General features: G+C 36.4%; 2 protein-coding genes and 1 long non-coding RNA gene across 5 annotated transcripts; all 3 read left to right on the top strand.

The window, feature by feature from the left end:
• Positions 1–699: 699 nt before the first annotated feature.
• On the top strand, positions 700–4302 carry LOC125776415 (uncharacterized). Its single transcript, XR_007421694.1, has 3 exons — positions 700–2701; positions 2770–2959; positions 3020–4302. It is a non-coding gene; the product is annotated as an uncharacterized LOC125776415 (long non-coding RNA).
• An 18954-nt stretch (positions 4303–23256) lies between these two features.
• Positions 23257–113603, top strand: LOC105225232 (ER membrane protein complex subunit 2). 2 transcript variants are annotated; one of them, XM_049448104.1, is made up of 5 exons: positions 23257–23415; positions 23521–23929; positions 52994–53150; positions 113025–113120; positions 113197–113603. In XM_049448104.1, the coding sequence occupies exons 1-5, from the start codon at positions 23382–23384 to the stop codon at positions 113380–113382; spliced, it is 882 nt and encodes a 293-aa protein (XP_049304061.1). In that variant the 5' UTR covers positions 23257–23381; the 3' UTR covers positions 113383–113603. The 2 variants fall into 2 exon arrangements, with proteins under 2 accessions (XP_049304061.1, XP_049304062.1); XM_049448105.1 differs by having other exon boundaries at positions 113169–113603.
• Positions 113604–124356: 10753 nt separating this feature from the next.
• On the top strand, positions 124357–139600 carry LOC125776336 (uncharacterized). 2 transcript variants are annotated; one of them, XM_049448080.1, is made up of 2 exons: positions 124357–128144; positions 134136–139600. In XM_049448080.1, exon 2 carries the CDS (start codon positions 137081–137083, stop codon positions 138167–138169), a length of 1089 nt encoding a protein of 362 aa, XP_049304037.1. In that variant the 5' UTR covers positions 124357–128144; positions 134136–137080; the 3' UTR covers positions 138170–139600. The 2 variants fall into 2 exon arrangements, with proteins under 2 accessions (XP_049304037.1, XP_049304038.1); XM_049448081.1 differs by lacking the exon at positions 124357–128144 and having other exon boundaries at positions 131409–134484; positions 134541–139600.
• Positions 139601–144179: the final 4579 nt, after the last annotated feature.

The following is a 144179-nucleotide window of genomic DNA, read 5'->3' as shown; positions in this document are numbered from 1 at the left end:
GGAACATGGATGGGTTTCAATATAAAAATATACTACAAACCCAAATATTACCTCATACTATCAAAAAAAATGCGGCCTGATTGGCAGTTTCAACATGACAATGACCCCAGATACACCCTCAAAGTTGGGAAGGATTGGTTTTTGGAATAATAAGTTTATGTTTTGAGATGGTCCGACCAGTCTCCTGACATGAACCGGATTGAAAACTTATGGGAAATTGTCAACAGGCAAATTAACAGGGAACAGGTCCACGGTTATAGAAACAAGCTATTATTCCCTTAAAACAAGCCTGGAATGGAATAAATGGCACACACATTAGTAATTTAATTTCATCTATGCCTAAAATATTCATATTTAGCTAAAGTCCAATGAGTTATGTCGCACGAATTTTTTACCTTTTTCCCTTCTGTTATAATTTATAAATCTTACATAAAAGTTGAAAAATAAAATTGCATTATTCCTTAATGTGGAATATGTGATCTTTCTTTTGGAAAAAAATTATTCTTCTAATGCATCTATGTAAAAAGTTATGACGGAATATGTCTGAGACTCGAGTTAGTCCAATGAGTTTTGTCCGACACTGTATATGTATAACCATCAAGAATGATAGGGAAAGAGATTACGCAATGCGCATGTTTGCTATCAGTCAGCTGTTCTTGCTTACGTTACGGTTGACTTATTATTCACCCGCGCGAATTGTGTTTTCAAGTGTTGTATTAATTGTGAAATTTTATATTTTTTAAAAAGCGTTGCGCAGTGTTCGGATACAATAAAACCAATGGTAAGGATAAAACGGTACTGAAACAATGGAAGCCTTCGGAAGAAATTTGCAGTTTGAAATGGGTAATTATAGCATTTTGATTACAATAATTTTACTTTTATAATCAAACACTCTTGCAGGTTTAAGATCGTGGAATCCAACGAAGTTGCTACCTAGCGCTTTTCCCAGGATGGAGTCTCGTTCCAAAAAAGAGATGTTGACAACAATGTTGAAGAATACCGCCCCTGTTGAAGTACTTCAAGAAGACGAGGTTGGAGAGGCACCTCAAACCGCAGGAGAGGAGGTCATCGATGAAAAACGAGAAAATACAGCATTTGGCAACAGAAATGTTAGTCATATTTGATATTGATGAAGTATCTTTTTCTTACATAAATATGTGTATGCTGACCACCTGTACGTAAATGACACGTACAGTACGTAAATTTGGAGCCATGTACCGTGTACCGAAGTTTTAGCGAAAATCACGAAAATGTACGTAAATTGAAACGGAGAATATTGATGTACGTAATTTGCGTTAAAACAACAAAAAATTGCTATACAATTGTGTCCCACCCGTGACGATGGAATGAATACCCCTAATGCAAATTAAATATATTCACCCAGCTTTAACTATGTTAAACTCGCCATTATGGCAACGCCGTTTGTGGAATGCTTTTATTGTATTTGTTCGTGTTAAAGAGAAATTACATATGTTAAAGCTCTTCTTATTTACATTTATTCATGTATTTTCTACCAACAATTTGTGGAACTTATGCTGACAGGTGATATTGTGGAAGCGACGCTATTGTGTGTGTACGTTGTATTATTTTTTTAAAATGTCGCAAAAACGTGGAGTAAATATATTTAACGAAAAATTACGCGAAGAATTTTCGTTTATTAAGAAAGCGAAGACCGAAAGTGATGTCCTTTGCGAAGTGTGCAACACGGGTTTTAGTATTATGCATAGTGGTCGCTGAGATATTGAGTGGCATATTAAATCAAAAAATCACCAAAATGCATTGCACGCTGCCACGTCCAGCCACACACTCAATAGATATTTAAAAAGTTCTACTTTGACCAGAACAGATGCCCATATCGCGGCGTGTGAAGGCGTTTGGGCATTTCATGTGATAAGTTCTAATCACAGTTTTCGCTCGGCCGATTGCGCTTCCAAAATCATTCGGAGTTGTTTCGCAATGTCCAAATTTTCTTGTGCGCGATCGAAATGCGAAGCCATCGCAACCGGAGTGTTCGCACCGTTCGTATTGCAAGAGCTCCAGAAAGACTTAAATGACTGCCATTTCTTCACTATATTGACAGACGCCTCTAATCATGGCAGCACAAAAATGTTTCCGATATTAGTTGGCTTCTTTTCGGAAAAGGATGAAAATTATAGACTTGGTAGATGCACATGGAGAAAGTTCCGAAATAATTGTAAATTTGCTGAATAGCGCTATGAACAAATTGAACATAAATAAGAAACTAGTTGCGTTTTGTGGAGATAACGCGGCGTGTAATTTTGGCAACGTTAATCGAACCGGCACAAATAATGTGTTCTACAAACTGAAGCAGCTTTATCCTGAATTGATTGGCGATGGATGTGCAGCGCATATTGTTCACAATACTTTAAAAAAAGCTTGCGACAAAATGCCTTTTGATGTGGAGATGATTGTAGTCAAAATTTATTCACATTTTTATTTGTTCACCGTGCGTGTCGCAAAGTTGAAAAAATTTTGTGAATCCGTGGATGTGGAATATAAAAAACTGATAGGTTACAGCAAAACTCGTTACCTAGGCTTGTTGTCATCAGTCGACTCAATATTAAGAATTTTTGATGGCCTTAAGGAGTATTTTTTGGGAGATCCCAACACCCCAAATTCTTTGCTACTATTTTTTGAAGATCCAAGGGCCAAGATGTGGCTGCTTTTCCTTCGTGATCAAGTAAGTATCGGTTAATGGGAATGAAATGTGTCAGGCACCAATAACATTATTTTTAATTTCTTATGTAGGCATCTATTTTCAACCGAACAGTTAAAGCAGTGGAAAGCGACAATATTAATGCAATGGAAGTTGGGCATGCACTCAATTCTTTTGTCCAATCGCTTTAATCTTGGAAAAAAGAAGCATTTTGTTGTATTTCTGCTGTTGACGAAAGAGTGTCAAAAGAAGAGATGCAAGATCTCTCACGTCAATTCTATGGTTCGAATATTAATTTAGATTTATTTTCAATTTAAAAGATTTTATTCATTTCTTTCTTAGAATCATGTATAAAATATATTGAAAAGTGGAAAGAACAATTTGACCATATTATGATTTTTGCCTGGTGTGCGCTTGATCAACCACCGCAATGGAAGTTTATCGAAACCACCGCGAAGTACATCGCAACCAATAACCATTTTGATCTGGAATCATCCGATACTGATTTATTCGATCAGTTAACGTATTTGAAAAGATACGTAACCGAAGAGAAAATCCAATCGTGGGAAGGAAATGGTACTGCCTCCGATCAATGCTGGGTTGAAATTTTTCAACATTTCGTCAAAAAGAAGGTTCCATACAACCACATGGTCAGGTATATTCTCTCCTTGCCAGGTACATCAGCCACCGTTGAACGAGTATTTTCCCTGATCAATCAGATTTGGAACGATGAAAAATCACAAATAAAGATCGAAATATTGCGAGATCTTTCATATGTTCGATACAACATTAAAATGACTTGTAAAGAATTTTTTGAATTTTTAAAAATGCAACCTAAAATGTTGAAAGAAATTGCATCAAATGAAAAATACGCATTGAAAAATGCCAATCAGATCGACGAAAACAAAAATAAGTATGCTGAAATTTGTATGCAAAAAACGAATTTGGATATCGTAAAATAAACTGCTTTCTCCATAACTTGACCATAAATTGAAATCAAATTAAATTAAATTGCATTTGCAAGCACCGTTTTTTCATTAATTAAAAACTGTACATAATATAAATTTATAGTAATCTAACTATCATTATAGAAAGAGGCAAGAAAAAAAATTTTTGTGTACGTAAATGAGATCTTGAAAAGGTGGTCACCCTAAGTATGTGTATTTCTTACTCTTTTTATACAAAGGCTGGATAGTGTTGTTAGCACTTTGAATAAGTGCAAAAACGAGCAGTTAGCAGAAATTAAACGCCTCAAGATTTCCATTAAAACCGCGAAATTCAATAGAAATATTTTGGAGCAAAAACTTAGCTACATATAGCTCCACGTTTCACCAACGGCCAGGTAAGTGCCCAATTTTTAAAAAGTGTGTTGCAGTTCAAGTATAGGCTGCGTTCCTCCATATATACTTGGTCACAGCGAAGGAGTGATTACAGAATAAGGAAATGATGAAGTCGACAACATCCCAGATTTGGAAGAGAATTACTTATCTCTACCCGGTATCTATCAAAATATTAAAAGTGCATAGTATTATAAATCTAAAACTATAGAAAACATTTTAATATAAAAATGTACTTATGTTAACAAATGCAAATATGCACTTGCATACAAATTAGGTTTTTGCATGCTAACCACTATTTCTTATCCTAATTTTAAAAATAAATTTAACTAACAATTTATTCCATTTATTTATACGTATGTATGTATGTTTGTTATATTTTTACAAGTTATATTTTTCAACGTGTGTCGGTTGATCTAAACTCCACTGACCCAACTGAAAAAAATGATGACATGGAGATTATCAACAACGACGGACTTGAGAATTTGGAATATGGGATTCAGAGGAATATTGAATATTTTCTTCGAAATATTTCTTGACTTAAAACTCGACAAATAAACTATGTTGTCAATTTTATTCTAATATATTTGAATATACATATGCACTTATATTTGCGGGGTTGTCACTTTTTTCTTCTCATACGGGGGGAGGTGTATGGAATTGGTTTAATGAATGAATCGAATTTGCTTTTTGAAAGTGCGTTTGAGTAAATAAATTTTTGTTGTTGTGTAATTTACTACAAACTTTGACGATTGTTGTTTTTGGGGAACAATATTTGTAATTTTTGCGGGTGACATATCTACATGTGAACATTTTTAAAAAACTTCAGGGTTGTTCCACCCCTTCCTTATGCTGCGTAATACCTGTAACTCATTGAATAAAAGAACTTTGTAAATTCGATGAGAATGATGTTCAAGCAATTTCAAACTTAAAATTAAAAGTTTTGGAAGGCTTAGAAGAAACTTGGCTCCCAAATTTGAGTATGTGGCACAAAGTTGCATACTATTTATATCCAAGCAAATCACTTAAGTGAAGTTCAAAATTTCTGCATTGCTGAAATTAAAAATGGTGATAGGTTACGTCATTTAACTACGCAAGGCCCTTTTACAACATCAATACCTTTGCTACCGGAAGACCCATCGACACAAATTCTTCAATTAAACGACTCAGTTTCAACTTCTACATCTTCAATAACAGTGACTTCCTCAATCAATAAAGAAAGCTTCTTTTTTCTAAACCTTTTGCAACGTACTTCTTCATTAGGAGATGAAAATATTACAGAAGAAGTACACCGATATTCAAAAGAAAATGTTGAATTCCATGACAACTTTGATGTAATGCAGTGGTGGCAAAACAATATTAAACAATATCCTTGGTTGTACAATTTGGCATGGAAAGTATTGGCCATTCCTGCTAGTAGCGCAGCATCTGAGAGAGTATTTTCACTAGCCGGTAATATTATTACCGAAAAGCGGAACAGAATAGCCCCTAACAGAGTGGATAATATTCTCTTTTTAAATTCTATTTTCAACAAAGAACTTAAAAATATTTTCTGTATATACGTATGTGTTATTTATGTACGGATATTTTTATTTTATTTTTTAATACTTACGGATTTCTTTTATTTACTATGAATGTGATCTTATTTTGTTATTTAGAAATTAAAACGAAAAGAAAACGCATATTTTGGCTTTTAACTTCAACTGTTGTATTCGCAAATTCAAATAAACAAAACAAACAAAAAATACTAAAATGACTTTAGTCAATCTGCTGAATAATTGGTGCTTCTTTGTGTTTTTAGTAATAACGGTATAATATTATGAGTCAATTCATTGAATAAGAGAGCTAGGTACTCTACCAGTACACACCAAGAGAGAATTTGTCTTTTTACTTATACAAGCTATGTGTATGAGCGTAAACGTGTATTAATGGAAATGAGTGATTATTCTTCTTTGACTTATTCCCATTAAGACTAATTTTTGCATTTGTCAACCAATGACTCAAAAAAGAGAATAATTGCAGATCTCTGGTGGGAATGCTATACACACATATTTACATATGTACGCATATATGTACAGTGGCGGACAAAAGTCTACATACACCCCCTGGTTTCTTCGATGTGAGAGTACAAAAACTTTTTAGAAAAATGTGTTGATACAGTTTTATTCTAATCTTCTTTCTAATAACAACAAACTTAAAAAATCCATTAATTAATATAAAACTACAAATTTATGGAATAAAAACTCAAATATTGTGTTGACAAAAGTCTACATACAGTACAAAAATATCTTAGTTCAGTGCGAAAAACTGTAAAAAATGCTAGTTATTAAGACGTTTTAGTATTTAGTTGGGTCCCCATTGGTATCTATAACTGCTTGAAGACGCCGTGGCATTGATTCTGCTAAATTTGTCAACGCTGCAAATGTAATGCTGTTCCAAGGTCCCAATATGCGCTCTTAGAGTAGAGCAGAGCTAGAAATTTGGTTCTTTCTAATTCTACGCTCCAAAGTCTCCCATACATGTTCAATAATATTCATATTTGGTCTTTGAGGTGGTGTATTTAATTCACTTGGAGTATAATAATGCAACCAATCCTTGACAATTTGCGCCGCATGCATCGGATTGTTATCTTGTTGAAATATCCAACCGGAACCGAGCCCTAAATTATCCACCAAAGGCTTCAAATTATGTTGCAACAGAGACTTATACTTATAACCGTCCATTTCACCTTCAATAAAGTCCGAATTTCTAACTCCAGAGGCCGCAACAACTCCCCAAACCATTACGCTGCCGCCACCGAGCTTCACAATTGATACTACGTTCTTCGGTTCAAGCGTGGCGTTAGTTTTCCATCAAATTTCAGCACTTATTTCAGAAATAAAAGGTTTCTTCCGTGGTGTTCTACTGTGGAATCCGTTATCGTTTAGAGTTTTTTTTTATTGTTCTTGGTTGGATACTCATTTGTGACGTACTCGCTATGCGTTCGGCTATATTTGGAGCATTTACTTTTGGATTTTGGTCTACTTCGTTGAGTATCAGGCTGACGTATCTACCAGATTGTTTTTTTGGGGGTCCACTGCGCGGTTAATTTTCGTTGGAACCATTATTTTTAAAGTTTTTTAGAATTGTCTGTACTGTTGCTCGACTCAAGTTTAAAATTTTGGAAATTTCACCATATGATTTTTTTTCTTTTCTTTCTTTTATCACCAAATTTCTTACATCAATTGATATTTCATTTCGCGGAGCCATTATAGCTATTTAAGTGTTTAAACCACAACTAAATTCAATAAATATCAAACAATAAACATATTGAAATAAAAGAAAAAGGCTAACCTTACTGTTAATATAACAATGTACAAAGTATGAGATTTGAACTGTATGTAGACTTTTGTCAAAGCAATTTTTGAGTTTTTCTTCCATAAATTTGTTGTTTTATGTTAAATAATGGATTTTTTTTAGTTAATTGCTATTATAATAAATATTAGAATAAAACTGTATAAATAAATTTTTCTAAAAACTTTTTGTACTCTCACATCGAAGAAAACAGGAGGTGTATGTAGACTTTTGTCCGCCACTGTATATAAGATGACGTTTGAAACGATTGTTATTTTTGTATTTGTATGCATATATTAGCCGTGTTTTATTATAAGCTATCTTGAACCTACTCCCTATGGGATTTAGTGTAGCGATATGTCCTCCATTTTCTGCGTCACATCGATGATAAACTGGATATTCGTCCTCTCTGGTTTGGGTATCGTTCACGAGGCGTCAAGGGTACTCTTTTGTACAAACACCGTTTTTCATACATGGTGCTTTTAAGTTATGCTCTTCGCATGGTCCGTACAACATATTTTTAGTTACAACAATGAGTTTTTGCCTGGTAGCGAGGCTGCGTTGCAGGTATAAACCATTTTTAAATTATCTTGTTTATTTCTAACAAAACTCTTAACTTTAACCTTTATGTCAACAGCAGAACTTTTTTACGCACGTCAACAGCAACACACCCGGGTATGTACATACGTTTTGTATGGCAAATGACATGCCGTTATAACTCGGCAGGTACACATTCAACTAATCGCTTGCGATTCAGATTTATTTACTAATAATTCAATAATAATATTTCCAATAATTCAATAAATAATGATTCAGTAGTTGGTGACGAGGCTTTAGATGAATGTGTAGGTGATATTGGTGGTGATGACTCAGACTTAGAAGAGCCCACGTTACCAGAATATGACCCAGAGGACGACAGTGATTCTGATGAAGAACTTGAAGATGCACCAATTGAAGCTGGGGAATATTTTACTGCCAGAGATGGTAATGTTTGGTCTTCGATACAACCACAACCTGTAAGATTCCGTACGCACAACATTCTAAGAAGTGCACAATCTGGACCAGTACGAGGAACGCAAGGTTTGACCATTTCAAAAACGTTCAAATTGATAATGTCAGACGAAATATGTGACATAATTTTTCGTGAATCAAATCGAAAGGCAAGGCAATTCTTTGATGATGACAATGCAAAACATCCAACAAGAGAACCGAGATCATGGATTCCCATAACAGAAAGTGAATTTGATGCATATTTGGGCGTACTTTTGCTAAGTGGCGTTACACATTCTGGTTACGTGCATACGAAAGATTTGTGGAATACTAAATCACATCCATTATATCGTGCTGCAATGAGTGTACGACGATTTTGGGAAATTAGCCGCTTCATTCGTTTTGATAATGGAAACACACGCCAGCAACGCAAACAAACTGACAAAGCAGCAGCAATATTGGACGTTTTTTTGATGCTAAACAGCTGTCTTCGTAGATATTACGTGGCAGAAGCCAACGTCACTGTAGTTGAACAATTGTACAGACAAAAACCCAACTTACAGCCTTATTCTCGTGTCCTCGCAAAAATCACCATCTTCACTATTGTGAGGTTTTTGTGAGATGTGAGGTTTTCTGTATCCTGAGATGATTTCAAAAGCACAAGTGCTCACAATTACTTCAAAAACTTGTGATGTCTGAAAGCAATCCTCATAATACAAAATCGGATGTCTTTGTTTTGTTAATTTCAATATTTATAAAGAAATTTGTAATTATTTTATTTAAATAAAATGGATGAAGTATTCCAAAAGCGGTATCTATTATAAATATATGTATGTGTTTGCCTATTACAATAAACATGTAACTTACGGTCTTTGTACATTTTACTTCCGTTTGAATATGAATAAAAAGAAATATACATACATATTTATGTTTAAATAATTTGGACAAGATTTTATTTGTAAATATGTATGTATTATTTGATACAGTTGCGAAAAAAATCTATTTATGTTTAAATAATATGCTGTAATGCTTCAATGGATGGAGTCATGTGTAGAAGTTCGCGCAAGTGAGGAAAGTTCTCTGATCGCCATTCACTTGGGAGTGGCCAAAAACGATTCTTTTATATACGAGGTATGTTCAAAAATTATCGCGAATTTTGTGTTTTTTCAAAAATTATTTATTTATTCATGAATATCTATTTTGTCCCCTTCAAATAGATATTCATGAATATTATACACTTGTGAGATATTATACACCCCATGAGATATTATACACTTGTGCCACGGTTTTTCCCAATCTTCGAAGCACTTCAAAAAATCATTTTTTTTATCTTCTTCAGCTCCTCCTTCGATGCCGTCTTTATCTCGTCAAGAGAAGAGTAACGTCGTTCTTTCATGGGCCTCTTCAGTTTAGGGAACAAGAAAAAGTCACAGGGGGCCAGATCTGGGGAATACGGTGGCTGCGGCATTATTAGTGTGTTGTTTTTGGCCAAAAAGTCGCGCACAAGCAACGATGTGTGTGAGCAGGGGCGTTATCGTGATGCAAAAGCCAATTTTTGTTCTTCCACAAATCCGGGCGTTTCTGGCGGATTGCTTCGCGCAAATTGCGCATAACTTGCAGGTAATATTCCTTATTTACCATTCTTCCCTGTGGCAAGAACTCATGATGCACCACGCCACTGCAATCGAAGAAAACTGCCAGTTACGATTCGCGATACTTTTTGAACACACCTCGTATGGCTCAAGCAGCTGACGACTTCCGGTCTTTGACCAAGTATCCTCTGGGTAGCCTAAGAACATCCGTTTGAAGCGGAGAGCTGCAACGATCACAATTTTTTCAATCATACCCGATCATTGACTCAGATTTTTTGTGACGGAAAACTTTGCTTCAACAAAAATGAATGATCGTAAGCGAGCGTGCTCAAAGCGAACAATCAGTTTCAATCACTGTTGCTTGTTTCGTCATGATTTTTCTCGATCGAAAGCCTTGTGTGAGCAGCAAAGAATGTTCGAGAATGTTGCTTGCATTCCGATCGATCACAATCATACCGTTTGGTCATACCGGTTGGTTCCTGCCAGCAGCGCAGTCGCTGAGCGTTCTTTTTCTTTAGCTGGAAATATTATAACTGAAAAAAGAAATAAGCTCGAACCATGTTCAGTTGATAATTCATTTTTTAAAAGTTTTAGCGATTAAGAAACCAAGTTTATTACCTTCTTTTAATTTTAACTTTTTGTTGATCTCAATGAAGAAGTGGTAAAAATTTGAAATTTGTGTTCCCTAATATTTTAAGCATTACCTTTGTTTATTAATTTTAAGCATTAATTGAATTTTAGTTTTAAGCGTTAAAAATGAAGAAATATATGCAGTAATGTTTTAGATTTTATGCATCGCAACTTGTTTCCGTTAAAACACACAAATATGTACATACAAACTATGCACATACATATTTGCAGGGCAATTCTCGATCTGATTGGTTCAATCACAATCAATTCAAACGCACACTTGATCGATGTATGAGTTTTCGTGCATCATTGGACTTGATCGTGTTTTTCTGTACAATCATTTCCAATCATCATACCGGAACCGAACAATCAGTTTCAATCAGTAAGCAGAGCAATCAAATCAATTGATCGAACTCCTTCGTTTTGAGCACGAAACTCGATCGAACAATTTTGTTGCGAACCGCTGTGCTGAGTTGTGACCGTTTTGAGCGAAGCTGATCAAACAGGATCGATCATACTCAATGCAGGTCTCTGGTTTGAAGGCGAGATAAGGTGAGAAGGCGAAACATCGGGAAGGACCTCTCCGAGCCGTTAGATACCAAACGAGGTTTCAGACAAGGCGACTTTGATATCACCCGCGCCGTTAGTTCTGCTTTCTCCAGACTGGACAGGGAAGCAAAGCAAATGGGTCTGGCAGTGAACGAGGGCAAGGCGAAATATCTCCTGTCATCAAACAAACAGTCGTTGCAGCCGCGACTTGGCGCTCACGTCACTGTTGACAGTCATAACATTGTAGATAATTTCGTCTATTTTGGAACCAGCGTAAACACCACCAAGAATGTCAGCCTGGAAATCCAATTGCAATTGAGAAGCAAAGTCCTTTCTCGACAAACAAAAACCAAACTCTATAAGTCGCTCATAATTCCCGTCCTGCTATATGGTGCACAGGCTTGGACGATGACAACAACTGATGAGTCGACGTTGCGAGTTTTCGAGAGAAAAGTTCTGTGAAAGATTTATGGTCCTTTGCGAGTTGGCTACGGTAAATAAGCGATGGAACGATGAGCTGTATGAGTTATATGACGACATTGACATAGTTCAGCGAATTAAAAGACAGCGGCTACGCTGGCTAGGTCATGTTGTCCGAATGGACGAAAACACTCCAGCTCTGAAAGTATTCGATGCAGTACGCGCAGGGGGAAGCAGAGGAAGAGGAAGACCTCCACTTCGTTGGAAGGACCAAGTGGTGAAGGACCGGGCTTCGCTTGGAATATCAAATTTCTCCTCTTTTACCACACGTCGGCGTGATTAGCATATTTGCTCTCTGTCATTGATTTTGCGCAATGGTTTGGTTACATGTTTATACATAGCAGTTATATTTTTCGTTTCTATTTTTCCAAATTTTCAGTAATTTAATTAATTTGAACTATTAGTATTGAATATTTTATATATAATAATAATAGTGATTTATACCGATTTGAGATATTTCCTCCGAAATTTTCAAATATTTAAAATGAACAGAAAGAATTAAATTATATATTGTTTGTATTTGTTTAGGTATCTAGTATATTAAGCTTAGTACGCAGCTCTCAAGAAACGTAAAAACTTCATATAAAAAAACGCTTAAGAAACGGTCCAGAAACGTTCCTGCGATAAAGTTACTTGTGCTAGTACGCAGCTCTTAAGAAAGCTAGTACTAATTTTTAATACTTTTTTTCAATAAAATGTGAATATGGCCTGGTTTTGCAAAGAAACATCAAATCAACAATTGTTTCTTGCAGGAAATTCGAAGTAATCGTCAAATTCATCCTAAATTAGTTGAAATCATTATTATAAAGTATGTTCCATTTTGAAATGTTGTATAAAACCAACCAATCATCAACAACATTCCTTAAATCTCAATGAAAATATTTGTGTTACCATACACATACATACATACATACATACGCACAAAGTTTGTTTACTTTGTTTATTCTCTCTTGCTCTTTTGATGTGGATCATTCACAATGCGTAACCAGCTGTCAAAATTACTTGAGAAATAATGTATTTTTGTTCTTGAGCAATTACTTAAGAGCTGCGTACCAACCTTTAAACTTTAAAAATAAATACTTTAGTTACAACTTAGCAAAATTTTGCAAACTAACTTCACACGTACGCTTACGCTCTATCGTTCAGTCGTTGTCGAGCCAGCAACGAATTAACATCACCGAAGACTGTAGCGCAAAACCAAATATGCCCTGCGAGAAATATTTTATGATTCTAAATGCCTTTGGTGCGATGCAATACCTTTTATGATCCAAGTCTTTTAAAGATAATAGGGAATATATCCTTAAAAGACATTTTGTTAATTTTCATTATACTATTAATTATTTATATTAGATGCTTAATTTTTATTCCAATTTCTCACTGGGCTACTTTTTTTTCGTGCTCACCAACACAGTGACAAATCTTCTCATGCCGACCACTGAGTTACAAATACTATACTACTTAATTTTTTACACTCCTACATACTACAACTTGCATAGGTGCTACCGCTTTCAACACAATTGTGTCGCTTGAAGAAGGAAATGTCGAATGTGTTTAGTTTCGTAACCAGTAGATACATATGCATGTACATACATATGTATCTCTATTTTTACCCTTTTTAAATGGTTCTCCCGCACATACGAAATAAAAGTACCAGGTACACTTGAGTGCTAATATATAATTTAATTTATTAAGAAAATCTTAATAGTTCTTACAAATGTTATTTTATTAAGATTAAATGTTTACATTATTTGGGTAACTAACATGCGTATATCGATGGAGCGCCAGATTGCTGTTGCCGAAAAGCTTACTGTAGCGGGCGGGGGTTTGTTGACGAAGCGGTAGTGCTTACGCGGCGCAGTGGTAAATCGAATGTAAGAAAGAGGTGGCTGGGCGGCTGGTGTAGAACGAATTGTGTCTGCTTTCTCCTTGTCCAGCCTTTTCGATGAGTGAGTGTGCAGGTATAGAGAGCTGTGTTGGTGTCATCAGCTGTGGTGAATTAAGCTGTCGCATTAGGATGCGCCAGTTTTACCGTGTAGAGGGGGTGGATGCTTAACTCATTTAAACATCCTGGGCCCCCTAGGCGAATATTTTGCCTAGTTTTCCACGAATATGTGGTTGTCTGTATTTTGGCATACTGCTGGTGGAGTAGCCGAGGCGCAGAATACATTCTGACAGCAGAAGTATTTGATGATGCAGTTGTAATATACTCACATTTATTCGGGTGTGCAGAAAACGGATTTCGATTTAAACATGACACAGGTATTTTGTATGCATTTTAATTTGCGTGCAGATATTTAAGAGAAGCTACTTTTTTTTATTTGATATTTTGTTTATTTGATTTGCTTTTTTGGGGAATCATTATTACGGTTTACAAGTGTATGCGTTTTTTTTTGTTTGCTTTTATTCATTTCATTGGCGGTTATTTAATTTCTAATTTCATCGGTATGGAATACCGGCTGTATATTATTTGCCTTTTCTGTGTTATCGGCTTATAAAGGATAGTAACTCCACGCCTGGCTCAGATGTGGCCAGAATGGGTACTCCTTAGCCCTAGACTTAGGACTATGAAATTATAGGGATCTTGCGAGAGAATGGCCGTGAATTGCGAACGGCTTCAAATCGTACAGTACAGAATTCTTCATAATTGTTTAATGCTTTGTATAGCTGGTTGCCCTAACTCACCCATATGAGGAGCGCTTGAACAGATGCGATAGGAGCGACCTTGCTTTTGTAAGAGTAGGTTCGTCCATGTGTCGCATTGAGAGTATGGTACTCGTTGAACCTTAATTTTGTTGAAGATTTTATTTATTTTGAAAATTTATGAAAAAATGTCGATTTTTCGACTTTTGATACAACTGTGTTTATTATTTATTTTTATTTTATGTTTTTATGTATGTACTAATTTGGCGTTCAGTAGACCGCCACCGCTCTAGGATCTGTTCAGAATTTTTTTTTTTTTTCATTATTGGCGAAAGCCATCCTGCGGGGCCGAAAAGTTGTATGTGCTTTTAATATAGGAGGAAGTTTCCCTATATTTCGAAATTTCCTTAATTGTGAATTAAGGTATTGATTTTGTTTTTTCTCAACTTGAGTTGGTGTGTTGGGAACTGGTTCTGCAACTAGTCCACTTTGTGTTTCACTGTGCAGCGTTTGAGATCTTTGTGCCTTTGAGCAGCATGGTGTCTGTTGGCAATTTTTAGTATTTTCAGTTTCCGGATTTGCTTTTGCAATTAAACTCATGGTTTGTTTTATAAATGCGCTTCTTTGGGGTGAGATGGGATATCTGCTGTAATGAAGCATTGTGTGATGTCTTTTATGACAATATAAGCAATTATATTTGCTTTTGCAATTTTGAAGATTGTGTGAGTGGGACAAGCAGTTTGTACAGAGTCTTTTTGACCTGACAAAGTTGTTCCTTTCGTTAATATTTAAGTTTTTAAACCTCTGGCAAGATATAAGTTTATGCCCTCTTGTGCATAGTTCGCATGACGTATGTCTTTTCTGTTCGGATGTGAACGATTGCGTTTTGTAAAAGATTATGTTTGATTTGGTTTTGCTTCTAGCTTGGGGTCTATTTAAGCTTCTATTTTGGTCGTGTTTATTATTCTTATTTCTGACTAGTTTTTCTTCTAACCTTTCCGCAATTTCATATTGGGTGGTGAGAAAATCTTTCATTTGGTGCCACGTTGGGCACTTTTTTCGTGATGAGAGCGATTGCTCCCATAGAAGTAACGACTTTTCTGGTAATACGGCGGTGCAAATGTTTACCAGAATGGGGTCCCAGCTGTCTGTGGGAATATTTAGTGTCGATAGAACCGACATACAATTTGAAACAGTGGATTCTAGTTTAATGAATTCTACACTTGTTTCTTTCTTAATTTTAGGCAAGTTTAATAGTGTCGTTACTTGCTTATCGACCAGTATTCTGTCATTTTCGTATCTTGCTTTTAGAGCTTCCCAAGCCAAATTGAAATTGTCGTCATTTAATGCGAACTGTTTAACTATTTCGCCTGCTTGACCTTTTGTTTTGTATCGGAGGTGATACAGTTTTTGTGCCTTTGATAGTTGTGGATGGTTGATGTAAACGGCTGTGAACATGTCCCGGAAGGACGGCCATTCTTCATAACCTCCGTAAAACGTTTCTGTATCACATGCAGGCAACTCGAGGTGGATGCCTGAACTTGCCTCGTGACTGTCCATTTGTGGCAGCTCTACTCTACTGTGGAGAGTAGGGGCAATTGCTTTAATTAGCTTTAATTGATCGGAGATCATAGCTTTCGTTTCTTCATATTGGTCCAAGCAGTTTTCGTAAATATCGTAAGAAGATAATTTAAAATTTTGTGGTAGATCTGAATCGTCAGAATCTACAATGGCGTCATAAGCCGCTTGGAGGCGAGTCCAAAAATTTTTTAGATTTTGATTTTTTATTTCTAGTAACGATTCCGAGTTTTCGTGAATCGGTGAGGAGGCAAATCTAGTGCAGTATCTTATTAAACTGTCACTTTGTGAAATGAATTTAGCAACCTGATTTGAGCGTGTAGCTCCTGCAGGTGTATTTTGATTGGTGTCGTTATTAACCATTTTTGCGAAATAATGTTTTTTATTTATATTTTAGTTCGAAAATATATTTGAATTTTATCCTTTGAAAAACCGCGTTTTTTATTTATCAAAATATTTGATGTCCAAATGATTTTTTATTTAGGTACACCCTAATACTTGGACTTGTATGTATGTATGTATGTACTTATATTTTGTGCAATTGAGAGCTCGTTGAAGAGATCAATTCGCTTTTTACACTAGCATGCACAAATTGTTTGTAAGATATTTTGAGTTATGTTCTTAAGCAATTGAGAGCTCGTTAGAGAGATCAATTAGCTTTTTGTCCACTATCCTGCTTGTTTTTGTCTGGCAAAGAACAAGAGGTATTGCTGGATAATTGCAAATGTGGACTTTGAACTTTTATGTTTTAATATAAGATGTATGTTTGCATATACTTGTATTGGATTTTATTTTTTCGCAAAGGTGAGAGAGTGAGAAAACGGAATGAAAAAAGGGTATTTTCCTTTGTTAACGCTTACATATGCGCTGTGCATATGTATTTTTAAGATGAAATGTTAGGAAATGTATTTATGTATGTACATATGTATTTACTTTATATATTGTGCGCCAATAAGCATGTATGTATGTATGTATGTTTGCATTTAGTTTTGTTTGTTGATATTGCTACTTGTGTTTTAAATTGTATTTTGCTTATGTTTATCCTGCTTACTGTTTTTTTTTTTCAACAGAAGAGGTACATACATATATCTAAACATAAATAGGCAAATGGTTATTAGCTAGCTATATAATAGGCCGGATTAACTTCGTTAAATTAAAAATGTTTGTTAACCGTATTAAAATAGCGTTATAGATTTGTACAAGTATGTATACATAAATCAGAAATTTTTACATACATATGTACATATATGCATAGTAGAATTAGATTAAAAGAACTGAATACGCTCACTTTGGTTTTGTAGGGTATATTTCTGTGTACTCGTATAGCATGCCTGCTCATATTCTTCCAATTCCTCTTTCCTTCGTCCAGCTGCTTGGTTTCTTGTGTTGCGTATTGTTGTTTATGCCTATATCTGTATGCGTTTATTCGGGCCTCTGATGTCAACTCCTTCTCTCTGCTTGCAGTTAGTTGTCTTTGATTTTAGCGTTTTTTTTTTTGTTTATTTTATATTGTGTTAGATTCGCGCCCGTTTAATTTGTTACTTTATATTTTGTGTTTAGGTTTCGCGCGCGTTCAATTTGTTTTTGTTTTATATTAAGGTGCTTAGTTTTTCGCGCCCGTTTCTGTTTGGTTTTTTGTTTACTGAAATTGTTTTGTATATTTTTTGTTTTTCCATGCAATTTGTTTTTGTCACTTAAACTTCTCTTTTATCCACCGTGAATCTTTATATGTATGTATATTTACATAAAGACACTGCACTGTTCTGCACTTTCTTTTGTTTCTTGTTTTTTTGTTTCTAATAAATAATAATGTTGGTTGTTTTGTTTTTTGTTCTGATTGTTCACTGCACTTTTTTGTTTTTGCACTGCACACTTTTAATTGGTTGTTTTTTGTTTGTGTACTGCACTTTGTCGCACTGCACTTAATTTTGCTTATTTGTTGATATGTTACATATGTATGTTTATACTTTTATTATTAGTTATTAGTTTTGTCACTTCACCGTGCTATTGGTTTTTCACAGTTTTTGACTGTAAATCTATAGTGCCTTTCTTTAAGGCTCGAAGGACCATGTTTAGTTTCGTAACCAGTAGATACATATGCATGTACATACATATGTATCTCTATTTTTACCCTTTTTAAATGGTTCTCCCGCACATACGAAATAAAAGTACCAGGTACACTTGAGTGCTAATATATAATTTAATTTATTAAGAAAATCTTAATAGTTCTTACAAATGTTATTTTATTAAGATTAAATGTTTACATTATTTGGGTAACTAACATGCGTATATCGATGGAGCGCCAGATTGCTGTTGCCGAAAAGCTTACTGTAGCGGGCGGGGGTTTGTTGACGAAGCGGTAGTGCTTACGCGGCGCAGTGGTAAATCGAATGTAAGAAAGAGGTGGCTGGGCGGCTGGTGTAGAACGAATTGTGTCTGCTTTCTCCTTGTCCAGCCTTTTCGATGAGTGAGTGTGCAGGTATAGAGAGCTGTGTTGGTGTCATCAGCTGTGGTGAATTAAGCTGTCGCATTAGGATGCGCCAGTTTTACCGTGTAGAGGGGGTGGATGCTTAACTCATTTAAACAGAATGAGCTTTTGGTATACAACTGTGGTTAATGCTTTAAAGTAGATAAAATCAAACACCCTCGGTTTTGAGAAATTCGCCCGGGACTTTAATGAATGCATATGTATACGTGTGAAATAATAATATGAAAAACAATTTTCAGGAACATTACAATTAAAGTGTATTGGCCAAGCGACGCAAATTTTATATAACTGCATACATCAGAATTTCTATTTGCAATTAGAAACAATTCAATAACACTGTGATAGCTTTTTTCAAAAAAAAAAAAAGAAAAGACCAAATTCGACGGTTTCCTCCTATTTCGGGTCCTACGAATCGAACTGCATCATTACTTTTTTGAGTTACAATCATGGTTTCATACAAAAATTTTTGTTGAAGTTTTTCATCAAAGTGGCCCATTGTAAGAGAAAGGCACCTTTTCTTCGGTCTCTAACTTTTTTAATGTTGACTTTTTTGGTAAACTTTCTTTGGCAAAGCTTCTCATAATAAGTCCGTCTTTAAGTTCTTAGATGACTGTAAACCCCAAAATCAAGGTTTTTTGTGTCCTTATAGCCAATATGTCGAAAAAACTGAAATTTAATCCATTTTTTTTAATGCTTTTTCCCTCACGTTTCGTCAATATTTTAATTTACCCTTTGATACATGATTATTGTGTACAAATCAGCAAGCAACGAGTCAAGCTTTTTGCCGCTATACCAATGCTCAAGGGGGGCGGCGACTTGGTGAAATCTTTCTTCATGCTCATCGGATTCAGTCAGAACTTGCTGCTCAAAATGGTCCTTGTGATGGTGAAGGAAATGAATTTTTAAGGACATATTCACACCTATTTCTTCAAAAGCGTCCACCATGTCATCCACATATTTTTTCCAATCTTCAGACCGGTGCACTCCTAAGCAATGGTTTATAACGGTCATAACGGAGTTCCAGGCAATTTTTTCATTTGGCCTTAGAAGTTCTCCGAATTTTGCGTTCTTCATAAGTTTTCTTATATCGGGGCCATATTGGAGCTTATGGCAATTGGAACCGGATTTTTTGTGTTATCCACATACAGCAATACTGCTTTTAAACTATTTTTCGACGAGTCAATAAACAAGTGCCATTGCTCTGGTTTGTACTCACAGTTCATGTATTGCATAAGACCAGGAATATTTTTACAATACGAATAAGTATTGTCGCCATTAACCTCAAAGAAATCTAAAAGCTCCTCCTGTCTTTTGCGGTATCCATACACCTTCACATCTTTAGACAATATATTTACCGATCGCAGATGATGTGCTAGACAAATCGCTTGTCTTTGCGATAATTTCAGCTGTCGTACCATCGTATTCAAACGGGCTTGGGAAATCTCCAAGTGACGACATGGGCTTTCAACTTCGGTTGGGTTATACATTGAGAGTAGATCTGTAGGCTCGGTGGAAAATGTTGGCGAAATTTATCTGTCAGTTGGACTTGGACGTCTTGGTATTGGAACATTTTCTGAGTGAGATACTGGTAGCTGTGCAGATTGAACACTTTTGTAAACTGTGTTTTTTTTTGAGTCTTGCAAATTTGTTCTTGCACGCGTAGCAGTTACTAGTATGATGCCCTTGTGGATCTATCCAAATCATTGGGATGCCGAACCCCATTTTTAGGCACAGTCTTTTTGACCAGTTATGCAGGTTGTTGTTGCATTGCGTGCAAATGGTATTTGGCACCCAATTTATGCCTCTTATAACGGGCAATCGAACTATTCCTCGTAGATGCCGGCAGTTCCCGAAGATATTTTGCGTCTACTCCGAGGGCTTGTAAATTTTCCACATAAGTACGTAGCAGAACTACGATAGGCCAATTGGAGACTTATTCATTTTAATTTATTTTCTTAATATACAAGGCACTAAAACAATGTTCTTTCCGCGAAGTCACAGTCAAATTAACTACTGCAATCTATGCTTAAATTTTGACTCTTAGGCAAGCATTTAACGTTTCTTTCAAACGATACTTGTTGTTATTTCTTATCAGTGCAGTGGTTAAAAGCTTGACTCGTTGCTTGCTGATTTGTGTTGGACATTGATGGATGAGTCTTGTTAAATTTAATTTAAATATTGTGTACAAATTTATGATACTTATTGATAACACTTATAAGATACAAAAAAAAAATAAAACAGCACACAAACATAGTTAGTGTAGCTTTTTTAAAAAATACAAATTTTGTTAAGTTTTTTTCTAATGGTTAGTTTGCTCAGAACGTTGTCTTTGCTTAAGTTTCTTACTATTACAAGATGTCACTTAATGTATAAGTATCAAAGGGTAAATTAAAATATTGACGAAACGTGAGGGAAAAAACATTAAAAAAAAATGAATTAAATTTCAGTTTTTTCGACATATTGGCTATAAGGACACAAAAAAACATTGATTTTGGGGTTTACAGTCATCTAAGAACTTAAAGATGGACTTATTCTGAGAAGCTTTGCCAAAGAAAGTTTACCAAAAAAGGCAACATTAAAAAAGTTAGAGACCGAAGAAAAATGTGCCTTTCTCTTACAATGGGCCACTTTGATGAAAAACTTCAACAAAAATTTTTGTATGAAACCATGATTGTAACTCAAAAAAGTAATGATGCAGTTCGATTCGTAGGACCCGAAATAGGGGGAAACCGTCGAATTTGGTGTTGTCTTTTTTTTTGACTATCACAGTGTAATTAATAAAAATTAAAACAATAAAAACTCTTTGTAACACTAGGTACATAGAGCCACCTTCAATAATAACGGTTCTGTAAATCATTTGGCGTACATTCTTCACTATGGAGCTCAATCGCATTTTCTTATTCAGATTACTAGCTGCACTCTCTAATACGCCACGCGTTTGCTCTTGCTTATCTCTTTTTAACGCGCTGTATTCACATTGAATGCCGGTCATTGTTATGTCGCTGACTTCTTACAAATGTTCTTGTAGTAGGATTTACGATGCCATTTAAAGTTCACTGTCGTGCTGTCATGTCGTGTCGCTCAGTGAATTGTAAATGGCGTCGTGAATCCTCCTACAAGAACATTTGTAAGAAGTCCGCGACATAACAATGGCCGGCACGTACATAAAACTACACAACTGTTCATTGCGTCTGTACACAAGTTCGTTGTTACCGTTCTAATGCCATTGTCATTGAAGTGAAGAAATTTAAATATTTTTTTAAAGATTTTTTTATGCAAAAAATAAGCAAATAGGTAAATTTATTTGTTTTTGATTATCAACTGCTTTTACAAATAATATAACAGAGCCATTTTATGCTTTTATTTGTAAAATAACGTCAGGTTTGTTAGAGCTTTGAATAATATTACATTTTACTTATTAGTGGCATCACTCCTCTACTGTCAACTCTACTGTCGTCGGCAAGTTTAAGTATATTTTGAAGTTAGCGAGAACGACAACTGACGGGTTGCAGTCGTGTAGTCGTACATTTTACATATTATAGAGGCCATACACGGGCACACATGTGCGTTCGATCGGTATGTGTAAACATGCGGTTTACTCGTGCATGGGCTTGTTCGAATACCGATCCATGTTCGCGAAAATTTTTGATTTTTTACGATCGGTACGCGAACTTTTTTATCGTGTATGGCGTTGTGAGCTCACAAAATCTCATTTCTCTCGTGTCGCCGAGCAGTGAAGATCGCGGACAATTGCAAGTGTTAAGGGGAGAGACTGCTTTAGAGGCTTCAAAAAATCGATTTTTTTTGAGGATTTTTTTGGGGGGGAAAGAAATAATTGATTCAAGCGAAATTTCTAGGTTTAATAGTCATATATTTGAACATCTTTCACAAATTTTTTTAATACGAAATCTTTGATATTCTGCCTTTAGGAAGCAATTACCCGATGCATCTCGCATACGCATTTATCAGGAACAAAAAATTCAAAGAGATTCATGTTTTTTAATAATTTATCTTCTAGTTAAACTGAGAAAATTCCAAAAAAAATTTACTTTATTTTGTTAAAAAATATGTTCAAACTTGACTTTTCTTAGTTTTTTTTAGTTTAAATGGAAGATAATTTTATGTCATAGATAATAAACTGCGCCCCAATTCCAACTTTGCCCGCCAATTAAGAATAATCGTAAAAATAAAAAAACCGAGAAATCGCGCTTTTTTGCCCAAGCGCCCATATTCTTGTATGTATCTGTCTGACGCTCGGACACTATTTCCCTTCTAGCTTCGACAATATTTCGAGTTCCAATCTAAAACTTTGTTTGTTGTTAGATAATTTTTAAAGAGATTTAAGCGATTGTTTGAAGCTTCTTAAGCAGGCTCTCCCCTTAATAAAGATTTCGTATCTGAATTTATTGATCTTATAAAAAATTAATAGGCAATTTGGCAAACGAAAAGTGATAAATATAAAAATAAAATTGAGAAAAATAAAAGTTGGAATAACTTATTAACGAAATACAAAGAAATAGATAAAAGTGCTACATTAGAAATAAATTCGAAGAAATGTTCCGCTTGCCTGTCGCACATGTTAACTGTGTGAAGAACGAACGCAAAATGGATTTGTGTGTCGTGTATGGGGAAACGAATTCACACAGATCGAACGCACATGTGTGCCCGTGTATGGCCTCTATTAGTGGCATCACAACTCTACGTCATCTCTCTACGTTCAACTCTACTGTCGTCCTACTGTCGTTGGCAAATATAAGAATATATTTAAGTTGGCGAGAGCGACAACTTTCGGCCTGCAGTCGTGTAGTAGTGCAGCTGTCAAAATAACTGTGTTCGTAAGAATGTGTGTATTTTAATATTTGACAGATGTCGTTTGCAGTCTGTCGCGGTCATTGTGTTCAGCAGATAATTTGCCCATAATGAGCAACAAAAAATTTCGTGTATAAACCGAGACATATCAAATCAGTTTCTGTACGCCATCTTTCGGTAACATAGCCTCCTCTTGCGGCAATGTTCGTGTAATAAATCTGACGTTTAAATAATAATTTTTATTCTGAACATAATTGTTCTTGAATTTCACATATACAATGTCGTATAATTTTAAAGAAATGTGTTGGAAAGGTTTTGTGAAAGTTTTTGAAATATTTAAATACTTAAAGCAATACAATTTTCGTGTTTTCCCAATTGTAGATCATACCTAAATATTCTCCTTTTTATTATTGGTAGATGTTCGTGACCAATTTCGGAAGTGGCGTGAGGACAATGAGCGTCGGAGTGATGAAGTAATACAACTATGGGAAGCACTATTGGAAAATCATGTGCAAAAAACTGGCAATGAGAGGCATCTTATATTGGAGCAAGTACTAATTGCAGGATTCGACACTTCTCGGTTAGATATTGCTGGGAAATGCATTGAAACATTAAGCATAGAATTTCCTGAAAGTATGAGGGTTATGAAGTTTGAGGCTATGCGCTTAGAAGCTTTGCAGATGTATGAAGAGGCAACTGATTTGTTAGATGAAATTATTTCGAAAGATGAAACAAACGCTGCTCCCCGTAAGCGCAAAATAGCTATTTTAAAAGCAAGGGGAATGAGATCAGAAGCAATTAAAGATTTAAGTGAATATTTGAAAACGTGAGTATATGCTATCATTGTAAGTAAAATGAATTCGTTTGTTTATAATATATTATTATTTGCAACATCTTCGGCTATGTAAACAAATACAAATGATGAAAATAACAAGATATATCTTTGCCAATTACACCCTGTTTAAAGAACGTTGGGTGAATTAAGTGATCTCAATAAATTTAAATAGATCTCCAACTTAGAGTAATTAAGTATGGGGCACGATTTTAATTTCTTAGGCGGTCAGGAAAAAAAAACACGAATTTCGGTATAAATGGGGTATGCACGGATAAGGCAACTTCTCCAGAGGAGGAATATGCAAAAATAATGTTGCTAACACTTATTTTTTTTTAATATTCCCGATTAAAAATTCAAAAATACTTAGTATTTCACAATGTTTCGCCAAATTTTTTCACATTTTCACTTTGTTTTTAAACATTGAAATAAGTTAACATTTCACTTTTACACGAGAGTTGCCACATCCTAAACACCAAACATGTAGGATTTTCAACGATTTGTCTGTTTCTTTCTATATTAACTATAATAAAAAATACTTTTCAAAAATTTTCAAGCTTTAATTGAGTTGTTAACACTTTTTCCATATATGTACAATATGTGATTGTGATATTTAATAAATACAAATAAGTAAAACGCTATGATAATATTATAAAATTTAGTATCAAATCGGTGTGATTAGAAGTACCTACGCGTAGTACTCCTTTTTGATTTGGCGGCCTTCGGCCGCGCTTTAAAAAAATAACCCTAGTCGAGCCAATACCCAGGGTGACTGAAATACTTTCGCGTAGTACTCCTTTCAGCATTGGTGGACTTCGGCCGCGCTTTAAATAAATAACCCTAGTCGAGTCAATACACTGAAGTACTTCCACTTAGTATTACTTTCTGCATTGGCGGCTTTCGGCCGCGCTCTAAAATAATAACCCAAGTCGAGCCAATACCAGGGGTGACTGAAGTTCTTTCGCGTAGTACTCCTATTTGCGTTGGTGCCTTCGGCTGCGCTTTAAAAAAATTACCCTGGTCGAGCCAATACCCAGGGTGACTGAAGCACTTCCGCGTAGTACTCCTTTGCATTATCGAAATAGAGAAATTCAGCGAATTGCTAATATTTGCTTATTATCACATGGTAGCGCTCCATTTTCTCATACTTGTTAGCACATAAATGATGCTGAGTGTGAAAAGTAATTTTTAAAATAAAGATTTCTTAGGTAAAAAAACCGCAAAAAGTGAAAAATGTGGATGAATTTAAATGTTTATAGTTTAATTTAATTAATTTGAAGTAAAAAATGTGCGAAAAATGCGTTTAATGTGGTGAAAAAGCTTGTTGAAATGCTGCCTCCTCAGACTTATATTCTACAATAGAACTTTTTCACCTATCATGAGGTACATATATCCTGATATGAACAAATTTTTTCGGAATTTTTTGAGAAATGACTGGGTGAATGAGATGCGTTTTTTCACTGGCGGACACGATTTCTCATGTTTGGATCATCTGAAACACAAAAACCCAATTTATTCTTAAAAAGTACGTGAATGATTATTGTCCCTACTAGAATCATGAAAAAATGTTGAAAAATAAAAAAGTAATTAACGTTTTTTTTTATTTTTTCCAGTGTTTTTTTTTACATACATTTTTTCATAATATTGTCAATAAATTATAAAAAAGGGACGATAGCCAGGCGTTTTGTGAACATTTAAAGAAAATTAAGCAACTCGGTTGAGTAGTTCGACCGGAATCATGTTCGCTAGTTTAAAAAAGTGTGTTTTGACAAAAACGCGTTTAAAGTTGGTGGTGTGCATTGCGAGCACTCTGAACGTCGAGCGGTATTATTATTTTTGGACCTTTTTCGAAACCTTATAGTGGTAAAGTAGGTTTCTACATTAATTCTAAGGGTTTAAGGGAACAGAAAATGTAAAAAACAAAAAAATTGGAAAAAAGATTACCCTACAGACCCTTAAAGTTCCACAATTTTATTTGCAATTCACTCTTATAGTGCGTTTATTTATATGACATGACAAATAAGTACCATGTTGTGTTTTGAAAAAATAATCAAAAATTTTCTGTTTAACATACACACTTGCTCAAAATAATAGTTACACTATGAAACTTAGTACTCTCAATAGTTTAAACAACTTTTTATGGGCTTTTGGAGACAAGTTATGCTGTAAGTTTAATTAAGATAATTCTAAGAGAAAGAAGCATGGGAATCCCCGAGTTAATGCGTATTTCAGTTTTGTGTGAATACTCAGAAAAAAAACTTGCTCAATATAATAGTTACACCTAAGTGAACTTAGCTTTTTGTGAAAACAAAGTTAATTTTATCCAGTTTTTTTTATCTGGATTGTTAAGTTTTCTTTCATTAAAGCTCAAAATGCTGCAGATAAATTAAATTATTTTTTGATCAGATGGGACGGAAGTCACATTGCACTGTTGTAGAAGCCCGTCTGGTTTCAAACCTCAGAAAGCAAGGAAAATCGCTTCGGGAATTTGGGAAATTAATGGAAAGGTCTCATAATTTTGTTAAAAATGCTTTAGAGCGAAAATCTGGTAAAGAGACTCGTGGAAGGCCACAAAAAACGAGTACAGTTCTTGATCGCCACATTGTAACTATTTGTAAAAAGGACCTATTCAAGTTGTCGAAGGTGATAGCAGCAGAAATTGGAAATGTAGTAAGTGCACAAACAGTTCGCAGGCGTTTGCAAAAGGTCACGCTACCAGGACGAATAGCCAGGAAAGTTCCATAAATGTGAACAAAAAATTTAGATATGAGGTTAAATTTTGCAAGAAGTTATTTTGATTGGTCAGGACCTGAGGGAGCAAAAAGGTGGATAAACATCTTATGGAGTGATGAAACGAAAATGAATTTGTTTGGAAACGATTGTGAGAGAAATGTGCGTTGTCAAAAGGAAAGGAGTTTCATGTTAGATTCAGAAAAAACTGTGAAGCATGGTGGTGGAAACGTCATGGTGTGGGGATGTTTTTCTTGGTATGGAGTAGGTCCTATATACGGGACAACTAACAAAATGACAGCGTCGGAGTACAAGGAAATACTTAAAAATGTCATGATACACTATGCTGAAGGAAACTTACCATTACGTTAGGTATATCAGCAAGATAATGACCCAAAATATACCTCCAAACTGGTTAAGAAATGTTAACGTTTTGAAGTGGCCAAGCCAATCTCTGGATTTAAATCCAATAGAAAACCTATTGGGAGAAAAAAAAAATTGGCGAGTCAATCTTTCTCTAACAAAGATCAGTTATGAGAGTGCATACAAAAAACTTAGTATGAGATACCTAAAGAAACCTGTCAGGCTTTAATCAGTAGCATGCCCAAACGAATAAATAAAGTAATCCAGAATAATGGTGGATATACTACCTATTAAGTAATGCTAAATATACAACAAAACTGTTTGATCATATTTTCTGCACGGGAGGCCTTCGGCCGCGCTTCAAAAAAAATAACCCTCATCGATCGAACACGTATATTAATCAAAAGGAGAGAAATACTGAAAAACTTTGGATTCTATAAAAAGTTTTTTCTATTTAGTATAATGATTCTACATATATAAATATTCAATGCTAAATTAAATTTAAGTTAACGAAAATCGTTAAAATCAAAATCAGGATTGTTGTTGTTGATACCGCGTCATTTTCATCATCAGCTGATATATTATCCACTAAATCTTGTATAGTTTCGTAACGCAACCGGTTCGTTGGAGGAACAATATCAGTTAAATCCTCGGACTCCACTGTAGGCACTTCCAGTTCTTTTAACTCCATTCCTTTCTGAAGATTTCCTTCTACATAGCAAGGATAAACTTGTTTTATATCCAAACTTGTTTTATATTCGAGCCAAGGTCTTCTTTGTATTTCTTTTCTAAAAAATTTTGACTATAGTCGTATGGATTCATGTATTGATGTAATAATTTCGGACTTCAGCGACACTTAATTGCACTCTTGAACAAACGATTCTGACATTCGAGGTCATTGATGGTATTGTCTGCATTCCCTTTCTCCACACACTCACCAATGCTATGATTGGTGGTTAAGCAAATAGTACCGTCACCGAAAAGTTGACTTAAGCCTTCAGTACGAATTCAGGCTTTTAATAAAAGACCACAAAACAGCAAATTATTGCTAAAATTTCTTTCGGAGCCAAATAACACTGACATCCATCGATAAATGTACCTCGAGCTGGACATATGCTTTGGCTACAATGTTTTGCTCCTTTTTTTCGTTACACCTCCAAATCCATCCTAATTTTGATCTTTTATTTTCCTCTGGTCTCATCTTCTGTGCCTTCTTGGAATTAATTCAATTTCCTCAAAAAATTGCGACGATTGCTCATTGGCTAAATGAGTTTCCTTCGAAGCCGTGCCAGACGGCACCAGTGGTCAAAGTGACAACAATTAAAAGTGAACATATTGTGAAAAAAATTTTAATTTAAATAAACCAATACATACACATTAAATATAAAATTAAACGAGTGGTAAAAAGAAACAGGAAAAAAAAATTAAAAGTGAGTACATTTAAGTGAAAAAAAACTAAGGTTATAATACAAATAAGCAAATACATAATAAATATAAAATTATATGTGGTGGAAAAGATCAGAAGCAAAAAAAAAAGTATATTAATACAATACAGTATATTAAAAGTGCACTTAACAAAAACAAAAAAGAATACCAAAAAAAAAAAATCAGTGAAATATCAGGTGACAAAACTGTGGACAACATCACAAAGTATATGTACATACAGTGAAGTGAAAATTTAAGTGCAATAAGTGCAGTGCAGTGACCACAAAACCAATCAAAAAAGAGTGGTGAGCTTAAAAGAAACAAAAAAAAGCAAAGAGTGGAGTTGTGAAACTAAAAAATACATAGATACATATGCGTTCAGCAACCAACAAACGGGCGCGCTACATAATATACATATGTACGTTTGTACTGGTAAACCCCGTTTAAACAGTTCCAAAAAACGGGTATCAGAACGTTAACAAAACGCAAAAACAAAAAATATCGGTATTTTCATTTCTCCTACATCTTAACGGATAAAACAAAATAAGGAAAAAAACCGATATTCATAAAAAAAAATACAAATACAGTAAAAATTTAACTAAGTACTTGCACTATTTTCCGCAATACCCCTTCTGCTTCTTAAAGCAGTAAGCAGGATTGCTTAAACCGTAAGCGAAAGATAAAGAACAAAACACAAACATACATATATTCTATTTCAAATTGCATTTACTTATATACACGTACATATTTATTACATATATGTATATTAAAAAAATATATATACATATATGTACATATATCTATATATATATATATGTATATGCGCTTTCTTTGGATCTCACGTTAGGAATATTGCGAATACGCATATTCATATATACCTACATATATATGTAGATACATACATACGTGCATACGGCACACGATTAGTCTATGTTATTTCAAGCTCTGAACACATAACGACGACAGACGACAAACGACATCTGTCAAATATTACACACGTTCTTATGGACACTTATTTTGACGACGACACGAAAACACGACTGTAGGCCGACAGTTGTCATTCTCGCTAATTCCTATTTGCCAACGACAGTAGAATGAAGAAGAGAGATGAGGAAGAGTGGTGATGCCACTAATATGTAAAATGTAAAATTATTCACAGCTCTTACAAACTTGACGTTATTTTACAAATAAAAGCATAAAATAGCTCTATTTTATCATTTGTAATAACAATTGATAATTTAAAACAAAAATATATACCTATTTACTTATTTTTTGCATAAAAAATTTAACTTTGAACAAAATATTAAAATTTCATTGAAGTGCAAGGTATTAGTATGGCCACAACGAAATTGTGTACATGCAAAATGGACAGCTGCGTTGTTTTGTGTACATGCGTTGTTTTGTTTTCATTTCACTTTCGTACTCTCGTTTGTCGTTTGTCATCTGTCGTCGTTATGTGTTCAGTATGTCAGAGAAGCGGGTAAATTACTGCTAAAGCAAAACGACCAAAAATTACGCGGTTTAATACATAAATTCACCACACTTACGATACATAAATATCGCTTTAAAGTCCACATTGGCATACATCTCGCAATACCCCTTGTTCTTTGGCCGACAAAAACAAGCAAGATTACATATAAAAACGTTATACATACGTGTATGTATATGTATGTACAAAGTGCAGTGATCTCTAAGCGAGCTCTCATTAGCACATAAGACAATCACAAAAGATCCGCTTATAAGTATACCCAATAAGAATTACGGACACAAAAAATATGAAAAATACATATACATACACATATAAAAACCGTTGAAAAATTTACCGGCATATATACGAGTATCGACATCGGGTACAACTTAAATATAACATAAAATATTATTTAACATACTTAAATTTTTACATACAGTGACGAGCAATACTGTAACACGTTAAAGGCGCTTTTATTTCAACTAAGTATATTTCACCAGTTAGAGTTAAAACTCAATTTTTTTTGTTTGAAATGTTGTATGTGGACATCATATTTTACCTCTACTGTAAAAGTGCTAACATAAAACAACAATAAATTACTGTAAACAGCGAAATTTAAGAATGACTAAAATGTTACAGTTATGCACGCGTGTCATGTGATCTTTTATTACCGTTATTTTTTGCAATTGCGATAAGCACGCAGGAATTTTTTAGTTGTTAAGTGATAATTGAGTTGTCAAGTAGCAAACATGACCATGCAGCCAGAAAATACGCAGAAAATTTTAAAATTAATAAAGGAGGAGCAATCTGTGCGTAAAATAGCAACAGAATGTAAAGTTAGCCATATGACAGTGCACAGGTTAAAACAAAAATATTTTAAAACCTCGTCCAAGAAAAAAGGTGGTCGGCGCAGAAAAATTAACGACCGACAATGCCGCCATCTCGCCCAATTGGTCACTTCGAACAATACGGTAACACCCGCGGCAGCTCTTAAAGTGCTAAATATCGAAGCAGGTGAGTGGACAGCGCGCCGTTCCTTAAAAAAAATTTGACTCAAAGCATCTGAAAAGAAAAAAAAACCGATGTTGACAAAAAGACATGTGCAGCTGCGGCGCGATTTTGTTGCAACACATGACCATTGGACTGAAGAAGATTGGGATATGGTAAGTTTAAAACAAAAAATGTTTAAATTATAAAAATATTCACTTTATTTTTTATTTTAAAGGTAATATGGTCTGATGAGACAAAAATAAATCGTTATCAGTCTGATGGACGTTCCTGGTACTATACACGAGACCCAAACACGATTAAACCAAACTATGTTTCCCAAACTGTAAAACATGTGGCGGGTCAATCATGGTTTGGGGGTGTATCACCAAAAATGGTATAGGTCGTCTGGTACGCATTAATGGAATCATGCGTAGGGAGCAGTATCTGACCATTTTACAAGAAAATTTGCCGATAGTCATCGAAAATTTGGGTCTTGCTGCTGAAAAAGTTATCTTTCAGGAAGACAATGACCCGAAGCACACGGCTCGCCTTGTACAAGATTGGATAAAACGTCAAAAATTTTCGACCCCTACATGGCCCCCTCAATCACCGGATATGAATCCAATCGAAAATTTGTGGAGTCATGTCAAGGCGCAGCTGGCGAAGTACCCTAATCCTCCTAAGGGCGTAAATGAGTTGTGGGAGCGGACTCAAGAGGTTTGGAATGCAATACCCCCCGATTTTGTATCGAAATATACAAAAAATATGCCCAACCGGTTGAACGCTTTAAAAAAAGCTAAGGGTTTTTGGACCAAATATTAACTTTTTGAATATTATATTTTAACATTACACCGAGTGCAAAACTGTAACATTGAGCTTTTTTACGTTATTACTTTTAAACATATTGAATTGTTATTAAATTACCATGATTAGTTACTTTAATAAAGCTAAGGCTACAATTAATTGAAAACAAAAAATAAATCATTAAAATCCTTCTTTATTTTTGTTTACGACGTCATTTTAGGATGGATCACTGTGGGGTGTTACAGTATTGCTCGTCACTGTACGTGTATTGACACATATGTACGTACGCTCAATACCTCAAAGTCCACATTGGCATATATTCCGCGATACCCCTTGGGTTTTGGCTAACAAAACCAAGCAGGATTGCGTACAAAATATATTCAAAGTCCACATTGGCATATTTCCCGCAATACCCCTTGATTTTTGATCAACAAAAACAAGCAGGATTGTGTAAAAACCCAAAGCGTAATACATATGTGCATACATGCATATGTACAAAGTGCAGTGATCTCTAAAACGAGCGCTCATTGGCACATAATAAATAAAAGATCCACCTATAGGTATACCCTATAGGACATTAGGACATAAAATATACATAAAACAAATATATATGTATATAGGAAAATAAAACATATAAAATAGTTCCGGTCAACAACAAATAATTAAATCAAATTTAAGCTATATTCTGTATACGCGTAATATTTTACTTAAAAACTCTTATTTACTTAAAAGAGTTCACGTTTAAACATTTCGTTCATGTTCTATTGAACATTTTATATACGAAACTTTTTTAAACATCTACAAGTCTAGTTTTCACTAAGACGTTTTGATATTCTATACATTTTTTAAATGAGCTCAGACTCTAAACCAAGTCAGTTACTTAAAGTCCCAAAGATTATTTCTGACGAAAAAAGTCCATGTACACCTGCAGAAGCTACACGCGCGAAGCAAGGTGCTACGAAACAGAAAAGGAAAGACATATCATGCTCTAAATTCATTTCTGAGAGTGACTGTCTAATAAAATATTGCAATCGATTTGCTTCTTCGCCGATTCAAGAAAATTCTGAATCGGCGCTAGAAATAAAAAGCCAAACAATTGAAAATTTTTGGACACGTCTCCAGGCTGCATATGACGCAATTGTAGATAATGACGATTCAGATCTACCAGAAAACTTTAAATCTTCTGCTTACGCCAAATTTGAAAACTGCTTAGACCAGTATGAAGACACAAAAAGTATGATCGCAGATCAATTGAAAGTAATTAAAGCAATTGCACCTGCTCCACTTCCGCGAGTAGAGATGCCACAAGTACAAAGTCAAGAGGCAAGTTCAGGCATCCACCTCAAGGTGCCCGCATGCGACACAGATATATTTCATGGTGGTTATGAGCAGTGGCCGTCCTTCCGGGACATGTTCACAGCTGTGTACATAAACCATCCTAAATTATCACAAGCGCAGAAATTGTATCACCTCAGATACAAAACCAAAGGTCAAGCAGGCGTAATAGTCAAACAGTTCGCTCTCAATGACGAAAATTTCAATTTTGCTTGGGAAGCTCTTAAAGCACGTTACGAAAACGAGAGAATATTGGTCGACAAGCAAGTGACGATACTAATGAATCTACCAAAAATTCAGAAAGAAACAAGTGAAGAGTTCATAAAGCTTCAATCCACTGTTTCAAATTGTTTGTCGATTTTATCGACACAGAATATTCCCACAGATAATTGGGACCCCATTCTGGTAAATATATGCACAGCTGCATTACCAGAAAATTCGTTACTTTTGTGGGAGTAATCGCTCTCATCGCGAAGAAAGTGCCCAACGTGGCAGCAAATGAAAGAATTTCTTACTACCCAATATGAAATTGTAGAAAGGGTAGATAAAAAACTAGTCAAAACGAAAAACGTTCAAAACGACCTCAATAGAAGCTTCAATAGACCACAAGCAAGTAGCCACAATAATTTAAATAGAAGCTTTTTTAAAAATCAATCGTTCACAACCGAACAATATAAGCAAACGTCATGCGAACTTTGTAGAGGAGGTCACAAACTAAAATCATGCGAAAAATTCCAAAAAATTAATGTTAGCGATCGAAACAATTTCGTAAGAACGAAAAAATTATGTACCAACTGTCTGTCACATGCGCATACGCTTAAAGACTGCGAAAGCAAATTTAATTGCGTTTACTGCCATAAAAGACATCATTCTATGTTACATACTCGTATAACCAATTTTTCCAGCTCACCCCCAAACAATGCAAACGTTAAACGAGCAACAGGATTAGTTGCCACAACAAATTCTGAATACTGCCAAGAAGCACCATGCTGCTCAAAGGCGTTAAAAACCCAAACACATCGAACACCGAGGAGAACTGTTTAAACTCAGAGCCTTAATAGACCAAGGATCACAACGATCGTTTATAGCGTCTAGGGCACAAAACAGGCTACAGTTACCAACAAAACTGGCCAACTTTGAAATCACGGGAATGGGCGGAAGAGTTGTTCAAAACTCAAATAAAATCTGCCCCATTACCCTCTTTTCCCCCAAAGCGGATAAGCGCATACAAGCAGAAGCTATTGTCGTACCGCAATTAACCAACATGCTACCAAGCTATCATATATGTAAATAGCAAGCATTGGCAAAAGGTTTCACACCTAAAGCTAGCAGACCAAAACTGCAACACCGCAACACCGCTCAAATAGATCTGCTATTATGCAGCGATCTCATACCACAGATAATACTCGAAGGTATTGAGAAAATTACAAAAACACTTCTGGCGCAAAATACCATTTTCGGATGGGTCCTAAGTGGACTAGTTGCGGAACCAGTTACATCATTGACAACTCAAGTTGAGGAAGTCTCAAATGAGTACCTCAATTCACAATTGAGAAAATTTTGGGAACTAGAAGAACTCCCCCCCATATCAGTCACAACCCCTGAAGGTCAGTGTTGTGAGGATTTTTACAAAGCCACAACTACTAGATCAGAAAATGGTCGGTACGTCGTACGGCTACCACTTAAGCAACAATTTCCTAACACACTCGCCTTAGGTCACTCTCGCACCTCTGCAATACAGCAGTTTCTAAGTATGGAAAGGAACCTACTTAAAAAAGGCGAACTCAAATCTGAATATGTTAGAAGAATACCTCCATTTAGATCACATGGAGGAAGTAAACCCAGGGGAGAAAATCGTCAACGGCAAATGCTACTCCTTTTACCTGCCACATCACGCAGTAGTAAAGCCAGACAAAAAACAAAAAGTAAGAGTTGTTTTTAATGCTTCGAAAACCACTAGTTCAGGGAATTCCCTAAATGATATTCTATTTACGGGACCCACACTCCAACCAGATTTAATGCTTCTGATATTAAATTGGCGTATATTCAAATACGTATTCAGTCTTTTACGCGACTTCAAACTAAAAACAGTTACATTTGGCGTTAACTGTGCACCATATTTAGCCATTCGAACACTCCACGAATTGGCAGACAACACAAGGTCAGAATTTCCTTTGATAACAGAAGTGTTGAAAACTCAAACGTATGTAGACGATATTCTGTCTGGAAGCATACGAGGCCTTATCACAGGTAATAAAAGCCCTCAAATCCGCAGGGATATACTCAAAAATATTCCAAACGAAAATTTGTTGGACACTAATTTCCTTATATTCGAAAAGGAAAGTACAACAAAAACACTAGGCATCCAATGGAATGCGATATCGGACCAGTTCTCATACACGACAGAGTCCATATCCGCATTATCAGCCATCACAAAAAGACAGATTTTATCCTCGGTGGCAAAACTTTTCGACCCCGCAGGATGGCTTTCGCCAGTTATGATCCAAGCGGAAATCTTAATACAGGAATTATGGCTAGACGGAACCGACTGGGACGAACAAGTGAAACCTCTTCGCTTAGAAAAATGGTCCCAGTTCGCAAACAATCTGAATGATATTTCTCAGATTCAAATTCCGCGATGGGTAAATTACTCCCCCGATAACAAAGTCGAATTACTTGGCTTCTGTGACGCCTCTGAAAAGGCATACTGCGCTACTATCTATGTGCGTACGCACAGCGACACCACGACCACAAGCCACTTATTAGTCGCAAAAGCTAAGGTGGCACCTTTAAAAACAATAAGTCTCCCACGACTTGAGTTATGTGGCGCACTACTACTTTCCAAATTAGTAGCCATGGTGCAAATGCATTTAATCATGACAAAATGCAAACTATACATGTGGTCCGAATTCCGAAATTGTACTAGCCTGGTTGGAAAAACCACCACATGCATAGAAGAGAAATATTTCTAACCGCACGTCTCAAATATTTGACCTAGTGGGATCAGCCACTTAGCGTCACGTAGCCAATGCTGACAATCCTGCTGATCTAGGTACAAGAGGGTGCAAGTCACTGCACCTTTCCTCCACCACCCTCTGGTGGAATGGCCCCCTATGGTTGATAGAATCTCCTGATTTTTGGCCACAATCCCCCATGCGCAACATTATCGCCCAGAAGGTCGAAAAATCGCCACCTTTCACACATTATTGGATGATACCGACATCCTTGAACGATTTTCATCGTTTCCAAGAGCTCTCAGAGTAGTTGCTTATATTTTCAAATTTTTAGAACAACTCAAAAGCATAGTCAAGGGATCACATAATTTCCCATGCAACACAGTGACACACCTAGAGTTGCAAAAAGGCAAAAGTCGCACTAATAGCATATACACAAGCGCGCTACTTCAGCCGCGATATATCACTACTAAGAAAATCGAAGCCGATTGATAAAAAGAGCTCACTCTTAGTCCTAAACCCATTTCTGGACACGAAAGGTCTGCTTCGTGCCAATGGTTGGCTCGCTAATTCGAGCCTAACTTACAATGAATGCCACCCCATAATATTTCCAGAGAGGTCACCATTTGCCACATTATACCTCCATTACATCCACATCTTAATGCTACACGCCGAACATCGCCTCATGCAACATATGGTTCGTCAGGAGTATTATATCCCCCGTCTTAAGCCGCAAATCAAGAAGTGCATCTTCACCTGCAAGATTTGCACTATGCACAAACAGAAGATGCGAACGCAGATTATGGCAGCACTTCCACCGGAACGCTGCAATTTCACTCTGCCTTTCACCAAAACAGGTTTTGATTCATGATCATAAGCGATAATGGCAAAACTTTTATTGGAGCTCAACGAGCTACAGAAAAGCAATTTGTGGATTTTTTAAAACAAGTGGCACCCGATATCGTACAAAAGTACGCCCCTAAAGGTATCAATTGGCAATTTATACCCCCAAGCGCTCCTCATATGGGCGGTTTATGGGAATCCGCTGTAAAAAGCTTCAAATCCCTTTTCAAACGGGTAGCTGGAAATTATAAATTCAATTACGAAGATTTCACGACGCTATTAAATCGAATTGAAGCCGTTCTCAATTCACGACCACATTACTATCGCAAGACCCCTCAGATGTCACCGCCTTAACTCCAGGGCATTTGCTAAAAGGAGCACCCATCCTGGCCATTCCTGAGCCAGGCGTGGAGTCGCTATCCCTATTAAATAGATGGGAACGAATTAAAATTCTCCATCATGATTTCAGCCGCCGATGGAAGGACCAGAAGTACATAAAGGATCTGCACAAAAGATACCATTGGAAGACTCCTGAACAAGCGCCTAAACTTGGAGACTGTGTCCTCATTCATGATGATTGTCTACCCCCCACCGAGTGGCGGCTTGGCCGCATAGAAAAGCTACATTACGGCTACGACGGTCACATACGAATCGTTGATCTCCGTACGCAAAACGGAACGCTAACTAGACCGCTCGTGAAGCTATGCTTTCTGCCAACTTCCGATGATCGCGAATTCGAAAACCGCAAAAACAAACCGATATTATCGTGACACAATAAGCGAATCAAATGAAAACGAAAAATACGCCAACACCAACCGTTAAAAAATAACAACCGTCAGGAAATAACAAACCGTAAATAAAAATAACAAACCGTAAAGAAAACTAACAAAAAATGGTCGATCAATACGACGGCCCATTCATGCCACCTATCGTGGCACGATTGCCAATATCTAATTGTATGACAGATTTCTAATTAACAATCTCCTTTATACATACATAGATTACCATGGACGTAGATATGCCAGTGTTAGCCACGCCAACCGTTAGGTCGGCTACCAGCGTGCAACGCACCGGGCCAACCCCAGCGCTCCGAGCTGCCGTTGCAACAGCGCCGAAAACAGCACCGGCAACAACACCGGCAACAGCACCGGCAACAGTGCAGGCAACCGCACCTGCAACCGGCAACCGCTCAAAACGGGTCCCGGACGGGCATCGTATAAGAGGCCCCCTATGTCGACGCCCGCATAGAGGGATGCGACCGTTACAACGGCAGCAAGTTGCCTATCGCAGACGCATAGGTTGCAAGAGTGTGAATCGAGGGGTCTGTGCCAAATCTGCAACCGGCCGCATCACACGCTGCTACATCGCACAGCGATGCGCGACGATCATAGGTCAGCTATACCTCGCAGCCACGTAACAAGGCATGAACCCGTAACGCGAGTGCATCAGCGAGTTGGAATGTCTATTCGACGTCGTCAGCCTAGACCCCAACCACGGCGATCCACGGGTCTTAGCAGCGTCGTGGCAACGACTGCAACAGCTGCAGCGACTCCTAGGCTAATCAGTTGCCTTATGGGGCCGGGATGGCTAAATGAGTCTCAGACCCCCCCTCCCAATATTACACACCACACACATTACATTCGCCACATCATCATCACATTCCACATCACACGCACACAATACCAACATCACGAAGTAGATTCGGGATCGAGTTTACCATCCCTACTGGCAGCCATCGGGGCACATATAAAACCTCCGCACAATAACCACCACAAAAAAAAATGATTTTTTTTCCATGTAATTTATATGGAAAACAGAAAATTTGAAATAGGCACCTCTGGCACCTCTTAATATTAATATTAGGAGCTCATATTTTGAGTGACTTTTTTCTACACATTTTCGATAGTCTTGAGCCTGTTTTCAGTTGAAAAAAAAAGGTTGCCTCAGAATGGCACACTCTAATGTATATATAACCTTATATCTTTCTCTGTTAGATTTAGATAATGCAAACAACCGTTAGTTAAGAAATTATGTCAACTTTTTTTTATACTCTTACAACTAGTTGCTACAGAGTATTACATTTTTGTTCACCCAACGGTTGTACGTATCACCTAAACCTCGAGATAGATATAGGATAAAGTTGAAATCCGGTTGACTGTCTGTCTGTCCATCCATCCGTTCGTCCGTGCAAACTGTAACTTGAGTAAAAATCAAGATATCTCGATGAATCTTGGTATGAGGGTTCCTTAGTACAAAAAAAAACCGATTTCGGATATGGGCGTAATCGGACCACTGCCACGCCCACAAATCGTCATTAACAGCAAACATATAAAGTGTCATAACTAAGCACTAAATTAAGATATAAAGATGCAGTTGCAAGGGACACCTGTCGGCAAAATTTTTTGAAAAAGTGAGCTTGGCCCCGCCCTCTAACAAGTTTAATGTACATATCTCCTAAACCACTTAAGGTACAACAACCAAATTTGCTGAGTGCAAATCTTATAAGAATTTCTACCAACAGTGTGAAAATGAAGAAATCGGAGTACTGAACGGTACTGTTCAAAACTACTAAAATCTGGCGTGAAAATTAGACGATGGGCGTGGCACCGCATACTTTTTGATGAAATCCCATATCCCGGACCAGACCAACCGATTTCGACAAAATTTAGTACATGGCATTCTTCCCGCATTTTTATGTCACATTGTGAAAAAACGCCTTCTTCCCATATAGCACAATTTTAAATTCCACTTGATTTGTTCAGTTTCTAGTACACAAATCAAGAAGCAATTAATATAACGGTATAAAACAAAAAAAAATTTTAGTGTGTGCCACCTTATGACCCAACATTTTTTAAATCCAACAAAAACTGTTTAAGCCCCTAGGCACCGAATATTTAGACCCCGTTACCTATTGTTGACTTTTGATCGAAAATGTCGGTCAATGTGTGATATATATAATTGAAATGAAGGGATAATCCGTCTCTTATGATGGTATGTCTATACTTATGTCAAAAGTGGGTTGAATCGGAATTAGCCCAAATACTTAATATACAGATTTTCGAACTTCCAGGTGACTTTGTACCGCATATCTCGGCCAATATGTAAGTTATCTTAATAAAAATGAACTAGCGTGTTTTACTCATAACACTGAATCTTTGTGCCTAAAATATATAAGTTTGAGCGAAAACTTGAATAACCCTAAATACAACTATTATTAGGATTTTCGAAGATCCGGCTAACTTTAATCTATATGATTGGTTTTACACGTTAAGTATTTCCCTGGCTTTGTTTCTTGCAAGTTGCAAGATTATAAAATGTTCGTGCTCTTCCTTACTTTTTTAAGTCATACATTTTGACCAACATAAACGGTTTAAAGACAACGAACAACAACTTTTGTTGGATTCAGCTCATCATGGAACATCCATACAGTATACTTTCGGGCTCATACTCGTAAATTCATGATCACGATGTCATAGACGTGTTTCGAAGCACCGTTATCATATTTTTTATATCGACATTTCTCGGCGAATCAAAAAGTTCTTGTTGTAGCGGCAGAAAACACACAACAGCAACAACAAATCGACAAGAGACTCTTTTGAGCGACTGACAAATTGTGTGGGATCCAACATAAATATTTTGTGGTCTTCGGTATTCATTATGCAGAATATCGAATCATTTATCTGTACCGCCAACTCTATGCCATATTCATAGATCGTGGTGTGTGTTAAAGTGTCATAGCACCAAAACGTTCTCCCACAGCTTATTTTAACTTATTTTTAAACCACAAAATTTCTAGTTTTTTTTACTTTGAGTTCCGAGCGTTGTAAAAAATTGAAAAATCATTTAAAAAAAAATCGACATCGTTACCTGAGGAAACTTATCAACTAATCAAATCAATTTGGTTTTTTAACTTCAAATGATCCAGTCATGAGTTATGCGGTTCACGGCAAATCGATTTTTTCGGAACGTCTGCGAAGATTCTCTGTCATCGGCTCATTTTTTAATATTTTTTAATATTTTTCAATGAAACTTTCACAGAATATTCTTTAAACGTCATATAATTATGCTATAACTATACTAATAAATAAATATTGATTGTATCTTTAAAAAAAATTATTGAAAATATGCTTTTTTCGCTCGTATTAACTTTACTACCCCCTTAAGTAATATGTAATTTTAGGGATTATATACATATATTAAATCGATCGAGGTCGACAACGCCTGATTGACAAGCTACATATGTCCTGTCATTTTAGGGTAGTAATGGCCGATGCCATTATAGGTGGTTGCGAGGCGGACTCGTGTAGTACGTGACTAGTTTAGAAGTTGTTTGTTGGCTATGAGGGGTCATATAATTTGTAATCCAATCCGCATGCGTTTTAAGACCTGAACAGGTCTTAAGATGGCTCCATCCAATTCCCACGACAGCCGGTTCTACGCACCGGAATTGAGTCGGATTTCATCCGACCAAGGGCTGTTCTTTCGGCGATCTAACCCCGTTTGGATCGGTAAATACTAATTTGTGTGTGTCGTCATTGGGTCCAACCCGGGCCCGGAGGAATTTTTCTGCTGCGTCTGCGCAAAAAGGCTCCATCCAAACACCACCTCGGTCAGGTGTAACACATGCAATGGATGCAGCCACACGTGAGTGGAGTGATTCCTACGTTGCCCCATGCTGCAGGAGTCTGCCCCCGCAACTCACAACAGAGGCGTCGCCATCCAACACCCCAGTGCGACAACCGCCCCTGCGGGTTCTGCAGCTGCAACAAACACCACCAACACATCACTCCCTCACCCCCAGGATCACCCACGGACACCCGCGACAAACCAGACTTCTCCAATTCAACTGCAACGGACTCCAGAGTAAGATCGAGGAGATAGTTGCACTTATGAATCGGGAACGTGTATCGATAGCTGCGGTCCAAGAAACCAAGTTAAACAGCCGCTCAGATCTTCTGAGTTGTGCAGGTTTCAACGTTATACGTAAAGATCGCGAGCGAGATAGTGGTGGTGGCCTAGCTTTCATATTGCACAACACCGTGCAGTATCGTCAAATCGAAGAAGACATCGACCCCAGGGATACTACCCTAGCATGTCAGGGCATAGCTATCCGGTCAGGCGATGTCGAGCTCGAAATATTTAATATATACACCCCCCCCCCCCAGTTACATGTTGCCCTACAGGATATCACCCGAACATAGGTGCGCTACTTCGTGGTGAAAACCGTATGGTACTAGGCGACTTTAACGCGCACCACGATCTTTGGCATTCCTGCCTGTCAAATGATCGTAGGGGGATGGAGCTGGCGGAACAGATTGACGACTCGACATTCTGCACAATGAATGACGAAGCCCCCACCAGAGTTATGGGCATAACCTGGCGACCTAAGCTAACTCTCGCAGCAGACCATCTGCCCATAATTATCTCGATCGAGAAGCCTACTGATTTCGTTTCTGTGGACAACCGTACCTTCATTAACTTTAAAAAGGCTAATTGGGTCGGCTTAACAGAATTTACCGAGAGCACCTTCAACGCTCTACCCATTCCTACGGACGTATGCGTTGGCGAGCGTCAATTCCGCAAGGTGATCGCAGCAGCTACCGCTCGCTTCATCCCGGCTGGAAGAATAGCGGAAATCCGCCCCAATTTCTCAGCCGAAGCAGCCGTTCTAGCTAACGAGCGCGACACCTTACGCCATGCCGATCCCGGGGATCCCCGAATAAGGGATCTCAATTTGGAGATTCGGCGTATGGTAAATCAACATAAGCGGACGAAATGGATAGAGCACCTGAAGTCCTGCAACCTCTCTACCGGTGTGAGTAAGCTTTGGGCTACTGTCAAAGCTTTGTCTAATCCGAAGAGACACGACGACCGAGTTGAAGTTCAATTCAATGGTCATGCCTCTTCGGACCCGAAGAAGTGCGCGAGCTATTTTAGCCGGCAGTTTACACTGCACCCTTCGGTAGACAAGGCCAAGAGATGTGTTAACCGACGGTTGCGCAAAATGCCAAACAACTGCGCGCCACTTACTTTCAACGATGAGGAGGTTCAGGGTGTCATCAACAAGGCAAAATCTTCCAGATCCATCGGCCCTGACGGAATCAACAAGCTAATGTTAAAACATCCAGGCTCGACGGGAGTAAAATATCTCACCAAGGTCCTCAACCTGTCGCTCACCACTCTTCAAATACCCGATGTGTGGAAAGTCAGAAGAGTGGTCCCACTACTGAAACCTGGGAAACCCGCCAACAAAGGGGAATCTTATTGTCCGATAACTCTCCTCTCCCCAGTAGTGAAGACACTTGAGGCCTTGTTACTCCCGACCTTCACTCACCACCTGAGCCTAGCCAGCCACCAGCATGGATTCCGCAAAGTGCACAGCACCACCACAGCACTTAGCGTCATAAACGCCCAGATAGTTCGTGGCCTCAACCAGAAACCACCCTGCGAAAGAACGCTCCTCGTAGCGTTGGACCTGTCAAAAGCTTTTGACACGGTCAATCACACAACGCTACTGCAGGACATCGAAAAAACCACTCTCCCTCCACGGCTAAAGAGGTGGACCATGAACTATTTGAACGGTCGTCAGTCATCCGTACTATTTCGAGGTGAAACATCCAAACTAAGAAGAATTAAACAGGGGGTTCCGCAGGGTGGTGTCCTCTCCCCGTTACTGTTTAATTTCTATATCTCGAAACTTCCCCAACCACCAGAGGGAGTTTCCATAACCTCGTACGCAGATGACTGCACGATATTGACGTCGGGCAATGGAATCGATGGCATGTGTTCGAAAGTAAACGGCTACCTCTCCAACCTTTCTCGTTTCTTCACTGCACGAAACCTCCAACTTTCACCCACCAAATCCACAGCGACGATATTCACAAACTGGACGAAGGAGTATAGACTTGAACTTAATATTGCAGTCGATGGCGTCAAAATTCCGACTGTCAATAACCCTAAGATTTTAGGCGTAACCCTCGATAGTCTATGCTCCTTCTCTCCCCATACGACCGCGATTATCGCCAGGGTACAGAGCCGCAACAAAATCCTCAAGTCGCTAGCCGGCAGCACATGGGGAAAAGACAAAGAAACGTTGCTGGAAACATACAAGGAAATCGGCCGGCCGGTCCTCAACTATGCAGCACCAATATGGTCGCCTGGATGTAGTGGTACGCAGATGAGGAAACTTCAGACCTGTCAGAATACAGCACTCCGGACCACGACGGGATGCCTCTTGATGTCTCCCATTGAACACCTCCACAGTGAGACGCGCATGCTACCCGTAAAGGAGCATAATCTACTCCTCTCTAGGCAGTTCCTGCTGGGTTGTTTCCGTAGGAATCACCCCTGCAGCCATCTGCTTGAAGCGGAACCGCCTCCCAGGAGCATCAAGAGGTCATTCCTCGACTATGTCGACGACATCAAACAATACGCCGACCAGACTTCGGACGCAACAAACTTTCGACAGGCACTGACCGCCATTCACAGTGGAGCCATCAACACCTTCACCGACTCCCTTCCCGTGAATGGCGTTCTTGGAGTCAAACCACCACCTATTGCAGACGAAGAGCTCCAGTTGCTGCGAGAAAAGCGAGTGACCCTAGCGCAACTTCGTTCTGGATACTGTAGCAGGTTAAACTCCTACTTATCCAGAATCGACCCCGACATACCTAATGTATGTCCTGCATGCAACGAGTCCCCGCATGACACTGGCCACCTCTTTGCATGCCCCACAAACCCTACCCATCTAACACCTTCCTCCATTTGGTCCGACCCCGTCGAAACAGCACGTTTCTTGGGCCTACCGTTAGATGACCTCGACGACAACACAAACAACCCTTACCATCCTAACGGGGATTAGCTAACCGCTAACAACAACAACAACAACATGGCTCCATCCAATGTATGCATTATGCCTAATCGAAATTTGGTCGGAGCCTTTTTGCGCATAAGCAGTAGAAAAATTAGTAATTCAAATGATTTGTACCAATAAAAATTGCAAGTGTATACTATCCCTTTTTTTATTTTATTCTCGCAACGTGTAATAATTAAGTTATAGACAAAGTACAATAGTTATGTTCACTTGACGGTTGTTTTTAGCATATTCGACTAAAGTGGGTGGGTGCCCCCCTAATGAGTTTAATGTACATAATATTCTTTTTAGAAAACGCATATAATTTAATATTATGTCCAAGTATTTAGTTTTATTATAAGTATATATAATATTTAAATTATGTTTTAAATAAAAATGATTTCGTGAGAGAAACCTCCGCTGCTGGCTCTAATAAATTACAGCACAGTGGTGTTAAATTACACGATCTTGGAAACTATGCCACAGGCTAAGATACTTTTTTTTTATGAACAACTGTAAATTTTTTTCACCTTCTCCGACTTTAAATTTCTTTTGGTTAAATGAAGTTTAAAATAACACCTTTCCAACACTATATGGCATAACACATAGTGATTGGTAGCACTGCAGATATACGACTGCGACGACATCTATTGACGAAATACGATATCTTTTGAGGAGTCAGAAGAAACACGTGGTGGTGCCCTCAGCAACATTGATAAAATTTCAATCCTGGATTCCAAAACGGTATAGCCACAAATATTGGTGTCCATCAATCAACTTACATCTCCACGGCAAGCGAGTGGATAAAACTCCCGAAAGATGCAGATGAAATAAAACATGCTCAAATAAAATGGAAAGCAATAATTTTTATATGAGTACAATCAATCATTTCAATTGGCTCTCGTCAAACTCAACAGTCAGTCGTGAGCTGCGTGAGCCATATGTAAAAGAATCGTTTCTGGCCACTCCCAAGTGAATGGCGATCAGAGAACTTTCCTCACTTGCGTTAACTTCTACACATGACTCCATCCTTCTATGTTCACAAAAGGTAATATTAAATAAATACGTGTCTACAAACGGTTTAATAAACAAGGAACCAAGCTATTAAAACACAAAATTATACAAAGGCAAACTCGAACGGGCGCGTAATACGAGTACAAAACTAAACCTAAATTTAAAATCTAACCACTAAACGTAATTCGATCGCGATCGGACAATAAAAACGCCTTAATTCAACATAATAACATGGCATACGGAGCACACAAAGGAACTCTGGAGCACTCGGGCATAGCACAACAGTAAGACAGCATTACAAATTAAAAACTAACTTATTTTCCCCCCAAACCCCCCTTGAGGTGAGATAAAGTTAGTGTATCGTTTTTCCTCTCTATTATATGTATGTGCATATGTACGATAACAAACGGATTTATTATTTGATACGGTACAATTATCATACACATCAGTATATATAAAACAAGAAAAATAATTTATTTGCCTATTTGCGTACCCCTGTGTTGCAAACACACATAACAAACAAATGAAACAACAAATTAAATTCAAGTATCCACTTGCAAAGTTTTCCGCAATATCCCTTCTGCTTCTCAAAACAGTAAGCAGTTTACTTAAAATAAACAAGCAAAAGGCGCAATAAAAATACAAGAGGAAAAAAAAAAGAAAGAATAAATTCAAACATACATACATACCAACTAATAACAACTCCGTATTATATTGTACGAAGGTACATATTTAATAACTTATTTACTAAAATAAAGAGATTAACATTTGCACATTGTGAACTCTCTTCTCGATTCGTATCACTCCTAAAACAACAAAAGAAAGCGAAAACAATACGAACATTATTTATATACGAGGGCTGTCCGATAAATAACCGTCCTAACCATGATGCACGCGACTTTTTCAAATTTTTTATTTTTTTTTTTCTACATAGTCTCCTTTTAACTCCACACACTTCTCCCACCGATGCTCCCATCTCTGCAACCCTTCCAAATAGTACTTGGCGTCTTTGTCTGCAAAATACGAGTTCACGAAAGAGATTGCCTCCTCATTTGACGAAAATCTCTGGCCGCCGAGCACAGTTTTAAGTTGAGGAAACAAAAAAAAGTCGCTTGGTGCTAGATCCGGTGAATAAGGTGGATGGTCAAGCAGTTCGAACCGCAATTCGTGGATTTTCGCCATGGCGACTGTTGAGGTGTGAGATGGTGCGTTGTCTTGGTGGAACAAGACTTTCTTTTTTGCAAATGTGGCCGATTTTTCGAAATTTCTTCCTTTAGCTTGTCCAACAATGATGCATAGTATGCTCCTGTTATAGTTTTTCTATTTTCAAGATAGTCGATAAAAATAATTCCATGGCTGTCCCAAAAAACACTCGCCATCACTTTCCCAGCCGAATACACAGCTTTAGGTTTTTTTTGGGGCTGGTTCCCCCTTTTCAATCCACTATTTAGATTGGATTTTTGTTTCGGGCGTATAATGATGAATCCAAGTTTCGTCTACAGTTATCAATCGGCGCCAAAACTCGGTCTTATTGCCTCTAAACTGAGCCAACAGAGCGCTGGAAATATTCATGCGCGCACATTTGTGGTCTAGCGTAAGCAAACGCGCGGACAGCTTTCTCATGCCCAAATCTTGGTTTAATATGTGACAAACAGTTTCTTTTGACATCTTCATAATCTCAGCTATTTCCCTAACTTTAATCCGGCGGTCGTCTAGTACCAATTGATGAACTTTAGCAATGTTATCGTTAGTGGTTACAGTTTTTGGACGCCCAGGACGTTCATCATCTTCCAAGCTCCTGCGACCACGTTTAAATTCAGCTGCCCAAAATTTTACGGTGGTAAACGATGGTGCAGAGTCACCATACACAGAGTCCAACTCATCTTTGATTTGTGAAGGCGTATTGCCTTTCAAAAATAAAAATTTAATTACAGCTCGATATTCAATTTTTTCCATTTTGGGGAAGTCACCGAAATAGACTCACAAAAACGACTGTCAACAGATAATTGCGCAAGATAAATTTCTGAAATTTTGGCGAGTAGCTATTATAATATGCACAATTTGAAGTAGAAACTTTTTTTTCAGATGTGCCGCTAGCTTCACGTTGAGGTCGGTTATTTATCGGACAGCCCTCGTATACTTGATATACTCAAATACATATATACCACAGGGGACAATATAAATATATACACGGCCCGGTACAAAAAAAAATATGTTTTATATGCTTTTATGTCACTGCACTTTTACCTGTACGTTTTTAAATTGTAAGTTATTATTATTTTTTCTATAGTGCCTTTCTATAAGCTCGATCTTGATTTTTCACGCACTCACCGTTGGGAAAAGTACGAAATACAAGGAAAGTTCCGCAATAATTTTTATAAACTTTATATATATATATGCGTGTACATGACCATTTTTAAGGGTAAAAATTTATTTTTTTTAATTCTCTTTTATAAAAGTATGGTCAGATTTCGGTGTAAAAAAATGTTTGATAAAATCCCGTTTTTCTGAAACAGTTGAGGTCTTTGAGAAGTGAGTAAAACGATCGTACATATAATTAGCAACGCATGTTGAATTCTAAGGATTTCTTAAAAATTAGTTATGTTCGGGTAACTAAATCTTTATATTTTTATTGAAATAGTTTACTATTAAGGAATTAACTAAATTTAGTAAATAAAAAATGGGTAAGCGCAAGTATTGTGACGAGGACTCTAGAGCTGTAATCGTACAAAGATAGAAAATTTTACGGAGATATAACGAAGACCCTAAACATCTTCAAACGTATGGCTATCAATGCAGTTAGGTATTTCAGCAAAAATAAAACAAGTTCCAAGGAAGAAGAGAGAGAAGTTCTAAAATCGAAAATCGAATTTGAGTTGCGGTTTTTGGAGAAAATTCAAATGCACCATCTGTAGATACCGTAAAAAGACGATTACGCGAGGCAGGCCTCTTCGGAAGAGTTTCTAGAGAAACATTACCTTCTGAACGCAATCGTAGGAGCCGCATAAAGTTTGTAAAAAAAATACCGCCATTGGACAGTAAAAGAGCGGAAAAGAGTAATAATTTGGGTTTCTTCAGATGGGAAAACTTATGTCCGTAGGCCTCGATGCAAGGAATTGGACCTCAAATACACTAGGCCAACTTTAAAATATTGTGGCGGCTGTATAATATTTGGGATGCCATATCGTGGTGAGGTGCTGGGCCAATTTATAAAATCGATTGACGTATGGTCCTGTTTAAATACATATCAATCATGGACATCGTAATGTTACCATGTGCTGATGATAATATGCTCGTATCGTGGATTTGCCAGCAAGACCCGAAACACACTGCGAGGGCGCAAAGCAATGTTTTCAGGAAAACATGGTGACTCTATTTGATTGGTCTTCACGCAGCCCGGACTTAAATCCAATCGTAAATCTTTGAACACATGTAAAGAAAAGAGTTTGTTCCCATAAAGTTTGAAATTTCAAGGAATTATACGAAAAGGTTAAACAAGAATGGAACCACATTTCCAAAGGACTTCTGCAAAAGATGTCAGGCCATGATTGACAGTAATGGGTTTGCAACCAAATATTAACTTTAAAACCGGAATAAAAGAAAAAAGAAACAATTTTTCCAAAAAACAAACAGCGTTGTTAATTAGTTGCACGACCTACTTTAGACTTTGAAATCGTTAAATGCATTTATTTTATAAAAGCTCTCTTAAAATAAAAAAAAAAATAAAAAAATATTTTATATTTTACAATAACTAAAAATGCACAACTTATCTTTAAGACGTATACATAAGTAGTTAAAATTTTTTTCTCAAAAATGAAAATATCAACCAACTTGGATTTTTCCTACCAGCGTTATTATTAGTTGCACGCATCTATATTTACATTAAACATAAATTAAATTTTTTTTTCCCACAGGTGTCTCTTGCTACTGCGATCCTCTGTGCCAAATTGCAGTTTTTTATCTTAAGTTAGTGCTTAGTTATGGCATTTTATACGCTGTCGGTTAATGGCTTTTTGTGGGCGTGGAAGTGGTTCTATTACGCCCATCTACGAATTCATAGTTTATTAAGAAACCAATTTTCACCTAGATATCTCAATTTTTAATCAAGTTACAGCTTGCACAGTCGGACGGATAGACAGACAGACAGTCACCTGGATTTCAACTCATCTCGTCGTCCGATATATCTTCTTCTTTACTGGCGTAGACACCACTTACGCGATTATAACCGAGTTAACAACAGCGCGTCAGTCGTTTCTTCTTTTCGCTACGTAGCGCCAATTTGTTATTCCAAGCGTACCTGGTCTTTAAAACAAAGTAGAGGGGTTCCTCTTCCTCTGCTTTACCCGGTAAGTATTACGTCGTTACTTTCAGAGCTGGAGTGTTTTCATCCATACGTACGACATGACCTAGCCAGCACAGCCGCTGTCTCTTAATTCACTAAACTATGTCAGGGTCGTCGCATATCTCATACAGCTCATCGTTCCTTCGAATGCGATATTCACCGCGGTCAACGCGCAAAGGACCATAAATCTTTCGCAGAACCTTTCTCTCGAAAACTCCCAAGGATGTTGTCTTCGTTCATGTCTCTGCAACATATAGCAGGACGAGAATAATAAGTTACTTATAGAGCTTTGTTTTTGTTCGTCGGGAGAGAACTTCATTTCTCAATTGCCTACTCACTCCAAAGTAGCTACTGTTGGCAAGAGTTATTCTGCGTTGGATTCAGAATCGCACATTGTTGTTGCTGTTAATGCTGGTTCCAAGATAGACGAAATTATCTACAACTTTTTCTTCAAGAGCAGATTGAAGAAGTCACATGAAAAGGAGTCGCTTTGTCTGAATCCTCGTTTGGTATCGAACGGCTCGGAGAGGTCCTTAGCGTTCCTGACGGAGATTTTGGTATTGCTTAACGTCAGTTTACACAGCTGTATTAGTTTTGCGAGGATACCGAAGTTAGACATCGCGGCATAAATGCAACTCCTTTTCGTGCTGTCAAAAGCAGCTTTGAAATCGACGAAGAGGTGGTGAGTATCGATTCTCTTCTCACGGGTCATTTCCAAGATTTGGCGCATGGTGAATATCTGTTCGGTTGTTAATATTCCAGGTCTAAAGCCACACTGATCAGTTTGTTGACGGGTGGGCTTTAATCCTTCACACAATACGCTCGATAGAACCTTATATGCGATGTTTAGGAGACTCATCTCGCGGAAGTTGGCGTAGATTGTGTCTCCCGTTTTGTGAACTTTGACCATATTTTACAAAGAAGCTGATGTATGCTCCTTAACAGTTCTTCGCCACCGTGTTTGAATAGCTCGGCCGGCTTTCCATCAGACCCCGCCGGTTTGTTGTTCTTCAGACGGGCAATTGCTATTCGAACTTCTTCATGGTCGGGCAATGGAACATCTGCTCCATCGTCATCGATTTTAGAATCGAGTTCGCCTTCTCCTGGCGTTAAGCTTTCACTGCCTATCTCGCACGTATTGTGGTCGCTCGTAACGTTGCGAAGTAGGCCGTTTGTTTTCTCTCCGCTGCGGCACGGTACTCCTCATCGTACCAGCTGTTCTCTTGCACTGTCCAAAAACCAATGGTTTCGTTTGCAGCAGTACGTAAAGAGCTTGAAATGCCGTTTCACAATTCCCTTATACCGAGATGTACCCGAGTGCTCTCAGAGAGCACGAGTGCAAGCCGAGTAGAAGATCGTTCGGTTGTCTGTTGTGATTGCAGCTTTTCGAAGTCGAACCTTCCTTGCGTGTGTTGATGTGCGTTTTTTGCTGCACAGAGGCGGGTGCGAATCTTGGTTGTAACAAGATAATGGTCCGAGTCGATGTTAAGATTATTGTTCCTCGATGTAAGATGTATTGTTCCTCGATTCCAGAATTGCAAAATGGCACGTTCAAAGAAAACAACAATGAGGGAGATTGAAGATATTTTAGAGAATTGGAGCGATGACGAAAATCCGGTTCAGTGTATCAACGTACTCCCACCAAATGTACATGAACTATCCGATTCTAAGAACCAGATAACCCTTTGTCGCTGGCAAGATAATAAGGAGGTCACCATTGCTACAAACCATGATCAGATTCTGCCACTCTATCCTGTTCGGCGTTGGCAACTAAAGCTTCTAAGAAGAGCCTGGGAGAAAATGGGAAATTTGTCAACGTGGATCAACCTGCTGTGCTTCACAATTACAACAAAGGATTGGGTGACGTTGATCTCCACGACAATGCCATTCAAAATGATCGAGTAAACATCCGTGGAAAGAAATGGTACTGGCCACTTTGGATAAACACCCTAAATTCTTCCACTGTGAATGCATGGAAATTGCATTGTTTGGTCGCGAAATATAAGAATGAGAAGCCAATGAGCCAAAAACAATTCAGGTCGTCAGTCACTGAGTCTCTTTTGTAGACCGATGAAAAAGAAGCATTGGAGGTGGATGAAGATCTGCAGTTCCAAAGACCACGCAACTTACCAAATGTGGTTGGTGAACACCTCATCGTCCGTCAACCTCAATTAAAATGTCGTTGATGTCAATTGAAAGGCTGTGGAAAACCAACAGTTTGGATGTGTGAAAAATGTGCCAAGCATATGCACTCGAAGTGTTTCAAAGATTTCCATGAAATACTATCTAAATAATCAAAAATAGCCAATATTCAATAAACATTTGTTTTTACTGAAATAATATTGTCTATTAATTTATATTACGATATGTTGTTATATTACGATATGTTGTATGTGATGACCGCCACTGTTCGATTAATCGAACATCTATTTTAAGTAATACCTGTGCCATCCATGTTTTGTCAGGTGTTGATTTTTTTATTGTAAAATAATATTTGGTTCTTTGCCTATAAGACCTCATGTTTATTTTTTTAGTTTTATTTATTTACATATTTTTAATATAATTTACAAAAAAGGTCTACCGGCAAGGCATTTTTCAACCCCTCCCCCAATCAAATTAAGGGGGAGTTGGGGGTTGGTAAATATAGTTTTCAAATAGCCAAAATATCAAAGTAATATATGATACTCACTATCGTCCTGATATCATTTACCTTCACAGCTAAAACAATTATTCAAAATAGACAACTTTGATGTTCGATTAATCGAACACCAGTTGGAAATGGGTTAAAAATACTTTAAATTAAATAAATGTAATGAAGTTTTTATTTTTAATTTTTGGATAATATATGATAGTTACGTCTTCTTAGAATATATATATAAAATGTATAATGTTATATTACATTTAATGAAACCACTTCTAATCCAAATGTGTTTTAAAGGTTTATGTCTGATCAGGAAGCTTGGCATGAGTTATGTGGACTATATTTGGCAGAAGGGGACTACTCCAAAGCGGTTTTCTGTATGGAAGAACTTTTACTACATAATCCACACAGTCATCTAATTCATCAGCGAATTGCAGAAATCCGTTATACAATGGTAATTATATGTTTATCTTAGTCGAAAATCCATATGAACACTCGTGGCCACGCAAAGCTTACCACTCAAAATTTTCAAGCGTTGTGACAACACTTTATAGGGGGACTTTTTGCGGTATAGACATTTTTTTATTTAGAAATAAGTTAATGACATATTATTTATCAAGAATATTAAAAATTAAAAACAAAACACCTTCAGCTATAGAAAAAATCACCTGTTTTTAGTAACCTTTACAAAATGAGCTCGAAATGTATAAGGTTGACATGCGATGAAAAAATTATAGTTTTTATTTTTTTTTAATTTAACTTCATTTACACTATAAGTGAATCTGATGTTTTAATTTATTTTTTTCTTTTAATTGAAACACGAAGTTTAGTCGTGGTATTACTTTAAAAACAATAAAATCGGCCGCATTTGTATAAGCACAGAAAAGCTAGTTTGTGTTTTACTCATTAAACGTAATAAATTAAAAACTATAATTATAATTTGATAAAATATAAATAACTTCTGTTTACTAAAAACTAAATAAAAAACAAAATTGAAGAAATTCCGAACTAACCAAAAGTACGTAAAAAAATTTAAGAAAGTATAGTGGTAAGTTTTGCGTGGCCACAAGTGTATACAGTGAATCAATCAAGTTTACATACACCTAGTTTTATTAATCTGCGACACGTTTATTTGTTTCAAAATGAAAATATTTTATATTTTTTTATATACATATATTTCAAAAGATGGATATTTAACATGAAATATAGCATACCAAAAATTTTTTTTTTACACAAATGAAAAAAATTAATATTGAAGCTTAAAATGCGCCTAATTCATATCAAAAAAGTTTACATACACTAATCATTATTTATAGGAATCAAAAGTAATTACGATAGTTATAGATGTATTTATTATTTTTTATCACTAAATTTCTAGTATTATTTCCGGATTTGACTCACTAAGTCGATAAGGCAAATTTAGGCTTTATTTTGAAAATTCAATGTTTTCGAACACGGTTTTCCAATAAGTTTCAGATATGTTGAATAGAATTAATATCTGTTGATTGCGGGGCGCATGTAGTTGTTTGCAAATGTGTAACAACGATTCACCTACAGGATACTACGTGTATTTTGGTTCGTTATCCTGTTCGACATATAAGTGTCTGATGTTAAGACACAATTTAAGCACACTACAACAGGAATGGGCACATTTTTAGCCGGCGAAGTTAGCAAAGTGCGCACGAGGGCTACATGAGGGGAATATCGGTTTGCGGAGGGAAGGGCATAAGAAGTTGGGAAAAAAATCAATTACATTCCTCCGTAACCTAATGTTCCTCGCAGAATTTTTGCGGCAATACTAACATTGTACACAAATTAAAGAGCGGAAGTTTACTTCATATCGGAATTGTACAGTTGGGTGAACAAAAAGAGGTAAACATAATTTGCTGGTTTTAGAGTTTCACATTAATATTTTTTTTTATTAACCTTTGCATGGTGGAAAATTCTAATCACTGTTAGGAAAAAATTATATAAGTTATATTTGTATCTAAAAACAATTTTATTTAATAAGAAAACAGCACATTTTAAAATTTCACAACACCCTATGGTTGTTCCTATTTTGTTCACACCACTGTATATGTGATAGAACAGTTATTGGTGGTGATGCCAGTTGTAAAAGTTCATTTTAGCTACAATTAGGAAACATATTGCAGTTCCATTTAAGGAAAATGCTTATATAAATATATGATTTGTGATATTTTCAGTTTAGTTGTTTTATCAAAATATACAAAGAATAGAATTTTTTTCTATGATTGTTCCGTTAAATTTTAAAAATCTAAGTTGCCTCTGGAAATCTATTAAAATAATAATACGTTTTCATTCGAACAATGCTGCCAATACGCATATGTAGTTTTGTATACATCTAAGTTTTCAATTATATTTTTTCATAATATAAAATATCAAAACTGAAATCAAACTATTAAAAATAGTTTATATATTTATAAATAATAACATTCGACTCTGATTTTGAGTTAGTTTAAGAAAATTTCGAACATATTGAAGACATTTTTTATAATTACTACAGTATATCGAGATTGGCAACCCTGCGTTGTAAGAGAGCAATCTGCTGACTCGTTTCTACGGGGAAAAATTGTTGGAAATTTTATGGTAAGTGGGCGGTAGAAGCGGTGTTGGCTAATTATTTACATTCCGCTCTCATAAGATTCATTTGGTCATATGGGTTTGAAGAAACAGTGGTTCATAAACTGAAGTTGTTATTGAAATTACTTTTTATAAGGAAGTTAAAGGGAATAGCCTGATTTGAAACTTTTTGCTTTGAAAATTATATCTATTTTTGGAAGTACCTACACTTGTGAACAATTTTTTTCAATAAGGAAATTAAACAAACATAAAATAAGAAGTACATAGGTTATCTGATTTAAATTTTGGTACAATAATGCGTGTAGCTATAGCAAATGCTATTAAACCAAACATATAATTTATTATTTCAAATAAACTAAATTAAATGCTGTTATAAAGGCATATTAAAAAAAAAATATTACTAAAATAAAATATTTATTAAACTTTTAATTATTTGTCTTAGATTTTATAAATTTATAGTAATTATAAATAAACTTAAAATTGTTTGACAATTTTAAAGTTATTACCCACAGTGCAACTTTCCATAAATGCGCGCGCTCTCATTTGTAAATATGGAGTGGTATACGAGTAATACGTTGCTCTCACTTCCCTTTTCATGTTTGCCCGCGATGATCCCCTCACCTAGCCCTCAAAATGTGCACTCGTGCCCGAACGGGCAAAATGCCACTGAGGGGTGGGCATCCTGCACTACAAGGTAACATAAAGTGTGCAACTCCAGACGCAGCCATACACATCTAAACCATAACATTACCCCCACCGTGCTTTACCGTTGGCAATATATTTTTTTCTTTCTACTTTTCATTGATTTTTCTCCACGCTATTCGTGTTCCAAACCGAATATTTTAAATTTTGATTTGTTGGTGAACACAATAAAATGGTTATTTTTTAGCAAACGTCAACCTTCTCTTTTTATTAACCTTACTCATGTATGGCTTAAACTAGCACTATTCAACATATTCTTTACTGTTTTGGAGATTTATGTGTTTGTGTACAGTACAAAAATGAACAAGGACATGTATCTGACCATTTTAGCAAAATAATTTACGTCGAAGTGTGCTTAAGGGGGTAGTAAAGTATTTTTTTTTTTGCATTTTTTTCTTTATTTTATATTAATGTACAATTTCTTAAGATTATTCTGTGAAAATTTGAGAACAATTAAAGCAAAATTGACGGAGATATACAATTGTAAGTCTCCGCCCTCCGATTTGATTGTGAGCGGCTGTGAAACTTTAAACGTGTTTTTCACATACTTCACTTTTTCGAAGCCGGTGAACTCTGTTGCTCAAAATCTACCGAACTGATCCTTTTGAAATTTTGCATAGTCTTTACATAAATTGCGAGGTAACGCTGTCGAGTTTTTTTATTTTAACTTATTTTAAACAACAAAATTTCTGATTTTTTTTATGAAAAACCAGTACTTTGAGTTCCGAGCGTTGTAAAAAATTGAAAAATCATTAAAAAAAATTCGACAGCGTTACCTGAGGAAACTTATCAACTTATCAAATCAATTTGGTTCTTTAATTTCAAATGATCAATTTTTTTTGGAACGTCTGCGAAGATTCTCTGTCATCGGCTCATTTTCTAATATTTTTCTATGAAACTTTCACAGAATTTTCTTTAAATATCATATAATTATGCTATAACTATACAAATAAATAAATATTGATTGTATCTTAAAAAAAAATATATATATGATTTTTTTCGCCCGCATTAACTTTACAACCCCCTTAAATCTACTGTTAAAAGCAGCAAAATCAATTTGAAACAAGTTAACGACCTAAAATACACATCGTTTCTTGTACGTGAAGAGTTATTATACAATTGAAAATAATTCCAAATGCCCCGCAATCACCAGATAATAATTCTATGCAACATATATGGAATTTATTGGAAAACCGTATTCGAAAACATCGAAATGCATGCGTCGATGACTGGGGGCAATAATTGCAACAATATGAAGGCCAAAAAAATAATAAATACATCTAAAACATTGTAATTACTTTTGATTTATATAAATAATCATTAGTGTATGTAAACTTTTTTTGACATTAATTAGGCGCATTTTCAAATTTGGTATTAATTTTTTTTATTTGACAAACAAATATTTTGATATGCTATATTTGAAGTTAAATATTTGTCTTTTAAAATATATATGAAAAATACAAAATATATTCATTTTGAAACAAATAAACGTGTCGCAGATTGATAAAACCAGATGTATGTAAACTTTATTGATCCACTGTATATGCAGTGCTCTTATTAGCCCTATCTATGTTGAATTGATTATAATTCCTATTTATATAAGAACAACGAAAATCCATTCCCAAAATTCATGGTAAATCGTAAATTAATAATAAATTGACTTTCGACTAATGCCTTACGATTCGAATTTACGGTTTTCAACTCAACCTCACCTTAATTTGAAATTGTACAATTAGTATTGGAATATCGATAACTACTCAACCTCTTCACTAGTTTTCTATACTGTTTATAACACATTCCGGTTGTACACAACATCCACAACTTCATTATAATCAGCATTCAAATGAAGAGTTTTTTAAATTATTAAGAAACAAGTAAAGAAGGGATAAGTTCAGGTTTTATACTCTTGTGCTTTGCAAGAATCAAAGAATATCGTACTTATTTATGGATATATACGCTATAAATTTAACCGGAAGTTTGAAATTTTTTACGGTAAGAAATTTGTTAGACAATTTTTGTTATTTTCAGAAAAAAGATGCTCTCCGATTTTTTTTAAGGTACCTCACAGATGTACCTATATTTTCGGTCAAATTTTTATATTCTTGCAACAAGTTGCTACAGAGTATTATAGTTTTGCTCACCTAACGGTTGTACGAATCACCTAAAACTAATTGAGATAAATATTTACTTGAATGTGGCTGATATATAGATAATACTAATACTACCATCTATATGATTTCTATTAGTTGGATTATAACTATTAGTTAATGAGATATAGCATTTTTGTGAAGCAACTTGTGTTAGTTTACAAAAAATGGATCATAAAGCATTTCGTACGTTAATAAAGCATTGCTTTTTGGGGGAAAATACTGTTGAATTTGGGTTTAAGGAAATCCACCGATGAAAAGACATATGCTAAGCTTAAAGAGGCGAAAGCTCTATGCAAATTGGGTATCCTGCAAGTTCATAATCCAACAAAAACAACGAATAACTGATTCTGAGAAGTGTTTGAGTGCTCTTTAATCGTAATAAAACCGAATTTTTGCGTCGGTGTGTGACAATAGAAACATAGCTCCATCATTTCCCACTGAAGTCCAATCGACAGTTATTCTAGTGGACTGCACATGATGAACCGGTTCTCAGGCGTGGAAAGACGAAAAAGTCGGCTGGAAAGGTTATAACATCAGTCTTTTGGGATGCACGTGGTATATAACATACTCAACGACTGATTACTGAGCCAGTCATAATCTATTTCACTGCGTATTTGGTTGCAGTACTTTTCTACTATACCAAATACTTAGCAATTTTATTATTATATTTTTGAGGAAGTCTGTTTAGAATTGTACGCATAAATTCAAAAGATTCCTACAAACATGAATTTTGAACAAATGCTGATGATTTGAAATACAATTTTTGTATTTATGAATTGTATTGGATTCTAACACAAACAGATACAAGGTATCCTATGTCTTTTCCCTGGTTCTAAACTACCTCCCCACCAATTTTCAGCCAAATCCGTTCAGCCGTTCTTGAGTTATAAGTGGTGTAACTAACACAACTTTCTTTTATATATAAGAATACATATATGATTGGATGACGAGAAATGTTGCAATCTGGTTGACTGTATGTCCGTCCGACCGTTCGTGCAAGCTGTAACTTGAGTAAAAATTGAAATATCTCTATGAAATTTGGTATGTGGGTTCCTTAGAACAAAAAAAAATTCGAATTCTTAGATGGGCGTAATTGGACCACTGCCATGCGCACAAGTTGCCATTGACCGAAAACATATAAAAAGCCATAACTAAGCACCAAATAAAGGTATAAAGCTTTAATTTAGTACAGACTAAATGCTACTGGCAAGGGGCATCTGTGGGCAAAATTGTTTTTAAAAAGTGAGCGTGGCCCCGCCCTCTAACAAGTTTAATGTACATATGTATAGTCAGCGAAAAAAAAACCCACGCACTCTACAGATTGCTTTTATATAGCGCAAAACTTGGATTCATATTATGAACAATAATGTAATTTTTAAACAAGTTATTTACATATTTTATGTTTTATATGATTTTTATTTAGCATTAGAATGCATAACGAATCAAAATAACATATTTTGTATAAAAAAATTCTTAGTATTTTGTAGAACATCCCCTCCTCCTAATAACCTCGGATTCAAAAAAGCGTTAAAGATAATTTTTATCAATTTCTTCATTCCGCACAGCTTCAACAATGTTTTCTATTTCTTTTCGACTTTTTGGACGCTTTTCTCTTATCATTTTGCCCAAATAATGCCAGCAGTTCTCAATTGGATTGAGCTGTTGAACTGTTTCCTGGCCACCTGAGAGACCCTATTCCATAAAAATCTTTTTGTTTTGAAACCTGTAAGTGTTTGTAATAGATTATTGAAAAATCTATTTCAATATTTTTGTGCTTTGGTTACCGCTTTGGCTCTATGACAAGGGGCTGAAATATCCTGAAAATAAACTTTTTGCAAAACCCCTTCTCTCAAAATTCCAATTTATATTTCACAGATCTTTTTAGAATAATTAGCTTCCCAACACCAAACTTGGTTACAGCTCCCACACCATTAAATAAGGCGAATGCTTTACTGTGGACCAAACACAGTTTTCCAAAAAACGCTTCCCTTTCCTCCGACGCACTGTGGCATTTCCGTCGGGTTCCAACAAATTAAATTTCGATTCATCGGAAAAAATAACATTTCCCCAATCTGATGTAGTCCAAGATTGTGTAATTTTACCCACTCTAGTCGGACGTCGCGCTCGGAATCCAAGATAATTCAGCACATTTTGTATAGAACTTGTTTTTATTTTTACTCCAGTGGTTTCGCAAAATGTTACATTGATTGTTCCAGCATGTTGAAAGCGATCATTAATGCACATCCGTTTAATTTGTCGTTTTTGACGAGGTTTTACTGTTTTCCGACGTCTACTGCCCTTTTTTCGAGCTATTTAATCAAAATACGTATAATTTTTAATTATAATACGCACGTTCCAATCTCTTATGCCCATTTCACGAGCTTTTTGACCTTTGGATAATTTATTTTATATAAAGCTACGATTTCTGCTTTCTTTTTTGTTGACACCACCATGTCCAACTTTACTAGTTTTCACAACTGATCCAAAAGAAAAAACCGCAAATTCTGTAATAAACACGTGCGGACGCTAACGGCTTTAAAAATAAAGGTAAAATAATGTAGTCACATGACAAAACAGCTAAATAAGACAAATAGTGATTTTGAGCAAATAGTTACAGTTCAAAATAGGAATATTAGAAAATTTTCAACTGTGTGGGTTTTTTTCGCCGAGTGTATCTCCTGAATCACTTAAGCCACTACAACCAAATTTGCTTGGTGAAATAACATATCTCAGGATCCGACCAACCGATTTCGACAAAATTTGGTACGAAATCGGAAAATAACCACGCCTACATCCCATATAGCACATTTTTAAATTCCACTTGATTCGTTCAGTTTCCAGTACACAAATCAAGAATAAATTAATATAACGGGTTCAAAATTTGCACGAATACTGCCTTTAGTGTATGCCGCCTTATGATCAAAAATTGTTCAAATCCAACAATAACTGTTCAAGCCCTTAGATACTGAATATTTGGACCCCAGTACCTATAGTTAACTTTCGTTCAGAAATGCCGGTCAATGTCTAAGATATATAACTGAAATTCAAATAATTCTTATCTTTGAAATGGACCAATGCTTCCCTTAGCCTCCATATACCTAATATAAAGATTTTCGAACTTCCGGATGACTTTGTACCGTATTCTATCCATTCTATTAAATCTATAAAATAGATGAATTTGAGCGAAAAGGGTGTATAACGTAATGCCGACAATCAAAATCTCGAAATTTAGAATCCCGACAGTCAAAATACCGACAAATCAAAACACCGAAAAATCAAAACACCGACAAATCAAGAAAAGGTGGCGTGGGATCAGGATCATAACCCTTAGTCCGTAGAATTCTCTTTCAAGATAAAATATTTTTCATATGTCGGCATTTTGTTTGTGGGTATTTTGATTTTTCGGTGTTCTGATTTGTCGGTATTTTGATTTAGCTGCATATTTAAATTTTGTCGGTATTTTGATGAGTGTCGGCATTTTGAATTTCGATATAACTAATATCATCTGGCTGATTTTACTATATAAATATGATTAGGTTTTTAGTAACATCTTTATTTTTGGTTTTGTATTAAGGGCGAATGAGGAAGTTGGAGTCATGTGTAAAAGTTCACGCAAGTGAAGAAAGTTCTCTGATTGCCTTTCACTTGGGAGTGGTCAGAAACAATTCTTTTACATATGGCTCGGATGAGAGACCCTCTTTTGAATACGAACATGACAAACGAATTAAGGATTACGATTTGAGAGCATGCACCTGGAATGTCCGGTCTTTTAATTGGGAAGGTACCACTGCCCAGATGGTGGTTGATGTCCTCGCTGGAGTGAAGGCTGACATCATCGCCATCGAAGAAATGCGATGGACGGGACAAGGACTGAGGCGAGTAGGGGTTTGGCATAGAACGAACGCAAGACGAAATATCTCCTGGAATCAAACAAACAGTTGTGGCACTTGCCTTTAGGCTCCCACGTCACCGTTGACTGCCATAACTTCGAAGTTGTAGATAATTTCGTCTATCTTGGAACCAGCATTAATAGCAACAACATGCCAGCCTCGAAATCCAACCCAGAATAATTCTTGCCAACAGATGCTACTTTAGACTGAGTAGGCAATTGAGAAGTAAATTCCTCTCTCGACGAACAAAAACTAACTCTATAAGTCACTCATTATTCCCGTTCTGCTATATGGTGCTGAGACATGGACAATGATAACATCTAAAGAGTCGGCCTTACGAAAGATTTATGGTCCTTTGCGAGGGAATGATTTCCACTCCGTTGGAAAGACCAGGTAGACAAGGGCCTGGCTTTGCTTGGAATCTCCAATTGGTGCCACGTTTCGAAGCGACTGGCGCGCTGTTGTTAACTGACAAACATGAACGTTAAACGAGAACTTGTAGCGAAGTTGCATTTAATGGACAACGGCCGAAGTGAGATTGTTAAATCTTTAAAAAAATCTTAATGTCAATAAAATGTTCATACATCGTATGTAGAAAAATAATGGCTGATTTTCCCATTCAAAAAATAAGCAGTTGAATGATATCAAAACGTTTCATGTGTTATTGTATGGGGGGCCATAACCGAAAAGAAAATCTTCCCCTTATATTAAAAAGGTGTACAAATTAACACAAAATATTATTTCGTAAATATGTACGAAAATTAAAATATTTTTTTATAAATTTGATGATTTCATCCATTTCTAGACTGTATGAGGATAGCTCATATGGGTTGAGAGGTAAGTACATTAAACTTATTATGGGGAGGGGCTACGTCCACTTTTTGAAAATTGTTAGCTCCCAGATTCCGCTTACTTCTACTATCCCTTGTACAAAATTACGTTTTTATGTCCTAAATGGGAGCTTAGTGTAGCGCTTATAGGTCTTCGACTATCAACAGTTTGTGGGGGTCGAAATAGTTAGATTTTGTCCATTTACAATACCAGCCTCCCTAGGATAACAAGGAACAAGTGTACCAAGTAGCATTGCGATATCTTTATTTTTATTCAAGGACATACAGATCGTCACCCGGAGTTAAACGCGTATCGTCTTCGTGATCTACATAACTATATCTCTATCGATTGGTGTTGCTACACACAACCGTTAGGTGAACCAAACCGTATACTCTTTGGCAATATGTTCCGAAACAATTTAACATTCATAATTCGGCAAAAGCCTGAATGCAATCATATTTGGTATTTGTGTTGGTACCTAATAAACGTGGGTCATTAATACAAGCGTCAACGTCAACGCTTTTTGCGAAATTTAATATCTAATTTTACGCGTCCTAGAACGCAGTACATATATAGCGGTTTACAGGCAGCCACTGTATCTACAGCCTCCCAGCTTATAAGGATATTCTCTAACGAAATGCCATTATTGCTTTAACTGTCGTTTGGCTATCAACGAATAGATATACTGATATTTTTTATTTATTTTAAAGGGTGATTTTTTAAGAGCTTGATAACTTTTTTTTTAAAAAAAACGCATAAAATTTGCAAAATCTCATCGGTTCTTTATTTGAAACGTTAGATTGGTTCATGACATTTACTTTTTGAAGATAATTTCATTTAAATGTTGACCGCGGCTGCGTCTTAGGTGGTCCATTCGGAAAGTCCAATTTTGGGCAACTTTTTCGAGCATTTCGGCCGGAATAGCCCGAATTTCTTCGGAAATGTTGTCTTCCAAAGCTGGAATAGTTGCTGGCTTATTTCTGTAGACTTTAGACTTGACGTAGCCCCACAAAAAATAGTCTAAAGGCGTTAAATCGCATGATCTTGGTGGCCAACTTACGGGTCCATTTCTTGAGATGAATTGTTGTCCGAAGTTTTCCCTCAAAATGGCCATAGAATCGCGAGCTGTGTGGCATGTAGCGCCATCTTGTTGAAACCACATGTCAACCAAGTTCAGTTCTTCCATTTTTGGCAACAAAAAGTTTGTTAGCATCGAACGATAGCGATCGCCATTCACCGTAACGTTGCGTCCAACAGCATCTTTGAAAAAATACGGTCCAATGATTCCACCAGCGTACAAACCACACCAAACAGTGCATTTTTCGGGATGCATGGGCAGTTCTTGAACGGCTTCTGGTTGCTCTTCACCCCAAATGCGGCAATTTTGCTTATTTACGTAGCCATTCAACCAGAAATGAGCCTCATCGCTGAACAAAACACGCGCGCGAAACACATTTCGAACCGAACACTGATTTTGGTAATAAAATTCAATGATTTGCAAGCGTTGCTCGTTAGTAAGTCTATTCATGATGAAATGTCAAAGCATACTGAGCATCTTTCTCTTTGACACCATGTCTGAAATCCCACGTGATCTGTCAAATACTAATGCATGAAAATCCTAACCTCAAAAAAATCACCCGTTATTTATTTATTTATTAGATGTAAAATAGTAATACAATTATTATTTTACATTTTTATTGGAAAGAAGCACTAGCTACTGAGGCTTTCGGCTTACCTAATTCTTTACAATATAGTTATTTTTAAAATTATTTATACTTAATAGTGATAATTGAATTAGTGTGAAGTATACTCGTACATGTTGCTATTTAAATTATATAAGGTGTTTAATTTTACATTTTAATAAAAATTGATTTATAAGTCTTATGTTAGCAGCATTGGTATTTTTTAGTAATTGTTTTGGATCTATTGTGCCAAAAGTGGTGAGTCTGTGTGCAGCAAGTGCAGGGCAGCTTAGCAAAATGTGATCCACTGATGTAGCGTTTGCATTGCATAGGAAGCATGGTGGTGGATTCCTACCCTTGAGGAGGTGTTCGTGTGTCAAAACTGTGTGTCCGATGCGAAGACGGGTGAAAGTTTGGGCATCGTGGTATGAGCATGTAATAGGAAAGGTTGGTTTAACACCTGCTGGGTTGATGGTCGCGTAATAGTGATTCGGAGGTTGTAATGTGCCTTTCATTACTTTGATGAAATCTAGACCTAAGCGGAGTATGTCCGACTTATCTAAATAAGGGTATAAGTGTAGAGGTTCTTTTGTGGCTAGTCTGGCTCTGGCATCTGCTTCTTCGTTGCCAGGTAATCCGACGTGGCCTGGTACCCACATTATTTTAATTTTGTGCTCCTTTTTGATTAACAGGTCTCTTGTAGTTGAAATGATTATGTTGCGATTATTTACATTTTGAATGGCTGAGACTACCAACTTGCTATCTGTACAAATTAGGTATTTGTGGTTGCTTTTTACTGCATATGACACTGCTTCAAGAATTGCTGACGCTTCTGCAGAGAATACTGAGCTGCAGGGGTGAAGTATACCGGAATATATGGTAGAACCGTCTTCTTTTACCACTGCAAAGATATTTTTTATGTCGTTTCTCATTGTTAGCTATCTCAACAGCTTTCCTGATCACAAAGACTTCTGCCTGAAGAAGCTCCGTGCAATACATCACGGCGCACATAGGTTTCTGCTAGTGCATACTGCGGCTAAAAATATAAGGAGTTGTCGCAGGACAATGACATTTGGTACATCATTGTTTTAGATTCCAATCAAGAAAAAAATGAAAAAAATTTTTTAAAAAATTTTATTTTACGCCCACCTCCCATATAAGGTGAAAATTAATTTTTGACCTACAGCACTGATTTTTGGTACATAGCATTTTTATGACATTATATATGTTGGTGTTAAATTGCAATAATATCCGCCCACTTTTACGCCCACCTCCCATACAACTAAATTCTCTTTTATCAAGTCTCTTTTAGCAACTTTATTACATCTTCGTGACATTCTGACATTGTTTTTCTCAAGGGGGGCAATTTGGGGCAGCTGAATTTTTTTTTATCGTTTAGCTGAGACTTCAGGCTTTAATTCGGCATAAGTATGTCGACAGCGGTAGACAGCGCTAAAAAGATGCACCACTTTGAACTTGAAGAACATTGAAATTTTTACGTCCAAATTATGTTGTTCCACAAAAATTTTTATGCATTATTTTTTTCAATGGATTTTGATGCAAATTTTTTCTTTAATACATACATATTATACATGAAAAATAATAACAAAGTTGAATTTCAATAGTTGTTTTATTCTACCAATGATTTGACTTTTGAGTAAATTTTTTGCTAATTTTGATGTTCTCTACATTCACCAACTTTGGGTATTTCTGGACAAAAAACTAATGCAGATAGAATCCTAATACTTTGGGAAAATAATGTATAAATAGTTGGTAACAAACTGTGAAATTTTCATTCAAATCAGACAACATGAAATTTTTGAATTTCGGCCACAGATATCCCAATGTGCGGCGCTCCTTCCATTAGCCATTTTTTGATCCGTCCGTGTATAACGAACTTTATGTACCTAAAGGTATTATCCCGGCTTTAATTCTTGCAAGTATCAAGGGTATGAAATGTTCCGTTATACCTGGACTTAGTCCTTCTTTACTTGTTTAATAAAAAATTTTGCCATCCTGTAGTCTTCTAGATGCTGTGTGAGTAACAAATACGCGTGTTTTCCTTCGGTGCTCTTACATATGATCTTGACCATCCATATTCCATTTCACTCTGATACGTCTGTCAGCCCTTTCGAATATTTAGTTGTGTCTCGTTTTTAGGCACTTTCGACAATCTCATCAACTATTTCATTTGCTTTGCTATGACACCAAAGCATCGTAAAGCAAGATGGGCTTGACTACCGCTGTGCAACACCAATGCATGAGGCCAGGATATAAGCATCCTGTAGACCCTAGTATTGTCTTACCACCACCACTGGTCAAACAAAACAAAAATGTAATCTCCGAAGAAATGGTGCAGATCGGTTAACTTTATCATATAGCTGCCATACAAACTGAATGATCGGAATCAAATTCTTGTATGGAAAACTTTCACATTTGACAAGATATATTTACGAAATTTGGTATAGATTATTTTCTAAGGTAACAATGTAATCTCCGAAATATCTTGATAAAACTTGGTGTACATACATACATGGGCATAAGGGGTCCAACTTTGCCTGCTTGTTGAACAAATTAGGGGTTGATTTCACCGACATCAGCAAGTAGCCAGAGGCATATAAATTCCTACTTACCTATATATCGCAAGTCAAAATCGGTCTTATAACTGCTCTGTAGTGCCAATTCAATTTTTGCGTCTAAAGTGTGCTGTAGATGCTTTCTTTACCCTGCTGCAACATGCACTCCCTTATTTTTTAGATGTAACTACATTTGTTTGCTGCCAAACCCGCAAACAAAAGCACTAATCACTTTCACTGTTCTTAAATAAAAATGCGTAAGGATGTAAAGTGCAAAGTGCAAAGTTAACGTTTATTTATCGAGAAAAGTACAATTGTACAATGTATTTGAAATGCGAGCACATACATATGTATGTCCGGAACGGGGCAGATGGAACTCGCAAACCGGACCGCAGAATGATCGCAAAAAGTATTTGTGGCGCCGCGCAGAATATAAAGTTCAGTTGAATTGCTGGATTGATTCAGTCCAATGGCAGTTAGCAGAAACCGTGTGGAGGCGACGTTTTTTTTATTGAACTTGCAGCGCGAATGGTGATGTGCGAAAATGTGTACACGAATTGTTATCGATCGGTATCAAGTAAATTAACGTAGAAAGCTATCGCGCCACAGTGCACAAGCGAATGTGTTGTTCGAATTGTGTATGACGAATTGAGCCTGTTTTCCCTTTGCCCATCCTTTTTGTTGAGTAGGTTGGCGTAGATGTGTTGAGTTGTGCTGTAGTGTCATCAGCTGTGGTGAATTGCGATGTAGCATTAGGATGCGCTAGTTTTACCGAGTAGAGGGGGTGGATGCTTAACTCATTTAAACATCCTGGGCCCTCTAGGCGAATATTTTGCCTAGTTTTATACATATGTATCTAAATATAATCTGATGCATGTAATTCGGCTTACTGTTGGTGGAGTAACCGAGGCCGCAGAATATTAGCTGTAAGAAGCGATTTTGGTTTTAATAGCCAATTGTATTTTGTGTGCTTGACGACTTATTGTATTATTATACCAAAAAAGTTGTTTGCTTTTATTAATTTTATTAGCGGTTATTTACAATTTATTATTTATCGGTTTGGCATACCGGTGGTTTATTTATATGCCTTTTCTGTATTATCGGCAGTTGTTTGTTTTTTATTTATTCCCGGCTGTGACAATCAATAAAGGGATCTGGCGGGAGAATGGCCGTGAATTGCGAACGGCTTCATTTTGTACAGTACAGAATTCTTCTTACTTGTTTAATGCTTTGTATAGCTGATATCCCTAACTCACCCATATGAGGAGCGCTTGCATAGATGCGATAAGAGCGACCTTTGCTTTTTGTAAGTGTAGGTGCGTCACTTTATCGCATTGGGAGTATGGTGATCCCTTAACTTCCTTTTAAGATTTTATTTATTTTTGAAAATTAATGAAAATGTCGATTTTTTGACTTTTTGATACAAGTGTGTATTTTATGTTTTAGTACGTATGCACTAATTTGGCGTTTAGTAGCCCGCCACCGCTCTACGATTTGTTCAGAATTTTTTTTTTCATTATTGGCGAAAGCCATCCTGCGGGGTCGAAAAATTGTATGTGCTTTAACTAGTTTGGACTGTCAGAAGTAACTCTGACTTTGGTTTTTATACCAATTTGTGGAGTATTGGGAAATTGTGGCTCTAGTGGTAGTCGTACGACGTACCATCCATTATTTGATCGAGTAGTTGTGGCTTTAGAGAATTCCGCGACGGTAGTAGTACGTCCGGGTCCTTCATAATTTCCAATTTTCGCTACTTCGTATCTGCCATATTTTAAGTACTTAATAATCTTGGACGGTCCAAGATATTTTGGTTCAGCTTCAGCCCAGATCCATACTGTGTACGTTTGATTGCTACCAATTCGTTAATGTTGTACTCAATTTCAGCTTTGCGGCTAGCGTTATAGGTTTTGCGATTTGCCTCTAGTAGTCGAGCTACAAGTCGGCTTTCGTTTAAAAGCGGCTTTTCTCACGCTCTGAATCAATTTCTCCTGCAAGCAAGTTATTTAAAAGCTCTTGCAGACTGGCATTTCAGGTTCTCGTATTTCTAATCCAGTTAATACATAGTATGACAATTAAGTAATGAGACTAATTCCATAAAAACCGTATGTTTGAAAATTATTCTACAACTCTGCCCTCCCCTTCAAAGTAGTCCCCTTGGGTAGCTATACAGCGATTCCAGCGCGTTTTTCATGCTTCGTAACATTTCTGGAACGCTTCGACTGGGATGTCCGCGAGTACCCTCGTCACGGCCGCCTGGATATACGTAATCGACTCGAAATGGGTTCCTTTGACCACTGATTTTGTTTTAGGAAACAAAAAAAGTCACAGGGTGTCATGTGGGGCGAATAAGGCGGCTGTTGCAACACGGCGAACCCTTTAGAGGCCAAATACTAGGACACGCTGAGGGCGGTGTGGCACGGCGCGTTGTGATGAAGGATCCAGTTACGAGTGATGTCTGGGCGCACCCTGTTACCTCGTTTTCGCAATCTTTCGAGTACTTGTCAATAGTAGACTTGATTCACAGTTTTCTCCGCTGGAACGAATTCTTTGTGGACGATTCCACGGCTATCAAAAAAGGTAATAATCATCGTTTTCACCTTCGACTTGCTCATGCGAGCTTTTTTCGGGCGAGGGGGGTTTCGCCCAATCTGGCGCAAAATTTTATCGCGACGCGTTGCTCTTGATTTCGTTTTTCCATTTTCACGACGAGCACTACAAGCACACGTCTACTCAACTTGACGCAGCAGGCGAACAACAAGCTGGTGCCATGGTACATATATCAATGGAGAGGGGAGGGATGCCCGATTGCTTCTTGAGTTTGCAATGGCCGGTGTAGAAGGCGACCAGTAGCCTGACTTTATCTCTTGGGAGATTGATTATAAACTTAAATCTTTTGAGATTATAACCATTCATTAGCAACTTAGCATGCCGCAAGCCTGGAAGGTGTTGCCAGTGTCTCTCCCTACCCACTGCTTCATCCTTGCGGAACTGTTCCTTTATGGTGTGGGGACCTACCGCTATAAAAGGTTCAGGTCCTACCATGCTGGCGGATGCTGCGGAGCGGGCAAGCTCATCGACCAGTTTATTTCCGGCGATGCCTTTGTGCCCAGGCACCCAAATAAGGTGCACTTGGTTGCACTCTGCCAGATTATTCAGCCGGTCTATACACTCCTACACCAAAAGCGATTTTACCTCGTACGACGTGATCGCCTTGAGTGCCGCTTGGCTATCGCTTAGTATAGCTATACGTTCGTTGCGATAGCCGCGTTGGAGGTTTAACTCAACGCACCGACTTATGGCAAATACCTCCGCTTGGAATATGCTCGGAAACTTACCCATAGGCATGGAGAGTTTTGTGCGTGGTCCCACGACCCCTGCGCCAATTCCCTCCCACGTTTTCGAGCCGTCGGTGTACCACCTGATCGAGCTATCCCTAAGTAATAGCTCGAGAGCGGAGTCGCTCCACTCGGCCTTGCTGCCGAGAGTGATCTTGAACTTCTTAGTGAAGTTCACCTTTTTGCTAATGCTGTCCCTTGGAAGTAGAGCCAGTGGTATGATACCACTTAGCTCTTCCATGCGTCGGGACGAGATAACTTTACCTTTGCCAGTCCCCTCTGCTGTCATTTGAAGCAGAGTGTGCTTGGCGACTTGACCGATTACTAAGTGAAGCGGTGTGAGCTCCAGCAGGGCCTAAAGTGCAGCTGTCGGATAGGTGCGCATGGCTCCTGTCATACAGACGCATGCGAGTCTTTGCAGTTTCGATAGTTTGAGAGCTACCGTCGTCTCATCTGCCTTCGGTGCCCAAACCACCGCTCCGTAGGTGATAATTGGTCGCACTATCATAGTGTACAACCATCTGATAATCCTAGGGTTACACCCCCAGGATCTACCAGCCAGCCGGTTGCACACCATCAGTGCCTTTGTAGCCTTGACTATGGTCAGGTCAATGTGCTGCTTCCATTTTAACGTGGAATCCAGCGTTAGACCTAGATATTTGACCATTTTAGTCATCTGTATTTCTCTGCCTCCGAGTGTTAAGTTCCTCAGGCCAGGCAGAGATCTGCGCCTCGTGAATGGGACGATGGTCGTCTTCAAGGGGTTGATGCTTAGTCCGACGCTGTTGCACCAACCCTTTGCTAGGCCTAGTCCCCTTTGTACGATGTCGCAGTGCATGATCGGGATGTCCTCCCCACTTCTGACGCATAGAGTAGGGCCTTTCCAGCCAGTCAGCTTGGGAGCAACCTCCCGCAGCCAGCTGGCGCTATCCTCATTCTTGCAGTCGAGCTGCATAAACCCGCCCTTGAAGTACAGCCCAAGGAAGCCCACAGGGTCCTTACAGCCCCTGTACACATCTTCCATGAGGAGATCTTGTAGAGCGGTGAGCTCCGCCGCTTCCAGAGTCTCCACGGGGTAGTTCAGAGGCAGCACAGCCATCCGTATGCCCCTTAAGGCATCCGCATATCTGCGCTGTCCCCCAGCTGCCCGCGGTGGATTCGATGCGGAGGGCTGGCCACCAGCTACCTGGGCGAAGTTGCCCCGTTATCTTTTGGATTCGGTGGCTCCCGTGGCGTGATTTTGCTGCTCTTGCGTTTGGCTGCCGGGGTAGCTGTATTAACGGTACCAGTCCTGGCGGTTGGATTTGCATTAGCACGACCGCCGTCTCGACTCCGGCTGATCCTCTTAACGTTGGATGCGGTGTTTGCGCCTTTACACACCTTCAAGGCGGGGGAGGCACTACTGCCTCTGTCCCTGTTTTTTGCTAGCTTTTCGGCTACCTCCGGAGTTTTTCCCTCCTGGAGGTGCCTAAGGTACCATTTTAGGCTGGCACCACTCATTCCCCTCCTACGGGGGTCATCGTTCCCACCCGGACTACTTAATGGTGGTAGAGGGGGCAGTCTTCCCCTGCGCCTCCTCTTCCTCTTGCGCGTGCCTCCTGCTCCGCAAGATCGCTGGGACTCCTCTTGGCTGGTCCTGTTTTGAGGAGTTGCAGAGTGGTCCGCTGCAATGTTAGCGGGTGCAGTGGATGCCACCTGCTGAGTGCCGCTGCATGAGGGCATGTCGTCATCATCGTCTCCCGCATGCTCCTCAAACAGCGCACGCTCATCAGGTGATAGGATGTCCAGGAAGCTGAACTTACGTTTAGCTCCTGAGCCTCCCATACCTGCAGCAGTACCGCTGTTGTTGTCGTTGTCCATTGACGTCTGCGTTGGTCGTTGCCTTGTCGTGGTTGCAGTTGTGTTAGTGGTTGTTGTTGTTGATTCGTTCATCTTGGTCTTGCGACCCTTGGCTCAACGAGGTGAGCTGTCGGGCCTATGTGTTTTTAGGGGAACTCAAAGGTCCGCCGCGCCAGAGCCCCATGCCGCGGTAAGGCCACCGTTACTTCCCAATTCGGCCCGGTATTAGGAAGGCTCCGTTAAAATACAGCCGGATTTTCCTCCTGGCTGCAAACCATCCAATGAGCACGGCTGTCGCATAACACCCTGGATTAGGAGGTGGTAGATCTTGGTTGCCGCACGCATGCGGCACCCGACATCCTGCGTGGGCAGTCCCAACTGACACCACCCACACCGGTTGAGGGGTGCCGAGTATGCCTTGTGACTTAAGCCCCTGCACCACGGCAAGGTGCCTACCATTCGCAGAGGACTAGGTGTAAGTTCTGATCATCCCTATTTCTCTGCAATAGTACTGCTCCATATCCAAATTTCGAAGCGTATGTACCGATTACGGATTGTATAATGTTAAAACTGGAGCGTTGATTGGTGCTGCTTTTAGTTGCTGAAATGCTGCTAGTTGTTCATCACCTAGTTCGTATCGTACGTCTTGCTTCAAAAACTCTGACACTGGTCTCGTAATCGTGGTGTAACCTTATTAATCGCCTGAAGTATGACGTCAGTCCAAGGAATCGTTGCAGAGATTTTTTATCGCGTGGCATAGGGAAGTGTTTGATGGCGTTCGTCTTCGCCTCGAATGGTACATACAAAAAATCATTGTCCAATTCTCGTAGGACTTACAGGCACGTACATATATATCCTGGCACCTTTCAAACACTCAGCTATTTTATCCATCAATGCCATCGGGAAATTGTCCCTAAGTATCTTTGCATTTAGTCTCTTGTAGTCGCAACATATCCTCTTTTCACTTTTCTTTTTGAGTACGAGTGCAATTGGTGATGCATATCCCGATATGCTGGGTTTAATGATCCCTTCTTCTAGCTATCGTCCAACTTGGCGCTTTCTTTCCTTACTTAATTCAACAACAGACCGTAGCATCAACAAAGTATCATTCCGAATCAAACGCAAGTCCACCAGTATTAATGCTGACATCGTTTGCGGCATCACATTAGTTGCCGTAAAAATCAAATCTTTAACCTTCAAGCGGGCGCCCGCTCCCGTTACAAATGACCGCGCGCCCGCTTGAAGGTTAAATAGTAAACTGCTGTTCCTGCTTATCTTCGTCAATGTATTCATGCTACTCCTTTCTGGCTTGCTGACATTGGCAATAGTTTTACAATCTGCCGCAACTGTAGAACTTGAATCTGTTCCGTGGACAATCTCTCGCAAAGTGAGAACTTTCTCCGCATTTAAAACACCACCTTTCACCTAAATTGAAATTTCATGAAGTTTTCCAGTGTTAGTTTGCTCGTAAATTTTGATTTGTTCCTTGAGATCGTCGATAGACATTGCTTGATACAAATTGGACCTGTTGGTTTTGGAGTCTGGTATACCAGCGATGAAGTACTCTATAAGGCTGAGGTCATCTAAGTTTATAAATTTACTTATTTTCATCATACAATATAAGTATTCACGCAAATCTTCACATATATGACGTACATATGTACATGTGTATGTAGGAGACTCATTTGAATTCATCTTTATTTTATTTCACTTCACTTCACTTTACTTTACTTCACTTTACTACTTCACTTTACTACTTCACTTTACTTTACTTCACTTTACTACTTCACTTTTCTACTAGTAGTTTATATTAAAGAAGCACAGTGAGTTCCGATCGTCTCAATGCCGCTTTCTCAACTGAACTCTACTTGAGCGAGCACAGCGCTCAATGACCACGCATTCCTTTCATACTTAAAACACATAACGGTTCCATAACAGTTGTGTTCTTTCTTAGTTCGCGGAATACGATCGGACCTCACTCAGTAACAGTATCCCTATCCTGTTACTATGCTTATTTGCGCATTTGCAAGACAAAGTACCGCAATATATGCCGCCTATGCGTCGCCTGCGCCGAGCCTGACGCTCTGGCACATACACTTACTTACAAAATATTAGCACTACAACATACGCATTTACAGTGACATACAAAATACAAGCATAAGCGCTCCGACACGGCCTTCCTGACAAATCACACGTCCTCGTGTGTTTACTTCACACCACAATATTCTAACACGTCAGTTGCTACTGCCTTTGCCAGTTACAAACATTTCATTAACCCTTCTTCATATAAAACTTTAGGTTCCTAGACAAAACCAAGCAATAGACAAAGAAGTAAATTCGTTTCTTCATAACATTTTATAAATTCTTTTCATTACATTTTCTTTACCATACTTTACAATTCATGCAAAATTAATTATCTTTACCAACAGGTGTATTTCCTTTTACACCCACTTATTGACCCCCGCCATAACAAGTCCTTCTGTTATGGTGCGATCATTCTATCCCTTCTTGGGATTCCAAAGCACCTACCGTGCCATTCACATCTTCCTACCCCCGCTATAACAAGTCCATCTGTTATAGTGCGGTCATTATATCCCCTCTTGGGATTTCAAGACACCAACTGTGCCATTTTTTTTAATCTTTATTTCTTACTTGGAAATCAGACGCATCTCCTCTTGAGTCGTCCAAATCAACTGCTTTACTTATTTGTCTATTTGGCATTGCTTTCAAAAATTCATGCACATACTTTTATTTTTTTTCTTGCTTGTTAATGATTTAAAACATATCTCTCTCTGAATTTACAAGTTTTGTTTGGTGATCATTTTTTTTCTTTAGCAATTTTAGCAACAGGTGGTCTCTCATTTTACATTTTACTACTTTTGCCTAAATGGTGACTCAATTCACCGTACAATTCATTACCAATTGTACTTCGGTTAAGGCATTTTGCCACAATCTCTGACTGTTTTCATCTCTGGTCAGCATACTCTTTAGCATGCTCATTATACATTCTACATTCACTTCTCACACCTGTAGCGATTAAATATAGCTCTCACTCTCGCTATTTTTTTTGTTTAAGAACAAAATTTACTGTATCCTGAACTAGCAAAGTAACGGCCCTGATCCGCTATAATTCTAGTAGGTACACCAAACAAACAAATGACGGATTTAACAGCTTTAATAGAACTTTCGGTATCAATGTTTAATGTGATGAAAATAAACTAATTTTGTAAATGCGTCCACCAAAACAATTACGTACTCCTTTAAGTCATTTTTTTCCACTCATCTTTCCCGTTATATCTATATGCACTGTGCGCCACGGAATGTCCACCTTTGGTATCGGATGTAATTCTGCCTGCATTTTTCCCACTGGTGGTTTAGCTAATTTACAAGTTATACAATTTTCGACAAACCTACGAACATACTTTGACACATCCTCAAACCAATAAAACCCATAGACTTTGTCCAACGTTTTCTCCCAACCTAAATGCATAATAGCTTCATGGACGTGATTAATCACTGCCCATCTAAATGCCCTAGGGATTACAGGCAAACATTTGGTTTTACCATTTCTTTGAGTTTTTCTATATAAAACTCCTTTTCTCAATTCATAGGTTTTATCTAAATTTTCTGGCAACTCATTATTTTTATTTGTTTTTTTTTTTTTTAGCTTAGCTAACAACTTGACTAACTCGGAATCACGTTGTTGTACAGAAATTACCCAATTATCAGTTACCTCAGTCAATTCGACTCGCTTTTCAACTACTTTTTTCCACACCTTTAAATTCTTTAATCAAAGGATTCCTTGATAAAAAAAATCTACGTGTGTCATTTATAACTTTTGGTTATATTTTTATCAACTGCTATTTTGCTAATAAATAAACGCATACCACCACACACACACACACACCGTATAAAAGCCTGACGCACATTTAAGGAATAGGACCTATTATTATTGTTCCACTTCCCTTCACTATCCATTTGCGCCCTACGTAACCTAGCAATCTGGTCAAGGCAATGGGAACTTCTCATTCAAAGCACGGTAGTCCACACAAAGTCGATCACTACCATTTTTCTTTTTAACAAGCATCATCGGACTAGTGAAAAGTGAACAGCTGGGACGAATAATATCAGATTTCAGGAGCTCATCTACCCTATAACGTACATGCTTTTTCTTATCTTCGCTAAGTCCATATGGCCGACGCTGAACTGTTTTTTGTGGATCTATTAACCTAATTTCCAAATGCCCTGTTGTTACACTAGTCTGTGGTATTCCTTCTATAAACCAATCAGAATATCGTTTTAGAAGGTTTTTTTTTTTTTTTAAGGCACTCTTATCAGAGTTACTCAGGTCGCCATCGAAATCTACACAATTTTCATAATCTGTAAAAGTTACCACATCAACTCTTTTACTTTTGTAAATACTGAATTTTCCAGCGTCTATTGTTATACTAAAGCCCCTAATATTTCACAACCAATCAAAACATCATATGCTAGATATTTATCCATTACAACGTGCAAAAAAATTTTAAGAAAATACTGTTCAATGATTATATTGGAAAGAATTTGTAAAGAACTATATATGGAGTCGTTACCTATTCCATTAATTTTACAATATTGTTAAATCGTTTTCCTTTAAATTTGTCCACAAAAATTTCCTTCACCAAGGAACACTCAGCTCCGGAGTCAAAGCAAAATGGAACGGACTCACCTGATAAATTAATTATACCCTTTGGCGGAGCTACAGTACAAATGTCCACTCGTTTCTCATAGCCCTTCTCGTTTCCACTGGTCCGGATTTTAAGACATGAAGTAGCGTAATGTCCTATTTCGTTACACTTGAAACATCGTATATTGGACCGATCTTTCACTCCAGCATAGCTGCTCCCGTTCTGATTGTTTCCTTTTGCATTCTGTCCTCTTTCAAGTCGACTACGGCATTCGGCAATTTTATGGCCAATTTTTCCACAATGATGACATATCACTTGAAACTTAAACTTCTTCCGCTCTAGGCCGGAATACGCTTCCGTATTACGCTTCTTAAAAGCGTGGGGCTGCAGTTGTTGTTGTAGCTCATTGCGGCTTCTTACGTTGGTCGTATATACCCATCGCAACAAACTATTGTCGATTTGCGCCATGTGTCCCAATGCTACCGACACAGCGATTTCTTCCAAGTCTTTAGCTTTCCACTTGGACATGAGTGATGTAACAATTCGACTGCCGTATTCTGCGAATCCCTCTCCAGATTTTGGACGACCATTCAAAATATTAAGTAGAATCGCTGTAGTTGTCTCCACTTTCACAAAGCGTTGAATAAATAGCTCCTTAAACTGTGTCCAGGTTATCCCTGCGAAACATATTTGGGACAACCATTGTGATGCGCTGCCGTCTAGCGCCTTGCTTAATGCTATCACAAGTGCGCCACCTTCCAGAGTATTTTCAGCAAATATCAGGTCGACCGTTGTGCACCATGCAGAGGCGTCCGCTCCAGCACAATCGGGATTAAACTTCGGCAAAGCAACGTGGACAGGCCTTGCGTCTGCTACCGGCATTGGAGTCTGCATGGACTTAATCATGTCCATTAGATTTCGATTCTGTGCTTCAAGAGCTGCGAGGATCTGGCCCGGATCTTGAACTGTAGGCTCAGGCGATCCCACTTCTGATGTAGGAGACTCATTTAAATTCATCTCCTTTATTTTATTTCACTTCACTTCACTTTACTTTACTTCACTTTACTACTTCACTATACTACTTCACTTTACTTTACTTCACTTTACTACTTCACTTTTCTACTAGTAGTTTATATTAAAGAAGCACAGTGAGTTCCGATCGTCTCAATGCCGCTTTCTCAACTGAACTCTACTTGAGCGAGCACAGCGCTCAATGACCACGCATTCCTTTCATACTTAAAACACATAACGGTTCCATAACAGTTGTGTTCTTTCTTAGTTCGCGGAATACGATCGGACCTCACTCAGTAACAGTATCCCTATCCTGTTACTATGCTTATTTGCGCATTTGCAAGACAAAGTACCGCAATATATGCCGCCTATGCGTCGCCTGCGCCGAGCCTGACGCTCTGGCACATACACTTACTTACAAAATATTAGCACTACAACATACGCATTTACAGTGACATACAAAATACAAGCATAAGCGCTCCGACATGTATATCGATTACAGAAAGGATGGTACCAAACTTGCACTTCGGTGCTGATTTCAGTGAATTTCAGTTACAAATTCCTGTTTGACTACAAACGTACATCTTTGCAGCTTCATTTAACAATTGCTTGGCATAGATACATATGTATATTTCTGCAGCTCATTCCAGTGCACTGCTTCCGCATTATCTTCGATCGCTCTCCAATCGGTATATTTACGCTACGCCTGCTACCGTCGTCATCGGCTTCATCATCGCTTGCATTCAGACCGAAGTGTTCCAGTAATCTGTCCTGCAGTACGGCTTTCCGTCCACTACTAAGCTACTAACCTCAACCTTTCCAAAATTTTGCTAAGTCCGTCCATGCTAAAATCTGTTTACTGTCCATTGTCTTACAATACTCTTATAAATTTAATATCAATACAAAATACTATTACTGTAATGAGAAAAGTTACAAAATTTTAATTTTATATAGGTTTATTAAATATAACATTTACAAAACTCCTTTGAAATATTTCAAGACGAATGCAATTACAAAATAAATTAAAATTCGCTTGAATTATAATATTAAAATATAATGAATATTAAACTATGCGGCCTTATTTTATTTGCCTCAACTGTACCTTCCAAAATTGGTTAACAGTTGTCTTTTTTTTTGGTTACCTACTACTGTACTCTAATACTCGTAAGATAACGGAATCGCTCATACTACATACATATTAAGGTGGGCCAAAAATTAGTTTATATTTTATTTTTCGTAGTTACCATGAAAATCTCATTCAACATGACTAAAAACAAGTCTTGGTAAAATCTGAGCTCTTTATATTAATATTAAGAGGTGCCTCATCGACATTTTCGATTTCCCATATAAATTACATGGAAAAAAAATCATTTTTTTTGTGGTGGTTATTGTGCGGAGGTTTTAATGTGCACGCGATGGCGGCCAGTAGGGATGGTAAACTCGATTCCGATACTACTCGAGAATCGAGTTTTCTCGTTAAATAATCGTTTTTTAAAAATCGATTTTCAGTAGTCGTAGTGGATTAAGAACTGGTTCTTGACATTCGAAAAATCGATTATTTTACACACAATAACCACCACAAAAAAAAAATGATTTTTTTTCCATGTAATTTATATGGGAAATCGAAAATGTCGATGAGGCACCTCTTAATATTGATATAAAGAGCTCAGATTTTACCAGGACTTGTTTTTAGTCATGTTGAATGAGATTTTCATGGTAACTACGAAAAATAAAATATAAACTAATTTTTGGCCCACCTTAATACATATAACTTATGTGCTAAATAAATACTGCTACGGACGCCGCCTGTTACTCCTGTTCTAACTGAAGCTCTGCCCCTGCTCGTTTCTGCAACAATACAACTTCGTACGTCTGCGTTCTAACTGATGCTCTACCGCTGCCTTGAACGTTGCTGTAAATTTTTGTTAAAAAGGTTTTTCCTATATCATTTCTGTCACCAAATTTGTGGGATCGCCCATTAATCAAAACGCACTTGTTAAGTAAATCAATTGTTTTATTAGTTCAAAGTTTTTCGCAAATCGCCCGTCCGCTTAAATAACAATTGCTTGGCGCAGTGACTGCACAGTATATACAGTAGAAAACCTTTTCGTGGTAGCTTTCTCAGGGGTGAATAGCGGCCATCTTGGATTTTCTGCTACCACTGAATGCTGTATATGTTGAGGTAGTAAATACTTAGCAAATTTATTTTATTAAATAACAAAAACTATAAATATTGTTGTTTAATATAAAAGGAAATTATTTATTAATGATATATATTTACTAATATTTAATGAGCACACGTTCTTTTTATTCTGACTTGCGAAAAATGAATGCCGGATGTTTTTTTTTGACAAGATGGTTGCCGGCTCTTTTTGACAGACCACCGGGTACTTCATATACATACAATTCATTTCTATTATACAATGGGTGGTTCAGATAACTTATAATTAACTTAATGTTTACATCTCGACCAACCTGACAAATTTGATTGGCCTCAACCAATAGTCTAGAAATAATTTATGAAGCAGTGTGGCCTATGCATGACAATGACTGAGGGGACCCGCTGTCAGTACAAATTGGTGACAGCCATTTCCGAATTTTAATAGCCTCAATCACTCCGTCATAGGGCAGTTGAGTTAGCTGACAATTGTCAACGTCTCTTATTACGTACCGATCATTAGGCAACACTTTATGTATCACATAGGGGCCGCGGTATTTCTGGATAAGTTTCTTATTTTTCTCGACCGAAGTATCAACATGTCTAATTACTACGAATTCCCCGACTGAATATTTCTTTGCAGGCATACTGTTTCTAAGGAAATATTGCAAACTGTATTCTTGGGACTTTTCTATTTTTCTTAGGGCATCCTCTCGTATTTTCTCTAAATCCCTGGGTGTATCCTGTAGTAGCTTATCTTCTAAGAATTCAGTCAAACCATCTACTATGCAGCCCCGCTGGGTCACGCCGAAAAGTAACTCACTAGGTGTGTATTTAGTTGTACTATGAACCGTATTGTTTATGGCGTATTCTACTTGGGAGAGTTGGAGTGGCCAATCAGAGTGTTCTGACGAGTCGGTTAATTTACTTAACATGGCTTTCACAACACGGTTAACCCGTTCTACTTGACCATTGGCTTGTGGAGATGCTACTGCGACTTTTACATGGTTTATGTTTCTTTTAAAAAGGAATTTACTGAAATCAAGTGAAGTAAAACACGACCCTCTATCTGTAATTATTCGTCTTGGACAACTATAGTAACTGAAATATTTTTCTAGGGCACAGCAAACCTCTTTCGTACTTGTCGAATTGACTGGGTATAGTCTTACGAATTTGGTGAAGGCATCAATGGTTACCAATATGTGTTTGCGCTTCGATCTAATAGCTGGCAGCGGGCCAAAGTGGTCGAGGTGAAGGGTATCGAAGGGGATTGGCTTCTTTGGAATGCTGAACAAGTTATGTTCATTTGAACGCGCCGGGGCTGAATATAGTATGCACTTGATGCAATTACGGGTAAATCGTTCAATTTTATCTCGCATATGTTCAAACCAATAGTGTTTACGTATTTGACTATAGCATTTGTCCACACCCAAATGTCCGATCTTTTCGTGCACCATACGAATGACGTTGTCTTGCATTTCGGCGGGCACGCATAATAAAGAGTCGTTACCTAGCCGGCGGAAAACCAGCCCGTCTATCAGTTCGTAACCGACCACTTCACCCTTTTCTAATTCGTCCAAAAGCTCTTTGAGTCTCGCGTCCCTACTCTGGGCAACTTGGATTTGAAAATCCAAATCGTCATGGTCGATGGCGGCAACTAGTTCGCAACTACTCGTAAGCCTACGCTCGCCTATTGTTAGCACTTCGGACAGATCTTGATAACCCTTCGAGTTACCTACAGACTTTAAAGGCACATGGGGTGCAAGTATATTAATATCATTCGCAGTATTTGGGGGTAAGGGGACTCGGCTTAATGCATCCACATGACCGAGGTTAACACCTTTTCGGTGCCGGATCGAATAGTTGAAATTTTCTAATTCTAGGGCCCATCGCGCTATTCGTGTTCGCGCTATTTACATGTTTTTTGTTTAGCGCCATTGTAAGGGAGTTACAGTCTGTAACAATGGTGAACGGTTTCCCTTCTAAGTAAATCCTAAATCTCCTAAGAGCATAGATAATGGAAAGCGTTTCCAACTCGAAGCTATGGTATCTTGACTCTGCCCCCGTAGTAGTTTTTGAAAAGTATGCAATGGGATGTAGCTTCTTATCATCCTGTCTCTGGAGGAGGACAGACCCGAACCCATGACTGCTGGCGTCACAATGAAGTTCTGTTTCTCGCGTATGGTCATATATTGCTAGCACTGGGGCTTTTACTAACTGCGATTTTAATTTCCTAAAAGCTTCTAGACACGATTCTGAAAAGTTGAATGTTGCTTCTTTACGTAAGAGATCTAGAAGTGGTTTGGCCGTTTTTGAAAATGACGATACAAATTTCCGAAAATATGAAAATAGTCCAAGGCACGAGCGAAGTTCCTTGTGGTTCTGCGGGATTGGGTAATTAGCGATAGCACGGACATGAACATCGGATGGTTGTATTCCCAGTGGACTAACGAGGTATCCTAAGTATTCTATTTCATGGTATCCAAACTTACACCTTTTCAGTTTAAGTTCTAATCCTCTTATATAAATTCTTTTCAAGACTTTCTTGACGGTACGGAGGTGACTTTCGAAATCGGCAGATGCGATAAGGATATCGTCAATATACACGACAATTTCTCTTGCATCTATTAAATCGCGGAAGATATTGTAAACAAATCTCTGGAAATTTGCTGGTGCGTTCTTTAATCCGAACGGCATTCGAAGGTATTCAAATTGTCCTTGTGGTGTGACAAATGACGTTAATGGAATTGAATTCTCGTCCATGGTCAATTGGTTGAACCCGTCCTTTAGGTCTAACAAAGTGAACCACCTTTTACCCGACATGTACTCTATACAATCTTCTATCAAAGGCAGTGGAAAGTTATCTCGGATTGTTTTTTTATTAAGGGTCCTATAATCAACGCACATTCTGGTATCGCCGTTTTTTTCTTTACCAGTACAATAGCTGAGGCATAAGGCGAATCGCTTGGCCGTATTATTTGTCTACTCAAAAGATCGTCGGTAATTCTTTGAACTATTGCTCGGTTTTGGAAAGATACCCGCCTCGGCAAACAATAAAAGGGTGTATCATCAGTTAAGCGAATTTTCATTTTATAATCGTAGGGTTCCTTATTTATGTCTGCAGGTTTTATATAAGAGCTAAGTAAGACAGCTGTAATTGCGTCCCTTTTACCGTTATCTAACTTGGGTCCTAAGTCTACCTCCGGTTCAATTCCAACATCAATCGCATTTAGTTCCCTTACTACATTGACATATTCATCGGTGTATTCACTGTTGCAAACACCAAAATTCAAAATGTTATCATCGCATGCGTTCGACATGTTGACACTTTCCTCACCAACCCTACCCCGGCCGCCCTTCCGATTACACAAAAATCCCCCACGGTCACTGTCAGGCAACTCAACTAATATCGAATCAGAAACACAGTGTTTTATATCAGAAAGAAAATCAACTTTGTTTAATTCAGATTTAGATAACAAATTAGTTTGGAATTCATTCTTTTTTTTCATATTAAATTGTTTGAAACGTATATTGAATATTTTAAGAAAATCTTGACCGAGTATTAGAGATGTTGTTATCGTATCATCGGGAACCACCATTATTTGTAAATACCGAATTTTGCCTCTAAATTTTACTGCACACAACACTGTACCGAACGAATATATTCAGTGCCGGCCAACACCAATGAAATTTGTAAGATGTTGATTGATTGATAATTGAGCGCATTGCGGGGCGCTTGACCGTTGCATTAAGCTAATGGGACTGCCGGAATCAAGAAGAGAAAACATTTCTTTAAAACCTGTGCCTCCGATTCGATAATGTCTGCACAAAGCCACACTTACCCATTGTTTAAACTCTACATGGTCATCATCATCAGCATCTCCTTCCAGCACAGCGGCTACTTGAACTGGTCGATTTTTCTTCCTAGGGCAGTTGCTATGTTGGTGCCCCATTTGATGGCAGGTAAAGCACGATCCTGGCGGTCTAGTTGGTTTTGGGCAGCTGCTCTGGTAGTGTCCAAATTGGGAGCAATTATAGCAGCGAATTCGCGTTGATTCTTCGGCGGTAGGAGCAGTAGACTTCGGGGCCCCGGCACGCATGGCAAATTGGGCGGGGGACCTAGGTAATGGATGCGTCGCTCGCCGCTGCTCGTAGCGATCCATGCGCCTCACCAGCTCTTTGATGGAGTTAGCACCATATAGGATAAAAATATAATCCTCGAACTGGACGAGCCACTTATTGACGTCACGGTGGTCGTCTCCACTGAATTTAGGCACAGCAGCTTCGAGCTCATCGGTATTTATATAATTTTTCGATGGTTCGTGATAATGTTGGTTCTCAAGTTCAGCTATTTCGCGACGTAGTTTTAGGATTCGGAGTTGTTCTTCTAGTCGCTCTGCTTCTAGGCCTAATAATGTGCCACTTGCATATAGTGGTTCGATTTCTGATGCGGCTGACGCAGGAGCAGGACAAATATCGGGCCTGGTGGTATTCGTTTCGGCGATGGTAACAGCAGTTATGGCGGCGATGGCCCCGGAATCATCAATGCGAGCAGCGGTCGTTTTTTCAGCGGTGGTGGCAGCAGTTACAGCAATGGTGGCGTCGGGAGCGCTAGTTTCAGCAGCGGTAGTGACAGCGGTTATGGCGGCGGTGGCTTCGGGAGCACAAGTTTGAGTAGCAGTGGTGGCAGCAGTTAGGGCAGCGGTAGCGTCGGGAGCACCGACCCGGGCAGTAATATTCGTATTTGCGGCTTTGTTGCCCTTGCTTGATCTCATTTTATTTAATTGTTTATTTCGATGGCTGTGAATACAACCCCACACCTGAGATTTAATGAGCACACGTTCTTTTTATTCTGACTTGCGAGAAATGAATGCCCGATGTTTTTTTTTGACAAGATGGTTGCCGGCTCTTTTTGACAGACCACCGGGTACTTCATATACATACAATTCATTTCTATTATACAATGGGTGGTTCAGATAACTTATAATTAACTTAATGTTTACAAATATTTGATTTAAACGCCATAGTGTGCAATATTTCGCCCATAAAAATATCACTTACTGTTATTCAGATATTCTTTATGTAGTGAGTTCTTGGGTCTAATTATTGAATCCGTTTCGATCGAAAATTATTAAATTGAAATCATTGAAACCGTATCGAAAATTAAGTTTTCGATGCAGTTGAACTTACTTGCCGACTCGATAAAAAAACATCCCATGGCTAATAGATGGCGCTAATTTTGAAATCATTGCAACCGCAAAATCGAAAATGTTTGTCGAAATCTATCCGTTGATCAGTGAACTGCCTAAATTGGCAAAAATGGAGCATTTGTAAGTATTTATGTAAAAACAGAACAGAGTAGAGAGAAGAAACAAAAACACATAAACAAAAATCAATTTGAAGTACTGGTGGATATTGCATCCTGTGGTCGCACGCCTACATACGAAAAACATAATGTGTTTTTGCTTTTAATTCCGCGGTCATGTTAATGGAAATCCATCTTGAACATAGCCTGTACTCAAGAATGTTGGGTACTTCATCTAATACAACACAAAATGTCGATTGGACCATATTTATTGATTCCTACTCATATATACTTAAAATTTCAAACAAAACTTTTTACATAATTGCAAAATTATTTATTTTATTTTTTTCCACATATTTATATATCATTTATTATAATTAAATTTGTTAGTGCTGACAATGTGTGAATACAAATATATTGAATCTAAAAAAAATAATTAACATCTGAAACAGTTTTTTTATAAACCAAATAGTTTGGACCGATCGCACTGGTCATTTAATTAATTAACTACTATATACAGCTATGGGCACATAAATGGCACATTTTTTTATATCTTCTTTCTTGTGTTACAGTATCATAAATAAGTGTTTGGGTTTTTTTAAAGGTTCATACTTTGTCTTCAATAACAGTACAAAATGAAGTTGCAATTCAATGATAAAAAACTAATCATCAAAATTCAAACACGTTAGTATAATGAGCTGGACAAATAAATGGCACAACCTAAAAAAGGGTGGACAATTTAGTTCATATTGCATTTTTATAAATTTTTTTCTATGCAAACGTTTTTATTGCTAATATTTTGTGCTGCAACCTTTATTTTTACTGACTACTTCACACCCGCGACCCATACTTTCTACGAGATTCTGACACTTAGCTTTAGGTTTTTAACGGCAGTCCAGAGATCGTCCATATTTTTATAATTAACCTTTGCAACTTTGCGCTGTCCAATCCAAAATATCTATCCTCTTTGCAGAAAGCCAATTTTTAACTATCTTCGAGGTGTGTTTGGGACCGTTCTCTTGCATAATTTTCCATTTAATTGGCATAGACTCAAAAGCATATGGTTCCATATGGTTTTTAAAATGTGCAAGGACTGTAATTTGTCCATTTTTTCCATTGAATCTTACGAGTAGACCTACATCATGCCAAGAAAATGCTCCACAAACCGTAATATTTCCGCCACCATGCTTATTGTCTTATGAATGTACCTAGGATTATATTCTTGGCACTTAAGATGATGTACAAATATTCTGCCATCTGCTCCTATCTTGTTAACTTTTCTTTTGTCACTCCACAATACATATTTCCAAAAATTTAAGCTTTTCTTTTGATGAGCTTTGGCGAAGATCAGTCGTTTTGAAAAGAGTGGTTTCTTTCTTGATATGCGTCCGAACAATTTTGCCTGACTTCTTCAGACAAGTCTAGAGGATATTTCTAAGCCCAATGATTGGTTGATATCAGCTGCTACCTGCCGTGATGACATAATGGATCCTTTTTGGCGATTCTTACTATAGCAGCGTCTGTACGCGCATCCGTTTTACGTGGTCTTGGCTTCCGAATCCTGCCTTTGACCAATACTTGGCAATTCTCCATACATGATTTGATTGCGTTGTACACCTTTTTAAGAGAAATTTCTATTAGTTCAGCAAATTTGGCCTCTTTTTGCCCTTTTTTATACATGTTCCAAATTATTCCCATTTCTTCTATTGTAGTATGCTTTCCGGATGCCATTTTACAAGGTTCAAACCAAACAGGACTTTTTGAATCTAGCGCCGTCATCTATATGTCGAGTAATAATAATACCCAACGGTTACCCTCCTCCCGCCCAACCGACGCGAGGGGCGCAATCCGCGAACGAGCGGAATTAGCCGAGTCATAAAAGGCAAGAGAGTTTTAAGCGTTGCGATCTTAAGCTGCTCAGCTACAGAAACAAAAATTTCAACAGCCAAAATTAAGAATTAAATTAAAGTTTATAATTTTACTTGTTAAGAGTAGCTAAAATAATTTTTTTAATTGTAAAAAGTGAGTCTGTTAAATCAAATGTGCTGGAATGAAAATTGAAATCATGACATATACGGCGGAATGGTTCGTTTAACTCAAAATTTGTTCTAGAAAATTTTAAAAGTAAGGGTCTAAACTGCCTGGTAGAGCGAGCGGGGACGTTAAAATTAATATCAGATAAGAGAGATGGGCTACAGACTGACCCATTCACGAGTTTTACAAGAAATATTATACCAAGCATCTCCCTACGACTAGCGAGTGTCGGGAGATTTATAAGTTTTAAACGGTTAGTGTAAGGGGGAAGATTTAAACTGGAATCCCAATTCAAATGATTTAATGCAAAAAGTAAGAATTGTTTTTGAACGGACTCTAACTTATCCGAATGGACTTGGTAACTAGGGTTCCATACCACAGAAGCATACTCTAATATAGGCCTCACCAGAGATGTAAAAAGAATTTTTGTGGTAAGCGGATCTCTAAATTCTTTAGACCAACGTTTAACAAAACTAAGAGCGCCTTTAGCTTTAAAAACCGTGGAAGATACGTGAAGATTAAAATTGAGTTTGGGGTCCATAGTTACTCCCAAATCAACAAAACTGCATACTTGCTCCAACCTAAAGTTTTGTATTGTGTATGAAGTTGGGTCTACAGATCTACATGAAAAGCACATTGTTTTACATTTTTTAAGGTTCAATGGCATGTCATTTCTATCACACCAAGAAACTAGGTTGTTTAAGTCTGTTTGCAACTGGCATCTTTCGTTGTTTGAAGTATACGTTTTAAAAAGTTTTACATCGTCAGCATATAATAAGACTTTTGAAAACTTAACAACAGATGATATGTCATTAATAAATAACAAGAACAAAATTGGTCCAAGATGGCTACCTTGTGGAACGCCTGAAGGAACATTGATTATGTCAGAAAACGTATCGTTAAATAAGACTTGTTGAATTCTATTGCTAAGATAAGAAGCAACCCATTTTAGAAATATTGGTTGAAAACCGAGATCAAGTTTATTCAAAAGAATTGAATGGTTTACTTTATCAAAAGCTTTACTGAAATCAGTGTATATAACATCAGTATTCTTATTCTCCCTAAAGCCAGCAGATACATGTGATACAAATTCAAGCAAGTTAGTTATAGTAGATTTCCCTTTACGAAAACCGTGCTGAGAACAAGAAATTAGTGGAGAGATCCGGAAGGTTATCCGGAAGGTTATGCTTCAAAAAGTTTAGGTATTGCAGACAACTTTGCTATTCCCCTATAGTTTTCAATAGATGACCTAAATCCACTCTTATGTAAAGGAATTATAAATGACTTTTTCCATATGGGTGGAAATAAGCCTTGCATAAGAGATGAGTTAAATAGTTTTGTTAGGGGTTGGTAGATATATTTGGCACATTTCTTAAGAAAGCATGAGGGAATCATATCTGGGCCATAATTGTATGATTGTTCTAACATGTTCAACTGATATAAGACGTCTTCTTCGGAAATGGTAGGCACATTAATGACAGAAATCGGACATAACTTGTGCTGATGCGGAACATTTTTTGGAGATTTCGGAGAGTAATTAGACTTAAAGAATTCAGCGAACATATTAGAAATGGTGTGATTGTCACTAGACATATTAGACTTATATTTCATAGCGGACGGAAAGTTAGAAATCCTGCGTTTGGAGTTGACGAAAACAATGAACAATTTTGGATTACGTATAATATTATTTTTTGCTTTATTTATATAATTATTATAACATATTTTGTTAAGTTCAGCAAATTGTCGACGCAATTTAGAATATTTTAAATAGTCAGCAACTAAACCAGTTTTTCTAAAAAGTTTAAAAGCACGAGATTTTCTATTTTTTAATTTACATAATTCTTTCGAAAACCATAAATTAGAACTACTTTTTTGAGTAACAACACACTTCGGAACATATTTTTCAAATAAGTTTAAAATAGTTTCATTAAAATGGGAAGCACTAAATTCAATATTGCCACTGTAATCTGGCCAAGTTACTTTAGAAAGTTCGTAATTAATCTTCTTAAAATTAGCTTTCGCAAAGATGAACCGAAAACAACGGTCTTGTGTATTGTTAAGAGCAAAGTTGGTTTTGATTTCGATGTTAATTTCCAAAGCAGGATGATGCGGGTCCTCTGGCCGAACCAAAGGATCACATCGGACAACGGAGAACATTGAAGCGTTATCAACATAAACAAGATCTAAGAACTTACCAAACTCGTTTGAAATTAAATTAATTTGGTTAAGACCCAACTCCGACATTTCATCTAAGAACTCGTTAAAACATAAGCGAGTACTAATAGGAATGGTGTAATCATCACTAGATTTCCATGATACGCACGATAAATTGAAATCTCCCAAAACAATCATGGAATCAGTATTGTTAGCCATTGAGGAAACCTTATTTATTAATGAAGCATGCTGCAAATATGCAGATATGTCCGAGTGAGGCGGTATGTAAGATAAAGTTAAGTAGATATGGCCACTATTAGCGCAAATACGAATGCACTTAAATTCTATGAAGTCTGCATGCGAAACATCGACTTCTTCAGATGGAATTGAAGAATGAACAGCAAACAAGACACCACCTCCTTTTCTGTCCAGCCGGTCATATCTAAAGATTTGGAATTCGCTGATGAATATTTCATTATCAAAAATGTGAGGCTTTAGCCAAGTTTCCGTGAAGGCAATGATTTTAAGGTTACAATGAATGCTGTTTAAATACAAATCAGCAAGTTTTGTGTTAAGACCTCTAACATTTTGATAATAAACAATCAGCGAATTATTGTTAATTAGTTTTTTGTAATACTGGGATTTCTTGGCAATTTGGTGATAACTACAGGGGGCTTATCACGTTTGTGCTCGAATTCGCGCACAAAGACCCCCGATGGCCAGAATGAGTTATCTAGTATCGATTGAAAACTGTCTGCGGATACGTTGATTTTAAACGACGAAATATCTCTGTTGTATTTGAAATTAAATTTACGGATGTCTGTATCTTCCGTTTTTAATTTCGACGAGATGTAATTTTTTATATCGTCGACTGTGGTATCCGCAGCAAGTCTAGAGACAAATATTGCCTTTTTCCGCGGTATTACCACTAAGTTTTTAGTAGCTGATTTGGACGTATTTGCAGGCGGATCTTGGGAAGTTTTCTGCTTACTGTGTTCAGTAACAGTTTTCACTGTGTCCTGAGCAGACGGAACTTTCTCACCTTGAGGACAAGGGGATGACAGATTAATAAGGTCAATAGTGGGTGGGGGCATTCGTTTTAAGAAAGATACAGTGGTATCTTCATCAGACGGACGTTTACGTTTTGATGAAGGCTTTTGATTCTCTTCCCGAACATTTAGGCATTTAAATGATTGAAAAAGCATTTCATAATGCATAAATTTTTCAGTAAGGGTTTCAAGCTCATGACCAATCTCCTTGAAACCATTGCGCGCTTGCTTAAAGACTTTAAACAATTCAATTTCAGTTGGTCTGCATTTTAAGCAAGACCAGCGCAATCCCTTACTGTCAAGAATTGAATCCAATATCCTACCTGTCAGTCCAGCACATTTAAGATGGGCAAGCCCATCACAAAGCCAGCAAGAAACAAAGCGTTCCGACTCGCCTTTTACAGAGCAGTTCGGAAAGTTACAAGTCATAATGATTAAAAAAGAAACAAAAAAAATAAAAATAAAAACAATATTAAATAGAAATATAAAAATGGTAAATAATAAATGAAACAACGAGCAATGACAAAAATATTTATGACAAATGAATGCAATAAAAATTGATGGTTATCAAAGATAACAACCAATGTAGCGAGCAGTTTGAGATGCACTGTAATACGCGAAAAGTAAGAAACTCGCGAACAGCTGTGGACAAAGATGGAAACGAATAAAAACAAGAAAGAAATTAAGTAAGCAAAGTAAATTAACACTAACAATTGCACTACTTAAAATGTAGCACAACAACAAATTTAAAATGACTCGGCGGAATAAATTAAAATTAGCCAACACACAATTACTAAATATCAATTGATTCAAACAGCGCAGTATAACACTGATACTTATCGTAAAAGATCACTTAATCCAGACACTTTCAAATAAAGTTTTAAATAAAATTAAACAAATTCGCCAGAGCACGAAACAAAGCACAGCTGAACACGAGAAGGGTTGCCAATATTATGTTTGTGTTATCGACGCGAAAATGTGCTTCGAACAAAGAGCCAACATTAAATTTTGTTTTAAAATTCGTAAAGCCTTTATCAAAACGTTTCAATTGATGAAACAAGTTTATGGCGATGACTGCCTATCCCGTAGCAGAGTGCACGAGTGGTTTTAACGTTTTCAAAGCGGTCGTGAGGACATAAATAACGGTAAACATGTGGGCGAATCGAAATCCATGATCACCGGAAGATCCATCGAAACTGTGCGTGAGTTCATCAAAAATCAGCCGAAATCATTATTGACATGCTTTTGGACCGTGCAAAAAGCTATATTGAAGCAGAAGGAGACTATTTTGTATAAAATAAATTGTTTTGCCGAAAAAACCATTTATTCTGTTTTTTTTTTAAAGTCTGGTTTACTTTGGAACGCACTTTTATATTATTTCTTTCACTGAAATACTTTTAATTATTTATTTTTCAACAACACAAAAAATTATGTTCCTAAATTAAAATTTGCGCCATTTATGTGTCCACTCAAATTCAGCATTGACTATGCCTAATTGATAACGGTAAACAAAAAGCAAAACATGACGGAATATTTGGACAGTACATTAAAACTTTAGTACAGCAGCACCAAATTCAATGCAACATTTTTGCATTTTAAACAACTTTAACTTAAACAATTTTAACATTTATATGAAATGCAACTTTTTCATGTGTTCATAGCTGTATCTAGAATAAGTAATGTACATATGTAATTGAAGATATTTGAGGTGGGACATATAGGAACTAATTAAATGTATTTACAAATATTTTCAAAATTTTCCTTACATTTTTCGCTTTAGATATTGTATGCTGCAATGGAATTAAATTATTAATTTAAAATATATTTAAAAAATACAAATTTCTGCACTTATGTACCTTTCTACGCGCTAAAAATACGAATGGCTCCCAATTTTCTCTCGTTTTTTATTTCCCTTTTTGGGATATTCATTTAGCACTATTGACACTTATGTTTTCTCTTTTGCACTCATTCAATAAGAACAAGAAATGAGATAACTACCTTATTTAAATTTTATTCTGTTTGGGAAATTCGAAATGCATTAACTCTAACATGATTATTATTATACCACCGGACATGTTCATCTGGAACATTCTCCCGGTTAACAAAAGTAACTTCTGGAATGGCGGCCGCAGCTTGAAATAGTTGTTTAGTTTTTACTTTATAGTTACATCTCCTTGAATTTCTTATGGTGTTTTACTATGCTCTGTAACTCTATGATGTTCTTTAAACTTGTAAAGGTTTTTTCAATAAGAGCCCTACAAAAGTTTTTTTTAAATAAAGCAAACACTTTATTCCTCTGAAAGTACATTCGATGCATTATGCTTGCATAAGTCCAGACGCTAAATCCAATTTTTGACAGTTTTCAAGCATAAATCGGCAGATACTGTTGCAATTTCACGTTCGATATTCGTATGAAGTTCATTAATCGTCGAGGGCACTTACCGTAGACTTGTCGCAGAGAACGTTTAATATAGAGAAGGTTCACGGCGCGAATAACGTAAAAATATTTTTGGCTAACTCGGCAGAGATGGAAGAGTCTCACCACAGACAAATTATGAGCGAGTTTCACCACATTTAACAGCGATTGAGGGGTTTTTAGAGTCTATGAGAATAACATGTAAATGTAAATAAAAGAGAACCAATGCAGGGCAATATACATACATGTGTATTTACATGCAGGTGACTTTTGGCCAAGTTACTTTAGAAAGTTCGTAATTAATCTTCTTAAAATTAGCTTTCGCAAAGATGAACCGAAAACAACGGTCTTGTGTATTGTTAAGAGCAAAGTTGGTTTTGATTTCGATGTTAATTTCCAAAGCAGGATGATGCGGGTCCTCTGGCCGAACCAAAGGATCACATCGGACAACGGAGAACATTGAAGCGTTATCAACATAAACAAGATCTAAGAACTTACCAAACTCGTTTGAAATTAAATTAATTTGGTTAAGACCCAACTCCGACATTTCATCTAAGAACTCGTTAAAACATAAGCGAGTACTAATAGGAATGTTGTAATCATCACTAGATTTCCATGATACGCACGATAAATTGAAATCTCCCAAAACAATCATGGAATCAGTATTGTTAGCCATTGAGGAAACCTTATTTATTAATGAAGCATGCTGCAAATATGCAGATATGTCCGAGTGAGGCGGTATGTAAGATAAAGTTAAGTAGATATGGCCACTATTAGCGCAAATACGAATGCACTTAAATTCTATGAAGTCTGCATGCGAAACATCGACTTCTTCAGATGGAATTGAAGAATGAACAGCAAACAAGACACCACCTCCTTTTCTGTCCAGCCGGTCATATCTAAAGATTTGGAATTCGCTGATGAATATTTCATTATCAAAAATGTGAGGCTTTAGCCAAGTTTCCGTGAAGGCAATGATTTTAAGGTTACAATGAATGCTGTTTAAATACAAATCAGCAAGTTTTGTGTTAAGACCTCTAACATTTTGATAATAAACAATCAGCGAATTATTGTTAATTAGTTTTTTGTAATACTGGGATTTCTTGGCAATTTGGTGATAACTACAGGGGGCTTATCACGTTTGTGCTCGAATTCGCGCACAAAGACCCCCGATGGCCAGAATGAGTTATCTAGTATCGATTGAAAACTGTCTGCGGATACGTTGATTTTAAACGACGAAATATCTCTGTTGTATTTGAAATTAAATTTACGGATGTCTGTATCTTCCGTTTTTAATTTCGACGAGATGTAATTTTTTATATCGTCGACTGTGGTATCCGCAGCAAGTCTAGAGACAAATATTGCCTTTTTCCGCGGTATTACCACTAAGTTTTTAGTAGCTGATTTGGACGTATTTGCAGGCGGATCTTGGGAAGTTTTCTGCTTACTGTGTTCAGTAACAGTTTTCACTGTGTCCTGAGCAGACGGAACTTTCTCACCTTAAGGACAAGGGGATGACAGATTAATAAGGTCAATAGTGGGTGGGGGCATTCGTTTTAAGGAAGATACAGTGGTATCTTCATCAGACGGACGTTTACGTTTTGACGAAGGTTTTTGATTCTCTTCCCGAACATTTAGGCATTTAAATGATTGAAAAAGCATTTCATAATGCATAAATTTTTCAGTAAGGGTTTCAAGCTCATGACCAATCTCCTTGAAACCATTGCGCGCTTGCTTAAAGACTTTAAACAATTCAATTTCAGTTGGTCTGCATTTTAAGCAAGACCAGCGCAATCCCTTACTGTCAAGAATTGAATCCAATATCCTACCTGTCAGTCCAGCACATTTAAGATGGGCAAGCCCATCACAAAGCCAGCAAGAAACAAAGCGTTCCGACTCGCCTTTTACAGAGCAGTTCGGAAAGTTACAAGTCATAATGATTAAAAAAGAAACAAAAAAAATAAAAATAAAAACAATATTAAATAGAAATATAAAAATGGTAAATAATAAATGAAACAACGAGCAATGACAAAAATATTTATGACAAATGAATGCAATAAAAATTGATGGTTATCAAAGATAACAACCAATGTAGCGAGCAGTTTGAGATGCACTGTAATACGCGAAAAGTAAGAAACTCGCGAACAGCTGTGGACACAGATGGAAACGAATAAAAACAAGAAATAAATTAAGTAAGCAAAGTAAATTAACACTAACAATTGCACTACTTAAAATGTAGCACAACAACAAATTTAAAATGACTCGGCGGAATAAATTAAAATTAGCCAACACACAATTACTAAATATCAATTGATTCAAACAGCGCAGTATAACACTGATACTTATCGTAAAAGATCACTTAATCCAGACACTTTCAAATAAAGTTTTAAATAAAATTAAACAAATTCGCCAGAGCACGAAACAAAGCACAGCTGAACACGAGAAGGGTTGCCAATATTATGTTTGTGTTATCGACGCGAAAATGTGCTTCGAACAAAGAGCCAACATTAAATTTTGTTTTAAAATTCGTAAAGCCTTTATCAAAACGTTTCAATTGATGAAACAAGTTTATGGCGATGACTGCCTATCCCGTAGCAGAGTGCACGAGTGGTTTTAACGTTTTCAAAGCGGTCGTGAGGACATAAATAACGGTAAACATGTGGGCGAATCGAAATCCATGATCACCGGGAGATCCATCGAAACTGTGCGTGAGTTCATCAAAAATCAGCCGAAATCATTATTGACATGCTTTTGGACCGTGCAAAAAGCTATATTGAAGCAGAAGGAGACTATTTTGTATAAAATAAATTGTTTTGCCGAAAAAACCATTTATTCTGTTTTTTTTTTAAGTCTGGTTTACTTTGGAACGCACTTTTATATTATTTCTTTCACTGAAATACTTTTAATTATTTATTTTTCAACAACACAAAAAATTATGTTCCTAAATTAAAATCTGCGCCATTTATGTGTCCACTCAAATTCAGCATTGACTATGCCTAATTGATAACGGTAAACAAAAAGCAAAACATGACGGAATATTTGGACAGTACATTAAAACTTTAGTACAGCAGCACCAAATTCAATGCAACATTTTTGCATTTTAAACAACTTTAACTTAAACAATTTTAACATTTATATGAAATGCAACTTTTTCATGTGTTCACAGCTGTATCTAGAATAAGTAATGTACATATGTAATTGAAGATATTTGAGGTGGGACATATAGGAACTAATTAAATGTATTTACAAATATTTTCAAAATTTTCCTTACATTTTTCGCTTTAGATATTGTATGCTGCAATGGAATTAAATTATTAATTTAAAATATATTTAAAAAATACAAATTTCTGCACTTATGTACCTTTCTACGCGCTAAAAATACGAATGGCTCCCAATTTTCTCTGGTTTTTTATTTCCCTTTTTGGGATATTCATTTAGCACTATTGACACTTATGTTTTCTCTTTTGCACTCATTCAATAAGAACAAGAAATGAGATAACTACCTTATTTAAATTTTATTCTGTTTGGGAAATTCGAAATGCATTACCTCTAACATGATTATTATTATACCACCGGACATGTTCATCTGGAACATTCTCCCGGTCAACAAAAGTAACTTCTGGAATGGCGGCCGCAGCTTGAAATAGTTGTTTAGTTTTTACTTTATAGTTACATCTCCTTGAATTTCTTATGGTGTTTTACTATGCTCTGTAACTCTATGATGTTCTTTAAACTTGTAAAGGTTTTTTCAATAAGAGCCCTACAAAAGTTTTTTTTAAATAAAGCAAACACTTTATTCCTCTGAAAGTACATTCGATGCATTATGCTTGCATAAGTCCAGACGCTAAATCCAATTTTTGACAGTTTTCAAGCATAAATCGGCAGATACTGTTGCAATTTCACGTTCGATATTCGTATGAAGTTCATTAATCGTCGAGGGCACTTACCGTAGACTTGTCGCAGAGAACGTTTAATATAGAGAAGGTTCACGGCGCGAATAACGTAAAAATATTTTTGGCTAACTCGGCAGAGATGGAAGAGTCTCACCACAGACAAATTATGAGCGAGTTTCACCACATTTAACAGCGATTGAGGGGTTTTTAGAGTCTATGAGAATAACATGTAAATGTAAATAAAAGAGAACCAATGCAGGGCAATATACATACATGTGTATTTACATGCAGGTGACTTTTGGTTGGCGGAAAAGTTCCTGTATGCTTTTGTATACTATATAACGGGTGATTTTTTTGAGGTTAGGATTTTCATGCATTAGTATTTGACAGATCACGTGGGATTTCAGACATGGTGTCAAAGAGAAAGATGCTCAGTATGCTTTGACATTTCATCATGAATAGACTTACTAACGAGCAACGCTTGCAAATCATTGAATTTTATTACCAAAATCAGTGTTCGGTTCGAAATGTGTTTCGCGCGCGTGTTTTGTTCAGCGATGAGGCTCATTTCTGGTTGAATGGCTACGTAAATAAGCAAAATTGCCGCATTTGGGGTGAAGAGCAACCAGAAGCCGTTCAAGAACTGCCCATGCATCCCGAAAAATGCACTGTTTGGTGTGGTTTGTACGCTGGTGGAATCATTGGACCGTATTTTTTCAAAGATGCTGTTGGACGCAACGTTACGGTGAATGGCGATCGCTATCGTTCGATGCTAACAAACTTTTTGTTGCCAAAAATGGAAGAACTGAACTTGGTTGACATGTGGTTTCAACAAGATGGCGCTACATGCCACACAGCTCGCGATTCTATGGCCATTTTGAGGGAAAACTTCGGACAACAATTCATCTCAAGAAATGGACCCGTAAGTTGGCCACCAAGATCATGCGATTTAACGCCTTTAGACTATTTTTTGTGGGGCTACGTCAAGTCTAAAGTCTACAGAAATAAGCCAGCAACTATTCCAGCTTTGGAAGACAACATTTCCGAAGAAATTCGGGCTATTCCGGCCGAAATGCTCGAAAAAGTTGCCCAAAATTGGACTTTCCGAATGGACCACCTAAGACGCAGCCGCGGTCAACATTTAAATGAAATTATCTTCAAAAAGTAAATGTCATGAACCAATCTAACGTTTCAAATAAAGAACCGATGAGATTTTGCAAATTTTATGCGTTTTTTTTTTTAAAAAAGTTATCAAGCTCTTAAAAAATCACCCTTTACAAGTAGTTAGATTTTTTCTAAGTCTAATATACGTATGTATGCATGCTCCTTATGATACTCCCAACAATAGCATTGTGATATTTTCATGCTTCATGTTAGCTTTCAACCAGAGGATCGCTTGTGTGTGATACATATGCAAATACATATATATGTATGAATGTATGCTTTTGCGTTTTGCCATCGCCAATTCAATATTGACATGTAAACATAATTATGATATGAGTATAATTTTATATGAATGCATAGTACTATTTACAGTCAATTTGGACTTGAATATTTAATAATTTTATTTGATTTTTACATAATATACTATACTAATAAATATTTTTGTATTATTTCTTAGTAATAGAAATTGAATTTATCACAACAATATAAATACATCGTCTATCATATTAATCTTATTATCTACTCATATGATTGCATGTATACGCATGTGCGCGTTCAGAAATTCATATCATGATTTTATCACTTATCAATATATGTATTACATGTGCGCGCATTGATCTGCATGTTCATATATTCATATATACTTATATGTACATATATTTGTATACACTTCCGAACAAATAATGCACAAGCATACAAACATACATACATATGCGTACACATGTAAATATGTCACCACAAAAAATTGAAGCATTGTTCTACAAAAACAACAATTGTCTAAATAGCAGAAGCATCACAAGTCAATATGGCAGCCGAATTGGCGAAGCCCAAATGTAGTAAATTTTACAACAAAAACGATTTCATTCATAAACGCAGGCGCATATTCCACAAACGACCTCGCTTCATTCTTAAAAACAGACGCCGTAACATCTCCCCGAGCATGCCTTTGCCAACAAGCGTCTTTTCGCGACGATGGCAAAAGCTAAAAATCATAAATTGAACAACTTTCTGATGATTCTTCACAGAAAGAAGTGAGAAAAGTGGCAACATAGGAGTTGTCGATTTATAATATTTGTCTAAAATATTTTTCCGTGACTCGCAAAAATCTGCGTCGATATGTATGCAAGCTCATACATATGCATACATATTTACGCTAGTTTGTCGGCGAAGCTGTTACAGCGGCAAGGGGAGCGGTCAATAGGCGGCCATTCGTTTATTTTTTTCGGCACAGCTTGGATTTTCTATCATCACACAAGTGCTGAACACATTGAGTGCGACAGACTGTTCTGTCAAATATTAGAATACACACGTTCTTAGGGACACAGTTATTGAGGCAGCTGCACAACTAGTTACATAACTGTGTCCATAAGAACGTGTGTATTTTAATATTTGACAGAACAGTCTGTCGCACTCAATGTGTTCAGCACTTGACTCTTTGACAAGACGCCAGTTTCGGCCATTGGTTGATCTTGACAACGGAGATGCGAAAGATGCGTGCGACTACATATTTGGCTGCCATATTGACTTGTGACGCTGCTGATGCTATTTCAAACGATTGTTGTTTTTGTAAAGCAATGTTTGTAGTTTTTGCGGGTGACATATCTACATGTGAACGCATATATGTAAGTATGTACATATGTTGTATGTGTGCCAATGTCATACGCACATATTTATGTATGTACACATGAGCAGCGCGCACATGTTATTATTGATAAGTGATTATATGATTTGAATTCGCGAAAGCGAACATAAACACTCTATCTTTATTAATGTGAAAATAAAGCCTATTTTATAATTATTTTTTGAATATATCAAATCATATTTATATGTATACTTCATAGCATACATATGTATGTATGTATATAACAAACTATCATAATATTATTAAAAAAATGAAATATATTACAATTGTGACAAATGTACAGTGACTCACACGTCTAACTGGACGCGTGCATTGCCAATGATGGCACCCTCCAATCATATAGTGAACATTTTAAAAATGATACATATGATACATCAAATTAAAGGAAAAATCTTCTATTTTATTTTTAGAAACTTAAAAATAGTAATAAATTTATTCACTGCGTAAAATTTAGAGAAATAGCTCCCAACATATAAAATTTGTTCCACACAACTAACCGGAAAATTACAAGAAGTAACCTTCTACAAGTAACGATACTTCTGATCGTTGTGGAATTCCACTGGAATAAACACTGAATATTTTTTCAGCATATTAGTAGTTACCGGTAAGTCTGTGAGTAAGCCACACAACAATATGACACCCCCACGTGCTCATTCTTGTATCGAAATTCTGAAGCTAATTATTCAGTTATGGGAAGAAAGAAAAACCATTAAAGATATTTCGGAGATTGTGAAAAGAGTTAATTCAACTGTCTTCGATATTATAAAAAAGTTTGAGAAGGAAAATAGGATCAATAATATTAGTAGAGCTGGTCAAGGAAAGAAGCTAACACAAGCCGAAGAAAAGTTTACACTGAAAATTGTTGAAAAAAATCCATTTTCCTCGGCGGAAAATGTAAGAAACATATTGGAAAATGAAAAAGGGAAAAAGGTTTCAGCTGAAGCAATTCGCCGCACACTTAGAAGTTTCGATTTACATGGTACAGCAGTTGTAAAAAAGCCGTGCATACACGAGCTTGATGAGTTTTTACAAAGGGCAAATGGCATAATTTTGATTTAGTAATTATAAAACCGTATTATTACTTCTTTTTCAAGGTTCTTTTCACACACGAAAGCCAGTTTAACTTGCAGGGATCTGATGGCTGAAGTTTTGTATGGCGGCGTCCCAACGAAGCTTACTTGCCAAAACATACTAGGGCAACACTTAAGCACGGTGGTGGGCCAGTAATGGTTTTAGGATGCATATCGGCTAAAGGAAGGGGCAACCTGCATTTTGTGCAAGGTATTATGTATGGTTTCCAATATGTCGACATTTTAAAGGAAATTTTTTGTGTCACATTGGGAATTAAAGACAATTTTACAATTTACCAAGACAACGATCCGAAGCACAAATCGGAGATTGCTCGTATTTGGTTAATATACAATTGCCCTCATGTCCTGGGGTCACCTGCCCAATCCCCAGATCTGAACGTTATTGAGCACGTATGACAAGAAGTCAGTCGAAAAGTGTACTAAAGACAGTATTCCAATGTTGCTGGGCTCAAAAGGTCTATTTTGGAGGCTTGGAACACAATACCACCAGAATTTTGTCAAAAACTTGTCGCCTCTATACCAAGGCGACTAGAAGCAGTTTTATCTGCAAAAGGATATGCTACGAAATATAAGTAATCATTAGCTTTTTAAAAAATCCGGTTAGTTGTGTGGAACGAATTTTATATGTTGCGAGCTATTTCTCTAAATTTTACGCAGTGTATAAATTTATTACTATTTTTAAGTTTCTTAAAATAAAATAGAAGATTTTTCCTTTAATTTGATGTATCATATCTATCATTTTTAAGATGTTCACTATATGATTGGAGGGTTCCATCATTGGCAATGCGCGCGTCCGGTTAGACGTGAGAGTCACTGTACATTAATCGTAAATTTTATCATTCAAAACTTACATACATATATGCACATATATCATAACCATATGTATGTATTTATGTTCGCTTTCGCGAATTCAAATCATATAATCACATGTATGTATATTGCCCTGCATTGGTTCTCTTTTATTTACATTTACATGTATTCTCATAGACTCTAAAAACCCCTCAATCGCTGTTAAATGTGGTGAAACTCGCTCATAATTTGTCTGTGGTGAGACTCTTCCATCTCTGCCGAGTTAGCCAAAAATATTTTTACGTTATTCGCGCCGTGAACCTTCTCTATATTAAACGTTCTCTGCTTGTCGTAGCCCCACAGGAAATAGTCTAACGGCATCCAATCGCACGACCGAGGTGGCCAATTGACTGAGCTATTTCATGAGATAACACACAAACTTGGGTTTCATCCCATTGAAAACCACATATTGTCCAAGTTCATATAATCAAATTCGGACAAAAAATATTTGGTTATCATTGAGCGGTAGCGATTCCCATTCATATTAACGTACCGGTCTTGATCATCACCGAAGAAGTACGGCCCAATAACGCCGCCGGATCATAAAGCGCACCAAACTGTGATTTTTCAGGATGCAATGGTGACTTTTGGAGTACGAATAAAAGCGTTTTTATTTTATTTAAAAAGAACTTTTGTAGCGCTCTTAAAGTTGGGGCCACTAACTTAGAATTTCTGTAGTAAATATATTAATATCGACTCGTTATTGGATCGTATATCTTTCCATGATGAAATGGCAAAGCGTACTCAAGAGAAATGTCAAAACAACGGAAAAAATATGGCGTCGTTTGCTGTTCCTATCGGTTTACTTTTGTAGCTCCCTATTGAAAACCTCTATAGTTAACGTTTCTGGTTGCGAAATTACTTGTGTAGGTAGTTCCTTTTCTTCCATCATAGTTGATTTAAAGATGCTTCAATCAACTTTTGTGTGTGGTATTGTGGTGGAGGTGCAAGAAAAATTTCTTTGCAACCTTCGTGTACATCCTATTTCGAATTGCCCTTCGATGGAATGTTGAAGAATTATTTTGAATTACTGCATTCGATATCTATAGTTCCATCTGAAAAAGATATTACAATATAGAGCCAAACTACTATGACCAATTTGTAATCTTATCCAATAGCTGGCCAATGACCATTTTTGAATATGCATCTAAACCGAAATTTTAAATTAATTGGAATCATAATTTCTTGCTCACGTTGAAACAGAATTTGAATTACTCTGTATAATGTTGCCGTTTTGATCACTACCTTCTTATGTAATATAATTACTTTACCTCTTATGAGGTTGTACACATATTTTAGTATATTATCTTTTTGGTCTCTTAAAAATGTCTCCTAAGTTGACATTTTTAAGATTTTTGTGGATTTTGAATATTTCCTCTTTTGGAAATTCGTAAGCGGATTCACCGGAGGACCTTAACATCGTTGGCGCCACGCGGTATATCAATATGCTCGAATTTATTCACAGCAATATTTTAAAACATAAATAATTTTAAACAATAACAAACAATAATACCAAATTAAAAAAAACTCAATTAATTTTCGCGTAAAAACTCTCCTCCGCACATCTAAAGTGGTTATCAGCTAGTTCTGTCGCACGGCAAACCAGCTGTCTACGCAGAGTTGTAGGTGACCAGGGACAATACATTATCTGCACGTACAGTCGTTAAGGCAGTTTCTTTTACTTAACGTATCAACAGAGATAATATTCTCCACTACGAAGAAATTAATATGTGTCCCAGAATTCCAAACCACGACCATATCGGTTGAATCTAGTTTCAGAAATATAAGGATTACATTTATTATTAATATATAGCCCACCTAGATACAATATCAAAATGGACTTGTACACAGAACTTATACTAAAACAATTTTAACTCGAAACACTCCCAATGTGGTTCAAGAGTTACGACACCGAAAGGGAGAGGGTTATTTAAAGCTGTTATGGCCACTGGATACGACTTCATGTCTACTGGCAATCCGACTTTTTTTTCATCACTCGACAAATATCCAAGACCTTGATTACCATGGAAAATGGATTGGACTTAAATTTGGAGATATTGAGAAACCTCGTCATATCATCCAATCTCACTGTTGCCTATTTTGTCCAAACTACTTGAAGTTGTAATTATCAGAAGACTTCTGTACATAATTGAAGAAAAGGACCTTATACCAATTCATCAATTTGGATTTAGATCGCAACATTCCACAATCGATCAAGTTCATAGAATAACAGATATGTATAATAGAAGATGCGATGGAAAAAACAAAATTGCAGAGCTGTTTTTCTTGACGTACCCCAGGCGCTCGATAGAGTATGACATACATGGCTTACTTCATAAATCAAGACTTCTCTTTCCACAGCATCTAACTGAACTACTTGCCTCTTACCTGAGTAACCGCTACTTCAGAATAAAGTAGGGACCATCATATACTAAGTTACTGCCAATAAAAACAGGTATACCAAGGAAGTATCCGGAGGCCACTCTTATACATTTTGTTTACTAGCGATATGCCTAGGCCGCCAAACAGCACAATCGCCACATTTGCAGATGATACCTGCATCATTACTACCGATAAAAATGAAGCTGAGTCGTCGAACAGAATGCATTCTTCAATCAATCTAATTATAGAATGGACACAAAAATAGAATATTACTCTAAACGAGTTGAAGTCTATCTATATAAACTTTACTAACAAAAGTGCTACGTATATCCCCTTATATATAGAGAATGAAGTAATCCCGTACTCCACCTCGGCAAAATATCTTGGTTTGACGCTATATGCAAAGTTAAAGTGGAAAGAGCATATACAAAGAAAAGTTGCAGAACTAGAACTACAATACAGCAAAATAAAACCTCAATTAAAATCCTAGTCTGCAATCAAACGTTAAACCGATCTCGACATACAAAATTCAACTTTGGAGATGCGCTGCACCGTTATACATACATCGAAGCAGTGCAAAGATTCCAAAACAAAGTACTGCTAAAAATTGTAAATGCCCCGTGGTGCATACGAAATTCAGATCTACAATCGTGATCTTCACAAAAAAATGGTTCGGGAAGTCATTCACGAAACGACATCGAAACATTTTTTTTTTCAAAATTATTTTTATTTATTGGATCTGCTTTTTCTTAAAGCCTAACAATAAGTTATAAAATCTTAAAGCTATTTAAAAACTAGACAGGCTCAAGCAAGGGATTGAGCTGTTTTGGTGATACGTCACTCTTTAATACGCAGGCATATCTCTTCTTTTAAGTCGTGTTTGATCGCAGGAATGTACTAAAGCATTAGCCAAAGGGTTTGGGTGATCTCGGAGTTTAGATATATATCGAAACATGACACAAGGTTACAAAAACACGTAAAAGCTGAAGGCCGACAATTAGGAGAGGCTAGAGGCGCATATTGAAAAGTACAACGTTTCAAGACCTTCCAAGCAAATAACAAATTTTATAATATTTAGTTTTTAAAACAATGTTTAGTTTTTGAAAAAAGCTTCTTAATAGAGCTTTTATTGTTTTGTCACTAGTTGCAATTTGAATGAAATGTAAAACCATATCTTTGTTACGTCACAATCAATCAATCACAAAAAATATATATGAGCATTTCCACAGAATCGTCAACCAGGACCAAAAATTAAAATGGTAATAAAGATACAATTTTTTTTAATACGATTTTACAAAGATGTTTAAATTTTTTGAATATAATGTTTTCATAACCTCTCTTTGGTACTTTCATGAAAAATTTGACCTGAAACCTGAAAACTGATTTGTTTTTACTTTGAGCTATTCTAGACGTATTTTTTCTCTTGAGTTATTTTATATGAATAACTTATGTTATGGTTGTACTTTTCCACAAAATCTCTTTATTAATACCAAATAAGAAAAGAAAAATGCAAAGAGGCCAAACAAAAATCGAATAACGGTAAATTTTTATTTTGCTTATTATTTACGATCTAATCGTACGTTCGCGACCGAAAACGTCATTTGTTGCTATTACTTCACATTGAGTGGAAACAGGTGCCTAAAAAAATACGACTAAAGCAAGTTAAGTAATCAGAAAACAAAATTACTTCAGGTAAACAGTGCATCAAACTTTTTATTTCGATTTTCAAAATTTCGTACGTTCGCGACCGTACGTATTGATTTGTTTTTAAACAAGTACATATTTTTAATTATTATTTTAATACGCACATATTTATGTATATATATAAAGATGGGTCAAACATTTGCTAAATCGCAAATGCAAATGTTAAATGGCAGTACTGGAGGAAAGTGAGCGATCGTGTAATTTTGACTTGCACTGTTGCTGCGTTATCGGACTTGCTCCATGAACTACAAGTTCGACTGACAAATTTTCAAGCAACATTTCATTGAAAAGCGGGCTCAACAAAATTATTTTGAAAACGTAAGAAAAAATATCACGCCAGGGGTACTTGTCCTATAGGAATTATAGGCTGGTGTGCCGAAATGAAATTCAAAGCGCACATTTGAACTATGTATAAGCAAGTTGTTTAATGAAACTAAGTCGTTTGCAGTAATTAGTGATAGTTTAAATCACAGCAAAATCGATGTTTACGTTTTCATAACGAAGCTTATTCAAGAGATAAAAAAACAGCATTGCTTGGAGTTTACCTGATTTACTGGCCGAATTTGGTTGTAAAAAACACAAAGTCACATGGTGAAGGTGCAGTCGATGGCGTTGGAGCAGTTGAGAAAAGAAAAATCTGGCAAATTACGAGAGCAAAAAATGTCGTTTTAAACGATGCATTCTCTTTTCACAATTGTGCACAAGAGCACATTACTGGAATTAAAATTTTATATATTGGAGCTGATACAATTTCCGAGATATCTCCAACTTTATATCGAAAATGGAAGGATATATTGCAGGTATCAGAATGGTGCATTCGATTTCCTACGACGAAAATCTTAAGCTACGAACTGCTCGTACGGCCTATTCAAAATATAACAATATTAAATAAATATTTCTTGTGCTTTTATGTATATGTTTATATCTTTTCAATCAATAGAAGGGATATTAGTTTGCTTTATTTATGAAAAGCTTTCCAAAATCCAAATAAAAACTTGATGGAAAAATCGTACGTTCGCGACTGGTACTCAACCTTATAAATAAAAAACCAATGGAAAAATTTCAGCGTGCAATTAGTTAGGAGGAAGTTACTTTATTCCAATTTAATATAAATTAATCCTTTTAAAATATTTTGCTCCATTTCGCTATTTTTCTAGTTGCACCCAAAAGCAACTTCCATTAATCGCACGTTCGCGACCGCATGTTTGTCGCTAACATATTAAAGAATAAAAATCGAAAGATCCTACCTTTTGCACCAACAAAAGGCCTAGCAAAATGCTATCGAAACATAAAAAAAAATTAAGACAAATTTATTATGTTTTCCTTGTTTTTTGAACTATAAATGCGTGCGAACGTACGGTTCGCGACCGTTGGAAATGTCCTTATGTATGCATACTAGCAGACCCGGTCATGCGTTGCTGTGGCTAAATTTTTTGTTATACAACATTAGGGCAATTCAGAATTTTGTGCATTTGAGTTTGCAATATTATGCAATTGCAAATATTTACCATCAACAATGAATGCCTTTTTTGTAGTTTTCGTGCAACCCTTGCAAATACCATTATGTTTTCCTTGTTTTTTGAACTATAAATGCGTGCGAACGTACGGTTCGCGACCGTTGGAAATGTCCTTATGTATGCATACTAGCAGACTCGGTCATGCGTTGCTGTGGCTAAATTTTTTGTTATACAACATTAGGGCAATTCAGAATTTTGTGCATTTGAGTTTGCAATATTATGCAATTGCAAATATTTACCATCAACAATGAATGCCTTTTTTGTAGTTTTCGTGCAACCCTTGCAAATACCATTAATTCACAGCTGATTGGTGAAGAAAAACATTGTTTGTAAACAAAATTATCGCACAAATTGGAAAATATGCCGAAAAAAAGTTTTAGGGAAAAATTAACTGACGCAATTGTGGACATTGAAGGTAAGAAATATTTTTATGCGGAACATAGCACAAATGTAAATTTTCTTGACATTTAAAATGAGACTCCTGACTAACAGAATCACTAAATTACTATAGTCACTATTAGAGACATGAGACAATCGTCTCACGCAGAATACCGATATTAGTTTATGTTAAAGGCTTTGGTAATGCAGTCGAAGTTGATGGAATGTCCTCTTCAAAAGTAACAGGCGCATTTTGCGGCGCTGGCGTAATTTCCGTCTGCAAAAATATTTTCACAATACCAATTTGATAATAACTTCAAAATTATATTACCATTTCCAATCGAACAGTAGGATGCCTCCGTTCCATATGTTTTTTTTAATTTGATATTGACGTTTTATATGATATTTTGCATTTACAAATATCACATTTTGCGAAAACAGCATCCACTTTAAAAAATTGCTACACATAACTCGTTTTGGTTCTTTTTGACACAGACATCTTTAATTTTTATTAAGTATAAGCAAACTGATTTTTAACCGTTTCGTACAATTAATGTACATGATCCGTTATTTTTTAAAACGCACATTTTTAAAGTCACAATAAATATATTCTCTGAAGGTTTTTTTTCAATATAAGGATACTCAATAGAAACTATTTAAAGTAAACGAAAACATACTTTTAAAAATATTTCGTTACTTATAAAATACTTTTTATAAGTTTTTTTTAAATTACTATATAAATTGATGCAATTTTAAGATTAAAAGTTTTATAATTGGCTTTACTACAGCATTGAGGTTTCTGTAATCAATTTAATTTGTACATAAATATTACCCGTTTAAAGATAAATTTACTTTTTATATGTTAGACAATTTATACTTATCTAAAATTGAAGAAAATTCATAGCTTTAATGAATATGAATTCATCACAGTCGCAATTTTTTATATTCCACGGTGAATGCTATTTTGTCACGGTCGCAATTTTTCATGTGATACTGTGACTGCAACTTTGTTCGTTTATTTCTGTCACTGCTACTTTAGGAAACTTGTCACAGCTGTGACCAGTGATTTTTAAGTAGAAGTGACAAAGTCACAGGTACTCAAATATTTGCCATCTCTAATTGAATGCACTAGTTTTTTTGCAACATCGGCCCCGATTTTCAGCCATTCTTTTGAAAGGACTCTTTTAAGCTGATCTTTTGATGTTATATTGTGATTTTGAACCTTTTTATCTAGCAAATCCCACAGATGCTCGATGGGGTTAAGGTCAGGTGACTGGGGAGGTGTTCGCAGTAAATGGGGCACATTATAAATAAGCCAAAGCCGTACAATCTCAGCCGTATGCTTGGGATCATTATCATGTTGGAAATAAAATTTGTTTTTAAATTGGCCAAGTAATCTTCTTTTTTCATAGTCTCATCTATGAAAATGAGATTACCCACGCCTGCAGTTGCCATACACCCCCATACCATAACCCCACCACCACCGTGCTTCACTGTGGTTTGCAAGTTCTGAAGTTACAGTTCTGTTTTTTTCCGGCCATGTTAAAATACGACCATCTGAGCGGTAGATATTAAATTTGCTTTCATCGGAGAATAACACTTTTTCCCAAAATGAAATATTTTTGGATTGGTATTCTTTTGCAAAATCCAAGCGCTTTTTCTTATTTATCTTACTTATGCAAGGTTTTTTGCGGCAAACCCTGGCATTGAACCCAGCTTCATTCAGCACACGTCGAACTGTGCGAGGGTGTACGGTTATGTCCAAATTTTCATTTATTGTTGCTGCAATTTTGGAAGATGCAGTTTTGGGATTTTTTCACCATTCTTGTTATTTTTCGCTTGTCTGTTTCACGAACGGCCAGTGCGAAGGCAATTTTTGTACGTGTTTGTTTCTTCGAAACGTTTTAAAATGCTGCGCACGGTTGATCGCGGCCTCGAAACAATAGAGCACACTTCCTTTTTGGATTTTCCACTAGTTAATGACTTCACAATTATTTTTCTCTCCTCCTCTATGGTTTCTTTACCCTTACGACCCATTTTTACTTAATTGCGCAAAATATAAACTAACGGTAAATTATTTTGACACATTCTCACATACAATACAAACTATGATATTGCCAGATACAAATATTTATGTAAACGCTCCAGCTTCTTTTCTTAAGGCGACCATAAGCTTCGTATACAGTAAGTGGCGAATACTTTTGTCCAACCATTTTCTGAACTTCCTGGAGTTTTTAGCTTAAATATTAAAATTTATTATTTTTAATTGGAGTTTTTTTGTCAAGAATGAATGTATGGATGTATTTATTGAAGTATAACGTAAAACTAACATTTCGAATATTTTTTTTATAGTTTGAACCTAATTCATTTATAGCTTGTTCAGTGGCGAATACTTTTGTCCATCTGTGTATATTGTAATTAAACAGTTTTGAACAATCAAGTACTATTAATTTAAAAGCTATTATAATTTCACTGTATTATCTTCACTATAATATGAATTTATATACTTACATATATACTTCAGTAACACGTGGCCGGTTATGCTAACATCAAAAATTGAAAAAGTAAGAATAATTCAATATTTTATTGCAAATAATTTTTCTATTGATAGGAATATTATTTTATTACAAATTCTTTGTCTATTATTTGACAGTCACAATTATCCGTTAGCTCCGAAATATTCTAACAGATGCCGTTAACTTTTGGCTGGATTGAATAAGTATTCAATAGATGGAGCTACATATGTTAAAAACACAAATTTAATAGCATAATAACTACGTATTGCTGAAACTAAGGTATAGCCTAAATTTATTTTGTATTTGAATTAATTAGTGATTATGCTATTAAATTGTAGCTTATATAAAAGGTTTGTATTTTTAATATAGCGCCATCTGTTAGAATATTTTGGAGCTAATAAATAAGTCTGTCAAATAATTCACGAATAATATACAAATATTTTGCTAATATAATATTGGGATTATAAATTGAGATGTAAGGTATCCTGTCTCTCAAGTTGGATCGAATTGCACACGGTGTGCAATAAAAATTTAAAATTGATTCAGTAGTTAGGCGTCCATCGCGGACAAACAACGTGACACGCGATTTTTATGAATAAAGATATGTATATATATTTAAAAAGCTCGTGTTAAAATTTGAGACTAATCGGTTTAGCCGTTTTTGATAATGTTGGTCACAGACTTTGAAAACACCATTTTGAGATAAACGTGTTTAAGTTTATCATTGTACTCCCAAGCACTCTGAAACGCCTTTTCAAATTTACGTGTAACTTCGAAAACATTCACGGAACGATATGAAATTTTTCGTGTGAATTCTTAAATATACATATGATGTAATTGAGGAAATAAAAAAAAAAAATAATTTTTTGAAAATTCTAACTTTATATAATGCCTTAAATTATGCCAACAAGCAATGTTGCTTTAGATGCTTCATGAATGATCAACTTTCCTGATTTCGAAATTTTGCAATCTTCCTCCTACCCGTTGCTAACTCCCATTTAATTCTCAAAGTTAGCTGCATTTTCGTTGGCAACATTGTTAAATTTTAATCAGTTTTAAAAATAACGTGTTGATATGTTTTTGTAATAAAAATTGTTTTGTAATAATTGATAGGCTAACAACCGCAATGTTTATCTTCCATCCATTTTCATTGAAAATATTATAAAAATTACAATCAGCTGTTTTCGAGAGTTTCAAATTCGCATACCTGCCGTCTGTCACCTACAAATTTTGATATTGATTATTGTATATTTTCTAACATACTCTACATTTCCATGTTCTAAAGCAACATTTTGTTGCGTGTTGTCCTAAGCACCTAAAACATATCTGATTTTTACGTACCAGCTCCAATTGACATTCGACATACAAGTATATTTTTAATTTTTCGTATCGAGATATGTCATCCCTTGAAATTTCAGCGCTAATTTAGATCAATTTACCGTACAAAATAAATATGTATCTTATTTTACTACACTAATTCACGTTGTAGATTTGGCTTTGTTTATTGAAAAATAACAATTAGGTGATGAAGAAAAAGCTGCTGTGTTCGCAAATGTTGTAGTATTAAAAAAATTGCGTATATTCGTTTTTTATACTCTCGCAACAAAATTGCTAAGGAGTGTATTATAGTTTTGTTCACATAACGGTTGTTTGTAATCCTAAAACTAAAAGAGTCAGATATAGGGTTATATATACCAAAGTGATCAGGGTGACGAGTAGAGTTGAAATCCGGATGTCTGTCTGTCTGTCCGTCCGTGCAAGCTGTAACTTGAGTAAAAATTGAGATATCATGATGAAACTTGGTACACGTATTTCTTGGCTCCATAAAAAGGTTAAGTTCGAAGATGGGCAAAATCGGCCTACTGCCACGCCCACAAAAAGGCGAAAACCGAAAACCTATAAAGTGTCATAACTAAGCCATAAATAAAGATACTAAAGTGAAATTTGACACAAAGGATCGCATTAGGGAGATTCATATTTGGACGTAATTTTTTTGGAAAAGTGGGCGTGGCCCCCAACTAAGTTTTTTTTACATATCTCGGAAACTAACATAGCTATGTCAACCAAACTCTATAGAGTCGTTTCCTTCAGGCATTTCCATATACAGTTCAAAAATGGAAGAAATCGGATAATAACCACGCCCACCTCCCATACAAAGGTTATGTTGAAAATCACTAAAAGTGCGTTAACCGACTAACAAAAAACGTCAGAAACACTAAATTTTACGGAAGAAATGGCAGAAGGAATCTGCACCCAGGGTTTTTTTTAAATTGAAAATGGGCGTGGCGTCGCCCACTTAAGGACCAAAAACCATATCTCAGGAACTACTAATCTAATTAATTTTACATCAAAATAAAAAAATAAGTAAATGACGGATAATGAAATCTCGATTATCACTTTATCGTGCGAGAGTATAAAATGTTCGGTGACACCCGAACTTAGCCCTTCCTTACTTGTTAATAAAGCTGCTTGTTAAAACGAATCGCTTTTGCTATTATATATTATTGCACATAAGCCCAGATTTTCCATAATCGATTGCTTATAACTTATTTTTTGTAATAAACATTGGCTCCGTTCAAAAAAATTGTTTTGGGTTTTAAATCGTTTTATATTTATCGTCTCGATTCAAGTTTGTTTCGTGTAGTTTATGTATGTGGACACTTTATTAAAAACGTCTTCGCTTTTAGTGAGCTTTTAGTGTCCAGAAGCTGCTGATCCTTGACGAAGCATTAGCGGCAAAGTTCATTTATTTTTCATTTATCTGATATCATTTTGTATTTTATTTATTTTAGGGTGGAATGGAGAATGTGGAAATCGCTCGAATATACTATTCCCAAGCCTTGAAATTGAATCCAAATAATTTGCGTGCATTATATGGTTTATATTTGGTAAGTTTGATATATCATAATAGATAGACCATATATCTAAATTTGTAGGTATGTATATGCTTGCTATGTTTTTCAGTGTTGCAGTTACATTACCAATTCTCGCGCCTTGGGGTCGAAGCGCAAAGAGGCCCAAAAAATGGCGCAATGGGCGTTGGAGACTGCAGGCGTGCGAACAATTTCGTCATCGAAAATTCCTAGCAACGATAAATTAGTTTCAAGTCTAGAATGTGCATTGGGTAGCTTAGATATAAAATCTAATTGACATTATCCTAAACCATTGTTGTAAAATGTATAATAGATTATATTAATGGTCATCCTATTTGATTTCTCTTCTAATACTATAAAAAAAATAAGTTAAAATTTTGGTGCGTTCACTATGCTTAAAGATAACACATAATCATAACCAATTTATGTATTTGGTGATTAACGTTCTGAGACTGGGTTCACGGTCTATTATTAAAATTTAATTCTATACTCCCCCAACTTGTTGCAACATAATTTTTCTTACCTAACGGTTGTTTGTAACACTAATTTGAGATACATAGATATATGCCCGATTTGTGAAATCTGTGAGTCCATACTTAAGATATGCTTAGCAGCTGAATTTCAGTTATTTGTGAAAGGAAGAATGATAAGAAATTATTTTTTGTGAAAAAATATGAGCATAAAACCAAGTGGTACATCTAATTTGCCTTATAAGACTCAATTAAGTATACATTTCTTTTAAAAATCATGCACTATCGCCAGAACAAATGTTTTTGCTTTCATTGTGCTTTTATGCTACAGGAAGTATGTTTAGGACAGTAGGAGATTTATTTGGAGTATCTAAAAGTACGGTATCAAGAGTTATAAGAGTAGTTTTGCACCATATTGCTAAATTAAAAGACGATCACATATATACATATGTATGCCAAAAACGGAAAGAGATCTGAAAAAGTCCCAGAGAGACGTTTTTAAATTAGCTAAATTTCCTCGCGTGTTCACAGCAATTGATTGCACTCATGTAAAAATAATTTCTCCAGGTATAGAAAGTCCAAAAAACTACTTCTCTCAAAATCTTTTTATATACAGGTGGGGAAGATAGATATAGAGCTATTTCGTAACAGAAAAGGTATATTTTCCATCCACGTCCAGACGTTATGTGATAGTAATCTCCGTATCATAGACATCGTTGGCCTGTGGTCTGGATCAAGTCATGATGCTACAATTTTCCGTTAATTTCGGAAATTATTACGGCAATTACATCATGCAACACATTCGAAAAGCTTTTCATCAAATTCAGTTAACAATTTTTTTGATGGTGGTCCTCCAGTTAAATAAAGAGATCTTTTATCCCTTGCAACTCGCTTTTTTACCTCTTTTTTCAGATTAAGATACTATTTCTTCAATGTTTTTCACTTCGATGGCAGTCAGATGGACAGTTTTGAGTTAAAATCATCTTCGGTACGCTTACATGCGACTACTTTCTTAGCGTTCGAGCAAGTGTCCGTCCGCTTGCATTCGATGATTGCTTCATACTTTTCCACCAGTTCCAATAGGTGCTCCGATTCGCGCGGTGAAATTGTTGTTTTCATCCATTTTCGATATAACTTTCCTCGCAAATTTATGTATTGCCTGTTATAATTTAAATATTTCAAACATATTTTTATGGATGATATTTGTAAAACATATGTCATAATGAAATTTTATAGAAATTAAACATTGACTGTGAAACGCAAGCGACTACTCAGTCTGCAACAATGCTTAGCTAAGATTTTATTTGGGCACAATTTAAGTATGGACTGTGAAACCGGGCAATAAAGTTTATACATATATAAACGTCGGAACTTTAGTACTAATAATTTGTATATCAGTGTACATGCGAATATCGGAGTGATAATATTTTGTAGACAGTTGTGTGTGTCAGAGCGTCTTTTGAAGTAGGCAGTGCATAGACGGCATATATTGTATTATCGTACATGTAATTACGCAAATAAGCATATTAGCAGAAATAGGAAACTGTTGTTGAATGACGTCTGATCGCATTCGGCAAACTAAGAAGCAAAGAAGGAGTGCGCGATAATATATAATAACCGCTGTCTCCTCGCAAAATCATTTCCAAACATGGTATTGAGACGAGCAGAACTTACTGTGCTTTAATAAGAGCTTTTAAAAGTGTAAAGTGTTAATTATGGTCAAAACATTTATTTATTTATTTAAGTCTATGAACATTGATTCTTACAGACTAATAGAGAATTAAATTACAGTTAAATAGGTAGGTAACTTAGACAAAAAAACCGAATTGAGGGTATTAGTAAAGGATACCCTAGAGTGAGAAAAATCTAGAAGAGCCCTCTCGGAAATCGTATTAAACTCCCGCATAGCGCGCTTGAGAGGAGCGTATCCAGCGAAATTAGTACTTTCCTTTTTATAGTAAAATGGGGAAACAGATCTAAGACACCGCTGAGGAGTATTGAAGTTAATTTTCCCTAGTAAATAGGGACAGTCAATATCTCCATTAATTACATTGTAAACAAATGAAAGGCAGAGAATGGACCGTCGGTTGTCCAGCAATTTAAAATGAAGAAGCATTAAGCGAGATGTATACGATGGTATTGGGTCAACGAACTTTAAGGAGCGGGGAGCAAATTTAAGAAAAATCTTTTGAACACGCTCGATCCTATTAATTGACGAAATGCAATATGGTCTCCAAATGAACACTGCGTACTCCAAAATGGACCGAACAAACCACAATGACTATTTTATTTAAAAACATTTTTTTTTTTAATTTTTGGTAAGTTATTCCTTTATACATATATGTATATACATATATTTTTTTTGAGGTCTTGTTTATACAAATAATTTTAAAAATTTAAATATTAATTCATTTGTTTATAATGGTAAAAAGACATTACATAAACCAAAGTCAAAATTCATGTGTTCAAAACATTTGCAACTTTTAAATATTCTGAAATTTTTTAAATTTTTAGTTGCATAGCTGTTAATTTTAATAACTTCACTTCTACTAGACTTTTAATGTAACTGTAAGGGATCGATTTTCATTCTCTTTCCAATCTGGCGAAAATTTCATCACAATTTCGGAACATTTCACTGCCTATTTTGTGTTTAACAATCATCCAGATATTCTATATCGGGTTGGGATTGGGAGACTGTGCCGGCCACACCATAGTATTTGTATGATTAGTACTGACCACGATTTTACGAACCTAGACGTGTGGATGTTCTCAATCCGATTAATATGGCAAACCGTTCACTTATGTATGGAATATTTTAACGATATTTCTTTTTGTGAAAGTCCATTTCTAAAATCTTTTATTTTTGCTATAAAAGTCCGAACTGTATTTTTGCCTCCCATTTTCAACCGAAAATATTACAAGGGTCACAAAATACGGAAAAATAATACTAGAAGAATGCGATATTCGCCGTGGCCAAAGAACCATATATCCTTCGCAGAACTTTTCTCTCGTAAACTCGCAACGTCGACTCATCCGTTGTTGACATTGTCCAAGTCTCTGCACCATATAGCAGGACGGGAATTATAAGCGACTTATAGAGTTTGGTTTTTGTTTGTCGAGAGAGGGCTTTGCTTCTCAATTGCCTACTCAGTCCGAAGTAGCACCTGTTGGCAAGAGTTATCCGGTGTTGGATTTCTAGGCTGACATTGTTGATGGTGTTTACGCTGTTTCCAAGATAGACGAAATTATTTACAACTTCAAAGTTATGACTGTCAACAGTGACGTGAGCGCCAAGTCGCGAGTGCGACGACTGTTTGATGACAGAAGATATTTCGTCTTGCCCTCGTTCACTGCCAGACCCATTTGTTTTGCTTCCTAGTCCAATCTGGAGAAAGCAGAAGTAACGGCGCATGTGTTGAGGTCGATGATATCAATATCATCGGCATACGCCAGCAGTTGTACACTCTTATAGAAGATGGTACCTTCTCTATTTAGTTCTGCAGCTCGAACTATTTTTTCACTTTAGTGTATATAAATCGAGAGCCTATGACTTAAGCGATACAAAACTTTCCACATACATATACATATGTTAGTCTAATCCAATCTACAATCTAAAACTGATTAAAATTGGACCATAACTTTTCAGGCTCCTCAGAGAGCATATATAACATGTCGTGATGCCAAAAATGGACAAAATCAGGCAAATACTACCCTAGTTTCATAATCTTCTAGTTGAAATTAAATTGTGTATGTCTTGCAAAATGTAAACTATCTCTATTTATTATAAAATCATTACATGGATTAGAGGTACCCTTTACTTAATTTTGTAAAGATATATTACATATTCACCCCTATCACGCATTTCGACTTGGATTGAAATTTTCTCCGTTTGGCGACTATGGTATCATGCGTTCCGTTCCCGTTCAGTTCAACTTCGAAATTTACAATTCTGCCTATCATGCATTTCGATCGTAGCTCCGTTTTGCTAAGTTGCAATCTTGTTGGCGGAGAACTTTTTGTGTTTTTATTTTGCTGCGAAAATTTTATTATTTGCGTGATTTTTTTTTTAATTTTCTAAAAATGTAAGTAAAACTTGTATTTAAAAGTTGTAAAACACACGATATTTCCAGTATTAGTGATGTTTTTTGAAATGCTTTCAGGTCAAAAACAACAACACCAGAGCTATATGGAAAATTGGCAGATATGATGGAGAGTAAGCTAGATATAGCCAACGGTTTCCACCAGGGTCCTAAAGAAGATATGCAGGCTTTTTGGAAAGAGGAAGCATCAAATTTACTTGCCGTCGTTTCTTCCTCAAACGTATCTAGGACATACTTGAATGCGTCCTTATTCAGACGAAAGTTTTTTTGAATCTAAATAAGTAAAAAAATTGTAATAAAAATGTCTACTTTCACTTGCAATTACTTACAGCCCGTCATTCATCTGGAAGGGATCGCACATATCTCGTAATCTTTTCCTTTCAATTTTCACCCCAGCATTCTGAGATGCGCTGCTCTCCTCCTCAACCAGTAATATCGCCGCGGATAAAGATTCCATAGTTACGTTTAATAAAAATAATAACAATATAAAAATTTTACTTTTATTTATTTTCTTTGAAATGCATGATAGGGGTGATTGACTAATATCATACATCTATATACCATATGTGACCCCGCACATAGAAACCCGGCTAGTGTGTCAAAACAGGATTTTTCACGAGAGGCGTTGAAAGATGTGAAGCACGTGTTCCCTCTTCCTCCTTGTTCGTTACTATGTTAGCAGTTTAGCACAATGAAGCCGTCTGAGTGTTGTCATGGTAATCGAACGCTCATTGTTTTGGCAGTCGCTTTATGTTGTTGCTGTTCGATAATCGACATTTTGACACATTAGCCGGGTTTCTATGTGCGGGGTCACATATGGTATATAGATGTATGATATTAGTCAATATGTAATATATCTTTACAAAATTAAGTAAAGGGTACCTGTACGTCTGTATATAGAAAATGAGAAAATGAAAGAATACAATTGAATTTATAATTTTTATATATCAGGAGGAGTTGCAAAACTTTTTCTCAAATTATGTTTTAGTTATATCCCTTAAAAATATTTTGTTTCGGGGGCGTGACAATGATTCAATTCCGTCCTCAGAGCATCAAAGAATACGTGTATAGTTTCATTAAGATATTTCAATATTTAGTCAAGTTATCGCTTGTACAGGCGGACATTATATATATCTATCTCGACTACTTTTAGGTTTTATACACAACCGTAAGGTAAACAAAAATGTTATACTTTGTGTCAACAGGTTGCGAGAGTTTCTGTTTACATGTAATTAAAAATCATTAAAGTATTTTATAAACCAGAAAAATCACAAACAATATAATATATACAGTAACTTACATAAAAATGTATATTTTTTTAAGTACAATGTATGTTAAAAGGAAAATCAAAATAGTCACACCGACTAACGGAATAAAATTAAATGATGAAAATGTGCGAAGAGCGCTTAGAACTACGGATGCACCAGCTGAAACGAAGACTGGTATTCTTTATGCATAATAAAATGTTTCCTGAAATTAACTAAAAAAAAACAAATAAATCGATAGCTGCCAGTTTAAGCATATAAAAATAGAACGTTACACGAAAACACAACGTGTTCCAATATTTCAAATTTTACCAAAAAATGGTCTCTTCGAGCAAAATAAAGAAGCTATGAAACTTTTGGGCAATTTGTGATTTTCGAAAAACAGGTTACGTGGAGTCCCTCAGCGCGGAAGATGTGAATATTCATGATGGCAAACTGGAAATAAGTAACGATTTAAATCAATGTTATTGTAAAGCAATATTTTTGCATATTGATAATTTTGCAATTAAGCAATCAAAAAGATCGTAGTCTATTGTATAGCTAATATATTCAACTATACCCAGTTTTAATTTGAAGTCGATCAGTTAATTTCTCGTTTAGTTATGATGTCAGCAATTTTGAAAAATGTCTTTTCGAGAAAAACGCTGAGGGGTCGCTGTTTAGAACGCTGCCATTCAAAAACTATTCAACATGCGACCTTGCCGATTTCACGGGATATTTTTGAATATATAAACTATCGAAAAAGCAAAAAAAAAATTTTTTTTTGAAGGTGTCATACTGGCATAGCCCCTTAAGGTAATAATATAGTCTCCGAAAAAATTGTTTAGATCGGATTACTATAGCATATAGCTTCTATACAAATTGAACACATAGTTACCAAAAGAAATGCACCTGTGAAGGGTATATTAGCTTTGGTGCTTCGGTTCCTCATATGAAGTGCATCTGTGCACGGCGACAAGCCAACGAAACAACGGCTAGTTCCCGCTGAGACTAAAGTTCTGACAAAACGTTGGAAATAAAATCAAATGACAATTTTGCCGATAAACATACATACTTATCAGAGAACGTATATTTATAGAGAAGGTTCGCGATGAATTTTGAGATATTTACTGTTTTGTTTCACCACAGAAAATTATTAGCGTGTTTCACCACTTAACATCAAATTGCGCATTTTCGGTGTTAAATGATAAATCTTATGCTATTTCCGATGTTAAGGAATGTACGCTTACAGTTTCCTATATTTACAATGCGCAAACGACTCTGCATATAATTTATATACACACATATGTACATACATACATAAGTATGTTATATTTTATGTCAAAGCAAACAAGCATGTACATATGTATTCAGAGAACTGCAAAAATAACTATTTTCTTGATTTACTCATACGCGAACTTTTTCATTCAACCCAACTCACTGAAAAAAACAGAGCGATGAGTAAAAATCAACTAATTTTGCCGTACACATCATTCCGAGGATCTTGAGTCTTCGGTTCAAAATTTCTCACTCAATTCAACTCACTGAACAAAAGTCACCATTCAATAAAATGAGCATGCGTTGACGAAAGCATCATTCGGTTCAATTTGAGTTGATCGATTATGAGTAAACTATTAGCGACAAGACGACACGATGTGAGCGTGCATGTACAGTAACAATTTCTATGCAAGCCCCATGCGTTCCACGAACTGCAGCTTGTTGTTGCAGCTTGTTTTTGTTTTCGTTCTTCTCACATTTCATCTGCGCAGAAAAAGTGCCGCTCGCTGCGCGCATGAGTAAAATCATACGAGTTGATTTTTGCGAGTTGAGTGTTGTTCTTGTTCAAAACAATGATTGTTGTACCGAATGAGCAAGCGTCCGAAATCATTATATTGAACACGAGCCGAACAAACTCGGAGTGAAACAAAAAATCGCACAAACGCGAGTGAATTTAAAATCAACAACGAAAATGTGAGCGTATGCAAGTTTGATCGGCTGATCCGAACAGTGTGATTATTCGGCTGTTGAGCGTGTACGAATGTTTTTCATTCAGCCGATGCCGTTCTCTGATATGTATGTACGTACAAATTGAAACATTTCATAGCGAATTCCTTAAAACCTTTTGAAATACATACATATGTATGTAATAAAGTCATGTTTATGTTTTTACCTAAATATTTAATTAATGTAATTAATGTAAGTAGTAATGTAGTAATTTATATACATACATATTTATTTGCAGACCTTTAAAAGCTTCGATAACATGTTAAAAAGCCAAGCAGTCGCACATATTCACGTATGTATGTAATTATGTGAGCATGTAAACAAAAAGAACCATACGCATAATGTTTGTAAATTTGTCTACTTGCAACATATGTATGTATGTATGTAAATATGTAAATTAACGACCTATTGATTACAAAGTCGAAAAAAAATACATTTTATGGTCAAAACGACCTTTATTGGTTGAAATCAAATTAACAACTAACTAATTTACAATTAAACATATTCTTAATATTGCTTAAAGCTGCTTGCGTCAGCACTTTTGGTTAACGTTCGCTTATGCGGCGCATGGCGGATGTTGTTCCCAATTGTTTGTTTCTGCTGACTAAACGTCTGGAATATTTCCTATTGGGAGATAGTTGACGTCGGCAGTTATTGGTTTATTGGCAACATTTCTGGTGTTAACTCCTCCACCCCCAAAAACAAACGTCCCCGTTTGTTTTAGTGGGTTACTGCATTTGGCTTACTAGCGTTATTGACTCTGTTAACTGTGGTGTTTCGGATGTTGTGAACTCTTTAGGGGCCATCCATAAATTACGTCACACGAATTTAAGGACTTTTTAACCCCTCCCCCCGTCCTTGTCACAAGTTGTCACATTTTGAACTAGCCCCCCTTTCGTGACGTCACACATTTTCCAATTTTATGGATTCATCAGAAAATAAAAAAAAACAGGTTATTCTATTTATTCTTAGATTTATTGAATAATCTTTAATAAAATCAACATTTAGTTAAATATTAAAGTACAGACACAACGAATGACTAGTCAAGAAATAATAGATACTTAATTATGCTAATTAAAAATACAAAACTTAATCACCTTGTGTCCATGGACTTTTGACCCAACATCTTTCGTATTAACATCGTCTTCTTCCATCCATAAAGCATCGTCATCATTCATTAAACAGAGAATCTCTTGGGCACGTCTAGCCTCAATTCTTTGAGGACGAATTTTCGCGATAGGTAACAGCTCTTGTTTTTTATGTGATTGTTTGTGTTGATTGGTGACTTTATATGAAGAAAAATATAGGCCACATATGCTACACGATCTTTTAAATAAGTATGACTCGACACTAGGGCAATGACTATCATATGGAACTTGTTTCAGATGGGATGATGCTTGGAGATTTAATAATATCTGTAGTAATAATGGAGCAAACTTAGCGTCGTTGTCATCACTCCCTGTGACTCCATAACCTTCTGATGTCTGTTTAATTAACACAGGTGGTGGTAAAAATCCTTCTGTTAATAATTTCCAAAGACTACAACGTCTTACACCGCCACATGCAATAGTTTCACATTTAACTATTTGTAAAAAATATTGTGACTCACGTACATGATTAGAATACCAAGTAGCATTATTTTTCAACATCATAGCCTGTTCAATATCCAGTCCGGTAACAGTTGGTGCAACACATTCAGCAGCGACTGGAAAATTATCAATGACTAACTTGCTCCAAATGTCAGCCAACACATTGCCCGCCCTTTCGAAGTTTCGTTTTAATATGTTTAATATTTTTTGTTTACTTACATTTGTACATCACAAATTTTGAAATGTGATGTCACAAAGCTTTTGACCCCCCCTGCCTCTTGTCACACAATGTCATTTCTGAATGATACTCTACCCCCCCTTCAAGGTGTGACGTAATTTATGGATGGCCCCTTAGGGTCACTCACGTTTACGTTTACGTTATAACTTGACCGTTCTACCAGTTTGCTTTAGAAAAGTTCGCTTGGAACTAAAGCGATGACTATTACCGCTACGAATATCAGACTGATGATTGAAAGAGATAAATTCGTGATTAAAGCTGCTCTGTGGGTTATATGTAGTGCTTTTAGGTGTTTGGTGTTGTTCATGTGGAGTTCTTTCAACATTTCCAAACTTAGGATTTCTTCTTCCCTATTTGAAGGGAAATTTGGTTGCAGAATTGCTGGTAGTGGTTTGGTGCTTAACGTTTCGCTAAAGGTATATTTTTGTTCGTCAATGCTAACTGTAGAATTGTGATATCGTACTGCGTACGATCCAGTAAGATTTATCTTTTGGTTGCCGATCCCTATTGTGCCATTGTACTGATTTAGTAGTATGATGCCAGGTGAGATATTCTCTACGGGTGTATGAATTAGCCCCCACTGAATTAACCCCCACCGGGCAAAATGACTTAAGCCCCACCAATTTTACAACAAAATTAAAAATGGCGGAAAGTGGGGCTAAAGTCATTTTCGTGGGGATTAATTCTTTTTTTTTTAGTGGGGATTCTGTCATGTAAGAACCCCCACGTTTGGTGGGGCTTAATTCATTTCGATTGGTGGGGATAAAAACATTTTCGTGGGGTTTAATTCATTTTTTTTTTTGTCGTGGGGATTCTGTCATGTAAGAACACCCACGTTTGGTGGGGCTTAATTCATTTTGATTGGTGGGGATAAAAGTATTTTCGTGGGGCTTAATTCATTTTAATTCCGTGATCTTTTATAAAAATAAATCAAACAGTTAGCAACGTAATACTTTTCACAGAAGAATTATGAACACCGGGGTTTTGGACCGACCAAGGATATTTTTTTTCGAGCGCTCGATTGATGTTGTTTAGTTAATCAATAACAGAAATTGGTTTTTATGTTATTTTTATAAAAATATGAAAAACTTCACAATCACTTCACTTTAACAAAAATGGCAAGGTTATGTTCGAAATTATGGCACAGCTGTTGTAAATTCGAATGGCCACTATTGATTCATGCACTGATCGTTTTCGAATTATCGATATTCACAATATAAGAGTCTGAACGAGAATTGGTAAAAATGAGAAATACATAATAGGAAAATTTATAATTAATTATTATAGCAGAAAGAAGAAGAATTTGGACACAGAAGAATTATGAACACCGGGGTTTTGGACCGACCAGGGATATTTTTTTTCGAGCGCTCGAAAAAAAATATCCCTGGTCGGTCCAAAACCCCGGTGTTCATAATTCTTCTGTGAAAAGTATTAAAATCACTAATAGTGCACATTTCGTAAAAGGAGAAACCATAATTTTGTAAATTATAAAATAATAGAAGAAAATTTTTCCTTTTACGAAAGGTTAAAATCACAGTGTATGTACATTTCGTAAAAGGAGAAACCATAAGAGAGTGTGGCAAACAATTTTAATAAATTTGATATAAAATGCCCTTTTTGTCGTCAAGATGTTGACGAATATTTACACATTTTTCTTTAATTATTTTCTTTTTCTCACATTTTCATATTTTCATTTAATTCTTTACCTTTTTTTTAAATATTACATACGTATGTATAATTGAATTTTTGTTAAAATTTTGATTTAAAAACTTGACGTTTAAAGCAAGCAAAATAAATTAAAAATGAAGTAAAGTGGGGCTAAAGTCATTTTCGTGGGGATTAATTCCTTTTTTTTTTCGTGGGGATTCTGTCATGTAAGAACACCCACGTTTGGTGGGGCTTAATTCATTTCGATTGGTGGGGATAAAATCATTTTCGTGGGGTTTAATTCATTTTTTTTTCGTGGGGATTCTGTCATGTAAGAACACCCACGTTTGGTGGGGCTTAATTCATTTCGATTGGTGGGGATAAAATCATTTTCGTGGGGTTTAATTCATTTTTTTTTCGTGGGGATTCCGTCATTTTTGGTGGGGAAAGATTCACTAAGAAATTGGTGGGGCTTAAGTCATTTTGCCCGGTGGGGGTTAATGCAGTGGGGGCTAATTCATACACCCATTCTCTACTGATGGGATGTGCTGATTGTTTATTATAGTGCATTCCGCTGGTTCGTTAGTCGAGGAAACGCAAGTAGTGTTACTAATATCTATTAAATTCCTCCGGCTACAAATTCTTATATTATTATGTTCCTTACATTTATTCTTAACGCCAAAACTTTGTTATTATTACAAGTAACTATATCCTCATAGGGGATTTTATTAATATTTTTCTTGGTTTTATCAAAATTGAGTCGCAAATATCCTCATTTGTTAAGTGTATTCCGACTATATAAAGTAACATTGTATTGTTTGAGGCGACTTTTATATTTGCTAGTTCTAGTGAGTCTTCCATATTATTTAATGTAAAGTTATTATTTTCAAATACAGATTTTATTAATCTAAGTTCATCATTTGACAAAATATATGAATTTACAATGCCGGCCTTTGCCCAATGCATTGCGTAATCTATATTAATTATTTCCTGTTTAATAATTTTTAATTTATATTTTACTAGCTGGCCCCGCAGCCGTTGTCCTACGTGAAATTATGTGTTTTGAAATGAAAAGAAAGTTGAATTTATCATTTCATTTTTTTTTTCAATGTAACGCAGCTTCATAAACAAAATTTTTTGGTTTCTGTTCCGGTGTACAGAAAAGATGGCTTTCCAACTCGTGTGCACGCCACGTATATCTGGCCGTGTGAAAAACATAGAATTTCCAAACTTATTGCACACACTATGCGACTATCCTTGTGTCCTGTTGAGTGTCATCTCAAATGCAATTTTCGCTGGAAACTGAAATGGCAAATCGTTGGAACTCAAAGAAATTCGTTGAATCAAGCATTCAGCCTTTTGTATTCGATAGCTGCGTCACAATCAGTCGGGTTCCATTACATAGTTTCGGCGCTTGCAGATTGCAAAACATAATAACGACAGATCAAACTTTGAGACGCAAATGATGCGGTGGCATACCAAGCCTCTCCAAAGAATTTATAATCTCCACTGGATAATTCACGGCGACGTCTTCAATGGAAAGACGATCGGTCGATTTGTATGAGCGCAAGTCTTCCGGAATTTGACTTTGAATCTTCCAGTTTAAGTCAAGAACATCTGTATTTTTTTGGCAGTTAATATTGCGCGTGCATTTAAGGAATCATAGTTACGATAATTTGGCCAATGTCCGAAGATTGGTGATGAGTTCATCTTTCGTGAATTGATAAACCGCAGATAGAATTGATATCAAACCACCGGAAGCATCAACCGGAATTGACCCATTTCCAATTTTTAGCGAATACGATGTAAAATGTCTTCGACAATGTCATTTTTGTTCGTATCTCATAATTGAAGCGGATTTAAAGGCTGATATGGTGAAATGATTATCGCGAAAAGTGTGCGATCTTCATTTGCATTCGAAGTAGCTATCGCATCGTCCAACGTTTGTTTCCACTGATTATCGTGTTCCAGCAATTGTAATTGCGCACACCATACCATTCACAGTACGCAATGACTCAAATGAAGTTGAACGGCGTACATTAATCAATAGCAACCGAAGGTAGAAGCAATCATCGTTTTTTGGGTGGGTTGTGCAAATTCATCCTAATGCATTAGTTGAGAACACACCTGAATGTCCATCTACTGTTCGGTCTTGCCATGAATGCAAGGTATTTTCAAATAGAGCAATGTTCTCGTAAGCGGATCACTGACGAAAGTTGAGAAAAAAACTCGTCAATGTTAGTTTTGTTGTTGGCGGTGTTACCACCGGCTGTAATGTATTCTCTGGGCTGAAATAAACTCTTTGGCCAATCTCCATATTAACTGCGAGACACACAACAATCGGAAACCGTTCATGAATTGCAAAAGTAAATATCCTACAAAGCGCTTTATTGCAGTTCACGTATGGACCGTATCGTTAAGACCATTGACCGCCATGTTGCTTCCCTTGGTGACGTACTTACAAACGTATTTTATAGATTACACCAAACTGCAATACTAAACATTGATATGAGTTTTGAATGTGAATTAGACAACAGTGGAGAATATAGTACGATCCATATGGTGTCAACTTCGATCTTCACTATTCTAAGTTGTATGGTCGTCTGATGAGCTACGACGATGGAGTGGATATCCATCATTTCCAGTTTGCAATTCCGAAAGAAAAGCAAGCGGATAGTGTTTCGTGCATTTATTGTTAGACATATAAACCGAAAAGGGTCCATGAACCATATTGCTTTCCACCACTTCATATAATACTGGATCTTTCTCTACATCAGGAATTTCCAGAGAAATGATTTCATCAATTTGATCTGGTGTAACCATCATCCAAAGAAGAATATGTGCGTGCGGCAAACCTCTCTTTTGCCACTCAACAGAGTACATCTAGCTAAAGTCAATCAAACATCGTAACTGTTGTTTGAAAAGTCGTGCTGTGCCATCGTGACGATCGCTTACTGATTGACCGCGATCCATAATTCCGCACATATGTCACCGCATCCTGGGAGTACTTCCTGCCTTGTCTTGGGCTGCAATACTTTGATGTCAAAAAGAACACCGACCGATATTAGGGCGATCTCTTGGTGGCTTCGTAACAAATTTCAATCTGCAATTGACCTCTTTGTGTGAAACACACGTAAAGTTTTCACTGAATAATTTTCAATTGTTCAATTCACAACCTGTCGTAAAGCATCGTAAATCGTAAAATTATAAAAAAAAAGTGTAAAAATTTATAATTTTACGATGCTTTACGACAGGTTGTGAATTGAACAAATAATTTTTCTTTTGAATAGCCGGAATAAAAAAGCAAGCGATTGAGACTGAACTATTCAAATAATTTCCAAATCAAAATATTGAAAAACAAAACAGAAATTGAAAAAAAATGTTTATGGAAAAAAGTTACTTTTTGGAATTATCCAATTTGCCGACTTTTCATGAAAAGTATAAGATGTTTTTATTTCTAAACCTTCCTTAATCCACAACAAACAACCTCTTAAAATTTCATCAATATTGGTTCAGCCGTTCTCTTAGCGTTACTAACGAACAAACATTCATTCGTTTGTATGAGAAAAAGAAAAGGACTGTTTTTGGGGGTTTTCCGGCAATTATTCGAATAATCCCTGAACCTAAACGAATATTTTAAAAAAAGAATTATCAAATTTCGTTCAGTTGTATTAAAGTTATGAGCGTACATACATTTTGGCGATTCATTTTTACATACATACATATTTATATAGACGAAGATGTAAGGTTGTTTTTATTGTTTTTTTTTTTTTTGAAGAAATGAAATATTGAAATGATTCCTACAAACATGAATTTTGAACAAATGCTTATGATTTGAAATATAATTTTTGTATTTATGAGTTGTATTAAATTTTGACATAAAGAGATAAAAAGTATCCTATGTCCGTCTCCTGGCTCTAAGCTACCTCCCTACCAATTTTCAGCCAAATCTGTTCTGCCGTTCTTGAGTTATAAGTGATGTAACTAACACGACTTTCTTTTATATACATACTAGCTGGCCCCGCAGCCGTTGTCCTACGTGAAATTATGTGTTTTGAAATGAAAAGAAAGTTGAATTTATCATTTCATTTTTTTTTTTTTCAATGTAACGCAGCTTCATAAACAAAATTTTTTGGTTTCTGTTCCGGTGTACAGAAAAGATGGCTTTCCAACTCGTGTGCACGCCACGTATATGTGGCCGTGTGAAAAACATAGAATTTCCAAACTTATTGCACACACTATGCGACTATCCTTGTGTCCTGTTGAGTGTCATCTCAAATGCAATTTTCGCTGGAAACTGAAATGGCAAATCGTTGGAACTCAAAGAAATTCGTTGAATCAAGCATTCAGCCTTTTGTATTCGATAGCTGCGTCACAATCAGTCGGGTTCCATTACATAGTTTCGGCGCTTGCAGATTGCAAAACATAATAACGACAGATCAAACTTTGAGACGCAAATGATGCGGTGGCATACCAAGCCTCTCCAAAGAATTTATAATCTCCACTGGATAATTCACGGCGACGTCTTCAATGGAAAGACGATCGGTCGATTTGTATGAGCGCAAGTCTTCCGGAATTTGACTTTGAATCTTCCAGTTTAAGTCAAGAACATCTGTATTTTTTGGCAGTTAATATTGCGCGTGCATTTAAGGAATCATAGTTACGATAATTTGGCCAATGTCCGAAGATTGGTGATGAGTTCATCTTTCGTGAATTGATAAACCGCAGATAGAATTGATATCAAACCACCGGAAGCATCAACCGGAATTGACCCATTTCCAATTTTTAGCGAATACGATGTAAAATGTCTTCGACAATGTCATTTTTGTTCGTATCTCATAATTGAAGCGGATTTAAAGGCTGATATGGTGAAATGATTATCGCGAAAAGTGTGCGATCTTCATTTGCATTCGAAGTAGCTATCGCATCGTCCAACGTTTGTTTCCACTGATTATCGTGTTCCAGCAATTGTAATTGCGCACACCATACCATTCACAGTACGCAATGACTCAAATGAAGTTGAACGGCGTACATTAATCAATAGCAACCGAAGGTAGAAGCAATCATCGTTTTTTGGGTGGGTTGTGCAAATTCATCCTAATGCATTAGTTGAGAACACACCTGAATGTCCATCTACTGTTCGGTCTTGCCATGAATGCAAGGTATTTTCAAATAGAGCAATGTTCTCGTAAGCGGATCACTGACGAAAGTTGAGAAAAAAACTCGTCAATGTTAGTTTTGTTGTTGGCGGTGTTACCACCGGCTGTAATGTATTCTCTGGGCTGAAATAAACTCTTTGGCCAATCTCCATATTAACTGCGAGACACACAACAATCGGAAACCGTTCATGAATTGCAAAAGTAAATATTCTACAAAGCGCTTTATTGCAGTTCACGTATGGACCGTATCGTTAAGACCATTGACCGCCATGTTGCTTCCCTTGGTGACGTACTTACAAACGTATTTTATAGATTACACCAAACTGCAATACTAAACATTGATATGAGTTTTGAATGTGAATTAGACAACAGTGGAGAATATAGTACGATCCATATGGTGTCAACTTCGATCTTCACTATTCTAAGTTGTATGGTCGTCTGATGAGCTACGACGATGGAGTGGATATCCATCATTTCCAGTTTGCGATTCCGAAAGAAAAGCAAGCGGATAGTGTTTCGTGCATTTATTGTTAGACATATAAACCGAAAAGGGTCCATGAACCATATTGCTTTCCACCACTTCATATAATACTGGATCTTTCTCTACATCAGGAATTTCCAGAGAAATGATTTCATCAATTTGATCTGGTGTAACCATCATCCAAAGAAGAATATGTGCGTGCGGCAAACCTCTCTTTTGCCACTCAACAGAGTACATCTAGCTAAAGTCAATCAAACATCGTAACTGTTGTTTGAAAAGTCGTGCTGTGCCATCGTGACGATCGCTTACTGATTGACCGCGATCCATAATTCCGCACATATGTCACCGCATCCTGGGAGTACTTCCTGCCTTGTCTTGGGCTGCAATACTTTGATGTCAAAAAGAACACCGACCGATATTAGGGCGATCTCTTGGTGGCTTCGTAACAAATTTCAATCTGCAATTGACCTCTTTGTGTGAAACACACGTAAAGTTTTCACTGAATAATTTTCAATTGTTCAATTCACAACCTGTCGTAAAGCATCGTAAATCGTAAAATTATAAAAAAAAAAGTGTAAAAATTTATAATTTTACGATGCTTTACGACAGGTTGTGAATTGAACAAATAATTTTTCTTTTGAATAGCCGGAATAAAAAAGCAAGCGATTGAGACTGAACTATTCAAATAATTTCCAAATCAAAATATTGAAAAACAAAACAGAAATTGAAAAAAAATGTTTATGGAAAAAAGTTACTTTTTGGAATTATCCAATTTGCCGACTTTTCATGAAAAGTATAAGATGTTTTTATTTCTAAACCTTCCTTAATCCACAACAAACAACCTCTTAAAATTTCATCAATATTGGTTCAGCCGTTCTCTTAGCGTTACTAACGAACAAACATTCATTCGTTTGTATGAGAAAAAGAAAAGGACTGTTTTTGGGGGTTTTCCGGCAATTATTCGAATAATCCCTGAACCTAAACGAATATTTTAAAAAAAGAATTATCAAATTTCGTTCAGTCGTATTAAAGTTATGAGCGTACATACATTTTGGCGATTCATTTTTACATACATACATATTTATATAGACGAAGATGTAAGGTTGTTTTTATTGTTTTTTTTTTTTTTTTTGAAGAAATGAAATATTGAAATGATTCCTACAAACATGAATTTTGAACAAATGCTTATGATTTGAAATATAATTTTTGTATTTATGAGTTGTATTAAATTTTGACATAAAGAGATAAAAAGTATCCTATGTCCGTCTCCTGGCTCTAAGCTACCTCCCTACCAATTTTCAGCCAAATCTGTTCTGCCGTTCTTGAGTTATAAGTGATGTAACTAACACGACTTTCTTTTATATATATTACTAGCTGGCCCCGCAGCCGTTGTCCTACGTGAAATTATGTGTTTTGAAATGAAAAGAAAGTTGAATTTATCATTTCATTTTTTTTTTTCAATGTAACGCAGCTTCATAAACAAAATTTTTTGGTTTCTGTTCCGGTGTACAGAAAAGATGGCTTTCCAACTCGTGTGCACGCCACGTATATCTGGCCGTGTGAAAAACATAGAATTTCCAAACTTATTGCACACACTATGCGACTATCCTTGTGTCCTGTTGAGTGTCATCTCAAATGCAATTTTCGCTGGAAACTGAAATGGCAAATCGTTGGAACTCAAAGAAATTCGTTGAATCAAGCATTCAGCCTTTTGTATTCGATAGCTGCGTCACAATCAGTCGGGTTCCATTACATAGTTTCGGCGCTTGCAGATTGCAAAACATAATAACGACAGATCAAACTTTGAGACGCAAATGATGCGGTGGCATACCAAGCCTCTCCAAAGAATTTATAATCTCCACTGGATAATTCACGGCGACGTCTTCAATGGAAAGACGATCGGTCGATTTGTATGAGCGCAAGTCTTCCGGAATTTGACTTTGAATCTTCCAGTTTAAGTCAAGAACATCTGTATTTTTTGGCAGTTAATATTGCGCGTGCATTTAAGGAATCATAGTTACGATAATTTGGCCAATGTCCGAAGATTGGTGATGAGTTCATCTTTCGTGAATTGATAAACCGCAGATAGAATTGATATCAAACCACCGGAAGCATCAACCGGAATTGACCCATTTCCAATTTTTAGCGAATACGATGTAAAATGTCTTCGACAATGTCATTTTTGTTCGTATCTCATAATTGAAGCGGATTTAAAGGCTGATATGGTGAAATGATTATCGCGAAAAGTGTGCGATCTTCATTTGCATTCGAAGTAGCTATCGCATCGTCCAACGTTTGTTTCCACTGATTATCGTGTTCCAGCAATTGTAATTGCGCACACCATACCATTCACAGTACGCAATGACTCAAATGAAGTTGAACGGCGTACATTAATCAATAGCAACCGAAGGTAGAAGCAATCATCGTTTTTTGGGTGGGTTGTGCAAATTCATCCTAATGCATTAGTTGAGAACACACCTGAATGTCCATCTACTGTTCGGTCTTGCCATGAATGCAAGGTATTTTCAAATAGAGCAATGTTCTCGTAAGCGGATCACTGACGAAAGTTGAGAAAAAAACTCGTCAATGTTAGTTTTGTTGTTGGCGGTGTTACCACCGGCTGTAATGTATTCTCTGGGCTGAAATAAACTCTTTGGCCAATCTCCATATTAACTGCGAGACACACAACAATCGGAAACCGTTCATGAATTGCAAAAGTAAATATCCTACAAAGCGCTTTATTGCAGTTCACGTATGGACCGTATCGTTAAGACCATTGACCGCCATGTTGCTTCCCTTGGTGACGTACTTACAAACGTATTTTATAGATTACACCAAACTGCAATACTAAACATTGATATGAGTTTTGAATGTGAATTAGACAACAGTGGAGAATATAGTACGATCCATATGGTGTCAACTTCGATCTTCACTATTCTAAGTTGTATGGTCGTCTGATGAGCTACGACGATGGAGTGGATATCCATCATTTCCAGTTTGCGATTCCGAAAGAAAAGCAAGCGGATAGTGTTTCGTGCATTTATTGTTAGACATATAAACCGAAAAGGGTCCATGAACCATATTGCTTTCCACCACTTCATATAATACTGGATCTTTCTCTACATCAGGAATTTCCAGAGAAATGATTTCATCAATTTGATCTGGTGTAACCATCATCCAAAGAAGAATATGTGCGTGCGGCAAACCTCTCTTTTGCCACTCAACAGAGTACATCTAGCTAAAGTCAATCAAACATCGTAACTGTTGTTTGAAAAGTCGTGCTGTGCCATCGTGACGATCGCTTACTGATTGACCGCGATCCATAATTCCGCACATATGTCACCGCATCCTGGGAGTACTTCCTGCCTTGTCTTGGGCTGCAATACTTTGATGTCAAAAAGAACACCGACCGATATTAGGGCGATCTCTTGGTGGCTTCGTAACAAATTTCAATCTGCAATTGACCTCTTTGTGTGAAACACACGTAAAGTTTTCACTGAATAATTTTCAATTGTTCAATTCACAACCTGTCGTAAAGCATCGTAAATCGTAAAATTATAAAAAAAAAGTGTAAAAATTTATAATTTTACGATGCTTTACGACAGGTTGTGAATTGAACAAATAATTTTTCTTTTGAATAGCCGGAATAAAAAAGCAAGCGATTGAGACTGAACTATTCAAATAATTTCCAAATCAAAATATTGAAAAACAAAACAGAAATTGAAAAAAAATGTTTATGGAAAAAAGTTACTTTTTGGAATTATCCAATTTGCCGACTTTTCATGAAAAGTATAAGATGTTTTTATTTCTAAACCTTCCTTAATCCACAACAAACAACCTCTTAAAATTTCATCAATATTGGTTCAGCCGTTCTCTTAGCGTTACTAACGAACAAACATTCATTCGTTTGTATGAGAAAAAGAAAAGGACTGTTTTTGGGGGTTTTCCGGCAATTATTCGAATAATCCCTGAACCTAAACGAATATTTTAAAAAAAGAATTATCAAATTTCGTTCAGTCGTATTAAAGTTATGAGCGTACATACATTTTGGCGATTCATTTTTACATACATACATATTTATATAGACGAAGATGTAAGGTTGTTTTTATTGTTTTTTTTTTTTTTTTGAAGAAATGAAATATTGAAATGATTCCTACAAACATGAATTTTGAACAAATGCTTATGATTTGAAATATAATTTTTGTATTTATGAGTTGTATTAAATTTTGACATAAAGAGATAAAAAGTATCCTATGTCCGTCTCCTGGCTCTAAGCTACCTCCCTACCAATTTTCAGCCAAATCTGTTCTGCCGTTCTTGAGTTATAAGTGATGTAACTAACACGACTTTCTTTTATATATATAGATTTCAAGAGCCAAATACAACACGTATTTCTTCGTTCGTTTGTAAAGTTTTTATTATTTTATTTGATATTGTGGTGATATTGGTAATTCTGTCAAAAATTACTATATTAATTATTACTTGTTTAAGTTGATTTTCTAGAATTACTAGGTCGTCGTGGTCGGGATTTCCAGCGATCCATTTCCAGACTGTCCCTGAATGCGTCGAATACTTTCAGAGCTGGAGTGTTTTCGTCCATCTGGACAACATGACCTAGCCAGCGTAGCCGCTGTCTTTTAATTCGCTGAACTATGTTAATGTCGTCGTATATCTCGTACAGCTCATCGTTCCATCGAATGCGATATTCGCAGAAGTTTTCTCTCGTAAACTCGCAACGTCGACTCATCCGTTGTTGACATCGTCCAAGCCTCTGCACCATATAGCAGGACGGGAATTATGAGTGACTTATAGAGTTTGGTTTTTGTTTGTCGAGAGAGGACTTTGCTTCTCAATTGCCTACTCAGTCCGAAGTAGCACCTGTTGGCAAGAATTATCCTGCGTTGGATTTCTAGGCTGACATTGTTGGTGGTGTTTACGCTGGTTCCAAAATAGACGAAATTATCTACAACTTCAAAGTTGTTTGTCTTTTATAATCTTTTTTCACTGTTTTATTTTCAGCTATTAATAATTCTTTTCTTTAATTAGTCTTTTTTCAGATGAAATTATTTTTTTAAGTTAAATAAATTTTTATTTACACAATGTTAGCGTTAAGATATTTAATTGCAATAAATTACAATTTTATGTAAATATGTATTAAAAATAATAAAATTAATAATTTAAAAGTTAAAAAGTTTTTTGAAATTTTAAGAAATTTTTAAAAAAGGAATCAAAAAATGCAACTCTGGGCATCAACTGTTTAAAATGCAACCCTGCATCAGCCGTCGATTGGGGATATTAGAGCAGGACAGATATACTTTTTTATACGACACTGCTGAATGAGCGCAACAGAGATGTATTATCACATGTATACGTACGTGTGAGGGGAAAAGACGGTAGGATATTCGCTCGGCCTAAGACAATCTCTATATGTTTACCCCCACGTTTACCACCCACTGATTGTCTGGTTTTTTACCCGCTCATGGTTGGCAGGGACTTGATACGCTCACTTGGTATTTTGGTATGATATGTCTTGCAGAGTATATGTGTTGCCTGCCTTTGGCGTTTTGTTCTCCGTATTGTGTTCCAGCTGGCTACCTCCCTGTGCTGTTGTTTGTTTGTATATTTGTTTTAATTATTCGCGTCCTTTTGATCCGTTTTTTGTATGCTTTGTTATTTAGGAGCTTTTAAACTGCGCCCGATTTATGTTTTATTTTGTATATTTTATTATTAGCCGTTTATGTTTTGTGTTTAGATTTCGCGCACGTTGGTTTTAGTTTGTTAAATGCATTTTTGTTGTTTTTTGACACGCACTTTTTATATGTTAATGTCATTTTTTATTTAATTAGGAACTTTATCCAAATTTTTGGCAAAAAGGATTTTGTTTTTGATACTTATATGTATGTTATGTAAGTTAAAAACTTTTAAGTTTTATTTTATTTTTTTATTTTAACACGTTTTGACAAAAACTGTACAAAAATACCTTTTTAATGTTTAAGTTTGTTGGAGCGATGTCCAACCAACTTAAAGGACAGCCAAATTAAAAGTAAAGCTTAAATCTAAGCTTATGCTATCACCAACTTAACATTCTAAGCGCCGGCAGAGCGAGACGTCGGGAGCGACGCATATTGTTAGTGGCGTGCTAGTAGCGGCATTAATATCCGTAATATTAGTTTGGCGCTCTTTTAGTGAGTAGCGGTAAAGTGGCGTGATGCGTTTGCCAAATTGTGTACCTGCATTCCTGAGCATTCTTAGGCTTGCATGGTACAGTACACTATATAACAAAATATTTATTTTGTTAACTTGTATATCGTCACCTAAAATGCAAAAGGCCGTAACTCACAAAAAATTCAAAATTGACTTTTTGATTGATTATAAAGTACTAAACCGAAACACGTGTACACAGCAAATTTTACATGCATACGTCCAAAAATAACGACTTTATATGCGAGAATCAGAAGGCCGCAACTACAACTTCAACAATTTCATAAACCAAAAAGCCGTAACTGCCCTTTTTTCATTCTCTTTAATTCAATTTCAATGTGACACATTGTGTTATCCGTAATTACAGTTGTTTTCATTATCTTTCTTTCTTTATCAAATTGTGTTATTGTGTTACTGCCTTCATTCCCGGAATAAAACAAAATTAATAAAATGAGTACTAATTGTGAAAATGGTTGTAATGAAAAACTTAAAAAAAATAATAAAAGGTCTGGATATATAATAAACCGATTGAAAGGAAAAAAATACATGGGGCTATCAAAAGGCATTATTAGTGAAAAAGCTCCAAGAGAACTTAAAGCTGGATGTACTTCAAAATTCTGGGAGAAAAGTGCTGTACGGAACTGTTCTACATTTTCCCAAGAAAATCGTAAGGAAATATTTAATAGGTTCTGGAAAATGTCATGGGATGAAAAAAAAATGTATGTCGTTAATCTTGTTGAACGCGCGAATATAAAGCGAATTTGTGTTGAGAACTCTAGAAGATCAATTACAAATGTTACTATTTAAAACATCATTCTAAACGTGTTCAAGTGTGGTTTCATATGTTTTTATCTACGCTTGGATTAAATGAGAAAATGGTGAGGAATTGGGTAAATTTCAATGACTTCCATGGCACCAATATTTCGCCAGAAGAACAAAACAAAATAACAACAGAACGTAAAGCATTTACTAATGAAGGAGTCTTATTTCAAAAACGTTTAAATTTTCTGGAAAAATGGTTGCATGACATTCCTAAGCTTGAATCACTCTACCGAAGACAGTATACGAAGAAACTGTACTTGCGGTCAGATTTTAAAAGCTACAAACATGTCTATGAAGTTTATTCTAAAGACTGCGAGACTAATGAAGTAGTTCATGTATCTTTTCCAACATTTATGGCAGTATTAAAAAAAAAACAAAACAGTTGTATATTTAAGCCAAAAAATGATATGTGCGACACCTGCACATCATACGAATCGAAGAACTTAACCCAAGATCAGTACGACATTCATAGAAAGGATATACAAGACATGAGAAATGAAAAGTTAATTGACATAGAAAACGCCAAATCAGGATTACACTTGTTGTTATGCATTGACATGCAGGCAGTGAAATTGATTCCACAGACAAATGCAAATGCCACGTACTATAAAATGAAATTACAAGTGCACAATTTCACAATTTATAACGTTATTTCACATGAATCTGACAATTTTGTCTGGGACGAAACCGATGGTACCCTTGTTGCTTCTACCTTTGCTACATGTATAATAAAATACATAAAAAATTCCATTAAAAAGTCACCAAATATTCATCACATAATTATATGTTCCGATGGTTGTTTCTTTCAGAACCGAAATGTAATTCTCCCTAATGCAATATTATCTTTATGTGTTCAAGAAAACATAACGGTAGAACATAAATATTTAATAGTGGGACATACACAAATGGAGTGTGATTCGACCCACTCCCTCATTCAAAGAAAAATCAACAAGAGACAAATAAATTTACCATCTGAGCTGTCTGGCTTGATTAGAGAGTCTCGAAAGGACCCATTTCCTCTAAAAGTGCACCATGTTGATTACAAGTATTTCCTTGACTACGAAAGTATTCCTAAGCGCTACGTATCTATTCGACCAGGTAAAGATTAACATACACGTATAAATTATGTATAAAAAACTCAACATCTTCAATACAGGCAAAAAATCCGGAGAGCCAACTGTTAATATGATCCGTGCCTTGGCATATGATCCATCTGGAATAATTTATTATAAAACAAATATCAACGACGATTATAACGTTTTGCCACAACGTACACAACAAAAATTTAGGGACATCGAAGCTTCACAGTTAAATACCGAAAGAATATCAATATCTAAAAAGAAATGGGAACACCTGCTGGAACTTAAATTTTTACTTCCGGCTGACTGCCACAGCTTTTATGATAATATACCCTTTACATCTTAAACCTATTCTTATTTGCTATTTGTATTGCAGGTTTTGTTGTTTTCAAATGAATTATTTTGTTTTTCTTAACCAGTTTAATTTAACTTTATTTTCTCGAATTAAATGTATTAATTAAATAATTTCTTCTGTGTTAAAATACTTACAATAAGTAGATACAAAAAGACATAACTTGTTAAAAACTTTTTTAGTTACAGCCTAAAAGCACATTTTCTTATTTTAACCATTGCTTTCATTTTATACACAATTTTTTTCAAGTAGTTACGGCTTTTTGGTTTCAGAAAAATAGAGTGCAAAAGGCCGTAACTAACATTTCTTAAAAACTGCTTTTTTCCCATTAATTTGGTTTTCAGAAACAAATCCGTCTGTGTTTTCTAAGCTTAACTCTACAATTTGGATATTTAGCTTTAAGTAGTCTTTAATCCAGAGCCGCTCAAAGTAATGCGCAATTTATTTACCAACGCATACAATCACACATTTGATATCTGCTAGCGTATGATTGATACACTGAGTGAATCGTGCTATTTGGTTATTTTGTTATTAAAAATTTAGAAAAAAATAAATAATTATGGTTTTTGATTAAAAAAGCAATTAAGAACAACAATAATTTTAAGTTAATTTTTTTAACTTTCCATGATTTTTTCCATATCGACTTCAAGATCGTAAGTTTTGATTCTCATTAAGTCCTCTATATGTTTATTCGAAACTGAATTCCTGTATTTCGAGTGTATTTTTGACGCTGGCAGAATTAGCGTCGTAGCGTACATGCTTCGACTGCATTTGCTTGCCTATACTCCGAGTATAGGCATGAAAAATTTTGAGCGGCTATGCTTTAATCTATAACGTTTTTTGCTTCTCCTGTAAAATACTAAAAATGTTAGTTACGGCCTTTTGCATTTTAGGTGACGATATGTATTTATTTCACTGCACTATAATTTTTATTTTTGTTTGTTTTTATCACCACGCACTGTTTTATAATATATGTACATACATATGTATGTAGATACGTGTTTTAAAGCTGATGGCTTAACCGCTAGTGCTATATATATATATATTAATTGTAATTGTATTTAATTACCTTTTCAATAATAATAATAATAATAATAATAATAGATATGTGTTTTCTTTTTGGTGTCACTGCACTGATTTTTTTTGTTTTGTTACCAAAAGTGTTTTTAATATAACATTTTATATGTAATATAAATATTTTTTTTTAAACTTTTTTTTATAAATATCCAAAGGTGCCTTTCTGTAAGGCTCGAAGGATCATAAATAAGTTTGTCCTTAGTATATTGGAAAGCACTGTGTTTATTAAAACAAAAATATCTGTTTTATGCTTAATACTTGTTTTTCTAAATAAATTTTATTTGAATAAACAATTTTATATATCATAAATTGATTTAATATGAATATCGACGGGTGAGGCCGGGACACTCAAAATCCGGGGGCGATTTGTCGGTGCAGGCGTTCAAATTTACGTGGATCGTGGTTGACTTGTATGATTAAGGGAGAGTAGCGTGAGGTGTTATCGCGGCGCAGCGTATAAGCGAATGTGATCAAAATAATAGCGATGATCCAATCCTTTTGACATCTGCTGATCCAATGTGTCCCCGGATAGAGTGGGTCGAGGTAATACCATGTTCAGACCGAAAATTTAAAAGATTAGATTACATTTAATCATTTCATAACCCAACAGTGTTCTCACTGTCGTTAGAAAGATCAAAAAATAGCTGTTATTGTCATTCAGGAAGTCACATCGCTTAATATTTATCAAAAGAAAAGATTGTCATATAGTATTTTGAAATAAAAGCCGTCTTTTTTTGAAATGTTTTCCATATAATAGAAATAGTGAATGCATATTTTCATTTGTTAAGTCGATTTTCAGGTGAAATTAGATTCATTGCTATAAAATAAATTTGTTTGTTTACATTTTTTCCCCTTTGTAGTGTCTAAACCAGCTGTGATAATGTAACAGTTTTCCAGTGCTGACTAATATTTTTGCAGTGCTGACAAGTAGATTGCGCAAAATCAGAGTCGCACGGACAGATTTAGCGTGGATCAGTTTCAAATCATTTCAATGAAGTGATTTGGAACTGTCATTTTTGTATGGCGAAATCTTGATAAATTTTTAAGATTAGTGGGATAATCCATTCAACGGCCGAAATTGTGTGATTAAGTGTCGGTCTGAACATAGTATAAGCCTAGTATAGTTATTTCTCGTTTCCCATGAGTTAAGACTCATTTAAACAGTAGTATTATCTATGTATCAGCCACAGTGAAGCGTAGACGGGTCTTCTAGTTTTTAATAAAAATCTTTAATTACTCAGCCCTATCACGCAATCCATCGTAGAGTGTTTTTTCGGGAAAGTTACGAAACTGCTATCATGCAATTCGAACAGTTCCGAAAGTAAGTTCGAAATTCGTAGAGTTGCGTTCACTGAATTCACTCGGAACGGAAAATTTTTAAGTTTAGCGGAATTTTTGTACGACAGGTTTGTGCTAACGGAGAAATAAATTTCCATATGTGAGAGTCATGATTGCTGCCAGGAAACTGAGCATTCACATAACGTATTTTCATTTTATTGTCACATATCTGCAAAACATTGATTAAGATGTTTGAAATGCGAATTTGTCACCAAACTTACAATCATGGCATTGATACTAAAGTATCCTTTGAGGTTATAATAGAGAAACTTATCTTTAGTTGGAGCAACGATTTTAATATGTGTCCCGTCTACACACAAAATCGCGCCTGGAAATCTGTATTTCTTTTTTTTTTTTATTTCAGTGCCATTGTAACTAGTTAACATAAAATAAACTAACGAACAATTTGTTTTGCTTATTGTATAATACAAAATAATTAACGGTGCTCTGCGTATAAATTGCAGAGAATCTGGTTACTGTATAAGGTGATACGGTTTTTGGCGCTTAAGCCTTTCTTTCCATTCACTTCGAGTGACAAGAGCCCTGGCTTCAGTGTTCACATGGTCAGAAAGTCTTTCCATATGAGACTTTGCACATTTTTTAATTGATGCAGCAATTGAGTCAATTCCGAGATCGCGTTCAAGATCGTGACTGCGAACATACCAAGGCGCATTGACGGCGCATCTTAAAACTTTGTTTTGAAATCGCCGGATTTGTGCAACAATGCTAGGGCTTGAGCACCCCCAAAGTTGTATCCCATAAGTCCAAACTGGTCTGAACGCCTGCTTGTAGACTAGAATTTTGTTATATGTGGATAATGCAGAGTTTCTACCCAATAGCCAATACAAGTTTCTGAATTTTATTTCTAATTCTTCTTTTTTCTTTTTGACATGTGCACTCCATCTAAGTTTTGTGTCCAGGGTCATGCCTAGGTATTTCACGGTATTATGATATGGTATTTGCACACCGTTTAAGTACAGAGGCACATATCTAGTATTGTTGTATGCGAAATCAATGTGTACTGATTTAGTCTCGTTTAGTTTTATTCGCCATTTAGCTGTCCATTCAAATATTTTGTTTAAATGTTCCTGCAATCTTGCAATTGATGCAGTTTGTGTTTTGCCAACAGACAGAACCGCAGTGTCATCTGCAAATGTTGCTGTAATACAATTGTCGTCATGTGGTAGATCGCACGTAAAGAGTAGGTAAAGGATGGGTCCTAACACACTACCCTGAGGAACACCAGCCTTTATTTCCTTTAAGTCAGAGTATATATCTCCAAGTTTAATTCGAAAAAAACGGTCCGAAAGGTATGATTTTAAAATATTGTAATATTTTTTTGGTAAAAGCATTTTAATTTTGTTTAGGAGCCCGCCATGACAAACTTTATCAAAGGCTTTAGACACATCGAGAAAAACAGCTGAGCAAACCTTTTTGGCTTCGAAGGCATTTTCAATGACTCGAGTTATTCTATGTACTTGGTCAATAGGGGAGTGATTTTTTCGAAAGCCAAACTGATGCGCTGGTATCAGCTTCCTCTCTTCAATTATGTTGTTAATACGCACAGCAAGCAGTTTTTCCAATAGTTTTGAGAGTATTGGCAGGAGAGATATGGGCCGATACGAAGTAATTTCATGCGCTGGCTTACCAGGTTTATTGAACATAATCACCTCTGCAGTTTTCCAATAAATGGATACGTGTTGAAGATTTATAGTTGCATTCATTATGGCAGTAATTTTACATATAACGTTGTGAGGAAGCTGTTTTAGTATTTCACTAGTAATAAGATCAAACCCAGGCGATTTTTTAGACTTCAGTTTTTTTATTTCTGCGCATACTTCATCATTAGTTATTGGAGAAATTTCGGTATAATTCTCGTAAGTATGAGTTTCCATTTCTGCTGCATTGGATGTATCATATGGCTTGAAGACACCTTCAAGGTATGCCGAAAAAACATTTGCTTTCTCGATATCGCTCTTGGCCCATGACTGGTCTGCTTTTCTGATTGGACAATGCTGAGTTACGGGTCGTGAAAAATTTTTTGTACACTTCCAAAGTGAATAATCATTCCTATGGTCGTTGGATAAATTTTTCAGGTAATAGCTTAGAGTTATATTTTTATATGCCTTTATCTTATTGGTAAGTTTTTTACACAATTTGTTAAGACAACTTTTATCAGATGGAGATCTTGTTTGTTGCCGCTTTCGGCGTAATCGACGTTTTTCTGCTACCATTTCTTTAATTTCTTTGGTATACTTATGACCTGCTGTGACGTTTCTTTTAGTTGGTGTACTACTCCAGGCTGCATATTGAATTGCATTTGTCAAATTCATGATTTCATTATCTAGCTCGGAATTACAACTTATTTTTACGTGACTATCAACATTGGATAGCATTTGCTTAAAGTATTCCCAGTCGGTATTTTTATTTGTTAGCGAAAGTGGAGGTTCCTTAATAACAACACTTTCGTGTAGTGTTAAATACACTGGTGAATGATCAGATGTCATATCTAAACCGCTTTCTATGTACATATAATTTGAGGACATATGCTTTGTAATGAAAAAATCAATAAGATCTGGTGTTTTAAGTGGATCTGTTGGCCAATAAGTTGGTGTTCCAGTAGACACGATACTGCAACTAGACAATTGAAGAGCTTTCAATAACTCTCTGCCCTTTGTGGTTATAAGCCTCGAGCCCCAATGAGTATGTTTCGCAATGTAATCACCACCCATTATAAATCGGTTTTTATGGCTCTTGATGAGTTCTAGATAGCTATGACATTTTATTTGATGTCTTGGGGGACTGTAAACTGCTGTAAGGGACAAGTTGTTGTCACTATCTATCGTGACCGTTATTGCTTGAAATTCATCTGTAGATATGCTGTTTTCTTCGTGGTGTTTTATGTTGCTTCTTATTATAATAGCAGCTCCTCCGCGTGCACAATTGTTCGGATGTATTGCATGATACATTTCGAAGTTTTTGAATTTAATGTAAGTTTGCTTGCTAAAATGGGTCTCAGAAATTAAGCATACGTCAATTTTTTCAGTATTGGGTATTGTTTCTAGCTCATTTTGGTGTTTAGTAAGACCGTTTGCGTTCCATAGCATAATTTTTAAGAATTTTGTCATATTTATTTATTTTTTTGTACAGTTTTTTCGAGCTTCTGAAGCCTCTTCTCAAGTGCAATGGTAAACTCATTTTGTTTTGTAATCTTTTCTAAGATTTGTTGAAGAATGCTAGCATCATTTGAACAAGTATTCTCTTTTACAACTT

This window comes from Bactrocera dorsalis, chromosome 2, assembly GCF_023373825.1.
Source record: "Bactrocera dorsalis isolate Fly_Bdor chromosome 2, ASM2337382v1, whole genome shotgun sequence".
NCBI lineage: Eukaryota > Metazoa > Arthropoda > Insecta > Diptera > Tephritidae > Bactrocera > Bactrocera dorsalis.
This window is presented reverse-complemented; position numbering and strand designations above follow the sequence as displayed.

Bases quoted from the DNA above. Each gene is read 5' to 3' on its own strand.
- LOC105225232 (XM_049448104.1), top strand. From the start codon at position 23,382: ATGTCGTATAATTTTAAAGAAATGTGTTGGAAAG. The intron at 53,151-113,024 runs GTAATTATATGT...TATTTATTTTAG, and splicing joins CAGAAATCCGTTATACAATG to GGTGGAATGGAGAATGTGGA. The intron at 113,121-113,196 runs GTAAGTTTGATA...TATGTTTTTCAG, and splicing joins CATTATATGGTTTATATTTG to TGTTGCAGTTACATTACCAA.
- LOC125776336 (XM_049448080.1), top strand. From the start codon at position 137,081: ATGTTTTTATCTACGCTTGGATTAAATGAGAAAATGGTGAGGAATTGG.